Source organism: Delphinus delphis, chromosome 4 (assembly GCF_949987515.2).
Source record: "Delphinus delphis chromosome 4, mDelDel1.2, whole genome shotgun sequence".
Taxonomy (NCBI): Eukaryota; Metazoa; Chordata; class Mammalia; order Artiodactyla; family Delphinidae; genus Delphinus; species Delphinus delphis.
Window position 1 is genome coordinate 93627768 of NC_082686.1, and position 115019 is coordinate 93742786.

At 36.8% G+C, this 115019-nt stretch overlaps 1 protein-coding gene and 1 non-coding gene across 11 annotated transcripts; both read right to left on the reverse strand.

Annotated features, from left to right (window-relative positions):
- Positions 1-17740: 17740 nt before the first annotated feature.
- On the reverse strand, positions 17741-81761 carry ECT2 (epithelial cell transforming 2). Of its 10 annotated transcripts, none has more exons than XM_060011120.1 (26): positions 81669-81761; positions 77935-78086; positions 77470-77549; positions 77265-77357; positions 75565-75747; positions 74003-74092; positions 73043-73150; positions 72010-72083; positions 71165-71295; positions 70909-71024; positions 70746-70808; positions 69219-69441; positions 64929-65065; positions 60049-60168; positions 51947-52015; positions 50690-50800; positions 49942-50038; positions 47793-47874; positions 44756-44834; positions 44253-44372; positions 34448-34586; positions 32777-32931; positions 23182-23289; positions 22039-22185; positions 20310-20577; positions 18961-19067 (listed from the first exon to the last, which is right to left on the reverse strand). In XM_060011120.1, exons 2-25 carry the CDS (start codon positions 78062-78064, stop codon positions 20311-20313), a joined length of 2922 nt encoding a protein of 973 aa, XP_059867103.1. In that variant the 5' UTR covers positions 78065-78086; positions 81669-81761; the 3' UTR covers positions 18961-19067; position 20310. The 10 variants fall into 10 exon arrangements, with proteins under 10 accessions (XP_059867106.1, XP_059867109.1, XP_059867110.1 ...); XM_060011121.1 differs by lacking the exon at positions 81669-81761 and adding an exon at positions 81457-81656 and having other exon boundaries at positions 69306-69441; XM_060011119.1 differs by lacking the exon at positions 81669-81761 and adding an exon at positions 81457-81655 and having other exon boundaries at positions 77470-77546.
- LOC132425176 (U4 spliceosomal RNA) lies at positions 59283-59423 on the reverse strand. Its single transcript, XR_009519373.1, has one exon. It is a non-coding gene; the product is annotated as a U4 spliceosomal RNA (small nuclear RNA).
- Positions 81762-115019: the final 33258 nt, after the last annotated feature.

Below are 115019 nucleotides of genomic sequence, written 5' to 3' on the forward strand. Positions count from 1 at the left end.
TTTATTGGAGTATAATTGCTTTACAGTGTTGTCTTAGTTTCTGCTGTATAACAAAGTGAATCAGCTGTATGCAAACGTATATCCCCAAATCCCATTCCTCTAGCGTTTCTCTCCCACCCTCCTTATCCCATCCCTCTAGATGGTCGCAGAGCACCGAGCTGATCTCGCTGTGCCATGCAGCTGCTTCCCACTAGCTATCTATTTTACATTTGGTAGTGTATATATGTCCATGCCACTCTCTCACTTCGTCCCAGCTTCCCCTTCCCCTTCCCCGTGTCCTCAAGTCCATTCTCTACGTCTGCATCCTTATTCCTGTCCTGCCCCTAGGTTCTTCAGAACCTTTTTTTTTTTTTTAGATTTCATATATATGTGTTAGCACACTGTATTTGTTTTTCTTTCTGACTTACTTCACTCTGTATGACAGTCTCTAGATCCATCCACCTCACTACAAATAACTCAATTTCATTTCATTTTATGGCTGAGCAATATTCCATTGTATACATGTGCCACATATTCTTTATCCATTCATCCGATGATGGACACTTAGGTTGCATCCATGTCCTGGCTATTGTAAATAGAGCTGCAATGAACATTTTGGTACATGACTCTTTTTGAATTATGGTTTTCTCAGCATATATGCCCAGTAGTGGGATTGCTGGATCGTATGGTAGTTCTATTTTTAGTTTTTTAAGGACCTCCATACTGTTCTCCATAGTGGCTGTATCAATTTAAATTCCCACCAACAGTGCAAGAAGGTTCCCTTTTCTCCACACCCTCTCCAGCATTTATTGTTTGTAGATTTTTTGATGATGGCCATTCTGAATGGTGTGAGGTGATACCTCATTGTAGTTTTGATTTGCATTTCTCTAATGATTAGTGAGGTTGAGCATCCTTTCATGTGTTTGTTGGCAGTCTGTATATCTTCTTTGGAGAAATGTCTATTTAGGTCTTCTGCCCATTTTTGGATTGGGTTGTTTGCTTTTTTGATATTGAGCTGCATGAGCTGCTTGTATGTTTTGGAAATTAATCCTTTGTCAGTTGCTTCATTTGCAAATATCTTCTCCCATTCTGAGGGTTGTCCTTTCACCTTGTTTATGGTTTCCATTGCTGTACAAAAGGATTTAAGCTTCATTAGCTCCCATTTGTTTATTTTTGTTTTTATTTCCATTTCTCTAGGAGCTGGGTCAAAAAGGATCTTGCTGTGATTTATGTCATAGAGTGTTCTGCCTATGTTTTCCTCTAATAGTTTTATAGTCTCTGGCCTTACATTTGGTCTTTAATCCATTTTGAGTTTATTTTTCTGTATGGTGTTATGGAGTGTTCTAATTTCATTCTTTTCCATGTAGCTGTACAGTTTTCCCAGCACCATTTATTGAAGAGGCTGTCTTTACTCCATTGTATATTTTTGTTTCCTTTATCAAAGATAAGGTGACCATATATGTTTGGGTTTATCTCTGGGCTTTCTATCCTGTTCCATTCATCCATATTTATGGTTTTGTGCCAGTACCATACTGTCTGGACTACTGTAGCTTTGTAGTATCGTCTGAAGTCAGGAGCCTGATTCCTCCAGCTCCGTTTATCTTTCTCAAGATTGCTTTGGCTATTCGGGGTCTTTTGTGTTTCCATACAAATTGTGAAATTTATTGTTCTAGTTCTGGGAAAAATGCCACTGGTAGTTTGATAGGGATTGCATTGAATCTGTAGATTGCTTTGCATAGTACAGTCATTTTCACAATGTTGATTCTTCCAATCCAAGAACATGGTATATCTCTCCATCTGTTTGTATCATCTTTAATTTCTTTCATCAGTGTCTTGCAGTTTTCTGCATACAGGTCTTTTGTCTCCTTAGGTAGGTTTATTCCTAGGTATTTTATTCTTTTTGTTGCAATGGTAAATGGAGTGTTTCCTTAATTTCTCTTTCAGACATTTCATCATTAGTGTATAGGAATGCAAGAAATTTCTGTGCATTAATTTTGTATCCTGCTACTCTACCAAATTCACTGATTAGCTCTAGTAGTTTTGTGGTAGCATCTTTAGGATTCTCTATGTAGAGTATCATGTCATCTGCAAACAGTGACAATTTTACTTCTTCTTTTCCGATTTGGATTCCTTTTACTTCTTTTTCTTCTCTGATTGCTGTGGCTGAAACTTCCAAAACTATGTTGAATAATAGCAGTGAGAGGGAACAGCCTTGTCTTGTTCCTGGTCTTAGAGGAAAGTGTTTCAGTTTTTCATCATTGAGAATGATGTTGGCTGTGGGTTTGTCATATATGGCCTTTATTATGTTGTGGTAGGTTCCCTCTATGTCTACTTTCTGGAGGGTTTTTATCATAAATGGGTGTTGAATTTTGTCAAAAGCTTTTTCTGGGGGCTTCCCTGGTGGTGCAGTGGTTGAGAGTCCGCCTGCCGATGCAGGGTACACGGGTTCGTGCCCTGGTCCGGGAAGATACCATATGCCGCGGAGCGGCTGGGCCCGTGAGCCATGGCCGCTGAGCCTGCACGTCTGGAGCCTGTGCTCCATGACAGGAGAGGCCACAACAATGAGAGGCCCGCGTACCGCAAAAAAAAAAAAAGCTTTTTCTGCATTTATTATCATATGGTTTTTATCCTTCAATTTGTTAATATGGTGTATCACATTGATTCATTTGCATATATTGAAAGATCCTTGCATTCCTGGGATAAACACCACTTGATCATGGCATATGATCCCTTTAATGTGCTGTTGGATTCTGTTTGCTAGTACTTTGTTGAGGATTTTCGCATCTATATTCATCAGCGATATTGGCCTGTAGTTTGTTTTTGTGACACCCTTGTCTGGTTTTGGTATCAGGGTGACGGTGGCCTCATAGAATGAGTTTGGGAGTGTTCCTCCCTCTGCTATATTTTGGAAGAGTTTGAGAAGGATAGGTGTTAGCTCCTCTCTAAATATTTGATGGAATTTGCCTGTGAAGCCATCTGGTCCTGGGCTTTTGTTTGTTGGAAGATTTTTAATCACAGTTTCAATTTCAGTGCTTGTGATTGGTCTGTTTATATTTTCTATTTCTTCCTGGTTCAGTCTCGGAAGGTTGTACTTTTTAAGAATTTGTCCATTTCTTCCAGGTTGTCCATTTTATTGGCATATAGTTGCTTGTAGTAATCTCTCATGATCCTTTGTATTTCTGCAGTGTCAGTTGTTACTTCTCCTTTTTCATTTCTAATTCTGTTGATTTGAGTCTTCTCCCTTTTTTTCTTGATGAGTCTGGCTAATGGTTTATCAATTTTGTTTACCTCCTCAAAGAACCAGCTTTTAGTTTTATTGATGTTTGCTATTGTTTCCATTTCTTTTTCATTTACTTCTGATTTGATCTTTATGATTTCTTTCCTTCTCACTTTGGGTATTTTTTGTTCTTCTTTCTCTAATTGCTTTAGGTGTAAGTTTAGGTTGCTTATTTGAGATGCTTCTTGTTTCTTGAGGTAGGATTGTATTGCTATAAAGTTCCCTCTTAGAACTGCTTTTGCTGCATCCCATAGGTTTTGGGTCGTCGTGCTTTCATTGTCATTTGTTTCTAGGTATTTTTTTATTTCTTTAGTGATCTCTTGGTTATTTAGTAGCATATTGTTTAGCCTCCATGTGTTTGTATTTTTTACAGTTTTTTTTCCTGTAATTGATATCTAGTCTTAAGGTGTTGTGGTTGGAAAAGATACTTGATATGATTTCAATTTTCTTAAACTTACCAAGGCTTGATTTGTGACCCAAGGTATGATCTATCCGGGAGAATATTCCATGAGCACTTGAGAAGAAAGTATTCTGTTTTTGGATGGAATGTCCTATAAATATCAATTAAGTCCATCTTGTTTAATGTGTCATTTAAAGCTTGTTTTCCGTGCTTCCCCAGTGGTGCAGTGGTTAAGAATCCGCCTGCCAATGCAGGGGACACGTGTTCGAGCCCTGGTCTGGGAAGATCCCACATGCCGTGGAGCAACTAAGCCCGTGCACCACAACTACTGAGCCTGTGCTGTAGAGCCCACGAGCCACAACTACTGAGCCCACGTGCCACAACTACTGAAGCCCACACACCTAGAGCCCATGCTCTGCAACAAGAGAAGCCACTGCTGTGAGAAGCCTGCGCAATGTAACGAAGGGCAGCCGCCACACATTGCAACTAGAGAAAGCCCGTGTGCAGCAACGAAGACCCAATGCAGCCAAAAATAAATAAATTAAAAAAGAAAAAAAATTTAAAAACATAAAGCTTGTGTTTTCTTATTTATTTTCATTTTGGATGATCTGTCCATTGGTGAATGTGGGGTGTTAAAGTCCCCTACTATTATTGTGTTACTGTCAATTTCCCCTTTTATAGCTGTTAGCATTTGCCTTATGTATTGGGGTGCTCCTATGTTGGTGCATATTTACAACTGTTGTATCTTCTTCTTGGACTGATCTCTTGGATCATAATGTAGTGTCCTTCTTTGTCTCTTGTAACAGTCTTTATTTTAAAGTCTATTTTGTCTGCTATGAGAGTTGCTACTCCAGCGTTTTGTTTTGTTTTTTAATAAGTTTATTCATTTTTGGCTGCATTGGGTCTACGTTGCTCTGTGCAGGCTTTCTGTAGCTGTGGTGAGTTGGGGCTAGTCTTTGTTGTGGTGCGCGGGCTTCTCATTGCGGTGGCTTCTCTTGTTGCCGAGCATGGGCTCTAGGCGCATGGGTTTCAGTTGTTGTGGCTCGCAGGCTCTAGAATGCAGGCTCAGTAGTTGTGGCTTAGTTGCTCCGCGCATGTGGGATCTTCCCAGACCAGGGATTGAACCTGTGTCCCCTGCATTGGCAGGCGGATTCTTAACCACTGTGCCACCACGGAAGCCCCTCCAGCTTTCTTTTGATTTCCTTTTGCATGGAATATCTTTTTCCATCCCCTCAGTTTCAGTCTGTATGTGTCCCTAGGTCTGGAGTGCATCTCTTGTAGACAGCATATGTATGGGTCTTGTTTTTGTATCCATTCAGCCAGTCTATGTCTTTTGGTTGGAGCATTTAATCCATTTACATTTAAGGTAATTATTGATATGTATGTTCCTATTACCATTTTCTTAATTATTTTGGGTTTATTTTTGTAGGTCTTTTCCTTCTCTTGTTTTTCCTGCCTAGAGAAGTTCCTTTAGCATTTGTTGTAAAGCTGGTTTGGTGGGGATGAATTCTCAACTTTTGCTTGTCTGTAAAGGTTTTAATTTCTTCATCTAATCTGAATGAGATCCTTGCTGGGTAGAGTAATCTTGGTTGTAGGTTTTTCCCTTTCATCACTTTAAATATGTCCTGCCACTCCCTTCTGGCTTGCAGAGTTTCTGCTGAAAGACCAGCTGTTAACCTTACGGGGATTCCGTTGTATGCTATTTGTTGCTTTTCCCTTGCTGCTTTTAATATTTTTTCTTTGTATTTAATATTTGATAGTTTGATTAATATGTGTCTCAGAGTGCTTCTCTTTGGGTTTATCCTGTATGGGACTCTCTGTGCTTCCTGGACTTGATTGACTATTTCCTTTCCCCTGTTAGGGAAGTTTTTGACTATAATCTCTTATTTTCTCAGACCCTTTCTTTTCCTCTTCTTCTTCTGGGACCCCTACAATTCGACTGTTGGTGCATTTAATGTTGTCCCAGACGTCTCTGAGACTGTCCTCAATTCTTTTCATTGTTTTTCTTTATTCTGCTCCCTGGCAGTTATTTCCACCATTTTATCTTCCAGCTCACTTACCCATTCTTCTGCCTCAGTTGTTCTGTTATTGATTCCTTCTAGAGTATTTTTAACTTCAGTAATTGTGTTGTTCATTACTGTTTGTTTCCTCTTTAGTTCTTCTAGTCCTTGTTAAATGTTTCTTGTATTTTCTCCATTCTGTTTCTGAGATTTTGGATCATCTTTACTATCACTACTCTGGGTTCTTTTTCAGGTAGGTTGCCTATTGTGTCTTCATTTATTTGATCTTGTAGGTTTTTAACTTGCTCCTTTGTCTGTAACATATTTTGTCGTTTCATTTTTTTTGTTTTTTTTTTGATGGGTGGTGCTGTATTCCAGTCTTACTGGTTGTTTGGCCTGAGATGTCCAGCACTGGAGTTTGCAGGCAGTTGGATAGAGCTGGGTCTTGGTGATGAGATGAGGACCTCCAGGAGGGCTCACTCTGACTGATATTCCCTGTGGTCTGAGGTTCTCTGTTGGTCCAGCGGTTTGTATTTGGAGCTCATGCCCGGCCTCCAGCCTGGGAACTGAGATCCCACAAGTTTTGTGGGGCAGTTTAAAAAAAAAAGGAAGAAAGAAAAAAAAAAAGGAGAAGTACAATATCAAAGAATAAAAAACAAAGTAAAATTAGAAAGATAAAAAATATATTAGGAAGGGAAGAGATATGGGGACATATGTATATGTATAACTGATTCACTTTGTTATAAAGCAGAAACTAACACACCATTGTAAAGCAATTATACTCTAATAAAGATGTTAAAAAAAAGAAAAATATATATTAGGAAAAATAAAAGTATAATTGAAACAACTGAAACAAGGCAAATTAAAACCACGACAGAAAAAAGAAAAAGAGAAAAGGGGGGGGGGTGGAACAAGCCAAAAGGAGTGATCAGGAACTAAGTATAAAGAATAAAATTAGAAATATAAAAAATTTATTAGGAAAAATAAAAATGTAAAAGTATCAACAACAATGAATCAACAAGGTAAAACAGAACCCCATCTAAAAGAGGAAAAAAAAAAAAAAAGCCTTGGCTATGGGGGCGGAATTTAGGCGGGGGTGGGGTTTAGGGTGGGGCAGAACCTAGGTTGGGGGGCTGGTGACGCTTGAGTGTGGGGTGGGGCCTCTGCTTAGGACCCGCCCGGAGCGGAGAGGCAGCACGTGGAAGGAGGGCCTCTGGAGTGTGGGGTTCTGGAGTTTGGAGGTAGGGCCCTGAGTGAGGGCGTGTGGGTGGGGTTTAGGCCCAGAGCGTTGGAGGGGGTCTCCAAGGGTAGAGGTGGGTCCCTGGCTGGGGTGTAGGGACGGGGCTTGTGCTCTGCGTGGCAGGAGGGAGGCTCCGAGGGCAGAGGATTAGCCCAACAGCCTCCGGGTGCCTAAGTGGACAGGGAAGGCACTGGCCCTGTTCTCTTCCATTCCCTCGTGCCCCTCCCCATCTCCCCCAGGGTCTCCCCATTGCTGCTGGACCCCTAACCGTGGGTGGGTCCCGCTGGGTGTAGGAACTCCTCCCCTCCCCCAGCCACCCCACAGGGGTGCCGGTCCCCTAGTCCAGCCTTTACTTTTGCTCCCCCTTCCCTCCCTCCCTCTCCCTCAGGACCCGCACAGCTGGAGGGGGCCTAGGTGGGCAGAGGATCAGGCTCAGCATCTCAGCAGGTTCCTGGGGGCCCCAGTGGGCAGGGGGAACCTGGCCATGCTCCCTTTTGATCCTCTGCCCTCCCAGTGGTTCCCCAATTTCCCCCTTTAGGTGTGGGATCCCTTCCCCTTCCCAAGCCACCCCTCAGGGGCACCAGTCCCGTCCCACCTCCAGTTCTCCTCCCCCTTCTCTCCCCTCATGCCCCACGTCCTACCCAGTCGCTGGGGGTTCCTCCTGTCCCCTTAGGTGTCCGTGGTCCTCCACCAGTGCCTGGTAGGTGCCCTAGTTGTGAGGAGACGCGAATTCCACGTCCTCCTAGTACGCCAACTTGACTCCATTTCCCTCATTAGTTTTAATACAGACCTACCTTATTATATTACACTTGGCTTTATTGCGCTTTGCAGACACTGCAGTTTTTACAAATTTAATTGTTGTGACAACCTTGCATCCAGCAAGTCTATTGTCGCCATTTTTCCAACAGCATTTGCTCAGTTTGTGTCTCTGTGTCACATTTTGCTAATTCTTGCAACATTTCAAACATTCTCATTATTATTATTATATTTGTTATGGTGATCTGTGATCAGTGATCTTCGATGTTACTACTGTAATTGTTTTGGGGGCACCACAGTCCATGTTCATAGTGAACTTAGTCTATAAATGTTGTATGAGTTCAGACTGCTGCACTGAACAGCTGTTCCCCCACCTCTCTCCCTCTCCTCAGGCCATTATTCTCTGAAACACAAGAATATTGACATTACGCCAGTTAATAACCCTACAATGGCCTCTAAGTATTCAACAGATTTTCAATGTAGACAAAACAGCCTTATATTGGAAGATGCCATCTAGGACTTTCATAGCTAGAGAGGTCAATGCCTGGCTTCCAAGCATCAAAGGACAGGCTGACTCTCTTGTTAGGGGCTAATACACCTGATGACTTTAAGTTGAAGTTGAATACACCTGATGACTTTAAGTTGAAGTCATCAGGCTAATACACCTGATGACTTTAATGCTCATTTACCATTCCAAGAATCCTAGGGCCCTTAAGAATTATGCTGAATCAACTCTGCCTGTGCTCTATAAATGGAACAACAAAGCCTTGATGACAGCATATCTGTTTACAACACGGTTTACTGAGACCTGCTCCTCAGAAAAAAAAGCTTTCTTTCAAAATATGACTGCTCATTGACAATGCACCTCGTCACCCAAGAGCTCTGATGGAGATGTACAATGAGATGAATGATGTTTTTATGCCTGCTAACACAACATCCATTCTGCAGCCCACGGATCAAGGAGTAATTTTGACTTTCAAGTCTTATTATTTAAGAAATACATTTTTGTAAAGGTTATAGTTGCCATATAGATAGTGATTCCTCTGATGGATCTGGGCAGTCAGTTGAAAAACCTCTGGAAAGGATTCACCATTCTAGATGCCATTAAGAACATTCATGAGTCATGGGAAGAGGACAAAATAGCAACGTTAACAGGAGTTTCGAAAAAGCTGACTCCAACCCTCATGGATGACTTTAAGTTTAAGACTTCAGTGGAGGAAATAACTGCAGATGTAGTAGAAAAAGCAAGAGAAGTAGAATTAGAAGGGGAACCATAAGATGGGACTGAATTGCTGCAATCTCATGATAAAACTTTAACAGATGAAGAGTTGCTTCTCATGGATGAACAAAGAGAAGTGTTTTTTTGTGATGGACTCTACTCCTGGTAAAGATGCTGTGAAGATTGTTGAAATGACAACAGAGGATTTACACTAACTTAGTTGATAAAGCAGCACAGGGTTTGAGAGGACTGACTCCAATTTTGAAACTTCTGAAGTAAAATGCCATCAAACAACATTGCATGCTGCAGAGAAATCGTTCCTTATAGAAAGAGTCGATCAAAGGGGCAAACTTCATTGTTGTCTTATTTTAAGAAACTGCCAGCTACCCCAGCCCTCAGCAAACAACACCCTGGATCAGTCAGCAGCCATCAACTCGAGGCAAGAGTCTCCTCCAGCACAAAGACTCGCTGAAGGCTCAGATGATGGTTAGCATTTTTTTAGCAATAAAGTATTATTTAACTAAGGTATGTACATTGTCTTTTTGTTTTAGACATAATGCTATTGCACACTTAACAGACTACAGTATAGTGTGAACCAACTTTTACATGCACTGGGAAACCAAAAAATTTATGTGACTTGCCTTATTTCAATACTTAGTTTATTGCAGTGGTCTGGAACCAAACTTGCAATATCTCCAAGGTAGACCTGTATATGTAATTTTTCACCATATACAAACAACTTATCTTTATGAAGTAAAACATGTCTATCTTGACGTTTTTGTCTTGTTTCTTTTCCCCACACACAGGTTATGACGATATTTTCCTATATTTTATTGCTTTTATATTTAAAAACGGAACTTATTTTCAAAACGATATAAGCTGTAAATATAACTTTGTTTTCTTCCAAACGGATAGCCCATTATGCCAGTATATTCATAAATAAACCAACCTTTACATCCAAACTGAAATGACACTCTTATCATTTATTAGTTTCTCATATATATTCTGATCTTTTTTTTTCTGGATCTTCTATATTATTTATCTAATCTAGTTGTCTATACCATTCCAGTACTAAGTGGGTTTAATTATAGAAACTTTGGGAGGCAAGTCCTCCCTAACTTGCAAAAGAACTTTGGCTAGTCTCAGACGTCTACTCTCCCCTACAGACATTAGTATTAGAATCATTTTGTACTATTCTAAACCAAACAAACAAACAAAAATAAACAAAAACCTATTTAAAAAAACAAGTGGGACTACATCAAATTTAAAGGCTTCTGCACAGCAGAAGAAACTAACAACAAAATGAAAAGGCAACCTACTGAATGGGAGAAAATATTTGCAATCATATATATGATAAGGGGCTAATATCCAAATATATAAAGAACTCATTCAACTCAAGAGCCAAAAAAAAAAAAATCCAATTTAAAAATGGGCAGAAGATCTGAATAGACATTTTTAGACATACAGATGGCCAACAGGCAACATGAAAAGGTGCTCAACATCACTAATCAAAAGGGAATTGCAAATCTAAACCACAATGAAATACCACCTCATACCTGTTAGTATGGCTATTATCAGAAAGATAAAAGAAGAGCTGGTGAGGTTGTGGAAAAGAGGATGCTTGTACACTGTTGTTGGAAATGTAAATTGGGGCTGGTGTTGTGGAAAACAGCATGAAGGTTCCTCAAAAAATTAAACATATAGAACTACATATGATCCATTCTGGGTATTTACACAAAGACAGAGAAAAAACTAACTTGAAAAGATATATGACCCCCATGTTCATTGCAGCATTATTTACAAAAGCCAAGACATGGAAACAAGTGTCCAGTGATTAGATGGATTAAAAAATGTGACACAAACACACACAAACAAAATGGAATATTATTCAGCCATTTTATTAAAAAAAGGAAATCTTGCCATTCTGACAACATGGAGGGAACTACTTAAGGGCATTATGCTAACTTAAGTAAGTCACACAAAGACAGATACTTTATGATCTCACTTATATGTGGAATCTTAAAAAAAAACACAAAACCCACAACACACAAACACCCCCAAAACACGAGTTCATGGACATAGAGAACAGATTGGTGGTTGCCAGAGGTGGGGAGTGTGGGGTGGAGGGTGGGTGAAATGGGTCAAAAGGTACAAACTTCCAGTATTAAATAAGTCATGGGGATGTAATGTACAGCTTGGTGACTGTAATTAGTAATACTGTATTGTATATTTGAAAGTTGCTAAGAGACTAGATCTTAAAAGTTCTCATCGCAAGAAAACAAATGGGTAACAATGTGTGGTGATGAATGTTAACTAGACATATTGTAGTGATCATCTTGCAGTATATACAAATATTGAATCATATTTATAACTGAAACTAATATAATGTTATATGCCAATCATATCTCAATAAAAAATTTATAAACAAGATTCTAAATGGAAATGCAGTGAATTTAGATATTAATTTAGACCTATTTTAAGTATTAGGTATTCCCATCCAGGAAAAAGAAGTCTCTATGATCATTCAAGATTGCTTTATGCCCTTTATTTAATAAGGGTCTGTATTTACACAGGGTCTGTTCCTTTCTTATTAAATTTATTCCAAGGTATTTTATAAAGTCTGTCACTATTGTAAGGAGAATTTATCTGTTGCTTCAAATGCTAACTGGATATTGCCAACTTGAAGAAAAGCTTTTGATTTCTGTATTACATATCATGTAACCAGCCAAATATTAATTCTAACATTTTTAGGGAAATCTTTGGAGTATACAGCCACATCATTAATAATTTCCCTATTCTTTTTTATGATGTATACCAATCACTTAATTTTTTTGTATTTTGAATTAGCTAAAGCTTTAAAAACCGAATAAACAGTTGTGGGGGAGGGTAAATCTATCTTTTCTAATTTAATGCAATGGTATGTGTATTTCATGTAACATGATATTTGCTGTCGGTTCTTACACAGTATTACATTTAGATGATTTCCCTCTATTGCTATTTTATTTTGAGGATGTTTTTTCCTCTTTAAAAACTTTTATTGTGAAATATATAATACAACTTAAAATTTAAAATGAATATTATGAGAATAACAAAATAAACACCCATGCATACACCATGCCATATTAAGTTACCAGTACCTTAGAGTCTCCCTTTGTGCTCCTCTCTGACCATAATCTCTCTCCCTAAACCCACCCTCCCAAGAGGTAACTGTTATCCAGAATTTTGTGCTATTTATTATGCCCTTGTTTTTCTTTAAAATGTTACCAGCTATCTATCCCTAAATAACTGTCCTTCTTGTTTTTGAAGTTATATTGTTGTTGAACTTTATATAGACAGAATAATGCTGTATCTATTTTTCTGACTTGCTTTTTCACTCAATATGTTCCTGAAATTGTTATTGGATGTAGACAAAATGCATTCATGTCATCACTGTACGTCATTAAATTGTATGACTATCCTATAATTTACATATCCATTCTACTGTTGACATTGGGTTGTTTCCAATTTGGGAATACTATAAGCAATGCTGCTGTAGGCATTCTCACACCTGTACACCAGCAGACACACGTGTGCAACGGCTTCCCTAAGTAAGAATGGATATAGGTTTGGTCATGTACAACTTTACTACCTAATGACAAACTGACTTCTGTACAATAAATCAATTCATCAATACGTCAATTTACCTATCCTTGCACCAAATACCATTTTGTTTTTAAGTCTTGGTATCTTGTAAATCAAATGCTCTCACCTTGTGCCTCCTCACGAATATCTTAACTTTACTGGCTATTTGCTCTACCAAGTCTATTTTAGAATAAGCCAGTTTAATAAATTAAAAATTCTTACTGAGGATGGACAATTTGGGGAATTACTATCTAAGAATATACTCTGTACTGTTAGATTAATGACTTCTAATAAAGTTTTAATTTTCTGCATAAAAATCTTGCAAATTACTTGTTTTTTATCATAGCTTTTGATTTTTGCTGGTACATAGAAATAAAATTGATTTTTACTTGTTTCCAGAACCTTACTAAACTCTTATTAATTCCACCAATTTATCTGCATATTCTTTGTGAAGGTGGGGAGGGAAGATGGGCCTATGCAGACAATAACTCCCCTGTGAATAAGAATATATTTTTTCCTCTTGAATTCTTTTTATTATTATTTTTTAAATATTTATTTATTTGGTTGCACCAGGTCTTAGTTGCCCCATGTGGGCTCCTTTTGTTGCAGCAGACGGGTTCCTTAGTTGCGGCTCCAGGGCTACTTAGTTGTGGCATGCGAACTCTTAGTTGTGGCATGCATGTGGGATCTAGTTCCCTGACGAGGGATTGAACCTGGGCCCCATGCATTGGGAGCGCGGAGTCTTATCCACTGCGCCACCAGAGAAGTCCCTCCTCTTGAATTCTTAGACCTTTCTTTCTTTTTTTTTAAATTGTCAGTGCACTGGCTAGAACCTCCAATATAATGACATCCTTGTATTCTGATCTTGAAGGAAATGCTTTTAAAGTTTCATCATTAAGTAAGATGTGTGCTGTACTCTTTCTTGGTGAAAGTTCTTTACTACCTTAAGGAAGTGCTTTTTTATGCATTAAATTTTTCAGGGTTTCCCTGGTGGTGCAGTGGTTGAGAGTCTGCCTGCCTATGCTGGGGACAAGGGTTTGTGCCCTGGTCTGGGAAGATCCCACATGCCGCGGAGCGGCTGGGCCCGTGAGCCATGGCCGCTGAGCCTGCGCGTGCGGAGGCTGTGCTCCGCAACGGGAGAGGCCACAACAGTGAGAGGCCCGCGTACAGCAAAAAAAAAAAAAAAAAAAGAAATTTCAGATGTTTTTTATTTATTACTGAGATGATCCTATGATTTTCCCCTTTATCTGTTAATGTGGTGAATTACATTTTGTATTTAAAAACTGATATTGCATTGTTAAATCAACCTTGCATTCCAGAGATAAACTCAACTTAGTAATGATGCATAATCTTTTTTATGCAATGCTGAATTCACATTGCTAATAGAGTATTAGCAATTTTAGAATTTTTCCATTGATAGTCTTAAATGAGATTAGACTATAATTTTCCTTTCCTTTTCTCTTTGTTCTGATATCAAGGTTATGTTAAAAACTCATTAGAAAATGGAAAATATTGGGATTTCCCTGGTGGTCCAGGTGGTTAAGAATCCACCTTACAATGCTGGGAACATGGGTTCGATCCCTGGTCAGGGAACTAAGATCCCACATGCCACACGGCAACTAAGCCCGCACTACAACTACTAAGCCCGTGTGCCGCAACTACTGAGCCCGTGCACTCTGGTGCCCACATGCTCATCACAACTAGAGAGAAGCCCGTGTGCTGCAATGAAGAGCCTGTGTGCCAGAATGAAAAATCCTGCGTGCCGCAACTAAGACCTAACGCAGCCAAAAACAAATAGGTAAATAAATATTCAAAAATAAATAAATAAATGGAAAATGTTCTCTCTTCAATCTGTTTCTTGAATTTGGGGTGTACTTACTCTGAAACTATCTAGGCCAAGCATTTTCTCTGTAAGAAAGAATTTTAACTTTGGAATCTATTCTTTAATAATTATAGAACCAACCAGGATTTTTTTTTTCTTACTGAGTCTTTTTTTTTTGTATTTTCTTCAGAATTTATCAATTTCAACTAAGTCTGCAATTTGACTGGCAGAAAGTTATTCATAATATAATATGCACGTGTCAGTGTATTATATCACATCTAACATTTTATATTTGCTCTCTCAACCTTGAAAGATGTTTGTCAACATTATTGGTCTTCTTAAAAAGCTAAATAAAACAATAAATTACTATGAAGTGAACAAGTATATAACATAAAGGTTAAGAAACAGAATGCTGCCAGAGTACCTAAATTCCCATGTGCCCCTTCCTCATTTTCCCCCATGGAGGTTATACTATGTTGGCTTTTAGAGTAACAATTTTCTTGTTTGCCTTTAAACTTTTACCAGATAACTCTACAACCTTACACAATAAAGTATCACTTTGTCGATTTTTAAACTTTATATAAATAGAATTTAAAAAATAGTTATTTTTATATCTGTTTTCTTTCACTCAATACTCTCAAGATTTATCCAGGTCATTGCATGTTCAGGAGTTCATTCAATGCATGACTATAATACAGTATATTCATCCATTATAATGCTGATATAAATTTCTGATTTTTCATTTTCAGGCTATTATGTATAATGTAGCTATGAACATTCTTTTGTACATGGATTCTGGTATTCGTGTGCCTATTTTTCCTGAAATAAATATCTGGGATTACAACTGTTTGGTTTTAAGGTATGCATATCTTAAACCTTACTGCTTAATGCCCAAGCATTTTGTAAAATGATTATACAATTTACACTCCTACAAGCAGTGGAAGAGACTTCTCTGCTTCCCATTTGTGCTAAGCAAATATGGTGCATGTGCAATGGTATCTTACTTGCATTCTCTGCATTATGAATGAGGAACATCTCTTAATAAACTTATTAGCCATTTGGGTTTCTCACTTGTAAAATGCCTTTTTTTCTATAGAGATGTCTGATTTTTCAGATTTTTCAGTTATTTACATATTCTGGATATGAGTCGTTTGTCAACTGCATAAATTGCAAACATCTACTCTGTGACTCTCACTCTCTTAATGATGTCTTTTCATGACTAGAAGTTCTTGATTTTAATGTAGATTTATCAATCTTTCCCACTATAATTAGCTTAAACAAAGTAACAAGTTTAACTAATCTTTTCCAACCCAACAGATTAAACATACTCTCCTATATTACCTAGTAAAATCTTTATAGTTTTACCTTTCATATTTAGGTCTACAATTCCCTTAAAATTCATTTTTGTATATAGCATGTGAAAAAATTAATTTCCTTCCCTTCTTTTTTTAATAGAGATACCCATTTTTCTCTGCACCATTTATTGAACAGACTGTCTTTTCCCCAATGTTTTAAAGTGCTACTTTTGTCTGTTTATGTATTTTCAATTATAATCCATTAATCTATTTGTGTTCAGTACACCAAAACTTCCAACACCTCAACGTCTTGATTGCTACAACTTTATAATAAACCTTGTTTCTAATAAAGCTTCCTCAACTGAGTGGTTATTCATAACTCTTGTATTTCCATATAAATTTTTAAAACAGTTTGTTATTTTACACACACACAAACACACACACTTTGTATTTTGACTGGCTTTGTTTGAATCTATAATTCAATTTGGGGGAAACATTTTTCAAAAGTAAAGTAACCAATCCATGACTATGGTATAATCTCTCTATTAAGGTCTTTAATTAATGTAAATAAAGTCCCATGGTCTTCTCTGTAAGATCTTGTACATCTTTTATTAGATTTATTCTTAAGTACTTCAGTGGTTTTTATGCTATTGTAACAGGTATCTTTTAAGAAAAAGCATTTTCAACCTGTTTGTGGCTGGTGTTAATATAATTCATACTTGTATACTGATTTTGTATCAGAATTTAATTTAGTAACTTATCTGTAGATTCTTTAGGATTTCCTATCTACACAATCATATCATCTGTGAATAACAGCAGTATTGGTTTTTCCTTTCTAATTTTTATACCATTTCTTTTTCTTACAATACTGCACTGGGAGGGACTACATTAAAATGTTGATTAAAGGTGAAGTAGGCACCCCACTCCTTTCTGATCGCAAAGAATATGTTGCCAAGGTTTCATCATTAAGTATGATGTTTGTTATAGTTTTTTTGGTAGATAATCTTTTATAAGTTTAAGGATGTTCCATTCTACTCCTAATCTGCAAAAAGTCTGATCACAAGAGACAAATTTATCGGATGTTTTCCCTGCAACTACAGAGGTAATATAATTTTTCTCCCTTAACCTATTAGGAAAATATACTGATAAATTATCTAAAATTAGAATAACCTTGTGTGCCTGGCATAAACCCAATTTGGTTATGATATACTATTCTTCTTATATATTACAATATTTCATTTGTTAACATTTTGAAATATTGCATGTATTTTCACAAATAGGATTAACATTTCTTAAAATGTCCAAAGTTATCCAGAACTCATAAAATGAGACGGGACGTTTCCTTCCTCTATTCTCTTTAAGTATTTGTGTAAGATTGGTATTAATTCTTCATTAAATATTGAATAGCATTATCCAGTGAAGCCATCTGGGCCTGGTGATTTTTTTCTAGGAATAATTTTAAATGTGGATTCCATTTCTATAGTGTTTATAGGAACATTTATATGTGTTCTATTTCTTCCTGTATCAGTATTAATAAGTTACATTCCTCTAGAAGTATGTCTGTGAGAATTGTGGTATTCTGTTGCAGTAATGAGTTCCAATTTGCTCACATCTTCCTGCATCCACACTCCTGGGTAATAGTACCTTCCCACATTGACTTTAAAGCTCCCTTTAAAGTTAAAATTAACTACCTGCTACACTTTGCCAGTGAACATCCAATACATTTCCAAGTTCATGCCTTTTCTCACATCACTTCCTCTCCCTGGAAAACCCACATCTTTGGAGGCAACCACAGCTCCCTCCATCCCAATACAATGATAAAAGTTGTGTATTTTCTGCCAGAAAAAATGCATACATGCACATAAACACAAACTTTTATATAAACTATCATAGGATTCACTACCTCCATTCTGCAAAGTAGATTCTAGATTAACGACTCCTAACTTACACATTGCCCAGTATACATAATGCTTACAAATACTAATAGCAATAAGTATTAAATAAGCAATAAGCAATAAGCAATAAATATGCAAGCAAATATACAACAGAGCAAAGGCTGATATAAGCATTCATACTGGCTTATGAAAATTTGTCTGAAAGAACTGTTTAAAACATGAAACATAAAATATACTTGAGTTTTAAGTATTTATTTACAAAGTTCTTCCTAATACAACTGCTTTTAAAATATAGCAATAAAGGACCATTTACTATTTAAAAGTGGTACATATGTGGCATAGAAAAAAATCTATATAGTCAGTTAAACTATTATAACTGGTAACTGAAAATTGTTAAGTGACAATTAAACATTTGCAGTACTCCCTCAACAGGTAGGAAATAAAAATGCATTTATTCATAGGAACTTGATTAATTTGTATTACTGACTTAAAAAAAAAGACTACTGTGAAAGATAACATCAGGGTTTGAAAAGTATTTTACAAAAGCAAATAAATGTATTTCAGTTTTACACTTAATTATGAGGCCATGATAAAAATTTGACCATACACATATCTATGTATTTTACAGCAGGTTAGCCAACTTTAGAATTATTTCATAAAGAATATAAACAATCTTTACCACAATTTCCCCATGGTCTTATCCTTCAAAATAAAATTCCACACACTATCAAACTAAATCAAGATTTGCTAGTGGCTAAAATCATCATAAGTATATTGTCCCTTAAACAGCTACAAGTATACACCAGTATCATGTTTGTGCAAAATATACATTATTTTCTAATCTTTCTGCCCTTATCTCAATTTGCAAGCATATTTTGAAACCATCTCCTTTAACTGTTATTCTTGTTAATAGCGGCAAATCTTTTAAAATCCACATGCTGTACCTTTATTTATAAAATAAACTGCAAAAGGAGCAGTTAAATAACTACTTTAAATAGCACATGTGGACCAAGAACCCACTATTCAGAGATCTATGCAGGTTTTTATCTAGTAAGTACTGTGGTATCACTTAATTTCTGAACAAATTGAGATACACAGATATTTATTTCCAAAAATTCATTCATGGACACTATACAAAGAGATTCACAGCAGTATTTGGCGTCAGCCAATAAAATTTATTTACTGCATCACGTGGCAAAGTTACTAATATCATGAATAACTTAAATGATTGGTCTTCAATTGCATTCAACAAAGAAAAATTACATCAAAATCAATATAATTTTTTACATGAATTAACTCAAAAAATGTAAGAGGTTAATCTTACTCTTTCAAGAAGAAAATAAAATGGCATAGTTTAGTGTTACCTTCTTTCCAGCGTTCACCAAGTGCTAACAACAAGTACCATTTAAGTCAGTTTCTTATTTGAATATGAGGTTGTTTAAAAGTTTCTACAAATTAAGATTTTTTTAAGCTTCATATCAAATGAGTTGTAGATCTACTTAAAGTATGACTTCTCCTTTCAAAGAAGGAAGGAAGGCTGACAAGGGAAGGAGATGGGATGCCCTGTGAAGACAAAATATTGTGTATTTAAGATTTTTTCTTTTAAAAATTGTAATATATAGTTTAGTATCATACATGTCATTTTTACATTTTACAAATTATCATAACAAGACATCTGAAAAATCTAAACTCTTTAAATAAAATTAGGGGGAAGGGCGAGGAGAACACATAATTAAAACTATTTTAGCATTCTGAAAACAAGAAACAAATGGATAGACTAGTTTACTACATATGAACTCAGTTGAAACAGATATATGCTTAGTGTTTCAGGTTTTTTTAAAATTATAAATTAGAGTATAAGTTTTGAGCTTAAAAAGACAAACCCTAGTGGTTTCTTCTTAACTTAATCATAAAGCAGAATTAAGAGGAGTAAAATTACTTCGTGGGAAATAATTTTCTAAATTAAAAGTCATAAACTACGAAAGAGTTTTTATATTATGTATGCAACCCATATTTATATGTCTGTGTTTGTGTGTATGTATGATTTTGCTCCATGTAAAAATTGAGCAAAACAGCAGTGCTTCTGATAATAGAGATTATTAATATACTAAGCTGTCTAAACTTATTGTTTCAGAGTGTCAAAGTTAAATATCATCAGATTTTTAATAACAAAGAAACATAGACATGAATACCAAACACTCAAGAGGGAGTGTAAATCAAAACAAATTATAAAGGTACTGTTTCATTTTAGCAGATATTAATGGCTAACTGCAACTAAACTTAGAGCCAGCAAGGTAGCTAGCTATAAGTTCTCATCAACTAGGTAGTAAATAAAATGAAGTGTTTAAAGAGCTAGGTTGGTAAAGTATTACCATTCAAGTGATAGCAAAGAAATGATTTAAGTAGATAGTATAATAGTTTACATTTTCCTCAGGTAAAACCTTTACGATTTGCCATATTAAAAGCATAAATTTTACATAAATGTCATAAATCTAAGATTAAGAATCAGATCTGTAATATAAATCCACTTCACAGGACAATTACTACTATTTTTTAAAATAATCATTTTCATAAATAAGAAAATCTCTAATGGGACTGATTTTTTCTGGACTTATAAGTAAATTACCTTGCAAACATATCTTTATGTGCCAATAAGCAAAGAAACTCTATTAAGCCTATGTTGTGAATTCAAAGCAGTTATAAAGTCGTGAATTCAAAAGTCCCCACCCACCTAATAAGTAATTCAGTGGAGAAAAATACTTTCTTTTTTCACAAATGCAAACTTCAAATAGCTAATAAGCTCACATTAAACTTCACGAGGCTTGTTTCCATTACTGGTTGGCATATCTCCTAATTCTTCACAAATGTCAAAGATGACTTGGATAGAACTTTTTTTGAAATTTGAAAACTCAGTATTTCCTTCTAGCATCTCTGAAAAACTAGCTCGTGAGGCAGAATGACGTATAGATCGAAACCAGGAGTTTTGAGAGCGCCCACCAGTAGAGTTTGAGCGCTGAACATAACCATGCTTAGTAAATCCAATTATAGTGCTTGTGGAAACAGAATGGGTAATCTGTTAGAACAGAAATAGGCAATTGAGAAGAGGACATGAACGTCTTAAAGATATTTTAGGTACTTCTTATTTATGTTGTCTACATAAAATTGACAAAACCATAAATAATATATATTAATTTTCCAAAATTCTTCTATTAAATCCAATTATCTTCATTTGAAAAGCAATGTTTATAATAGTTACTATAAATGCAGGAAATAAACAAGGGATAGTACTTTGGACTTCAGAAAGCTTACAGTCCAATTTTAGTAAATGAATGCTAAATTTTGTCAATTTCAATATATTTTTCATTAATCAAATTTTTTTGCAAAAATTTATATCATCAACTAAGTACAATTTCTCTCTCACTGGAAGGTTAATCTTGATTAAAAGTTCTGTATAAACATACTCATATTAGCTGTAACCTTTGATGTATATTAACTAACGACTTAACTAGCTTTATAAAAAAATAAGTTATTAAGCATTATGTGCCTTTTCTGTGTAAACTTTAACAATTAAAGGTAACCATTTATAAAACACCAAAGCACTCCCTTTGTGTATATTAACTTATTTAATCCTTACAACTACTACTTTAGATTCATTTTACAGACAGTGAAATTGAAACAGGAAGATCTCTAATAAGCTGACAAAAGTCACACAGCTAGCAAATAGCAGAACCGGGATTTGAACATGTGAGTTCCAGAGTTCATGCTCTTAACCATTACTCAAACTGCCTTTGAGTACAAAATCACATTATACGTGAGTGTGTGTGTGTATTTACTCTCTACAATAACACCATAGGTAAGTACGATTAACCTCTTTTCTCTCATCTGCAAAAATGGGGATAAGAGAGAATAGGAAACTTGCTGAAGGACATACAGCTAAGAAGTGACAGTCACTTGCTTTTCTTAACCTTAGTAGGTAAGGTTAATAATTTTTACAAAGGACAGATACATCACTATTTAGTGATAATAATAAATGTTAGAAATGCCCTTAATATTAATTAAATGACTAAAATTCTGACACTGTTGGGAATTTGGATTGCTCAGGAAACATTTAAAAATATATACATGAATTTAGAACCCATATCATCCTTTGATATTCACAGCTTCAGAGATTATATATTCATCACAGAAATAATGAAAGAAATAAAACTCAGTCTCTGCTATATTACTGGAGCCAATCTATAAATAGAACCATAGCTATTTACATCAGTAAAGTGATAGGCCAGATTGAAACATGTTTCTTAGAGACCTACAACTCAATCCCAATAAAATTTCATATCAAACTACACATTAAGTAAGTCTCTAGTTCATTAAGTGAGGTTTTCTCAGTTACCTAACCCAGTAAAGAGGTCAGATGCTTAGATATATCCAAAAAATTGATGGAGATATTAATATTTCCATTTTTAAAAAGTTAACAAATTCCACACCAACTTCATAAATTTGGAGTCATTTAGCCCATTAAATCAAAATCACTTACTGCTAATGAAGATGTGCTAGACAGACGACTCATTACATGCTTATCATTGCTAGAAGGACTTCTTCCCTCCACTGAACTTTGGGATGTCATAAGAGCCCTTCGTAGAGCTCTTTTTGGAGTTTTGGAGAAAGAGAATGCTCTTGTAACCTAGAGTTAAATTACAATTAATTAAAAAACCTAGACAAATCTAACTGATTAGAACAATTATATGTAAACAAAGCCAAATTCACACCAAAAGTTTTTCTATAAAAAGTATATAGCAAAATTAGAATCTCTTTGGACAAAGCAGTGAGAAAATGTAGTACATTGTAGATTACTCCATCTTGGTTTCATAGAGCACCTACACTAGTCCAGCAGGAGAAAGTGGGAGGGAAAATTTGGCATGAGAGAAGAAACCTGGGTGTTATCTGATTCTGCTACAATTTAGTTGTGAGATCTTTGATCCAAAGTCACTTAAACCTCAATTTCTTTAATTGAAAAAGTGTAGGAGTTTACTTGAATCATCGTTAACATGTTTATCTACTATACATCATACATGTTAAATGCAGAGATTCAATGATGATTAAAGTATAAAGCCTCCCCTCAAAGGCAAGGAAAACAACAACCAAGACTTATAAACCTAGCAAGTAGACTACAGTTGCAAAATTTTACCTGTAAAATTAAAAGTCTAGTTCTACTTTTAAAAAGCCCTATTACCAACATTCTTGTGTAGTCCTCAACAACTTCAATACTATAAGGTAAGTAACAAAGCTATCTTCATCATTAGAAGTCTGAAACACACTTATGGTAAGGAATAGATCCCAGGTTTCCTGACTCTACTGTGTGCCCTTTGCTGAAAAATATCTGATTTTTAACATGAACGCAATTCATGTTAAATGCAATTTCTAACATGAATGCACACGTATCTATACCTAAAACACCATCAGAAGTATCATAGTAACTATAATGGGAAGGATAACAATTTGTTATAATTACTGTGCCAAAGAATTCACTGAGCTAAACTATTATCTCTGTAGGCCATTGCCTAGAACCAAAAACAGCTTTATTTTATACACTACCTGATGTCTATGGCAATACTATTTTAATATACTCTGAAAAATACATTTTGGAGATATGCTGAATAATAATTTCACTAAGACTCACCTTTTTTGAAGTCTTTTTTATTGCTCTAGATGCTCTACTCAATGTACTGTCCATATCTTTCGTATTTACTTCAAAGGATTCTGGATCAGCAGTGTAAATAAGATTCTCCTGTTGAAAATTAATATTTTTATTTTAAAATAAACAAAATAAAGATACACAACTGTTCCTAAAATCAAACCTTTAAGAACTTATATGCTCACATAGGGAGCATATATAAATGAAGCTACTCAAGATTTCTGATGGGTTTGATATAAGTTCTACTCTGAAATTTATTTAAGGCCTCAAAAAGTATATATAACAGAAGAACAAAAACTGATTCAAAGAATCAGATTTTTATATTTTTTACAGTGTGTGTGTGTGTGTGTGTGTATGAGTATAGAAATATTTCCTCTTCAACATGGCAAAAGTTCTCAAATGATAAGACACCGACTCAGGGCTTTTAAAAAATTTACTATGCATAATATTTGAAATGTAGGAAAGAGCTCAACTGAAGTTGCCTAATATCTGAATTTACAAACATTTCTTAGTAACAAAATTTCACAACTGGGAAGAATTCTGTGGTTTAACACAGTATAAATCAGGATATAGTTAAATGTTTGCTGCCATCTTGTGGTTAATTTTACTTTATGAAATATCTTCATTAACTGTTTATATTTCAGTTCTAGAATTATCAGCCATCCTGTGGCTAGTAATTCAATAGATTTTATTTTAAGGAAATTTTTCCATTAACCGTTTACATTTCAGAATCATGGTTATACATTTAGAAAGGACTGCATAAGCCATGTAGTCAGGCATTGTGATAAATGCAGGAGTAATCTCTATAATAGGCAATCACTATACTGCAGAAATCCATTTTATATATGGATATCTAGAACTATGAGAAAAAATTCTTCCTTATAATGAGCAGTTTTTTGGCTTTACAAAAAGCTGTCTGCATCTCTTTTCTCATCAGCACTCTGTTGTACACACTAGCACTGTATTTCCTTCTATGAACCTTTTTGTGGAACAATCCTTTATTTATAACAACATATTCTTGGCCCACAGAAATTTTTTTTTTTTTTTTTTGGGCGGTACGCGGGCCTCTCACTGTTGTGGCCTCTCCCATTGTGGAGCACAGGCTCCGGACGCACAGGCTCAACGGCCATGGCTCACGGGCCCAGCCGCTCTGCGGCATGTGGGATCTTCCCGGACCGGGGCACGAACCCGCGTCCCCTGCATCAGCAGGCGGACTCTCAACCACTGCGCCACCAGGGAAGCCCCCCACAGAAATTTTTAAAGAACAAATCAAGGGCCAGAGGAGGTGGTGGAATAGAAGGAAGTGGAACTCACCTCTTCCCACAAATATACCACAAATACATCTACATGTGGAATAATTCTTATAGTATACCTGCTAAATGCCAGCAGAAGATCTCATAAAACCAAAATGCAAGAAAGATGACCACCTAACAGGTAGGGTGAAAGAAAGAAAACGGGAATTGGGATGGGATCTGTGCCCCTGGGAGGGTGCTGTGAAAGAGGAAAGGTTCCCTCACCATGGGAAGCCGCTTTACCAGCAGGGGAGATCAGTGGGGAGAGAAAGGGAGCTTCAGAAGCTTGGAGGAGACTGCTGCAGCCAGTGTGCAACAAGAAGAACATAGACCTGCACAGAAGGCCCTGGCCATCTCACTGCAATCCCCAGCCTAGGACCCACATCTGCTGGTACACACAGGGGCTAGTGCTAAAACTTGGGCTTCAGAGGACAGACCTGAGAAGACTGGCATTGGCTGCATGGAGACAGCCTGAAGGGGCTGGAGTGTGGTCCACAGCTGCAAACAGGGGCATGCACAAGAAGGAGCCCAGATCTGTCACTGATGTCCCATTGTTAACCCGCAAGCTCAAAGGGAGAGGCGGGGCCTGGAACAGCAGCCTCATTCTCGGTGTGCTCAGAGGGTGAGGCTCTGCCTCTGTGATTTGGGAGCGAGCAAGCTTGGGTGAGCTGCCCACACATGGAGGCAGGGCTGAAACCCTAGCCTATGGCCAGCGGCCGCACAACTTCAGAAGCAGGGTTGAAATCTGAGTGTTCCAGCAGCTGTGATATCTGCGGATTTGTGCATCTGAGACAGTTTTGTAAACCCAGTGCCTGCAGGACATCGGAGTAGATTATTGGTGCTCCTGTGGCTGGGGCAGGTCTGGCGATAGCAGGCTCTGCTGGCGCTCACACACAGAGCCGGGGCCGGGGTCTGGGCTGACTCAGTAGCTCCTACGGTGGGTCCAGATGCTTGACCCAGTCCAGGTGCACGACCATGGTATACCAGTGCTTGAACTCAGTGGTTCCATGTCAAAAGATCTATGCTAGTGGCTTTATGAGCACAGCACCTGAGAGATACCCCAGCTTACTGTCTGAATTCCCATGGTTGAGGTGGGACTGAGGGCAGTGCCAAAGACAGTATACATTGGTGAGCCAACACGACAGGTAACGAGCAAAACCACAGAGCGACTTCCCAGTAGACAGCTTCTGCAGAGGAATAATCAGGGGTTCCTCTCCCAGCAGGGGCATTCAAGCCCAACTACCTCACACCAGTCCAGAAACAGAGCTGGTGGCATCTACTCCAACAACTGGGGTGCAGACCCTGCCCCTGACAGAGCTGTGACAACCAAAGAGCAAAGAGGAGGCCACACTCAACATCAGTGCAGGCTCTGGTCATCACGGTAACAATCATACCCCCTATCAAGGGGATAACAGGTAACACACACTAAAGAAAAATGTGGCAGACATCCATAATAAAAACAGCCCTTGAACAAAAATATTACACTCACGAGGGCTACACAGGGAAACACAAAAAACAGCCCTTCAAGACCACAGCAGATAACTATTTCTCCTTAATTCACAGAGTCAGAGAAACAGAAGTAAAATGAAGCAGAGGAAACACTCCCAATTAAAAGACCAAGAGAATTCCCCTGAAAGAACAATGAAACAGACATCTGCAGTCTAGCAGATCCGAGTCCAAAAAGGAGGTAATGAAAATACTGAAGTAATTAAGCAAGTCTATCAATAGAAATGCACATTACTGTAAAAAGGAACTAAAAACTATAAAAAGGAGGCAATTAAATTAGAAAACTCATTTCCCAAAACAAAAGCTGAACTCGAGGCAATCAACAACAAACTGGATAATGCAAAAGAACTTATAAGTGATCTGGAAGATAGAATAATGGAAATCACCCAATCAGAACAGCAGACAGAAACACAAATGAAAAAAAAAAAAGGAAAGCAATAAACGAGACCTATGGGATAATATAAAGTATCCAGATCTATGCATAATAGGGATCCCAGAAGGAGAGAAAAGGGGATCAAAAATTTATTTGGAGCTTCCCTGGTGGCGTAGTGTTTGAGAGTCTGCCTGCCGATGCAGCGGACATGGGTTCGTGCCCCAGTCCAGGAAGATCCCACATGCCACGGAGCGGCTGGGCCCGTGAGCCATGGCCACCGAGCCTGCGCGTCCGGAGCCTGTGCTCCGCAACGGGAGAGGCCACAACAGTGAGAGGCCCGCGTACTGAAAAAAAAAAAAAAAATGTATTTGAAGAAATTATGGCTGATGACTTCCCAAATATAAAGAAGGAAACAGATACCCAGGTACAGGAAGCACAGAGGGCCCCAAACAAGAAGAACCCAAACAGACCTACACCAAGACATATTATAATTAAAATGACAGAAGTTAAAAGATATGAGGATTCTAAAGGCAGCAAGAGAAAAACAGTGTTAATTACAAGGGAAACCACATAAGGCTATCAGCTGATTTCTCTACAGAAACATTGAAGACCAGAAGGGAGTGGCAAGATATATTCAAAGTCTTGAAAGGGAAGAAGCTGCAACCCAGGATACTCTAGCCAGCAAGATTATCACTTAGGATAGAAGGAGAGATAAAGAATTTCTCAGACAAGCAAAAACTAAAAGAATACAGTAATATTAAACCTATCTTAATAGGAGTATTGAAAGGTCTTCTTTAAATAGAAAAGAAGCAAGAATCTAGAGGAAAGAGAAATATCTCAACTGGAAAGTAAATCACTTAAATAAGCCAGTATACAGATTAAAAAAATAAATTTTTGTGAAAGCAATGATAACTACAATGAACACCTAAAGAATAAACATGAAGATGTAAAAGAAGACATCAAAATCATAAAATGTGGGGGAAGTGAGTATGAAAAATATACAACAGATTCACAAAAACCAAAAAGAACAGAACAAAAGCGTAATACAAAAGAAAACCATCAAACTACAAAATGAAAAACAAAAAGAAAGGAACAAAGAAGAAATACAAAATCAACTGGAAAACAAGATTTAAAATGGCAATAAATACATATCTACCAATAATTACCTAAAATGTCAATGGACTAAATTCTCTAATAAAAAGACACAGAGTGGAAGATTGAATAAAAAAACAGAAGCTTACAATATGCTGCCTACAAGGGACCCACTTGAGGGCGAAGGACACACATAGATTGAAAGTGATGAGATGGAAAAAGATATTTCATGCAAACAGAAATGACAAGAAAGTGGGTCTAGCAATACTCCTATCAGACAAAAACAGACTCTAAAACTAATGTAATAAAGATAATAAAGGACACTCTATAATGATAAAAGGGTCAATACAAGAAGAGGCTATTACACTCGTTAACATAACACTTGTTAACATATGCAGTATAGGAGCACCTAAATACAAAAAGCAAATGGTAACAGACATAAAGGGAGAAATTGACAGGAATACAATAGTAAGAGACTTTAACACCTCACTCACACCAATGGACAGATCTTCCAGATATAAAAATCAGTAAGGCAAGAGAGATCCTAAATGATACAATAGAACAGTTAGACTTAATTGCTATTTTCAGGACATTACATCCCAAAAAACCAGAATACACATTCTTTTTAAGTGCACATGGAATAATCTCTAGGACAAACCACATACTAGGACAAAAAACAAGCCTGAACAAATTTAAGAGGATAGAAATTATTTCAAGCATCTTTTCTGACCACAAAGGTGTGAAACTAGAAATCAACCACAAAAAGAGAAATGAGAAAAAAATGATTACATGGAGACTAAAAAACATGCTACAAAAACCAATGGGTTGATGATGCGATCAAAGAGGAAATCAGAAGATACCTTGAAACATATGACATAAAAACACAACCATACAAAATCTATGGCATGCAGCAAAAGAAGTTCTTATAAGGAAGGAAATAATAAAGATCAGAGAGAAAATAAATAAAATATAGATTAAAAAACAAAAGAAAAGAGCTGGTTCTTTGAAATGGTAAACAAAATCAACAAACCTCTCTTCAGGCTCATCAAGAACAGAGGAACCAAATAAAATAAGAAATGAAAGAGGAGAAATAACAACCAGTACAACAGAAATTTAAAAAACCACAAGACAATACTATGAACAATTATATGCCAACAAATTCAACAACCTAGAAAAAATGTACAATTTTCTAGAAACATACAACCCACCAAAACTGAATGAAGAAGAAAGAAAATTTGAACAGACCATTCACTAGAAGTGAAATACAATATGTAATGAAAAAACTCCCTGCAAACCGAAGTCAGGACCACATGGCTTCACTGAGGAATTCTGCCAAGCATACAAAGAAGAACTTATAAAAACCCTCCCCAAGCTCTTCCACCAAAAGATTGAAAAGGGAACACTCCCAAAGGCATTCTAAAAGCCACCATCACCCTGATACCAAAACCAAAAACAATACCAAAAAAGAAAATTAAAGGCCAATATCTTTGATGAATATAAGTGAAAAAATTCTCAACAAAATATTAGCAAACCAAATCCAACAACACATAAAAACAAGATCATATACCACAATCAAGTTGGATTCATCCCAGGGTCACAAAGATGGTTCGACATACAAATATCAGTGTGATAACACCACATCAACAAAAGAAAAGACAAAAAACACATGATCATCTCAATAGATGCAGGAAAAGCATCTGATAAAATTCAATGTCCATTCATGATAAAAACTCTTACCAAAGCGGGTATAGAGGGAACATATTGCAACATAATAAAAGCTGTTTTGACAAACCCCCAGCCAAGATAATACTCAATGGTGAAAAGCTGAAAGCCTCCCCACGAAAATCTGGAACAAGACAAGGGTGCCCACTCTCACCACTTCTATTCAATATAGGATTGGAAGTCTGAGCCACAGCAATGGACAAGAAAAAGGAATAAAAGGTATCAAAATTGGAAAAGAGGTAAAACTGTCATTACATGCAGATGACATGACACTAAATATAGAAAACCCTATAGACTCCACACAAAAACTATTAGAACTGATAAATTCAGCAAGGTAATGATACAAGATTAACATACAGAAATCTGTTGTATTTCTTTACACTAACAATGAAATATCAGAAAGTTAAAAAAAAAAAAAAGAAAAAATCCCTTTTAAAACTACATCATACACACACAAAATATTTAGGAATAAACCTGACCAAGGAGGTCAAAGATTTATATGCTGAGAACACTAGAAAATTGTTAAAGGAAACTGAAGATGATTCAAAGAAATGAAATCATGCTCTTGATTGGAAGAATTAATATTGTTAAAACAGCCATACTACCCAAAGCAATCTACAGATTTAATGCAATCCCTATCAAGTTACTCATGACATTTTTCACAGAACTAAAACAAATAGTTCTCATATTTATATGGAACCATAAAAAAAACAGAATTACCAAAGCAATCCTGAGGAAAAATAACAAGGCAGGAGGCATAACCCTCTCAGACTTCAGAGAATACTACAAAGCTACAGTAATCAAAACAGTGTTGTATTGGCCCCCAAACAGACATATGGATCAATGGAACAGAACAGAGAGACCAGAAATAAACCAACATACCTACAGTCAATTAACCTTTGACAAAGGAGGCAAGAATATACAATGGAGAAAAGACACTCTCTTCAGCAACTGGTGCTGGGAAAGCTGGACAGCTGTATGTAAATCAATGAAGTGAGAAGACACCCTCACGCCATACATAAAAATAAACTCAAAATGGTAAAGAATTAAATATAAGACAAGACACCATAAAACTCCTAGAAGAGAACACAGGCAAAACATTCTGACATAAATTGTACCAACGTTTTCTTAGGTCAGTCTTCCAAGGCAATAGAAATAAAGGCAAAAATAAACAAATTGGACCTAATCAAACTTATAAGCTTTTGCACAGGAAGGAAACCATATAAAGAAAAGACAACCTACAAAAGGGGAGAAAATATTTGCAAACGATTCAATCAACAAGGGATTAACTTCCAAAATATACAAATAGTTCATACAACTCTATAACAAGAAAACAACCCAATCAATAACTGGGCAGAAGACCTAAATAAACATTTCTCCAAAGAAGACATACAGATGGCCAAGAGGCACATGGAAAGATGCTCAACATCACTAATTATTAGAGAAATGAAAATCAAACCTACAATGAGGTACCCCTCACACCAGTCAGAATGGCCATCATTAAAAAGTCTACAAATAACAAATCCCAGAGAGGGTGTGGAGAAAAAGGGAACCCTCCTACACTGTTGGTTGGAATGTAAACTGGTGCAGCCACTATGAAAACAGTATGGAGGTTCCTTAAAAAAACTAAAAATAGAGTTATCGTATGACCTAGGAATCCCACTCCTGGGCATATATCCAGAGAAAACTATAATTCAAAAATACATGCACCCCAATGTCCACAGCAGCACAATTTACAATTGCTGAGACATGGAAGCAACCTAAATGTCCACTGACAGATGAATGGATAAAGAAGATGTGGTATATATACAAAATGGAATAGGGACTTCTCTGGTGGCGAGCTACAACTACTGAAGCCCACGTGCCTAGAGCCCATGCTCTGCAACGAGAAGCCACCACAATGAGAAGCCTGCGCACAGCAACGAAGAATAGCCCCCATTCGCCACAGCTAGGAAAAAAGCCCGTGCGCAGCAGCAAAGACCCAATGCAGCCAAAAATAAATAATTAATTAATTTAAAAAGAAAAAAAGTTTAAAAAAATGGACTGACTACCCCTCAGCCATGAAAAAGAATGAAAGTATGCCATGCAGCAACATGGATGGACCTAGAGATTATCATACTAAATGAAGTAAATCACAAAGAGAAAAGACAAATACCATATGATACCACTTATATGTGGAATCTAAAATAGGACATAAATGAACTTATTTACGAAAAAGAAACAGACTCACAGACATAGAAAATGTAAAAACTTATGGTTACCAAAGGGGAACAGGGGTGGGAGAGGGATAAACTAGGAGTTTGGGATTAGCAGATACAAACTACTATATATAAAATAGATAAACAACAAGGTCCTCCTGTATAGCACAGGGAACTATATTCAGTATCCTATAATAAACCATAATGAAAAAGAATATGTGTGTATATATATATGCATAACTGAATCACTTTGCTGTACACCAGAAACTAACACAATGCTGTAAATCAATTATACTTCAATTAAAAAACATAAAATTTAAAAGTCTGTTAATTTTTCTAAACAGTTAGGTAAATACTTTTAATAAAGTATTTACTTTATAAGCAATAATAATTATACCTCAATGTCTTTAAGATCAGATTTAACTATAATAAACTGTATGTTTTATTCCCACAGGAAATGTCCAAGTACTATACTGAAAAAGGTTATCTGTCTATGCGTTCTCCTACATCTATGTCATTTGTGCAAAGATGAAGGGATCTATATCTATCACATGTCTCTCCCATATATAATGAAGAAATCAAATTATCTTTTTTTTTTTTTTTTTGCGGTATGTGGGCCTCTCACTGTTGTGGCCTCTCCCGTTTGCGGAGCACAGGCTCTGGACGTGCAGGCTCAGCGGCCATGGCTCACGGGCCTAGCCGCTCGGCGGCATGTGGGATCTTCCTGGACAGGGGCACGAACCCATGTCTCCTGCATCGGCAGGCGGACTCTCAACCATTGCGCCACCAGGGAAGCCCCCAAATTATCTTTTAATGGACCTAGATTTCATCCAAGATCTACTACAAGCTACCTGATTTCTGGTGAGTCATTTAACTTCAAGAATTTGATTTTCTCATATATCTTCACTTTAATCTGTACAGGATAAAAATGGTTATATATTCATAATGGCATTTGATTTTAAGAGATTGGACTAAGAAAACTGCATTGGCAACTTGCCTGACAGGAAAAGCAACTTGCTACAATTCACCTATTGCTCTCAATAAGATAAAAGAACAATAGAACAAAATACTCTCTCACAGATAGCCAAGTCAAAGAGCACTAATGAAAATACATTATAAGTCCCAAAAGCTTCACTACAGTAGAGCCAAAGGAGCTGTAAGGCTATGAGGCCTTATATATGAGGCCCTGTCTGTAAGCTAGGGACTCAAAGAAATGTTTCATGTGTCTATATTTTTAAAAATTTCCTCCAAAGCAACTTTTAAATCAGTTTTCCTCAATAAACACAACACAAACTCTCCTTAATCCATAATTAACAAGTCATTAGAAACGTACACGTTTAGTCTGTATATTACCATGGAGTTTAAACTTTCATTATAATAGTGGTTTAAGAACTTACAGCATCTGCTTTACAAATGGTGTTGGCTACATGTCGACACAGCATCTTTAGCCAGTTTTCTTTTGGAGGTTCCTCTGATGTCATCTGGAAACTGAGCAGCACATTTGCCTGCTCTGTAGGTGGCCTCACAAGCAAGGCAAAAGCATTATGGCAATCTAGGGTTCCAGAATAATCACAAACATTAAATGTTACTCCTTGGAAAATGACAGACTTAACACAAGTTCCCTCAGAGCAGTGAAACTCCAAAAAATTATCTCTTCTCTACCTTTTCTGTCCCCTCTGCTTTTTGTTTTTTTTTTTGCGTTACACAGGCCTCTCACTGTTGTGGCCTCTCCCGTTGCGGAGCATAGGCTCTGGACGCACAGGCTCAGTGGCCATAGCTCACGGGCCTAGCCGCTCCGCAGCACGTGGGATCTTCCCGGACCGGGGCACAAACCCGTGTCCCCTGCATCGGCAGGCGGACTCTCAACCACTGTGCCACCAGGGAAGCCCTCCCCTCTGTTTTTAACTGGACAAAGAATATCATCATGTTAAGTTGAAACACTGGAAAGAATTATAATAGTATGTACCATGTGAGGAACCAACAATGATATTGTTAAGTAAGCAGTATTTTCCATGACATTTCATATTTTCTTTGATGGAGTTTTAAAAAATTAGATTATATCATTTCTTAGAATTCTAGAATTTAAGTTTTAAAATAAAGTGACACTGTAAGAATAATTCAATAATTCAACCTATTTAAGTCAAGTTCAAATAAATAAAATACTCAAATACTAAAATTGTTACAAAATGTTTTATGACCAAGATGCTAAAACAGAACCTATTTTAAACAATGAAGTCTTCCATAATTATAATCCAAAAATATAGAGATCATTTAAGTGAATGTTCTATGTAACCTTTAATAAATCCAGAATTTGACAATTGAGTAAAGATAGCAATATAAGTTGCCATTCAAGGGTTTTTTTATTGTTTCTCATAAATTAAAAGCTTTCCATCATTTGAGGATGGGATCAGTAATGGAACCAGTTTACACTGTAAAAATATATGCCTAAACAAGCAAAATATTGCCAGGCATGCACATCACTAGGTACTATTTTAAAAACTGATACTGCGCCAGTAGGTATAAACTTTTCCCAATTTCAGGCCTTCAAAGAATCCTCTCTAATACTCCCAAAGTATAGAGTAAAAGCTTTCCTTAATACACATTTGAGCCCATGTTGAGTCTACCATAGTTACTTTGGGTGTACTTACTCATGCACATCTATTCCTGTCATATCCTAAGTGTATCCCTAACAATACAGCCATTGGCAACAGGGAAGGTTATAAGCTGTGGGGCACAGGTAATAGACTACAATTGTCTTTGGATTCTGAAGGAATAAAAATAAGTTTTGGTATGGGAATGGGCTCTATATTTTGACATGTAACCACTTAAAAGCTCTCTGTCCCTTAAGAGATGAAGATATCCTTCAGACTGAGACAGTATTTTCATTTGAACTAAAAATCTCCCAGTTCCTAGAGATGTAGCTGAAGTATAAGAACAATTACTTTGCCAGAACTAACCAACAATATTTAAAGATAATATACCAGCTTAAAAAATATATATAAGGGAATCAAACTTTCAATGAATATAAACTATTTTTATCTAGCCAATAGTTTATCCAATGACCATACCTTCTGTCTCTCGTATGTCTAGCACCTTCTTAATCTGAGAAAGAGGCATTAGATGAATATGCTTAAGAGAAGCTGGGGGTCGGGTCTGGCCATGAGGACTCCTAAAAGTGCCGATAACCTTGTGTCGTTTTCTTGCTATCTGATTATAGAAAAAAAAAAAAAAGTCACCGTCAGTAACATAAAAACAAACACCAAATGCTTAAAAGTTAAATGGCACTAATCACATAAATCTATATGCAGCTTATTTAACTACTAGTCATTCCAAAATTATTATCTGATAAGAAGCATAGTTACTATGTGACAAATTCATACATGTAACTATGTAGCAGGAATGCTCATGTTTATATGAGAAGAGCTCAAAAGTCAGGAAAACAGGATATATGGAAAAGATCCCAGAGGTGTGAAAGAACCTAGAAACACTGTGAGAAGTAACAGGATCAAAGGATGAAGGAACCTTCAATAAAAGGCCTTGAATTCAGAAAGGGGAATAGTTGCTCTGGGATTGCTGCCTTGGGTTCAAAAGATAATTGATTTCAGTGTAAGAGCAGAATACACAATTATCTCAGATGCTTTGCAAGGCACTGAGGATAAAGGAGTGAATAATACAGAAATGGTTCTGGCTCTCATGATACCTACATACTATTGACAAACAGGAAAATTAAAGTAACTAAATAATACATTAAAAATTGATACAAATTATAAAGTCAAGGTGCTATGTTAAGATATAACTTTACCTAAACTGGGAACTCATGCAAAGGAAGACAGGTAAAGTAATGCTGGAGAAGACAGGAACAAAATCAGAAAGGACCCTGTGACTCATGATGTATTTGAGTTCTGTGAATTTTATAAGGTCTTTAAATTTATTGTTTTCATTTCCATGAAATCCTAGTATATTATTTTGCCTTTTTAAAAGAACATTTCTTTGGGGGTTATAATCATCAACTGAAAGACATTAACACAAAATGATTTAGATTAAGCTACTTAATGAATTGAGATTGACTGGTCATCATCATGAATATGACAAAGTAAGGCTGAAAAATGTACTGTTGATAGCTTGTGTTGGTTAATGAGAAAAGATCAAAAGGCAGTCAGTATCATATTCACATTGATGCAGAAATATGACACAGATCTATGATACATATCAAATATTAAAGGCCCATTTACATTAATATATGAAAAAAGCTGATTCTTTAATTATTTCCACTGTACTATTTGAATATACTTTTAATTTAGCTAAGCAAAATAAATAATTTTAAGTTTCATTTTTAAAAAGGAAAAACGATGACAAGTGCTAATATTGATGATACAAATGCTAGTCCATCGAGGTAAAAACTCAAAATATAGATACATCACCTGTCATGTTTAAGTGAAGTCAGTTTAGATCTTATCTATTTTAAATGCTTCTAACTTTTATCATTCTCTTCATTCCAAATTTGCTCAAAGTTTTGTTTTTTTTTAAACAAACAAGCTAAAGAATAAGAGTTTATAAATCTAAAAGTCCAAATTATAAATTTGGAGTTCAAATTTAATGTTAGAAATAGAAATGTTACAGTTAATGTGATTCTGACATGGAGACTAAGAGAGAGTAGAACAAAAAGTCACTGAATTCAGGAAGTTGAAGGAAGTGAGAAACCAGGGTATCAGATAACAGACTTGGAGGCTACAAGGAATGACCAATGGCAGGAATTAAAATGGAAGGTAAGTCAATGAGCCAGTTGTAGAAGACTTTACAAAAATTGAAGGGGATGTAAAATTTAAAGTAAGTCTCAACTATCTAAGGATTAAGAGGATAAAGACCAGAATGGATTAGCAAAGGAAGTACAGATAACCTAACCTATTAGATGCATGGAGCCAGCTGACCTATGAACGTCAACAGGAAAAACTTACAAAAGCTTTAATGAAAGCAAACAAACAGAACTACTAAGCAGCTACATGGTACTCAGTGAGCATGATACTGCAGATTCAAATAAAATATGATCAAAAATTGACTCTACCTAGTCCCTGTTCTCAAAAGCAGAGCAGGCTAAAGCTCTCATTACAGGGGAGACAAGTAGTTCAGAATTATCTGCCTCATGATTTTTTATAACTTTCTCAGTTCAGGGTAAGGTCAATTGTGTACAGTATTTTCACTGCCTTTACTTTTGTGTTTTGTGACAGTACTGACCAAATGAAAATACCATTTTTCACTAACCTCACAACAACAAAACTCTTTAACACAAGTAAATTTTTGGTGAGATTTTATTGCACCTGTAACTGTACCTGGCTTTTTCTCTAAGATTCCGTTGTATTTATACTTTAAAAACTAATGTGCAGGAGACCTTCAAGATGGTGGAGGAGTAAGACACGGAGATCATCTTCCTCCCCACAAATACATCAGAAATACATCTGCATGTGGAACAACTCCTACAGAACACCTACTGAATGCTGGCAGAAGACCTCAGGCCTCCCAAAAGGCAAGAAACTCCCCCACGTACCTGGGTAGGGCAAAAGAAAAAAGAATAAACAGAGACAAAAGAATAGGGACGGGACCTGCACCAGTGGGAGGGAGCTGTGAAGGAGGAAAGGTTTCCACACATTAGGAAGCCCGTTCACTGGTGGAGACAGGGGGGTGGGCGGGGGGGGAAACTTCAGTGCCATGGAGGAGAGCGCAGCAACAGGGGTGCAGAGGGCAAAGTGGAGAGATTCCCACACAGAGGATCGGTGCCGACAAGCACTCACCAGCCCAAGAGGATTGTCTACTCAACCGCCGGGGCGGGCGGGGGCTGGGAGCTGAGGCTTGGGCTTCGGTCAGATCCCAGGGAGAGGAATGGGGTTGGCAGCGTGAACACACCCTGAAGGGGCTAGTGCACCACAGCTAGTCGGGAGAGAGTCCGGGAAAAAGTATGGAGCTGCCGAAAAGGCAAGAGATCATTGTTTTGGGGTGCACGAGGAGAGGGGATTCAGAGCACCGCCTAAATGAGGTCCAGAGACGGGTCCAAGTCGCGGCTATCAGCGCGGACACGAGAGACGGGCATGAGACACCAAGGCTGCTGCTGCAGCCACCAAGAAGCCTGTGTGCAAGCACAGGTCACTACTCACACCTCCCCTCCTGGGAGCCTGTGCAGCCCGCCACTGCCAGGGTCCTGTGATCCAGGGACAACTTCCCCGGGAGAACACATGGCGCACCTCAGGCTGCTGCAATGTCATGTGGGCCTCTGCCGCCGCAGGCTCGGCCCCGCATTCCGTACCCCTTCCTCCCCCTGGCCTGAGTGAGCCAGAGCCCCCTAATCAGCTGCTCCTTTAACCCCGTCCTGTCTGGGTGGGAACAGATGCGCTCAGGCGACCTACATGCAGAGTTAGGGCCAAATCTAAAGCTGAGTCCCAGGAGCTGTGGGAACAAAGAAGAGAAAGGAAATCTCTCCCTGCAGCTTCAGGAGCAGCGGATGAAATCTCCACAGTCACCCTGATGTACCCTGCATGTGTGGAATACCTGAATAGACAACGAATCATCCCAAATTGAGGAGGTGGACTTTGGGAGCAACTGTAGACTTCGGGTTTGCATTCTGCATCTCATTTGTGTCAGGTCTTATGTTTATCTTAGTTTAGTATTTAGAGTTTATTATCATTGGTAGATTTGTTTATTGCTTTGGTTGCTCTCTTCCTATTTTTTTTTTTTAATACATAGATTTTTCCCCCCCCTTTTCTCTTTTTGTGAATGTGTATGTGTGTGCTTCTTTGTGTGATTCTGTCTGTATAGCGTTGCTTTTACCATTTGTCCTAAGGCTCTGTCTGTCTGCTTTTTTTTTTTTTAGTATAGTTTTTGGCGCTTGTTATCATTGGTGGATCTGTTTTTTGCTTTGGTCATTCTCTTCTTTCTTTTCTTTTTTTAAATTACTTCTTATTTTTTTATTTTTAATAACGTTTTTATTTTTTATTTTAACAACTTCATTTTATTTATTTTTCTTTCTTTCTTTATGTCTTTGTTTCTCCCTTTTCTTCTGAGCCATGTGGCTAACAGGGTCTTGGTACTCCAGCCAGGTGTCAGGCCTGTGCCTCTGACGTGGGAGAGCCAAGTTCAGGATACTGGTCTACCAGAGAACTCCCGACTCCATGTAATATCAAACGGCGAAAGCTCTCCCAGAGATCTGCATCTCAACGCTAAGACCCAGCTCCACTCAACGACCAGCAAGCTACAGTGCTGGATACCTTATCCCAAACAACTAACAAGACAGGAACACAACGCTACCCGTGAGCAGAGAGGCTGCCTAAAATCATAATAAGGTCACAGACACCACAAAACCACAAAACACACCACCAGATGCAGTCATGTCCACCAGAAAGACAAGATCCAGCCTCATCCACCAGAACACAGGCACCAGTCCCCTCCACCAGGAAGCCTACACAACCCACTGAACAAACTTTAGCCACTGGGCCAGACACCAAAATCAATGGGAACTACGAACCTGCAGCCTGCGAAAAGGAAACCCCAAACACGGTAAGTTAAGAACAATGAGAAGACAGAGAAACACACAGCAGATGAAGGAGCAAGGTAAAAACCCACCAGACCTAACAAATGAAGAGGAAATAGGCAGTGTACCTGAAAACAAATTCAGAGTAATGATGGTAAAGATGATCCAAAATCTTGAAATAGAATGGAGGAAATACAACAAGTGTTTAACACGGACCTAGAAGAACTAAAGAGCAAACAAACAATGATGAACAGCACAATAAATGAAATTAAAAATTCTCTAGAAGGAATCAATAGCAGAATAACTGAGAAAGAAGAACAGATAAGTGACCTGGAAGATACCATAGTGGAAATAACTACCGCAGAGCAGAATAAAGAAAAAAAGAATGAAAAGAACTGAGGACCGTCTCAGAGACCTCTGGGACAACATTAAACACACCAACATTCGAATTATAGGGGTCCCAGAAGATGAAGAGAAAAAGAAAGGGACTGAGAAAATATTTGAAGAGATTATACTTGAAAACTTCCCTAATATGGGAAAGGAAATAGTCAATCAAATCCAGGAAGCAAAGAGAGTCCCATACAGGATAAATCCAAGGAGAAACACGCCAAGACAGAAATTAATCAAACTACTAAAAATTAAATACAAAGAAAAAATATTAAAAGCAGCAAGGGAAAAGCAACAAATAACATACAAGGGAATCCCCATAAGGTTAACAGCTGATCCTTCAGCAGAAACTCTGCAAGCCAGAAGGGAGTGGCAGGACATATTTAAAGTGATGAAAGGGAAAAACCTACCACCAAGATTACTCTACCCAGCAAGGATCTCATTCAGATTCGATGGAGAAATTAAAACCTTTACAGACAAGCAAAAGCTAAGAGAATTCGGCACCACCAAACCAGCTTTACAACAAATGCTAAAGGAACTTCTCTAGGCAGGAAAAACAAAAGAGGAAAAGACCTACAATAACAAACCCAAAACAATTAAGAAAATGGTAATAGGAACATACATATCGATAACTACCTTAAATGTAAATGGATTAAGTGTTCCAACCAAAAGACACAGACTGGGTGAATGGATACAAAAACAAGACCCGTACATATGCTGTCTACAAGGGACCCACTCCAGACCTAGGGACACATACAGACTGAAAGTAAAGGGATGGAAAAAGATATTCCAAGCAAAAGGAAATCAAAAGAAAGCTGGAGGGCTTCCCTGGTGGTTGGGAGTCTGCCTGCCAATGCAGGGGATACGGGTTCGTGCCCCAGTCCGGGAGGGTCCCGCGTGCCGCGGAGCGGCTGGGCCCGTGAGCCATGGCCGCTGCACCTGCACATCCGGAGCCTGTGCTCCGTGACGGAAGAGGCTGCAGCAGTGAGAGGCCCACGTACCACAAAAAAAAAAAAAAAGAAAAAGCTGGAGTAGCAATTCTCATATCAGACAAAACAGACTTTAAAACAAAGACTATTACAAGAGACAAATATGGACACTACATAATGATCAAGGGATCAATCTAAGAAGATATAACAATTGTAAATATTTATGCATCCAACATAGGAGCACATAAGGCAAATGCTAACAGCCATAAAAGGAGAAATCGACAGTAACAAATTCATATTAGGGGAATTTAATACCCCACTTTCAACAATGGACAGATCATCCAAAATGAAAATAAATAAGGAAACACAAGCTTTAAATGATACATTAAACAAGATGGACTTAATTGATAGTTATAGGACATTCCAGCCAAAAACAATAGAATACACTTTCTTCTCAAGTGCTTATAGAACATTCCCCAGGAGAGATCATATCTTGGGTCACAAATCAAGCTTTGGTAAATTTAAGAAAACTGAAATTGTATCAAGTATCTTTTTCAACCACAATGCTATCAGACTAGATATCAATTACAGGAAAAAATACAAACACATGGAGGCTAAACAGTACACTAGTTGAGAACCAAGAGATCACTGAAGAAATCAAAGAGGAAATCAAAAAATACCTAGAGAGCTTCCCTGGTGGCGCAGTGGTTGAGAGTCCGCCTGCTGATGCAGGGGATGGGGGTTCGTGCCCTGGTCCAGGAGGATCCCACATGCCGCGGAGCGGCTGGGCCCGTGAACCATGGCTGCTGAGCCTGTGCGTCCGGAGCCTGTGCTCCACAACGGGAGAGGCCACAGCAGTGAGAGGCCCGTGTACCACAAAAAAAAAAAAAAAAAAAACCTAGAAACAAATGACAAGGAAAACACGATGACCCAAAACCCATGGGATGCAGCAGAAGCAGTTTTAAGAGGGAACTTTATAGCAATACAATCCTATCTCAAGAAACAAGAAACATCTCAAATAAACAACCTAACCTTACACCTAAAGCAATTAGAGAAAGAAGAACAAAAAAACCCCAAAGTTAGCAGAAGGAAAGAAGTCATAAAGATCAGATCAGAAATAAATGAAAAAGAAATGAAGAAAACAATAGCAAAGATCAATAAAACTAAAAGCTGGTTCTTTGAGAAAATAAACCATATTGATAAACCATTAGTCAGGCTCATCAAGAAAAAAAGGGAGAAGACTCAAATCAATAGAATTAGAAAAGAAATAGGAAAAGTAACAACTGACAATGCAGAAAATACAAAGGATTATGAGAGACTATTGCAAGCAACTATATGCCAATAAAATGGACAACCTGGAAGAAATGGACAAATTCTTAGAAATGCACAACCTTCCAAGACTGAACCAGGAAGAAATAGAAAATATGAACAGACCAATCAAAAGCACTGCATTTGAAACTATGATTAAAAATATTCCAACAAACAAAAAAATAAATAAAATAAAATAAAATAAAAAATATTCCAACAAACGAAAGCCCAGGATCAGATGGCTTCACAGGTGAATTCTATCAAACATTTAGAGAAGAGCTAACACCTATCCTTCTCAAACTCTTCCAAAATATAGCAGGGGGAGGAACACTCCCAAACTCATTCTACGAGGCCACCATCACCATGATACCAAAACTAGACAAAGATGTCACAAAGAAAGAAACTACAGGCCAATATCACTGATGAACATAGATTCAAAATTCCTCAACAAAATACTAGCAAACAGAATCCAACAGCACATTAAAAGGATCATACACCATGATCAAGTGGGGTTTATCCCAGGAATGCAAGGATTCTTCAATACACACAAATGCCCATTGACAGATGAATGGATGAAGAAGATGTGGTACATATATACAATGGAATGTTACTCAGCCATAAAAAGGAACAAAATTGAGTCATTTGTAGAGATGTGGATGGATCTAGAGACTGTCATACAGAGTGAAGTAAGTCAGAAAGAGAAAAATATTGTATATTAATGCATATATGTGGAGCCTAGAAAATGGTACAGATGAACCAGTTTGCAGGGCAGAAATAGAGACACAAATGTAGAGAAGAAATGTTATGGACACCAAGGGGGAGAGTGGTGGTGTGATGATTTGGGAGATTGGGATTGACATATATACACTAATATGTATAAAATGGATAACTAATAAGAACCTGCTGTATAAAAAAATAAATAAAATAAAATTGAAAAATTAAAAAAAAAAACCCAAAAAACCCAAAAAAACAAAGAGTCATGTGCCACAACGTTCATTCCAGCTCTATTTATAATAGCCAGGACATGGAAGCAACCTAAGTGTCTGTCCATCAACAGATGAATGGATAAAGATGATGTGGCACATATATACAATGGATTACTCAGCCATAAAAAGAACAAAACTGAGTTATTTGTAGTGAGGTGGATGGACCTAGAGTCTGTCATACAGAGTGAAGTTAAGTCAGAAAGAGAAAAACAAACACCATATGGTAACACATATATATGGAATACAAAAAAAAAAAAGGTTCTGAAGAACCTAGGGGCAGGACAGGAATAAAGAGGCAGACGTAGAGAATGGACTTGCGGACATGGGAAGGGGGAAGGGTAAGCTGGGACGAAGTGAGAGACTGGCATGGACATATATACACTACCAAATGTAAAACAGATAGCTAGTGGAAAGAAGCCACATAGCATAGGGAGATCAGCTTGGTGCTTTGTGAACACCTAGTGGGGTGGGATAGGGATGGTGGGAGGGAGATGCAAGCGGGAGGAGATATCGGGATATATGTATAGCTGACTCATTTTGTTATAAAGCAGAAACTAACACACCATTGTAAATCAAATATACTCCAGGGCTTCCCTGGTGGCGCAGTGGTTGAGAGTCCGCCTGCCAATGCAGGGGACACGGGTTCGTGCCCGGGTCCGAAAGGATCCCACATGCCGCGGAGCGGCTTGGCCCGTGAGCCATGGCCACTGGGCCTGTGCGTCTGGAGCCTGTGGTCCGCAACAGGAGAGGCCACAACAGTGAGAGGCCCGCATACCGCAAAAAAAAATTAAGACTCCAATAAAGATGTTAAAAAAAAAATACTAATGTGCATGATACAAGAGGGTAGCACTAGATAAGAAATGAAGTAGAAAGGAATAAAAGGAAGAAGTATAAATTTTAAAGAAAAAGGCAACTCATCAAAATCACTTCAATGAATGCAACAAAAAGTTACCCAATAACACAAATGTCAAATGAGTCTCCTGGTTAATGACTTTATCATTAGAAGATAGAATGTGTTCTATTTTCTGAGATGAAGGAAAATACATTCCTTTATATCCCCCAATTAGACTGTTTAGTTGATTAAAAATACACGAATAAAAGAATGAAAGAAAGGGGTTGAAAAAGCACATAAATATAATTCAATCTGCCTGTAGGACTAATATGGGGAAAAAATTTAACTTGGGTAGATAAGAATTTTAGAATTAGAATCATTGCACCGCATCTGATAAACTGACCATTAACTCACTCTAAAACCTGCAGACTTAAGGAAGAAATCAGGGGATTATAAATTCATTGTATTAAATAATCCACTTATCTCCTTCTTCAACAAAATACTGATTTCTTTGCTGGAAAAATCTACTTAAATTTCAAAAAGAACTCATAATTATTTTGTAAATCTTGAAGAAATATACATAGATATAAGAAGTTCCTAAAATTCTTCACCTAAGCATTTATTTGCATGGAAATAAACTAAATTTTCATTGTGACTTCGATCTGAAGTCATAAAAAATCATCACATTTCTTAATATTAGGCCTTCTCCTAAAAGCATTCAATTAATAGTATTAAGTCAACAACCAGTCTCATCAAAAAAATTCACTTTAAAAAAGTTCACTTTAAGCTATTTACTTTAATCACTTAATTAAATTAATTTAAAGTTATTGTCATTAAATCAAAGTTTGGTTTTAAACATTCAGTGAAGTCACACAAAACAGCAGTGTTATTATACTGTATAAAGGACAACTTTACCTCTAGGCAGTCATTGAAGAGGAAGAGGGTTACTTGTTCTCCTCTGTCACAGGGGTGCTCACCTAGAGAAATTGTTTCAACTCGCTGAACTAAGCTTCGGTGAGAAGATAAAAGATTAGCCTGAATAGATTGAAAATATTAATAAAAAAGATTACTTTATAGCAAATAATTTGTAAAAGTTATAATTTAAAAGAAAGTTGTGTTGAGATTCTGTTTATATTATAACTGCAGAATCTAAATACAGTTGAGCCTTTAACAACACAGGTTTGAACTGTGTTGGTCCACTTATACACAGTGTTTTTTCAATAAATAAGTACTACACGATCCATGATTGGTTGAATCCATGAATACAGAACCACAGAAACAAAGGGCCAACTATAAAGTTACATGCAGATTTTCTACTGCACTGGTGGGGCTGATGCCCTTAACACCCAGTTGTTCAAGGGTCAACCGTTAACAAGAAAAAGAAAATAAGTTGACAATCATCAAAAATGAATACCTACTGGACATCCATCTACTTCATAAACAACATCGAAAATTTGCTTTTGAGCTTCTGTCTTTCTCTTATCCTCATTAATATGGCTGAAAAATTAATAAGGTTACTTTTAGAACAAGACTATAAAAACTGTATATACATACATCTCGTGTCACAAACAAAAATCCTTCCATGTGAGTCTATCTTAATTTTGATACCTGTATCAGTTAAAATATTCCCTAAAAGTATCCCACTACATTAAAAAAAATTTCATACAACCCTTCAGAGAAGTATATTTTGCTTTAGTCCTTACAATATTGTGTCTTTTTTTTAAATTATACTCACTATACTCACTCACTTCCTAAAATACGTTACAATGGTACAAACTTCAGGTTCTCATAATCTAAGTATAAGTTCAGGTAAGGTTTTATGCAAATCATTCCTAAGTCATATGCTAATCATTTCACTGAAATAAAAATTAAGACTAATGGACAAGATGGAATAAGGAGGAAAAAAATATACTCTGCCTGAAACAACTAAAAAAATAAAAACAATCAAAGTATAACGAAACAGGGTTCTCAAGTCACTGGAAGTCAATTCCTGTGAGACAGGAAACAATGCAAGGCCAATTATATCCTGTATACAAAAGATACACTTTACATACAAAGACATAAATAGACTGAAAGTAAAATGATGCAAAAGAGCACAATATATTCTCCTCAAGTGTATATGGAACATTCTCCAGGTTAAGCCATAAAATAGGCCTCAAAAAGTTTGAAAGGACTGAAATAATACAAAGTATATTTTCCATAAACAATGAAGTAAAATCAGAAATTGATAACAAAAGGAAACTTTGAAAATTCACAAATATGTGGAAATTAGCCAAAACACTCCTACACAACCAATGGGTCAAGAAGTAATCACAAGGGAAATTAGAAAATACTTTCAGATAAACAAAAACAAAAACACAAAATTTATGGAATATGACTAAAGCAATGCTTAAAGGGAAATTTATAGCTATAAAAGTGTACAATTAGGGGCTTCCCTGGTGGCGCAGTGGTTGAGAATCTGCCTGCCAATGCAGGTGACATGGGTTTGAGCCCTGGTCCAGGAAGATCCCACATGCCACGGAGCAACTAAGCCTGTGTGCCACAGCTTCTGAGCCTGCGCTCTAGAGCCCACGTGCCACGACTACTGAAGCCTGCACGTCTAGAGCCTGTGCTCCACAACAGGAGAAGCCACCACAATGAGAAGCCCGCACACCGCAATGAAGAGTAGCCCCTGCTCACCGCAACTAGAGAAAGCCCCCGCACAGCAAAGAAGACAACAATGAAGACCCAGTGCAGCCAAAAATAAATAAATAAATAAATTTAAAGAAGTGAAAAAAAAAAGTGTACAATTAAAAAAATGATCTCGGGGCTTCCCTGGTGGCGCAGTGGTTGAGAGTCCGCCTGCCGATGGAGGGGACACAAGTTCGTGCCCCGGTCCGGGAGGATCCCACGTGCCGCGGAGCAGCTGGGCCCATGAGCCATGGCCGCTGAGCCTGAGCGTCCGGAGCCTGTGCTCTGCAACGGCAGAGGCCACAGCAGTGAGAGGCCCGCATACCGCCAAAAAAAAAAAAAAAAAAAAAAATGATCTCGGGCTTCCCTGGTGGCGCAGTGGTTGAGAGTCTGCCTGCCGATGCAGGGGACACGGGTTCGTGCCCCGGTCCGGGAAGATCCCACATGCCGCGGATCGGCTAGGCCTGTGAGCCATGGCCACTGAGCCTGTGCGTCCGGAGCCTGTGCTCCACAACGGGAGAGGCCCGTGTACAGCAAAAAAAAAAAAAAAAAAGAAAAAGAAAAAAAAAAAGATCTCAAATCAGTTTCCTAGCCTTCTACTGTAAGACACGGGAGGAAAAGAGAGCAAGCTAAATCTAAAGCAAGCAGGAAAAAAGAAATCATAAAGATCACAGTGAAAATGAATGAAATAGAGAATAGAAAAAAAACCAACAAACCTAAAAGCTTTTTTCTTTTATGAAAATACGTTAACACTCACTGCTTAATTCGTAGTTTGTAGAAAGGATCAAGTTAAATAACGTGTGAGTACGTTAAACCACAAAGTGTTGAAAAACACTATTATCCTGATCCCAAAATAACAAAGCAAAAGCATGAAGGCTGGCTGATTAACATATAATATACAATCATAAGCAAAAGCCAAAATATGCATAATGCTTTCAGCAGCAACAGAAGCTGGTATTCATTAATTTGAGCATTATGCTACTGCTGGATCCTTTCACTAGAGATAGTAATCTTTCTCTCTAGGCGCTCCTTTGCAAGTATTTTTAAGAAACGCTATTTCACATAGAAGCACCTCATGGAATCTCAGAAATCATTTAAATCTATTGAATATGTTTATTACGTAAAGCTCAAAGAAGTGAAATGCCCTCGCCCTTCATGAAGCAAAACAATTAACAGCAACAGAGTTTTCAATTTTGATCATATTAGTCAGGAAAAAATCATTTCTGATCAATGCTATGTCTTCAAGTTAAACCTACAGTAAACAGCTTAAGTTTAACAATCAAGTTCCCTAGTAAATTTCTTTGAGTTTATACTTTTAATACATCTCCAACAAACTGTATCAATTTAATTCCATAGAATTCAAAGTAAGAAACAAAAAGTCAAAGCTAACGTGAAAAAAGTATTATAAACTTCTTCTTTACATCATGGTCAAATTCCCAATTTCCATTTGGGTAGTTTATAAGAATATGAAGACAAAAACAAGCCAAGACTGGAGGTATATGAAGAAAATGTCTACTTGTGTATTTTTTACAATTTTCAAATTTCTAAACCATTGTTACTCTCTGCATAATAGTTCAATACCTTCAGAAATATGTTTTAAATTAATTATTGTATGCTTAACAATACTTCTAACATTTTAATGTGTGACTACACTGCTATAAAATAATTTAGATACTATTACAGAATTATGCTACTGATATTTTTCTCACCATTTATGATTCTAGTTGTTCTACCAATTCCATTCTAAATCTAAGGAGCAATAAAAAATTGAAATAATGTACGTACGTCATTACTTCCTTTAGTGATCCAATAGCTTTTTCTAGAGTGCTTTTGTCAGGATTTTCTTCAGCTGTATGCTTCTTAAGATCTGTAATGATAAAATGTTTTCTCTATGATTAAAAAAAATTCATTGGTTCTCCAACTATGACTTAAAAATGCTGTCCACTTTGATAGATACAGGTTGATTAATTTTTTAAAAATAATATCTAACTTTTACTTGTTTTATGCAGGCTTCCCTGGTGGTGCAGTGGTTGAGAGTCCGCCTGCCGATGCAGGGGACACGGGTTCGTGCCCCGGTCCAGGAAGATACCACATGCTGCGGAGCGGCTGAGCCCTGTGAGCCATGGCCACTGAGCCTGCACGTCCGGAGCCTGTGCTCCGCAATGGGAGAGGCCACAACAGTGAGAGGCCCGCGTATCGCAAAAAAAAAAAAAAAAAAAAAAATGTTTTATGCAATGTTCCCTTTTAAGAGCTCTCTTCTTAAATGTATTAAAGTTGCCATGTTTTTTCATTGACTAAATTTCCAGAATATGTAACAGATTTTCTTACACTATTTCAATTCCCTTCTAGTAAAGCTTGAGGACTCCTAGATTCTTCAAACTCTCTCCATAGTGCTGAAGGAAAACACATGATTCTCAATTAGCTAAGAAATCATTATATATGCCATATTTCATAGCGGGGTCCATGGCTCCATCACAGAAAGCAGTTGGTGTCCTCAAGAGATGGTTTTGTTTAGTTTGTAGGTTCATGAGATGCTTACACTTTGACTCTTCTTACCCAAGTTGCTTATAATGTTCCATCTAACTGTTTGTTCCCCAATACCAGGCCCACCTAATCTTTTAAGTGGAATGATAGAAGAAAGGCTTAGAAATCAAGTTCATTTTAGTCATGACAACATTTGATGGAATTCCTATAAGTACTTAAGGAAACAATAATGAAGATAAATTTAAAAAATACCCTGCTTTGTAAAGTTAAAAGTTCATGTGTTCATATATTCTTCCTATAATCTGTAAAACAGGATAGCTTTTAAAGACTGGGGAAATCATCTTATATTAGTAATTCTAAACTACATTAGATAACCTCAAAGAGAATAAATATGATCAATTTTTGTAGTTACAACCATAACTCATAGTTTAACCAATATACTTTAAAGACAATAGATTACACAGTCACAAACTTAGCCTCCTTATCTGCTACACACACTACTGTAGTTAAGGTTTGGGGACCAAAATGCTTTATTATACTTATTCCTATTTGTAATTTAATTTTCATACTTAAATTTAAAAAATATAAAAATTGGGCTTCCCTGGTGGCGCAGTGGTTGAGAGTCCACCTGCCAATGCAGGGGACATGGGTTCGTGCCCCGGTCCGGGAGGATCCCACATGCCGCGGAGCAGCTGGGCCCGTGAGCCATGGCCGCTGAGCCTGTGCGTCTGGAGCCTGTGCTCCGCAACTGGAGAGGCCACAACAGTGAGAGGCCCGCGTACCGCAAAAAAAAAAAAAATAATTAAAAATAATAAAAAAAAATTGACTGTCCTAAAACTATTCACTACTTTAGTCAGGTAATATAAAAGCATATAAATATGCCTTTCTTTTCATGCAGGCATAATTTATTCATATTTATTCATAAAAATTAACTCTGCTATAAAAATCCCTTTCATTTATATCTGTAGTTTAAGTTTTAGAATAAACGGATGTTATGTTTCAAGAGTGTTCTGCACAATGTAAGAAAAAAAAGCATAAAATGAAGCAGAAAGAACTTTTACTAAGATTCAGAAAAAGACTAAATCACTTGAGACATATTAATCATCTCTGATCTTGTAATTTTGTGGGTGAATTTCGTGTGGATGTAAACTGATCGTGAAATTAGTGATGCACCATGAAATATAAGACGACTTTTAGTAGACAGACAAAAAGTACAATACTAGTCAATATAATTGATATCACAACAAATAAAGCATTTTAGGCCAGAGTGAATTTTTGTAGCACCAGTGATTATTCAGATTATCCATAAAGATATTTCCTATGTAAAAGATATAAGCTTTAAAGTTGAAACCTAAGAGAATTTTGAAAATGAGAAATTTTTCAAATTTTTTAGAACAAAACAATTGCATAGAAACATCCAAAATTGTCTGGAAACAGATCAGACAAGTACCATTTAAAAGTAATGCAACACTGGGTAACCTCTGTACTGGTCGGATGAGAAGTTCAACAAGGCTTTGCCGCCCACATTCTGGTTTAGCTTGGTTTATCTGAAAGGAATTAATTTATTCAATAATTATTTAAAAGGTTTTCTGCAAAGATTAGACATTACATTTACTAGATTACACTTTTATCATTTGTGCCCTGATAAGAACTAACACAAGTAGGGTGGCAGTTGTTCGTTCTCTGGCAGATTACTGTGGCTAAATAATCCCCCAAGGCCTGAAATGGCCTCCTGGCAAGCCAAGGATTAACACCTTTAACAGAGAGTGAGTTCTCTAAGCAGTCTTATACATTTCATTTGAGTTTCTCTTACATCTACACCATTCAAAAGAAAAAAAACAAATTTAAAATATTAATTATGCTGATACCATTTGGATAAACAAAGTAAGGCACTGGTAAGAAAAAAAAATCACTAAAAGCAAAACAAAACTCATTGGAAAATTTTTAGAGGTGTTTGAGAACTAAAACATGAATAAATTAAAAAAAAAAAAACCACAGACAACATTCATATTCATTCAGCTGCCTCTTGGATCCTGCTTGTAGCATGTCAAAACTTGTGAAGCCAAACATCACTGCCACTCTCAGGTAAAGCTAAAGTTAACAGATAACATTAAGGTGTTCTTACATGGATACATTTTTACTAAAGGTATAATTTTAATGAACTCATTAGATTTTTATTTGAAAGAAATGCACATTACCTTCAGAAAAGCATGAAATCTTGGTTTCTGTTTTTCACATTTAATAATTGTTTCCTTGCTCATTTCAAAGAAGTTCACAAATGGAGGGTACGTTTTTACCAAATCTTTTGACTAGCAACAATTAAAAAAAACAACACATTAATTGGTAATGGATGTTACCCTTAGTCAATGAAACTTAAAGTTGAATAATCAATAGTCAAAATCTGACACACTGGACCCAAAATAAAAGTTTAAAGTAAGTTTCTTCTCAAGTTAAATACAGGAATTTATTTTATAAACTTTTCACTAACTACTGTGTTAACTGCTAAACAAAATGCATCAATTGGTACCCAGAGCCTAAAGCCTAAAAAGCAAATAAAGACTCAAAAAGAAAAAGAAGTATATTAAAGCTTATAGTATTGATATAAACATGACAAAGTTTTAAAACTTCTATAAGTTCAGAATATAGTAATTATAGTTGATCTACACAGAATCCAAGAACATGCTATTATCTACTGAAGGATCCAAACCACCATTAAAAGACCAACTGTACTGGGTAATTTTTAGGTAAAATGAAAACAAAAAAAAGGAAAATGTCTTGACTAATTGAGACTAACAGGTATCAAAAAGATATGGGACAATAATTTGCATATTTGGAATTCTCAACCAACCAGAAAAAAAACATCTAAGGGATATAGGGTAAAGATCAAAGTTAGGAGACCTCGGAAAACAAAAGTAAATGGGCAAGAATCCAAGGCAGTGAAACTTACAAATCATATCCAAAGAGACTGAAAGAAATTTATAAATCCTATTCACAGCATCTCATCCAAAATTAATATACTTTATTTGATAAACTATGTTGTTCTTATCTTAGAGAAGAAACAGTTCATTAGAAACTTTTATGCAGACACAAAGACAGTAAAAACTGCTATCAACTAAGGAAAGAAATGACTAAAACTCGATTACTGAAAATTCCAAAAAAATCATTAATCTGTGGCTATTTATAAGAGGCAAATAACATATATATAGTAAAATGTTTGTAGCACAATACAACAATTAGTGTTCCTAATGATGACCTTGAGCTATCAAGAAAGTGTTAGACTGTATAGAGAAGGCATGTTTCAGAAGAGAAGAACACTTGCAATATATTTTACAAACACAACTATGTCAAAGTGTTTAAAAAGCTCTCACATTTAAACAGGTAACTTTCATTCCCTGTCAGTCCTTGTTGAGATGATACTTTAATCTGAAAACTTAAAAAGGAAATAAAATACTTACATATTTAAGAAAGATATCACCAATACTTTTGCTCTCATCCCAATTAACAATAAGGTCTTCAAGATCATCCTGAAAAAACACAAAATGGGACAAGGAGATTGATTTTGACAATCTCTTTAACATCTTTTTATATTTAAGATATTCGTTTGAAAGATGCACTTTACAATGTATCTTAATTTGATGTGTATAACAATTAATAACATTCTTTCTCCTCAACAAGAAATTAACTTTTTGACTATGAGGAAAATATCCTTTGAAAAATAACTAAGAAAATATAAAGAATGTCAAGTCAATAAGATTTAAGTCTAGGGACTTCCCTGGGTGGCGCAGTGGTTAAAAATCCACCTGCCAATGCAGGGGACAAGGGTTCGAGCCCTGGTCCGGTAAGATCCCGCATGCTGTGGAGCAACTAAGCCCGTGAGCCGCAACTACTGAGCCCATGCACCACAATTACTGAAGCCCACGCACCTAGGGCCCATGCTCCGCAATAAGAGAAGCCACTGCAATGAGAAGTCCGCGCACCGCAACGAAGAGTAGCCCCCACTTGCCGCAACTAGGAAAAAGCCCGTGCACGGCAGCAAAGACCCAATGCAGGCAAAAACAAATAAATAAATTTATTTAAAAAAAAAAAAGAAGACTAAGTCTAACTTCCCAGTATGATGTGGTAGTTCAGTATCTTTTCTAATTATTAACTATAAAGCTGATGGTGTGATTAATTATAGAATTAATTAATTATAGAAAACTACTTTCGATCTTGCTGCTGAAACATCAGCCATTAGAAACTGTAATCTATAAAGGGGTCAGCAAACTTTACTTAAAGGGCCAGAAGGTAAGTATTTTAAGGCTTGCAGGCCACATGGTTTCTGTCACACGTCCTCAACTCTGTCCTTGTAGAGTGGAAGGAGCCATAGATAATACATAAATGATTGTGTGTGGCTGTGTATCAATAAAACTTCCCTTACCAAAACAAGCAAAACTTTACCAAAATCCTAAATTGGCTGGATTTGGTCCACTGACTACAGTTTGCTAATCCCTGGCCTATAAAATTTCTCAATCATCATCCTAAAATACTATATATTTTCAAAAATTTAGAAGACACCCTAAAAGCTTTCTAGGATAATAAAACAAAACACAAATCAGATGATAAAATGAGATACCAAGAAATGACATGCCCTAATTGAAATCCTAAAAGTGACTTTAAAGTAGAAATTAATCAATAAACTTATACAAGAGCTTTTCAAAGTGTTATATGCAGACCCCCCCAAAACACACTTTTTTAGTGGGATCCACGAGATTAAACTATTTTTACTACACTACTAAGGCATTATTTGACTTTTTTATTCTAATTCTCTCATAAGAGTTTTCTAGAGGCTATATATATGATGTGTGATACTGCAACAGAATGAATTAAGAAGTAGGCAGGAGAAATAGTATTCTATTAAGCCAGACAGAAAAAAAAACATAAATCAACATCGCTCCTCACTATTTGTTTTGGAAATTAGTTATTTTTAAAAAGAACACGTTATTTATCTATCATATAATGAGTCATTATTACTTTAAATTTATTAATGTATGTTTTAAAAATTGGATATCCACACAAAAAAAGATGAACTTAAACCCTCACCTCAGCCAAAAATGAACTCAAGATAGGTTCTAGACCTAATTGTAAGAGCTAAAACAATACAACCTCTAGAAGAAAATATAGGAGAAAATCTTCAAAACCTTAGGTTAGGAAAAAATTTCTTAGATATGACACCAAAAGCACATTACATTTTCAAAAATGGATAAATAGGACTTCATCAAAATTAAAAATTTTGGTACTTCAAAAGACACCACTAAATAAATGAAATGACAAGCAGTGACAGGGTGGGAGGAAATTTCTGCAAAACACATAGCTGATAAAGGACTTGTATCTATAGTTTACAGAGAACTCTTACAACTCAGTAAGACAACAAACAACCCAACCAAAAAATGGGCACCAGATCTAAGCACACATTTCACAAAGGTAATATATGAATGGTTAACAAGCACATGAAAAGATGCTCAACATCATTAATCATTAGGGAAATGTAAATCAAAATAACTTCACATCCCAGAATGGCTATAAAAGAAAAAGGGTAAGTATTGGCAAGAATGTGTAGAAATTTGAACTCTTATAGATTACTGGTGAGAATATAAAATGATGTAAAAACCTGGCAGTTTCTCAAAAATTTTAAATATAAGTCTACCAATATGACCTAACAATTCTACTACTCCTAAGTATCTACAGAAGAGAATGAAAGCATGCCCAAACGAAGATTTGCACATAATGTTCGTATCAGCATTATTCATAACAGCCAAAAACTGAAAACAAGCTAAATTTCCATCAGTTGGTGAATGGATAAAGAAATGTAGGTTAGCCGTATAATAGACTATTATCTGGCCACACAAAGGAACAAACTACTAACGTACTAAATCATAGATGAAATTCAAAAATATGCTAAGTGAAAGAAGCCAGACATAAGACACCACATATTATATATTCACATTTATATGAAGTTTCTAGAAAAGGCAAATTCAAAAGAAAGTAGATTAGTGGTTGCCTGGACCAGGGCCTAGGAATGGGGTTTACTACAAATGGGTAAGAAGGATCTTAATGGGGAAGGTGAAATGCTCTAAAATGGATTTATGGTGGTGGTTGCATGACGTGGTAAAGTTATTAAAATCATTGAATCATATATTTTAAAAAGGTTGAATTTAAAGATGTAAAATGTACCTCAATAAAGCTGTTAAAAAAACTGATGCATCTTTAAAAATACTATTAGATTTTTGTTTTAATTTCAAAAACAGTTAATACCAAGAGATAAAACCCATATAGGGCTTCCCTGGTGGCGCAGTGGATGAGAGTCCGCCTGCTGATGCAGAGGACACGGGTTCGTGCCCCGGTCCGGGAAGATCCCACATGCTGCGGAGCGGCTGGGCCCGTAAGCCATGGCCGCTGAGACTGTGCGTCCAGAGCCTATGCTCCGCAACGGGAGAGGCCACAACAGTGAGAGGCCCGTGTACCGCCAAAAAAACCCCAAAATAACAAAACCATATAAACATAAGTTCCTCAGTCATTTTTAAGAATGAAAAGGGACCCTGAGACCAAATAATTTAAGAACCACTACCCTATATTCTGCAGATTCAGAAAAGCCAAAAGGGAAAAAATTTACTTCCAATAGCAAAAAGGTGAACTCAAGCAAGAATAATTTAACAGCTCACAGTGTCAAGAACAAAGATTTAACTGTTTAAAACTGCACTTGAAAGAAACAAAAGAAAAAGATTATAAATAAGACTAATCTTGGAACAATATAATGTAGTGAATTCTGGCACTGATTAGTTAGTTTTAAATACTGGTTCTAGAGCCTGTTAGTTTTGTGCTGTTAGGCAAGTTACTTAACCTTAAAGTGCCTCAATTTTCTATTATGAAAAATGAGGATAGTAATGACTCCTATCTCATAAAGGATTAAATTAGTTAATACTTGATTAGCACTTAGAAGAAACCCTAACCCTAACCCTATAGTAGTGCTCAATAAGCTATTATTAACTATATTTTCCTATGTATTTAATATAAGTAAGGGAGATATCTGGAAAACGGTGATGCAAAAAAAAAAAAAAAAACCACCTTATAGCACTGCCAATATAATCTAGTGGTACATTTTTAAAGTGTAAAAAATTACAGGATGGCTGCATATACTTATATAAGAATATTGTTACCAAAGAGCAAAATAATCTCTAGGGGATCCGAAAAATAGTCTACTGTTTCTGGTTAACCTTTAAATCCTCATGCTTGTTGATTAAATAAAGATCTCTGCCCTAATCAACTGTTAGCTCAGGGACTAAGTAAAGAAACTAAGGCTTAGAGACATTAATTTGTCCCAAATCACACAGTTGTGAACGAGTATTCATACTCAGGCTTGTCTGACTCCTGATTCTATGTCATTCTACTTGATCTATACCACAGTTCTCCCCATCAGAAACGGGGAGCCAGGTGGGCAGGCGAGCCCCAAACATCATTATTCATAGTGCCACCATTTCTTACAATGTTTCTGTAGGAATATGCTTGACTCAGTTTCGGACAGACCCTGGGACATGTCTCCTCCTTGTCCATTACACAATTCTCCATCGGATGCTCCCAAAGTTACCTCCTGGCCATAAGAAAGGAGAATTCTATAGTTCTAAGACATAGAGCATAGCTCCCAAAGTGTATTGCAAAAGTAGAGGAAGTTGTAAGCAGATGGGATTAAGAAAGCTAAGCTCCTTCCTTCTCTTCTTCCTCGCTAAGATTTCTTCTGTCCTGTTACCATCTATTTTTATACAAGATAGGTTTCTCTTTTGCTTAGCTCACAATACTCCAAATTAGCAGATTTCCCAGTATACACCTGTTCCTGAAACAAGTACAAGGTACCTTAGGACTTACACTAAATTAACAAATAACAAAGCACAAACACAGAAAGAAAACATTCTCCCTCCAACCCTTTCCTTTCTCTTTTGTTTCATCATAGTTCCATACAAAAGCAGGCATTTGCAGAAGGACCAATGGTGATTAGCCCTGAAAAGGAAAAATTCACACACAGGAAAAGAGGTGTTCATAACAATCTCAAAAATTCTCAACTTAATCTAAATATCAGCATGCTAAAAGTTGGAGGCAAATTAAGAATAAGGCTAAAGGTATCCACATGATATCTAGGATGACAAAATACACTAAGTTCCAGTCCTAATTTGGACATTTAAAAGTAGCATGACCAATGTTCAGCAAATATTTACTGACAGAAATCTAAGTGCCAGACAGTGGTTGTAAACACAGTGGGTAAAAAATGATTTTAGTCCTTCACAAAACATCTAAACATTAGTTTACTTGCCTTCTGAATTTAGTTTATTGGTAATATGAATTGCTATTGTTATTTATTGAATGCTCAGTGTTAGGCACTATGCTTAGTGACATAAAAATGTAAAAACTGAGAATAAAAATTTCACAACCACCCATGATTCAGATACTACTATCCCCATTTTACAGATAAGAAAACTGAAGCAATTAAAGTTACCTTACTTCAAACCCAAATCTACTTTATTCCACAGTCCATATCTGAAACCACTATGCAATGCTATAAAATAGATACCAGTGCTTCTCAGGAATAGCATACCAATAAGATGATATGAAAAACTGTACAAACTTAAGCCACATTTGCACGGTTTATTCATTTACATATTAAAAGAATAAATCTACAGCATGATAATCAAGAAGCAATACAGCATTAGTAATAGTCAGGACATGGAAAGAAACTTAGTGTCCATAAATGAATTAATGGATAAAGAAAATGTGGTATATACAATGAAATATTATTCAGCCATGAAAAGAAGGTTATCCTGCAATCTGTGACAACATGGATGGACCTTGAGGGCATTACGCTACGTGAGATAAATCAGAGAAAACAAATACTATATGATCTCACGTACATGTGGAATATTTAAAAAAAAAAACCTCATAGATACAGAGAACAGATTGGTAGTTGCCAGAGGCAGGGGGAGGAGTGGGTGAAATGCGTAAAGGTGGTCAAAAGGTGCAAACTTCCAGTTATAAGAAAAATAAGTCCTTAGGCTGTAATGTAGAGCATGGTGACTATAGTTAACAATACTGTTTTGTATATCTGAAAGTTGCTAAGGGAGTAGATCTTAAAAGTTCTCATCACAAAGGAAAAAAAAACAACTATGTGTGGTGGCAGATGTTAACTAAACTTATTGTGCTGACCATTTTGCAATACATATATCAATCCATTATGTTGTACACCAAAAACTAATACAATGCTATATGTCAATTCTATCTCATTAGAAGTGGGGGCAAGACAACATTAGGGTCTAGGAGAACAGACTGAGACAAAAAAGGGTTCAAATTCAGTGTCCAGCATTTATTATATGACTGACTTTAGAAAAATTATTTAATCTCTGTATGCAGCAGTTTCACATCTGTAAAAGTGGACAATTGTAATATCAACTTCTTGGTAATGTTCAATAGATGTGACAATACTTGATAAATGGTGGGCTACATTCAAAAGAAGAAAAAAATGTTATGCGTAAAAAAAAACAGAAAGAAAATACAACAAAATTTTAGGAGTATTTGGGTTATGGGATTATAGGTTTTTTATACTCCTTTTTCCTTTTCTCCTTTATTTTACAAATAAATGTTTGACAGCACACATTGCCGTCACTGTAGAAAAAAACATAGGCTTTAAAATTTTAAACGTATGACAAACCTGAAATCAGCTAAAAAACAACTACTAGTTGAAATACTGGTAATCCAAGTTTATAAAAGCTTTAAAAATTATGTTACACATTAGAAAACTAAAGGGTGACCATTGTTTTCAAAGCTCCAGTGACTCACTAGTGAATGAAACAAAAAAGCAGACTCACAGATATAGAGAACTAGTGGTTACTGGTGGGAAGATGGAAGCGAGGAGGGCAATTTAAGGGTAGTGTGGGAAAAGAGGGTTATTATGAGATTAGATGAAATTATGTATATGAAACTTTTGAAAACTGTAAAGCACTATAGAATTTAAAGACTCTTTCATCTAGTAAAAAAGAAATTTTTTTTTTAAAAAGATCCAGTCAATCAGAGAACATGATTTTCTGAATTGAGATTATGATCCTATATACACATAAAAGTATGTAACATTTTATATTGGATGGGAACTTGCACACCCAGACTGGCTAAATGACTAACACAAAGTGATCCACAAATTAGTAGTAAAACACCAAGATGAAAATCTGCTTGCCTTTCCACTCTACCTTTATGCCTCTCAGTGTTTCTTATGGAAAAAAAAAAAAAAAAACCATTCCAAGAAAATTTTACTCTTCAAATATTCAGAATCCTAACTGGAAATAAGGAGAAACTAGCCTGAGATTCTATAGTTTTTTTTTTTTTTTTTGCGGTACGCGGGCCTCTCACTGCTGTGGCCTCTCCCGTTGCGGAGCACAGGCTCCGGACGTGCAGGCTCAGTGGCCATGGCTCACGGCTCACGGGCCCAGCTGCTCCGCGGCATGCGGGATCCTCCCGGACCAGGGCACAAACCCGTGTACCCTGCATCGGCAGGCGGACTCTCAACCACTGCGCCACCAGGGAAGCCCGATTCTATAGCTTTTTAAGAAAAGACAGACTCTCCTTCAAAATTACTTGTAAATCTAGAAATAAGTGAAATATGGTCAAGAATATTGATAAAATATACAATACAAGCATTTGATAAATTGCATTTTTATTAACTTATAAGTCTTTTATATTTTTGTCCACAACGTGCAGTAAAATCAAAAGTAAGTTAATGTATTTGTTTGAAAACATTCTGTAATTCAGATTGATCTTTTTATTGTAATATAGAATAAACATTTAGGGAAAAGTTTTCAATGAGCAATAATAGCACGCCTCAGATAAACCTCATTGGGTATGATACTGCCACTGCACAAAGCTGGAAGAGACATTAATATGGGTTGTTTTGAGAGGAAAACTGATAAATTTTGCTCAGGCATCACATAGGTAAACTAAGAGGAAATAATGCTAAACTACTTTTAAGGGTTCAGCTAAACCTGCCCCAAAATTACTTTACTATGAGAGATTGATACCTGGAATTCATGGACACTTTATCAAGGGAAAATCATTGAAAAGAGGATAGCATTGTCTTACACAGTTTTGGCATTTATCTGACCATAAAGATAGAGAGAAATGAAAGAAATGATCTCGAGTCCCTTCCAACTTCACAGTTTTTCAAATAAACCGAAGCAAACCAAAAACATACAACTTAGGATGAACAACAGCAGGAAAATAAGAAAAATAGTACTAGCAAACATGTCTCTATAGAAAAGACTTCATAAGATCTAAATTCCTTATTTTCAAATTAATCAAAATCAAAACACAGGCAAACAGCAAATATTAATAAGGCACTGGAGCAAAGGGACAAATGATTCAAAGGAATAAATGAGGGATTAAGCAATTTTAAATACAAAACTTATTTAGCTAGTCAGAAGAACCTGAAAAATCGTACTAAATATACACAGTGAAAAAAGAATTACTACTACACTAACACATACAAATTTACCTTTATCTTAGTGTGCACATCAAAGATATCTGGAATACTACCAAAAATAGTCTTAATCTCTTCTGGTGCAAGGATAGGCCCACCTCGTTGTCCTTCCTCTTCCAAAGGCACTTGAAATAGCTAAAAGGTAAAAAAGATTAGTTTAGGTCGACTGTGGAAAAAGAAAAAAAAATTAAAAATCTAACATACAGACAGTGATAAAGGAGAGCTATGATGTTAATGGAAAAGAAAAAAAAGTTGAAAAAAAAAATACTTCTCCCTAAATTTGAGACCTTTTCTCATAACATTTTCTAGTCTGTTTTATCCTATTTATTTATTCATCTCTGTATGCATATACAATCTTGTAATAAAATGTTACATTAGGGCTTCCCTGGTGGCGCAGTGGTTGAGAATCTGCCTGCCAATGCAGGGGACATGGGTTCGAGCCCTGCTCTGGGAAGATCTCACATACCACGGAGCAACTAGGCCAGTGAGCCACAACTACTGAGCCTCTGAGTGTCTGGGGCCTGTGCTCTGCAACAAGAGAGGCTGCGATAGTGAGAGGCCCGCGCACCACCATGAAGAGTGGCCCCTGCTTGCCGCAACTAGAGAAAGCCCTTGCACAGAAACGAAGACCCAACACAGCCAAAAATAAATAAATAAATAAATTAAAAAAAATAAAATAAAATGTTACATTAGAATCTAATAAAAGTTTATCACAGTTCTATAAATCATTAAAATTGTTAGTAGGATTCACAGTAATTTCTACGTTTTTTATTCAAGTAAGTAAGGAACAAAGCAATAAGCAGTCATACACTTAATGTTAGTACTAAATGTTTTTAAATGATAGCAAAAAAACTTGATTTAGGGGGAAAAGACTGGATGTGAAGCTAGAAGACCTGTTTATAACCATGTTGATCTAAGGTGGAGCTGAGGCAGTGATGCTAGCACAGGGCAGCGGCTGCAAATATAGATCATCATTAGCAGAGAGGTGTGACTGCACAGAGACCATAATAAATCAATTGCTTGCAGACTCATATCAAAACCCTGTCAGAAGTGGCAAGTGAAAACAAGCTCAGGAAAAAAAAAAACAACAAGCTCAGGGCTCCCACTAATTCTGCATTATGGTGAGTTGTATAATTTTTTCATTATATATTACAATGTAATAATAATAGATATAAAGTGCACATAATGTAATGCCCTTGAATCATCCCGAAACCATCCCCCGCACCCCCACCATATGTGGAATAACTGTCTTCCAGAAAACCGGCCCCTGGTGCCAAAAAGGTTGGGGACTACTGTATTATATGATTCCATTTTATGACATTTTCAAAAACCACAGAATTATAAAAATGGAGAATAGATCAGTGGTTACCAGGAGGTGGAAGGAGAAAAGGGTGTGACATAAAGGAACAGTACCAGGAGTTTTTTGGGGGATGGAAATATTCTGTATCCTCATTGTAGTGGTGGTTAAACAAATTTTCACATGTGTTAAAATTCATGGAAATGTACATCAAAGAAAGAGTCAATTTTACTATATAATTAATAAAATTTGACTTAAATTTTAAAATGTTCATTGACTATTCAAAGTAAAAATAATAATGTATTATTGTGTTCTTAACATATGTGGAAGTAAAATGAATGACAACAGCACAAAGGGCAGGAGGGGATTGAAGGAAGGGGGGGAAGAAAGTACATTCTAAATAGTAAGAAACTTCATTAAGATTATGAATTGTTCCTATTTTTAAGAACTACAATTCTACAACAGTTTATCCCCCCTTAAAAAAAATATGTGTGTATATATATATATATTTTTTCAGGCTTTCCATTTCTGTAAGTATGGTGAAAGCTACCTGCTGAAAACAAAATACTGAAGAAAAACCTCTTTCTAAATACAGCAATAAGCTGACAAGAAAGTGAGATACCTTCGGAGGCCAAAATCTAAGTGAAAGTAGAAAGTTGAGTACTAAATCACCTTTTGCCCCAAAGACATTTGCCTAAACTGATGAAAGTTAAGCTTCACCTATAAAAGCCTCAGTGGGAACAGGAGACCAACACAAAACCTAGTTTCCAACATACTAACAACTTCCAGTAAAATTAAGTGTGTTTAACCAATGATCCAGAAATTCCAGGTTTTTGCCCGGAATATGTTCTCAAGGAGCCATGAATAAGAATATTCACAGCAGCACTACTAGTAATAGTAAAAACAAACAGCAACGAAACACTAAAACAAATCTCAATGTCTATTAAAAATAAAAGTTAAAGTTGAAATATTCATACAGGAAAATGAATTACTACTACATGCAGTGACACAGATGTGTTTCAAGAACATTTCTATCAAGTGAAAAAAGCAATTCACTAGAAAATATATACTGTTACATTTGATGTTCTACACATATGTGATAGATCTATAAGGAAAATGATAAGCACAAAATTCCAGATTACAGTTATTGCTGAGAGAGGGGAAAGAAATGGAATTGGGAAAAAACACAATAGAGGATGCAAAGATATCTGTAACCATTTATAAGCATTCCTTTATCTAGTCAACATTTAATTAAAATTCCTAAACAAAAATATTCAGACACCAAAATACATCAAGATTCATTAAAACTTCTCAGTATTCTTAAGACACAATACCTTAAAACAGTTCTACTATTTGTTTTAATCACTCATATAAAATTAGTTAGCCAAAATACTATTGATTCTACCTTTCCAATATTTCTCAAATCTATCCTCTTTTCATTCTCACTGATACTATCTTAAGAAGTTCAGGTTCTCAAAATCTCTAACCAAGACTGCCAAAATAACCTCCAAGTAGATTTCCTTGCCTCCACAATTTCCCCTTCTTCAATACCTCCTTCAAAGTGAACCAAGTTCCCTTCTAAAATACAAGTCAAGTGATATCATCCCTCCTCCCATCAAAAATTCTTCTATAATTACACGTGACACACTGTACAAAGGCCGTCTCCAGTCTGGCATAAGCAGTCTTAACTCTCACTGTATCCATACTCCAACCCCTATCCCAGTCCACTTAACCCACCCTCAACTCTAATCCCCCTAGACTACTCTGTAATACCTTGAATGATACATATCTTCAGTTTGTACTGTTGGAATAATCTCAAATACACTTCCTTTCATACTCTTTGCATGCACCAATCATAATTATGCTTTAACACTCACTTCAATTTGTATCTTCTTTATGATACTTCTCCCAATGTTCAACCACTGAAAATTCCAGACCAAACCTTCCCTAAGCTGGAAGAGGAGCAAAATTCTCACCATACAAATCTCCAAATACCTTAACTAAACCTCCCTCATGAAGTTCATAACCTTCCACTTGGTATTATAATAGGTGTGTATGTTTTAACTCCTCTTCCAGTCTAAGTTCCTTTAAAACAGGAACCCTCTTTAACACTTGTCACAAAACTTTATATTAATAGGTACCTAAGTATTATTTGGAATACATCAAGCTGCTGGATAGTCACTTAATTTGGGAGCTAAGTTAAAATTAAGCTATTCCAAATCCAAACTAAAAAAAAAAAAAAAAAAAAAAAGACACATTAGTCCTAAAAAAAAGAGCTTAAAAAGAACACTATCATGAATTTAGACCACAATCTTTTAAATAAACTTAGGTGAGTTTATACTAAGCACAGTGGTGTGAAAGTCTGTCTACAGTGTAATAATTACAAGTGCTTTTGAAAAAGAAGTTTTAGTGAATTTAATTGATATGCAAATTAAAATTCTGTAACTCCAGTGCCTTTACCACAGCCTGAAAGGATTTACATTTCTAGGTAATAAATGCTACCAAAGTACATGAACAGTATATGCCAAAGGGATTTTCTACTACTCAACCACATTTTGGCTGACTATAAAAACTTCAACAAGAAACTCATCTAGGATGATTTCCCTTGAGGAAGAAGAGCAGAGCTGACTTAAAACAAGTGAAGTTTAATATAGCAGAGGGCCTCATAAAACCCTGACTACTGCTAAACAAATTAACTGTGAAGAATAATCTCTCTGTGAATACCAAGAAAGAAGTCTTTTCATTTCTTATTCATGCATTTTATCAATGGTACAAGCAACTAAAGGCCATTATATTGGACCTTAATGAGATATATTAAGATTTCAAATAGAGATCAGTTAAAAATTAAACCCAAATCAGAAACTCCCTATATTTTTCTATTCAAAGTCAAGCTTGGTGGTATCAACCTTATTTTCCTGACAAACTATTTCCTTCATTACCACAAGGTTATTCCTTCTTTCTACAGATTCCAAAATAATGTCCTATTATTGTGTCTTTCGGAACCTTGAATTTTGATTTATTCCTTAATATCTTCTTCAATTTCAACCTACAAGGATTCATTAGAATTGTTTTTCTTCAGAAATAACTTCATAGTACGTTTTAATATTAGTAAGCAATGAATCAACCTTTGACTACTGCGTAATTTAAGAAGACTCGACACAGTAAAGGATTACTAAAAAAAATGACAACCATATTGTTATGCTTCATTGCTAATTGCTTTTCCATATATATACAGTACTAAATAAAGCAGTGACTCTAGAATACACATTATCAGAAAAAGCTACCACTTCCAAATATAAATGCAGTATCTTGACATGGAAGCTGCTAAATTCTGAATTAAACTCAGTCCCCTCTAAGATTGTCTATTGAGGATCCTTCTCTCTTTAAAGTCACTATTAAAAAAAGATGCTATTTCTGCATGAATAAAACGCTACTCTTACAGTTATGTCATTTCCCTAAGAGCAGTTTTTGTCATACATTTTCATTTTTAATATCTGTTCAAATTCTATGCTTATATAATTTTCTTATAAAAAATAATACCACTTAGATTTTTTTACTTATAAACACTGGAACAGAGAACATTTTTCCCAACTCTTACCTGAATAATTGTGGCCAATATATTTACGTAATTACTTTCAGTCTGATAGAGCTCTCTTGCAACTTGCCACCTGGCTGACTGCTTTGAAGGAACTGGAGTAGAATTTTTAGATGACTTAGTACAAGACTTTGGTGTTTCTAAAAGGTATAAAGGAGGAAAGATTTAAAATGGAAGTCAGATGTAAGTACCAAACACTGTACAAATTTAATAGGAAAAAAGGGAAAGATATCTACTCCTATAAATATACCACCATACACATTTTCATTAAAGTAGAATTTCCTCCTAGAATAAGGCCAGAAAAAAATAATGGTCATGTACTCTTCAAAATTATCGAGGTCATTAAAAACAAAGATTGATTGAAAAAAAGAACTGTTCCAGATAAGAAGAAACTAGAGAAAGATAACACAACAACCTGTGATCATGGATTGGATCCTAAGCCAGAAAAAACTTTTTTCTTTTGCTTAAAAGCACATTAGGACATTAGTGGAATAACTGGTAAAATTTGAAGGTCTATAGAGTAGATCATAGTATTAAATGTTAATTTCCTAATTATAATACTTATACTGTACTTATGTAAGAAATGTTCCTGTATTTTGGGAAATACACAATTAAGTATTTAGAGGTAGAGGCACATCATATCTCCAACTTTCTCTCAAAACAGCACAGATATAAAAAATACACGTGTATGTAAAAAAAGAGAGAGAGAGAATGAATGAATGAATACTAAAGCAAATATGGCAGAATATTTCCATTTAGGAAATCTGAATCTTTACAGCAATATATAAAGATATTTAAGTTAAAAAAGAAGGAAAAGGTTGTTACGATTACACAGTCAAAATAATGGAAAACTTTTCATATATATATGGAGAAAGACTCCCTTAAAAAAAAAAACAAAAAACCCAACATTAACTAAATTCTCTGTTAAAGTATCTTAACATAAGATATTCAGTCTAACCCAAATTGGAGGGAGGATGCATTAGTATATTTTATATGTATCTCAAGAAAAAATTTTTAATGAAATTTCATGAAAGCTTAAAATACATTTTCTTACTATCAATATGGTTAGAATACTTAAACATTATATACAGAATCTCCTAATAGCAAGTTCTCAATAGGAAAAGGAATGTATAACACATAATAGAATGACATGAAAGAAGACAATATATAGTCCCAGCATATCAAATTTACTCAATGATAAATCTTAAGCATTAATTTAAACAATCATGCATACTGTGGAGTTCTGAATGTTTAAAAAAAAACAAAAAAACAGACTTCAAAGAATTTCCCACTTGCCATATATTATTTTGGGCTACACTCACCAGACCCAGGAGTCTCTGCCATTACGGTATACTTTAGGGGGAAAAAAACTGACATACACTGATCTAATTTAATTATTGTGTCTAAGCAGTGATCTACAAACTGGGTATTCTATTATTCAGAATACCTAATACATAACAGTTGTCATGTCTGTTTTCTTTAGTGGTTCATTTTCTTCTGTCCCCTCAACTTCATATTCAAGCTTCAGTCCTTTATGTTCATCTCTTACCATCTCATGCCCATTAGGTCCACCATGATCACAGAACCAGTAAATTCTTAGATCTACATATCTAATCATAATCCCCCACCCAAGCACCTGGTTCAGCTTTTCCAAATGCCTACTGGACATTTCTACCTCAATTTAACCTGGATTTTCTCTCAAACTACACTCTTTCCTCCAAAATATAAACTTTCTATTTTTGCTAAGGAAGAATTTCTTCCATTTAATACTTTGCCATCTTCTCCTCTTCCTCCCCATCACTCCATTCTATCAATATTTCCCCAGTGCTTCTTACTTTTCTTTCCAAACATCATCAATCCTGGTTTAGGGCCTTATTACCTTGTGGCCCAAGTCTCTAGAGATTACTTCATGGTCAGGCTATCTCTAAACTGCCTTACTTCTAATCATGCTTCAGAATAATCCACTACAAATTACTTACTCAATGAATCACTCTGCTGCTCAAGTTTCTAAAGTTCCTTGCTGATGACAATATACAGATCAGACATGCCAGTCTGATCTCAAAGTTCTCTAATATTAGGCCCCAATTAACCTTTTTCTAATGTGACTCTTACTCCTCCATCCTCCAATCAAACTGACCTATTCACGTTTCCCTAAAAACTCATTTTGTACGCTGTTACCTGTATTCTTGCTCCTCTTATAATCTCAAATCCACCTCAGTTTTCTGGGCCTACCTTAAATTGACTTTCAATTCCTTCCATGAATATTTAGTGAGTACCTACTCTATCCTAGGCACTGGGAATAAAGCAGAGAAGCTAGACAAGGTTCTTGTTCTCTTCCAGCTTACATTCTGGTGAAGCAAGTAAAATAAAGCAGTAAACAAACAATTTCTAACAGTGATAACTACTACTGAAGGCAACAACCAGGTAACGGGTTGGTAGGAAGGAGTAGTGGGACAGAGACTTAACTTTAAAGAGAACCCCGATAAGATTTAAGACAGGGAGAGCAAATATAAAGTTCCTGAGGTATGGTTGTAGTAGAAAAATCTGAAGAATAATAAAGATATTATGACTGACACCCAGAGAGGATTAGTGGAGGACAAAAGCACATGAGGTTAGAAGTAGGTGAAGAAAGATTACATAGGAACCTGAAAGCTACGGTAATACAAAGCCATTGAATGACTTCATGCAGAGGAGCGGCATGAACTAATTTATACGTTTTTAGAGACTGGTTAGTCTGCATGTAGAAAGGCAAAAATGAGTACAGGGAGACCACTTGGGGACCACTGCAATTGTCTAAGAGAGACCATTTTTACAGAAAAGGTTGATAAAGGAAGTGTAACAAAGGAACAGAGTTGGAGTGGCAGAGAGAATCAAGAGTTCTAATTTGATTATGTTAAGTTTAGGATGTGTATTAGACATGAACAAGGAGGTGTCAAGTATATTGTTGGACAGGGAAAACCTCAAATTTGGGAGTCAACAGCATATAGAAAAGCCATGGAATTAAATGAGAAAATTTAGGAAGAATTCAATGGAGAAGAAACGACTCAGGAATAATATTCCACATTTAGAGTTAGAGAGAGAAGTTAGGTCAAGGAGAATGTGAAACGAATGATATGCAAAAGCCAAAATTAAAAAATGTGTCCAGGAAGGAGTAGCTGCTAATGTGTTGAATGCTGCTGATTACACAAAAACTGTCAGCACCCCCAGCAAGAGCAACTGGAATGAATGAAATTCAATTGGAATGAATTGAAAGGAAAATAAAAAGCAAGGAAATGAGACAATGGATCAAGGTGATTCCTTCAAGAGTACCTATATGAAAGGGAAGAGGGAAATGGGACAGTAAGTGGAAAGTATTACAGAGTCCAGGGAAGGTTTTGATTGTTTCATAAATTAGAAAACACAACAAATTTGTGTGCAGACTAAAAAAAACAGAGGGGAAAAACTGAAGATCAAGAGAGAAGAGCTAATTATAGGTGGCTTCCTGTATCAGCTGAGAACAAAGTAAATTCACCTTCCTCTGACTTCACTGTACCTATTTTCTCTATAATCTATGTGACATCTTCTATGATTCCTGTGTGTTAAGAACCTGCTCTTTGAACAGTTCTATCAATTTCTAGCTGTGTGACCCCAGACAAGTTTTCCTTCTCTAACCTCAATCTAGTCATCTGTAAAACAGGGACAATAAAACCTATCTTATAAATATACGAAACACATAAACAGTTAGTATATAGCAAGCAACTATTAAATGTAAGCATTTTCGTGTGCCTTTTCTCCTCAGACAGAACAAAGGTCATTAAAAACAGAGCCTTTCTGGGACTTCCCTGGTGGCTCAGTGGTTAAGAATCCGCCTGCCAATGCAGGGGAGACAGGTTCGAGCCCTGGTCCAGGAAGATCCCACATGCCGCGGAGCAACTAAGCCTGTGTGCCACAACTACTGACCCTGCGCTCTACAGCCCGAGAGCGACAACTACTGAACCCGCGTGCCACAAGTACTGAAGTCCGCGTGCCTAGAGCCTGTGCTCCGCAACAAGAGAAGCCACCGCAAGGAGAAGCCCGCACACCGAAATGAAGAGTAGCCCCCGCACACCGAAACGAAGAGTAGCCCCCGCTCGCCACAACTAAAGAAAGCCCGCGTGCAGCAACGAAGACCCAACGCAGCCCAACTTAAATTAATTAATTAATGTAAAACAAAGAGCCTTTCATATTCACTGTAGTAGGAATTTATCTATCTATATTCTAATAATTATTCTATTCCACTAAATTTAAACATCAATTTTTTAAAATGTGAATTACCTCCGTAGTTAATGCTAGATTCTGGTGTGTTGGAGATATCTAGGAGTGACCCTATAGAAAGGGAATGTTCAGCTGACGGGCGCTTACGGGGAGGGAAAGGTGACATGTCTGTCTCTCTTGAAAGCTGAGCAAGTGTCTCCTTTAAACGACGTCTTTTGCGATTGCTGTTTGGGGTATTTAGAGAAAGCAGTGATACTGATTTCTTGAGCTCAGGTGTATTAGCCTGCAATCAAAAGCACAAAAGCTCAATTTTACTTCAGTGGTTCTTTACTGAGACAGGAACAAAAGAAAAATATATTTACGAGTCTGACAAAATCGGGGTTTTGCACAAGAACTGTACATCTATATACTCTTCCATGTAATTCAGAAGCTTCATGAAACATAATAATCAAAGGAGCATTGTAATTATCTAACCCTTAACACCTAATGCTTTTTCTCCATAGCACTATTACTATTACATATTCATCTGTAAGCATCTTTATTGTCTACTCCCCATTAGGCCATAAACTCCAGGAAGACAGAGACCATTCATATTTCATTCACCGTATCTCTGGCATTTAGCACAATGCTTGGACATAGTGCTCGCCAATATTTGTCGAATACCACTTGATTTTAGGAGTTCTCTTCTGAAATCTAAGGCATATTTTTTAAACTTTATGTCAGGAACCTTACATTGAGAATAAAAGAGTCCAAAGAGAACACAACAGAGTACATATTTAGATTTTATAGAAACACAATAAATCCACACCTTCACTTTCAAATATTCCATTCAAAATTATTAAATCTCGAACTGAAGTAAATTTTCCTTAAAGCCTGCTTCTATACCTTTATGTCACATTTTGGTGAATGATACTACTTTTCACCAAGATCCAGCATCCAGGCTGGATTTTTCCTTGCCTATATTCCTTCTACTACAGTCATTTTTAAAATGCCATCTCTCCCCTTAATATTCTTCAGTGGTTCCAATATGTACAGGACAAATCCAAACCCTTTAACATATTAAAAACTTGATTCTGCCTATCTAGTCAGCTTTATCTGTTGGCCGCCTTTCCCACACTCTTTTCCAAAGCCATACTAAACTACTTGCTATTTTAATGTACTTTCAAGTTTTCATTCCCTCTCCCACCTGCTATCTAACATGAATGTCCTTACCAGGTTAGCCTAGGAAGCTGGCTCATATTTATTTGCTCTTTCAATTGCGCCTGAGTCTCTCAGAGTGAAGCTAGTTAGAATACATACATTACTCAATTAGAGCACATTTCTGCACGTCTCTCTTTCCTTTAAGGTTCTAAGTTTTTGAAGATAGGGATGTTACTGTTCATGATGGTATTACCAAGAATTTGCACAGAATGAAAATCTACATAGACTATTACTCAATATCCAACTGTTTAATTATTCTGAAACCCCTAAATATGACAAAAAAGATGACCTGTGTGCTAATTATACTATGCTCTTTTGGGATAAAAAAGTGTCATCTTTATACAATCAAATTCACAGAATAAATGACAAAAGGGACAAAAAGCATACCTTTTCATATAAATACATAGTTTCTCCAGCTCGGGCATCCATCTGAATGCTTCCCCAGAACCACTAGGGGAAAGAACATTTTAATTAAGAATTTATCTCATCAGATAAGCTATCAATATTACCAATGTTTTTTAAAAACCAATCTCATTCTAGAATTACTTGCCTCTTGCTTGACAACATAAAGTTTCTTTGAAGGTTCAAATGGAAGTTCTTTTACTATATTTTCTTCAACTATAAGGTGAGTGCATCTTTCATCTCCAACAGGTAAATAGTTTCCTCCTAAAGAGGAAAGCATACAAGCATACATAAGCCCAACTATTTAGCCCCAGGCCCAAATTTTTAAAGAGGCATATTCACCTCCTGATCAGCAGGAGTAAGCAATAAAATACATATAACTTCTAAATTATGCTAAATTCTACCTTGCATTTCAGTCATTTCTTCCATATTGGTTTTCTCTTCATCTGAAAATCCCAGGAAACTTAAAATGCAATCTTGAAATGGAGGAACTTTAAATTCATTTCTAAATTCATCAAATGATGCACAGAAATCCCTAAAAACAAAACACACTCTTCTAAAAACAGCTCAACTGAAATTCAATAAGTTAGGCAGATTAATTTATAAATCTACGGTAATTCTCAAGGTTTTAGCATAACCTATTTACTGAAAATATTTTACATTTGGTCCTGAAATGTTCATAAAAACCTCAGTTAAAAAAAAAATTGACGTGTCCTCAGTCATCCCAGAAGTAACAACATCTCACAAAGTTTAATCACGGGTAATCTTTACAAGATGCAAATCTCTGCTCTGTACATGAAATTTTATATGCATTCCAGGAGTTCTATAGTTTCATAAAATCTTAAGTAATAATGAAGTACAATAGCAAGGAATTATGAGATTGTAAAGCTTAACAAGGTTACGAAATGCAATCACCACTTAAAATGTAACCAGACAAACAGAAAATAAGAAAAAATATGGCACATCCCAAACATCCAGATGCATTAAGCTATTACCTGATAATTTTAGAATGTTCTTAATGGTTATTAAATTATTTCACAAAGTGATGTTCAAAGATATCATAGATGTCTTGCCATTTTCAATTTTTTATAAACAAAACTTTGCTCCTCCTAGACTTTATTCCCTAAGCTTCACAAAGACTGACTTAATTTTTTATATACTAATCTATGAATTTTGGGCATGTGGGTTTATCTTCATGACACAACGTGACCGATTCACATAATTAACCACTGAATTTCTAAACACTTACTGTTCATTCCGCCTTTCCCAAGCTTTATATATCCATTCTGGTTTCATAATTGGAGTACCCAGGCTCACAGCTATCTAAAAACATAAACATGTTTATCATTAATTATATGGTGAATTTTTACCTTAAATAACTGCATTCATGCAAGTTATAAGCAATTATATACATACATTTTGCACAGTCTTAGATCATTGTTCATCTGCTTTGTAACAAAATATAAAGAAAAATTAACAGAAAAAACTATCTTTCCATCATACAATTTAGGTTAAAATAACTTTGAAACAAGTTCCATGATGTCCAAACTGTTTCACTGTATTTTAAATAAATACATCTGTGAAGTTAATTAAGTTCATCTTTATTACATTTCTATTTCTCTTTGTGTTTACCTCCTTGGAAGTACTAACCCCCAAGACAGCAGTAAGAGTAAGAGAAAATTTCCGATTAAGTCATTAAAACCTTAGATATGAATTGTAAGTATACCTCCCAGGAATTCAACAATACCCTAAAATTACCATTTGCTACATAAATACACTGATGGAGGGTGGGAACAAAGTGATAAACTCTTCCTAACATATTCAAGTGCAATCTTAAACTAAGACTTTAATCCCAATGAAAGTATTTTCTCCCATTCTTTTATAATTTTCACAAGTTAAATCTTGGAACCATTTTATAAGAACAAAGTTCTGCTTTAGATAAGAGAGAAATATCTGCCCTCATGACCTTCTGACTTCCTTATTCACCACTGCTCATAGTAATCTTTGCTAATATTATTCATCTGCCTAAACTGTTATCCACCTACCAACCTCCACAATCCCCATCATCTTTTAAGACCTAACTCAAGTTCCACTGCCTCCTTCAAACCTCAGGGGCCACACTCCTATGATTTAAAATTTTTACTAAATGTTCCTAGAGCAAAAATTGAATTTCTGATCCTCAATAAATTATGGGGGAAATAGACAGGATAAGAGCACTACTGTTAAATCCATCCTCAAACAGTGCTATATTGAAATATACAAAAATACCGAAGTCTACATACCCTGAATTTTTCTCCTTGTGTACAATTTGCCACCAAATGTGTAACTTTTGAATTAAAGTCTTTTCGAATAACTCCACCCATGTGATGAACCAATGTCACCAATCTGACCTCAAAAGAAAATGTAAACATTGACTTTATCATTAATTTGAACAAAATTTTAAACTATGTTTATAATTCATTTAGCATTTACTGAATACTTTCTATTTATAAGGTACATATGTGAATTTTTATAAAGATAAATTTTATGTCAAAAAAATTAAAGGTTCATTTGCCTTACTGGCACAGGCAAAATTATACAGAGATAAGCTAGTAAAGATGATCACACAAAACTAAGTTAATTAACAACTGGCTTTTACACAAGTAAGAAAGTAAATATATTACTTTTTGGAGGGGGGTGAAGTAGAAAAGAATAGCATTATTGCTTTGCCAAGCAAAGGGGGATATATCGGGCTCATGCCTGGAAAAACTGTGTGTCCCAGTACATTATTTTTTTAAAACCAGGTTGCCATCACACCAAGATTCTTCCCACAAAATTAGAGTAATACCCCATTAGCTCCAACATAAAAAATTTTATGGGTCAAAGAAAGAAGTTTCTATGAATTCTCTAGAGCAATGAGAATGCTTTAAGGCTGGACCTGCATAACAAAAAATCACAATGCGTAAACAAAAACTTCAAATAATGTGGCTGATGTGATACTTAACAAAAAGACAGTTTAAACAGATTAGACAGTCATGAAATTTTTCTAATTCACATACCAGCTATCCTAGATGAAATATCTGTTTCTTTACAAGGCTCTTCAGAGTATTTCTTCACAAAGTTTAAGACCTAGTATATTCATAGTAATTTCTCCTTCAATGTTTTAAAAATAAAACCATGATATAACTACCAAAAAAAAAGCTAATTTAAATTTATTTTGCTAGAAAAAATATTCTTTGAATAGAATGTTTTAAAATACTTACTAGTTCTTCTTTCTTCCTGAATCCAGTAAAACATAGTACTAGATTCATCATGCTTGTACAATAGAGTGGGCGACATGAAAATGGCAAAGGCTGAAGGATACAACAATTTTAAATCTGTGAGCTTCTTTACAGTAAAAATAGAACACATCTTTCTCAAGCTAAACGTATTTCCCTCTCTTGCCAATTAACTTTCCCAATCCAAAGATATACTTCCATCTTTCAATATGCAACAAATAGCAAAAACCCAGTTTCACAATAAAAATTTCCCATGATTCCCATATCGTATTTGATACATATCATCTAGACACACTTTACTACTGGCAAATAAAACATAAATATTCATACCCAAACCTTTATTTCCAAAATGTACTTTGACACAGATGAAGTATTATATGGAAAGATTTCCATACGTTACTGTAAATGCTTCAAATTAAAGTTAAAAGAAGTCAAAAATAGTTTCTAATAAATACTAATAATACATACACTTGAACCAAATATGATTCCAATTTTTGAGCTAAAAAATGGAGATAATAAACAATTTAACAAATGGTTTTATCTATCTATACATGAAAGAAAATGGTTAAAAATATATATTTAATTTCCACTATTATACAGGAATGTTCTTTTCCATAATTGTGGCCTTTAAAAAGTTTATGTGGTTTCTGAAAGCAACACTTCTGAATCAAAACAGAGAATTAAAGATTATCATGTGCTCATTACTAGTATCTATAACAAAAGAAGCACAAAGACCCAAGCAATTTAAAGTTAAGGCAAGCTTAAGAATGCCAAAACAGAGCAATAAAAACCAAAGAATAGGTATTTACTACAACTCTTACATTGAAATGCTATTTAAAAACAAAAAGCTAAAGTAGGACTTCCCTGGTGGTGCAGTGGTTAAGAATCTGCCTGCCAATGCAGGGGACATGGGTTCAAGCCCTGGTCTGGGAAGAGCCCACATGCCGCAGAGCAACTAAGCCCGTGCGCCACAACTACTAAGCCTGCGCTCTAGAGCCAGCAAGCCACAATTACTGAGCCCACGTGCCACAACTACTGAAGCCCGCGTGCCTAGAGCCTGTGCTCCGCAACAAGAGGAGCCACCACAATGAGAAGCCCACGCGCCGCAACGAAGAGTAGCCCCCCTCGCCGCAAATAGAGAAAGCCTGCACGCAGCAATGAAGACCCAACACAGGCATAAATGAATGAATGAATAAATAAATAAATAAATAGCTAAAGTAATTTCCCTAATTTTAAATCATGCAGAAACTGATAAAAATGGAATTGTGGTACCAGTTCTGTGTGAAGGAAAATTAAAGTTTATGTATATGTACACATCTTTAGAACTCAAGTTTAAGCAAACTACTACTTCCCAAGATACTGCAGGTATTGAGACTAAATATATGTAAATAATATTGTTTAGAATTAAAGGACTATATTAGAGTAGCCACTACTATTCCTATCCTAAATATTCACATTCTCAACAATTAATGAAATTTTTCTGCATAAAAATTCTTTAATAAAAATGTAACCTTGAGAAGTTATAATAAGCGTATATTCTTTCTTACCTCTCCTTTTTGTGCATAGTTTAATACAACTGGTGGTCCAATAACTCTACAGTCAGTCTTGTATAACTCATTAAAGACAGAATCCTGGAAGTCCATGACTATGAATACATTTTCAAATTCTGGAGAATCCAAACTTTTAAATTCTTCAACTGATTCCATCTTCACAAATGGCACTTTAATTTCCTTGATTTTTTTCACGGAGTTATTAGAAATAAAATATTATAAAATTAATTCACGTGTCTCTCTAAATAAGACCTAAAAATCAATTCAATATCAACATTTTTATATTTGTAGAAGTTTAAAATCATACAATAAGCATTATACTTAATAGTGAACAGTCATATTTCTTTACTTATGTTTTTATATAAACGTATCTCCATCCATATTAAGATCTTAAATTTTGAAGATTATTATAAAGGTAGTCATTATAAAGCATCTAGTATGCATACAAAATAAAGATGATGAATTTTTAAGTACACGTATTTATAGTAAGATGCATTAGAAAGATATCCACTACTGCTCTTTATTCTGATCAAGAAAATGATGCCACGCATATAGTTCTTCCTGCACAAACTGTTTTCAGAAAAATAGAAAAAATACTATGACATGCAACATCTACAAAAAGGATGGAGTTAATGATTTCAGTATATACAAGGGAAGTAAGAGAAATATATGAAATATGTAGGCAGTTGCAGCATGGCAAACACAGGATATAAAAAGGCAAGTTAGTGTTTAACACTTTATACTGTAGATCTATGAAAAAGAATGAAGATATTTCGGTATCTATATGCCTCCCGTTTTTAAAGAACAGAACCATTTAAAAGAAAATTCAAATGGGTCAGTAAATTATTTGGGATTTATTTGCTAGGCTGACGTGTAGGGCTGAATTGTGTATATCCAAAACTCATGCTGAGGTCCTATAGGGATACCTTAGAATGTGACTATCTGGAAATATGGCCTTTCAACATGTAATTAAGGTTAAATGAAGTCACAAGGGTGGATCCTAGTCAGATTGGATTAGTGGTGGATTGGTGTCATTATAAGAGGAGGAAATTTGGACACACGAAAGAGCAGAGATGTGCATGCACAGAAGGCTGTGTGAAGATATATGAAGAAGGTGGCAGCCATCTACAAACCAAGGAGAGAGGCCTCAAGAGAAATCAAACCTGCTGACACCTTGATCTTGGACTTTTAGTCTCCAGGAAAGTGAGAAAATACATTTCTGTTGTTTAAGTTGCCCAGTCTGTGGTATTTTGACATGGAGGCCCTCACAATCTAGTATAACTGGTATAGAGAGTTAGATATATTTCACATGCTGAGGTAAATTCCCTGATGACTGTCAATTATTGTGATTTGTAATTCTGGAAATAAAGCAAGAATTTAGAATAAATATAAAATTATTGAGAAAAAAGAAGCTAAAGAGTTTAAAGTGTCATCTTCATAAATACATAAATGGAATGTCATTTAAATCTAACAATGCCAAATTACTTTATAAGGATTTCATTATTTATGAAACATTATATTTTTGGGTTTCAGAAACACCCAAATTTTAAAATAAATGTAATAGTTTCTATTAATCTAGCTTCAGAGTGCTCAGAGTATAACTTGTGCCTAATTTAGGTCCAATCACCATGAGTGGACTCTACAAATACAATCAAAGGAAGTGCAGCATGCCACATGCAATGAAATGCTTGACCTACCATATTAACAATACTTTTTATAAATTTTTCATCCGATTTTCCAGGACAACTTTCTTTTATCTTTATAACAGGGACTTCCATTATTTTAATAGTCTGTGGAAAAGAGACTTAAGTATGAGGTTAAGAAAACTATAAATTTATTTATACACAGATGGAAGAAAAATATTTAAAAAAACCCAAAAATCTAAAAACTAAATTCCCATACCTTTAAGGCTTTTATAAGTTCTTCTTGTTTTCCAGCTTCTTGAACTAATATTATTCTTGTTTCAATCTGAGGCATTTCTTCTATTAAAATTAAAAATGTTTAAGTAAAACATTTTTATTCACTAACATCAAAATCAACAGCACATGCAACTTTAGGAAAGATCCATTTATACAGTGAAAAAGGAAGAACTGGCTCTTCTCCTGACCAGGAGAACAATGTTGCAGCTAGACTGCCCTCACATACGGAAAAAGCAATATCCAACAAGATGCTTTCACCTTCAAATTTGGGAAGCATTTATCCAAACAATAATAAAAATCTAGTGTAAAGAGTTTCTGTTAACAAATTTTTACTGAATACCTGTAGCCTAGCTTAACAGTTTTACAGTTAAATCATAAGAAAGTTACTAGTCAGTAAGTTTAGGATTAAAATAGTGATTTGATATTTTAAAGCAGATAACATGTTTACCTTCAACATATGAAGTAGATCCAATAAATAAGTTTTCCTTAGAAGTTTCAGTAACTTTAGAATCAAAAATGGAAGAGTCTGCCAAGCTTGTACTCCCAGTAGTGGATGTTAATGCACTATTTTCAGCCATTATTTGTACTCTTCTGCAATGGCTGAAAAAAACAAAATTTGAATAAAATTACATGAAACAAACAATTACTGGGCAAAAACAAGCATTATACCTAGAACTTATAAAAAGTATCACTACCCTTTTTTTTTTTAATACTGAACCAAACAAAGTCACTCAACTTCTCTGAGCCTCAGTTTGCTCTTCTGTAAAATAAAGATACTAATAACTGACTCACAGGGACACAGTAAAAATAACAATGTACCGAAAGTACTCAGATATTACCTGACAGTCAAAAAGTACTCACAAAGGTACTCATAAATACTATGCTACCTCTCCACTCCATACCTTTGCCCTCAACCACACTATTTCTCTTCCTGTGTTCATTTATAATACCATCATCCCCCAAATAATCCCAGTCAAAAACACGATCCAGCCATACTCTTTCATCTGCCTCATTCGCCCTGCCCCAAAGCATCTCTGTATCTCTGGGACCCAGCCCCCCTTTCTGTGGCCAATGTCACAGTGGCCACTTGGTCAAATACAACAGTTCCAAACAACTTTATCACCAGTTTCTTCAGCGGTCACTTTCCACATGGTTTTCAGGGTATGCTCCTAAAAACAAATGTGACCGTATTATTTCGCTACTTAGAACTTCCATGAGCACCGCTCCCTATCAGATCAAGTTCAAATTCACCATCCACTTTACACTTTAGTCCTAGCCTACCTATTTAGCCTCATCTCCTGTATTTCCCCCAGTCCACATCGACTGTATGCTCCAGCCACAAAGCATTTCCCAGCATTTTTCAAATACAGATCATAATTTACTCCACACCTACTTGTATTTAATAGTGCTCAATTCTCCACCTATCATGTCTTTCAACCCCTGACCCACCACTCTTGACTTATCCTCTGTAGATTCCTCCAAACCTCTCATGTATAACTGGACTGCTCCCTTACTTGTATTTTTATATTACTTTACAAATGTCTAAAAGATTTCACGAGACAATTAACACATGTCAATAAGACTCTGGATTATTAAAGAAAATCTTTGTTTTTAAATTTCCAGGACTTAAAGAGTTGAAAAGTTAAGCAAGCAGGGAACAAAGAAAAAGTTGAATAGATCTTCATCAATTTAAATTGGGGTTTTTACATAAGTTTATTATCTTGAAGTAAATTTCCAGAATATTGGGCAAATATAAAGAGAAAGCCCAATCTTATCTGGAGGTCTATGCCTGATCTCTTTCCTACTTTTTCAGAATAATAAAATATACAAATAACTTCCACCAGATTTTTAGCAAAGTAATAGTTTCAGGTATCATTAGCAGCATTTCGGCATGGTGATGTCAAATAGTGTAAATATGTACATACTAATAACAACAGACCTAAGCGCAATTATTAGGTGCACACTTCAAAGACAAGCAACTCAGCTTCCTGTCTCAGCTCTGCACTTAGTAGGTTAAGCCTCAGCTTCCACATCAGGAAAAGAAATAATAGCACAACTCAAATCCAATTGTGATAAAAACTGAATAGATGATGTCTCTAAATGAGTGACGATTATTCATTCTCATATATACTCACAATGTGGACATTTCTCATTCTCTTACCAAACATCCACGGCAATCATTATTCTAAGGCTCTCCAAAGGAGTGCTCCAATAGTTGTTAATAAGAGCCTTTACCTAGAATCAATGATAAATTCTATCCAGCCCTTATTTTTTTTGTTAAGTCTCACACTTAAATGTTTCCAGTGAAAAAGAAAGGCTCTATCTAAACAGGCTTTCATTTAAAGTCCCCTTAAAAGAATGTTAAAAAGAAAAACCGGGGCTTCCCTGGTGGTGCAGTGGTTGAGAGTCTGCCTGCAGGGGACACGGGTTCAGGCCCTGGTCTGGGAGGATCCCGCGTGCCGCGGAGCGACTGGGCCCATGAGCCACAACTACTGAGCCTGTGCATCTGGAGCCTGTGCTCCGCAAGGGGAGAGACCACGATAGTGAGAGGCCCGCGCACCGCGATGAAGAGTGGCCCCCGCTTGCCACAACTAGAGAAAGCCCTCACACAGAAACGAAGACCCAACACAGCAAAAATAAATTAATTAATATCCTTAAAAAAAAAAAAGAAAAACCAAGAGATGAATTAACCTGCCTTAAGGAATGTAGGAGGAGGGAGACTTTAATAAATCAAAAACACCATGAGTTTACATTTTTCACCTATGCCTCTCTGTTTAAAGACCATCAAAACAGGTAGGTGATTGGGACTTCCCTGGTGGTCCAGGGGCTAAGACTGCGCTCCCAATGCAGGGGGCCCAGGTTCGATCCCTGGTCAGGGAACTAGATCCCATATGTTGCAGCTAAGAGTTCGCATGCTGCAACTAAAGATCCCATGTGACCCCAACGAAGATCCTGCACAACGAAGATCCTGGGGCAATGAATATCCTGCATGCCACAACTAAGATCCCACGCAGCCAAAAAAAAAAAGGTAGGTGATTAAAAATTAAAATTGACTGATGACACTGTATGTGATCAATTTACTGCCAAAACAGTTTTAAAATTTAGAAAAAAGCTGCATGCTAAACTCATCACATATCAACAGTCTGATTACAAACTGAAATACACTAATCACTTTTTCACATTTATGTATTCTGTAAGTTTTTATAACAAACACAAAAGGATCAGTGTTCATAAACCCATACAGATTACTTCTCATCTGAGAACATACTCAAGGAGCTTCTAACTAAATATAACTCATGCCTTTTTTCATCACAAAGATAAAATTTGTCATTTAAACAAGTTTTCTTTTACTTATTTTTTTAGGCAATCATCTTTCAGGGTGGAGGAGCTAAACGCCTTCCTGGGTATGTTGGTGGTGTTACAATAACACTGCTAACATTACATAACACTGTGACTAACAATATTTATTTAACGCTTAATATGCGGCATTATTCTAAACTTTTAGACATTGTTCTAAACCTTTTACTTGTATTCATTTAATCTTTGCAACAATCCTAAGAGGCAGGTACTATTATCATATTCCTCTTACAGGTAAAGAAACCTAGAGCGGAGAGATTAATTCCCCCCCAGGTCAGAGTGTTGTTAGTGGCAAAACAAGGGTTCAAATCCGGTCTGATTCCAGAGGCTGCGCTTTTAACCATTAAGCCATACCCGTCTGTACGCGGGGTGGGGCGCTGGAATGAGCGGGCGTTTTATCTTAAATACTAAAAACTAAAGAGAAGACGCCAAGAAGAATCCAAGGGTGAAACCACTAAGTAATCTGAGATAAGCCCCCAAAGGGCGCAGCTGCCGGCCCCCAGAGCCGCAGAGCCCACTGCGGTTTGCCAAGACCCCTTTCCCGACAACTCCCCACTTTGCCCAGAAACTCTTTCGGAAGAAATATTCAACCAGGTGAGCGGTGACGACGCACAGCAGCCAGGCGGACCTCGGGCTCCCACTCCGCATCCCGGCCCCGATGTTGGGAACGCGGCGGTGTGGTTCCCAGAGCCGGGAAGCCAAGGCTGGGAGCTCCGGAATTCGCGGTCACCGGGGCGGGGCCGTGGGACACAAGCAGAGCGGCCCACTGCTCCAGGGACGCCGGCCCTCTCCCACCTCCGCCACCCGCACCCACAGAGCCCTCACCACTCTCAAAAGACGCCCTGGAAGTTCCACCTTTTCAAGAACCGACCCTTCTCACTTTTACCGCCATTCCTCGCCTCCGGCGGCCGCAGCCAATTCAAAAAGTGACCCGCAGAGGGGCGGTGATTGGCCGCCGCTCTCCGCCCACCTCCCCGCAGGTGCCAACCGATTGGTTGTGCGTGTGTTTCAAATAAACCCAACGGCTCCGACGTCAGAACGTCCCGAATTTGTAGAGAAGTGCCCGGATGTTACCAGGAGGTGGTAGTAATGGCTCCTGGGGTTCTGTGGGAGTAGCAGGTGTGTCTGTGACTACCGCTTGTTTACTCAGTAAACATCCCGTTTCCTAAGGAAAGTTTGAGTGGATTCTTCGTCCCCTCGGCTTTTTTTTTTTCCCCGCCACCAAATCCTTTAAACGTAATCAGTGCCTTGACAGATGAATTTTTCTCCAGTGATTCCTGTGAGCTGTAAGATTTTTCTGCCTGAGCTTTAGGAATTTAAAGTTGGGTTAAGGGGTTTGGGGTTTGGTGGTTTTGTTGGCGCAGCGGGGCCCAGGACACGGGAACTCGGAGTCTCTCCAGATGGACTTCAAATCAGCAGCCTCTTATTTAAATCCTGACGTATGTAAAGCACTGTGCTCTGGTCTAGGGAATTTCACGGATGATTAGAATAAATTCTTAGTGTTTCTAAGCCTTTTTAAAAACATATATAAGCTTGCATTTGAACAAATGTAAAAATATGTCACGAGATTCTAGACTCTTCTGGAGCCAAAGTAAATTGTTAGCTGCTGCACCCGCCCCTCCCCCCCTTCCCCGAGGTCTTTTGCTGCTTTCCTCTGAAGTCTAGCCAAGAATTTATCGGTTTTCCTATAATTACGATTGTTATGAAAATCTTTTATTTTCTTCGTTTTCTAAATATAATATCCTGTCACACAACCTCTTAAAAAGACACCTTCCGAAGGTGAGTTTTGCATAGTTCCCACCTGATCGCTGGTTTAAATAAAGGAAGAAAGGAGAATCCGCTGCTGAAACCTTAAATTTCAACAAGAGGAGGAGAACTTGTACTTTGGAATGGAACACTTCTGAACGTCTCAAACAGGTCGTCAGGATTTGGAATTTTTCCTAACTTTGTCAGGCTACCTTAGAATGCCTGAAAAGTTTGTAATGCATTCCACAAAATGAGTGAACCAGTCTGGTAATTATTGGTTTCCCTGTTAATAATTGAAGAATATTTACAGTCTGCCCTTCATTTAATGCTATGATAACCGTTAGGGAGAAAGCAAAGAAAAACAGTAATTGAAATTTCACTTTGGAATGTGCTTGCATACTTAAACTAGGGTGTGCCCAGCATTCCAAAAGGTCTCCTCACTGAAAATACATTAAGCTAGTGAAGAAAGCAACCTGTTTCCTCTGTGCATTGCTCCCTGTTAGGCTTTGCACCCAAATCTATTGATTGCCTACACAGTATGACTACACAAATTGTATGCTAGCCTAACGAAAGCTATACTTGATTCCTTTTAAGGGTTATATGGCAGTCTGACTAGCAAATAAACGGGCAATACAGTCTTCTAACATTTCCTAACCATGTGACATCCTTTTCCATTTCCTAGGCAAGTAACCTCAAGCAAATAATTTAACCTCTCTATGCCTCAGTTTGAGTCTTTATAAAAGGGCATGATAATACTTACCTCAGAGTATTGTTGTGAGGATTAAAAGTTAATATATGTAATTAAAACATATTCTAGCATATAATAAACATTCAGTAGATGTTAGCTGTTAATATTACTACTACTTTGCTGCTGTGGCTGCTGCTACTATTACCACTACTGTTACCTCAGCTGAGACCCTGTACTTGCCTGATGGGACTGATGGTCCTCTACACCGCCTTCTCACCCCTGACCACAGGAGCAATGGCAGCAGTGTTTCTGTTCCCTTTGCCCCACCCATCCCCAGCCACAAATCCCGCCACCCACCAGACAAAGCTTGGTGCAGTGAAGACCTCCATTGCATTCTTTTCCTACCAGAGAGAGGACAGTCCTTCTACACCAAACTTAATCTCTCTTCTCTTTTAAGGGAAAGCCTGCAATGCTCAAGATGTCTCCTCTTGTCTGAAGATACGGCGTTCTTGCTGCTGCCCTTGGCCAGGCTTCTGTCCCCTTCCAAGGCAAGTCCAGCCAAGATTCTTTATGCTAAATGCAAGCCTCTTCCTTCAGGTGCCTTCACTGGAAATGTAGTTATTGAATTCATATGTCAAGGGGACAAAACTGTTTACAGTACAGGATAAATAGATAGATAGATAGATAAATCAATATGAGAAGTTCCTTGAAAGAATAAACCATTTAAAAAATTCTTACATGTCATTCACAGCTCCTAAGATGCTGAATGAACAGTTTTCAACAAAAAATACTAAAGGAATTGAACTAAAGTACTTAGTATATTAAAGTACGTGACATATTTTCATCAAACAATATGATAATTTCTGAGGTGGGGAAATGAAATGTGGAAGATAGAACTACTGAGATTCTTCCTTTGGAGGATCAACTTCCCCACCTCCATCTCTGAATTGAGTGACACGCTGGACCATCTTTCCTGACTCTCATCTTAACACTTGTTCCTCTTCCTGTTTATTCCCTCCTCTTTATTTATAGTTCCTTTCTTTCCTTACACCCTCCCCTTTCCATCTCCATCTTTGTTTTCCATATGTACTCCTTCAGGGCAGCAGAGAATGGGGAGTTAGGAAAGTTAGTTTGGGGTTATGGAATATCTTTTTCCACCCTATATCCACCCGCATTCACAAGTATGCACACTGCCCACGCCATCACTCTTCAAATCAGAATGAAGAAGATTTCTCACACTTTTGTAGTTTGTTCTAATCTGCTAATAAGAATTAGTATATCTGAAAAGACTATTAAATTTTTGCAATAAATGGGCAATATTTGTTGTGGTGGATTTTGTTTTTATTACCTAAAGTTGTGATGAAATATAATTTCTAGGTTTTACTTTTTATTTTTTAAAGGAACATTTCTTTCTCTTTTTTTTAATAAATTTATTTACTTATTTTTGTCTGCATTGGGTCTTCATTGCTGCACACAGGTTTCCTCTGGTTGCGGCGAGTGAAGGCTACTTTTCTTTGCGGTGCATGGGCTTCTCATTGTGGTGGCTTCTCTTGTTGCAGAGCACAGGCTCTATGTGCATGGGCTTCAGTATTTGTGGCACATGGGCTCAGTAGTTGTGGCTCGCTGGCTCTAGAGCAGAGGCTCAGTAGTTGTGGTGCACAGTCTTAGTTGCTTCGTGGCATGTGGGACCCTCCTGGACCGGGGCTTGAACCCATGTCCCCTGCATTGGCAGGTGGATTCTTAACCACTGCACCACCAGGGGGGGAAGTTCTAGGTTTTATTTTTAAGTATGAAATGTCATCGACCAATAATACCATCTACTTTATAGTAAATTTAACTATTTCATCATAGAATTAAATGTTTTACTGTAACTAAATATTAACATTGTAATGGCACATAGAACTCATATAATTGTTTTTCTCCTCTGTCACCATCCTTACCACCTCAAAGCATTTGTGAAATACATAGCTATGTATAAAGCCACACTAGGTACAGTTACAAAGATTCAGTCCCTCTGAGAATTTATCACTTAAGATTTTTGTTTCAGAATCTTTAATGAGTAGCCATGGAATTCTGTACTTTCTTGGAATTATTAACATTTTCCAATTAAAATGTTGTATTTCCAAGTCGGTTATAATATAGCATCTTCTAACCTGTCATCTCTGCCTGTGAAACAAGCTTTAGAAATTATAATCACTGTGAGCCAGAAGAAGCTATTTTACATACCTCAATAGTCAGTAATTAGGATATGACATTGGCAGTTTTATTCATATGAATCATTAGGCTGTAAATCACTTGACATAGATTTGCAATACTATACAAATTTACCACTTGAAGTTTCACTTGGACAAATAGAATTACCATTCCTTGATGGAGCAAGAGGTTTCCAAATATGGTGAGGCCATTTTTCAAATTATGTAATTTGATTAGCAAAATTTTAGATGTAGAAAAAAAAATCTCAGTTCACTAGTGTCATTCTTTATTTTACAAATGAATTTTACTGAGGCCCGCAACATAGAGCTTATATTCCTTTACCAAGGTCAGGTAACTGGTTAATGGAAAAACCAAGATCAAAAATTTTATTTCTATTAAATCTATTTTGTCTTTATTAAATTAAAGATACTAATATTTATATTTTACATTAAACTTATAAAAGTACCAGTATCTTTATTCATACTACTTGTATATTTTACTTTTGAGGACATTAAGATGCTTTCAGGGACTTCCCTGGCAGTCCACGCAGGGTGCGTGGGTTCCATCCCTGGTTGGGGAACTAAGATCCTGCATGCCACCCGGCATGGCCAAAAATAAAAAAAATTTTTTAATTAAAAAGAAAAAGATGCTTTCAGTCCCATAAGAGCCTTGTTGGTCTTGTTCACCAATGTATCTATCTCCAGCACCTAGCAACAGTTCCTGGCATATAAGATGTTCTCAAAAGTTGTTGCATGAATAACATTGTAATTGATCTTCAGAATCCATATTGCCTTCTTCTAATTAATTCTCAAGTTTGCATTTAGAGTGACATTATGCAAATCCAAACTCATCATATCACTACCTCCTTAAAACCCTTCAATACTACTAGGCCTCCATGGCCTGACCTCTACTCATTTCCAGCTTCATCTTACACCATGTTCACTTTCTTTCTCTTGAGTTCTATACCTGCCTTCCTTCTCAAGGATTTTTGCATCTGCTCTTCTCTCTACCAATTCCTTTGATCCCCATCCTTTTAACCTAAGAGACAACTTCTAATCCTTTTAGCATTTGCTCACTTACTACTCCTCAGAAGATGTTTGCTAACTACCCATATCATCAGAATCCCCATTATATAGCCCCCAGCACCATGAGTATCTCTTTTGTGGTACTTATCAAAGATGTGATTATTGGATTACTGTCTCTCTCCTCCACTATCTAAGCTACTTGAAAGGGAAAATGTTTTTTTGTTTACCATTTTGTCCACAGTGAAGGCACTCAATGAAATATTTGTTGAAATAACAAGTAAATGAATTAATGATTAAATGAACTTATTTTTATTATAATATCAGTGATGTCCTTTCTAAAGTTATTTTAAAAGTTTTCTTTTTTTTTTTTCTGATTTTGTTTTTCTTTGGCTGTTCTGTGCAGCTTGTGGGATCTCAGCTCCCCAACCAGGGATTGAATCCAGGCCACAGCAGTGAAAGTCCAGAGTCCTAACCACTAGGCCACCAGGGAACTCCCCTAAAAAAGGTTTCTATTATTTTTACTTTTATCTAACCCACTATTTATGACAATTTTTCAGGAAAGATTAAGTGGCATATTTCCAAAATTAATAAATTTACAAAAGGATAAAATAATTTACATCTTTTATTGACAGTTGAGTAAATTACCCAAGGATTGAATGCTTTTTATACCACGCCTATTCCAGCTATGAGTGGAAGAGAGTTAATGCTAATAGTACTAAACTGATTGGATAAAACTTGCCAGTGTTTATGAACATAGGCAATTATCCATATCAAAAATTCAGTTTTTATACAACCTACACTTTCATACATTATAAACTGATACTTATAAATTGCCTTTTCCACACTGTCAACTGACTTGTAGACATCAAAGTTTTCCCAAAGTGATTTTGTCTTCAGTTTAGTTTTGACAGTAACTCCGTCTTTGTAGAGTAGTACTAATATTTACTATGACAACAATTTGAATACTTTGATTGTACTTAGCAATATTTTGCTGCTGCTATTCAAATGAATGGAAAAATGGAATTGCTAATGCAATTGAAATAAAAATGGAACCCAGGTCCTCAAAAAATGGTGGATATTTGACCTCAGTTGGCATGAGGATTTAGCATAAGCAGATTAACTGTGGGTTTAATAATGAAGGAAAAATTACATGTAAATAGAAATGCATTGGGGAAGGTATTTTAAAGGTGAGATATACTGTTGTAAGTGATATTCAAGTGTATAGTGCAACTATATATAAATCCTATGCCTAGAAAAAAATTAACATTAATGAAATACACAAAATGTTCTTAGTGTCTCTATCTTGGCCATTGCATTTACATTATTTCCCCTTCTTTCCTTTTTTTTTTTGGTACTTTTCAAATTTTCTATCATGAGCATTTTAGTGGACAGTTGTTGCTTTCCTGGCTGTTGAACATTTAACCATTCCTTCCTAATAATAGTCTGATTTCCCTTTTGAGAAATCCCTCATTGAATATGGTTTTAGTGCAAGGTCATGTTCATCCGTTACCATAGATCTGAGTGGAGCCACATTCTCTTCCCATGCTTAAAGCTCAGTCATCATCTGCTCTTTCAAAGGATTTTGAATTTTTAGCATGTGCTAAAGATATGGGAAGGGTTAAGGATCATATATTGATACATTCTAATAGCATCAACAGTGTGCAGACCAGCTTCTTTGAGTCCAGTAATCTTTGATGGTATTTCCACTGACTACACCTCTGGAGCTCTCTAGCTCCTCCCAATTCCCAAGGCTGACCCTCATACTGATTCTGTGAATTTGCAGAATAAATTAAATCCTTTTTTCCTTCAAGATAGTTAGAATTGGTTTCTATTGCTTGTGACCAAGAATGCCCAGATGTGTTGCTTTTACAAATCCAAATCTTGTTGGCTCTACCTTCAAAATATGTCCATAATTAAACTAGTTCTTATCCCTCCATTACCCTTTTCTACACTACCGTCATCTCTCACCTGAATTATTGCAATAGCCTCCTAACTCATGCCCCCAATTTTACCCATAAATCTTCACCATCTATCCTCAAAGAAGCAACTGGAATATTCCTGTTAAAATATAAGGCAGATCATGTCACTCTGCTCAAAACCTTTATTGGCTTCCAATTTCTTTCATACTAAAGCCAAAGTTCCCACAATAGTCTTCATGGCCCTACATAATCCTCATTGACATCCTCACCCTCTCCCTTTCACACCTTTACTTACCTCTAGCCACACTGGCTTCTTTGCTTCTCCTCAAAGACACGAGGCACACTCCTAACTCAGGCTGATTCCTCTGCTTTTATGTTCTTCCTTCATATGTGCCTGACTTACCCCCTCTTCTCCGTCAATTCTTGCTCAAATTCACCATATCAGCTAGGTGGCTACCCCTCCAAAAATTGCAGCTCCTCCTCAAGCTCTCCTGGTCCCCTTTGCCTTGCCCTTTTAATTTTATAGCCATTATCAACTACAAGTATATATTTATTTGTTATGTTATTATTTATTGTCTGTCTCTCCATACTAGAATGTGAGTTCCATGAAGGCAGCAGGGGGGTTTTGTCTGTTTTTTCCCTAGTATATTTCCAGTGACTAAGTCAGTACCTGCCACATGATAGGTACTCAGAAATTTTTTGAAGAAAAGAATAAATGAAAGAAGAAAGGAAGGAATGAAAATAAGGAAGAAAGGAAATAAATATTTCTAAATATTACTTACATAATATAATGAAAATTTAGTTAATAGTTTATCCACTGTTTTCAAGCTTTTTGCATATTTCTTCAAATGAAATGTCACAGTGAACTCCAATACATAAAACAGATAAATGCCAAGCTGAATTGACATAGAAGAAGAGAGGTCATGATTTATCTTCGTAGAGACTGCAGGAATTTTAATTCTTCTAGAACATAGAATTTGAAAACCACTGACTACTGACAGAATTTGAAAATGATTGACCACGGTATCTGAAGGGCCAAAGCCTTTATTTACAAAACAAGAAGATGAGATTTACTCCTAATAGATATTCACACCCATCTATGAAGTTATCTAGAAAAAAAAAAATTCTTTTTGAATTTGAATCTAGTTAATCTCTAGATCTGATTTTTTAGGAAATACAGAGAACAGAGAAACGTGAAAAATTATAGCACAGGGATACAGTCAGTAAGATCTAGCCTTGTAGAAACTCTACAAGAAACCCTGATTTCTTCAACAAATAATTGAAATGGGAAAATGATTAGTAAAGGGATAATCAATAGATGAGACTTAAAAGACATAAAACCAAATACAACATGTAGATTTTATTTGGATCATGATTCAAACTTTTTTAAAAATTATGACACCAGGATTTCTGCTTCTCCTATAGCTGAGTAAACTGCTAAACAACCAACTCTTTCACAAGTAACTATAGATATAGGGGAAAAGTACAAAAAACAATTATCCAAAAGATTTGAACAGTGAACAAAAGCAGGTAGACTCTGCAGAGGAGTAAAAACTTGGATTGACATGGGGTGTTTAAAAATGTTATGACTTTTAGAATAAGAAAACTCTGCAGTTATTGTTATGCAGAGGCCAAAACTAAGAGAAAAGTCAGTCTTTCTGTCATAAGGAGCAGAGGACAGAATTTGGGGCAACCACAGCTGCTGGAAAGTAAGGGGGTACAGAGGGTCCTCTAGAGAGCCTAAGAGAAGCATGCTAAATTCTGCATATAAACTGAAACGATCTCTAGCTGAACCCTTAACCATGCAAATACAAGGAGGACTGCAAGTAATCCTGTCAAGGAAAAAAGAACAGAACTGAGATTTGAGCTGCTGCTCAAAAGACAGAGTTTTCAGTTTCAGTTCAAACAAGTAATTGCCTGACAATACAAAAATATCAGCATTTTTTTGAAGAATAAAACAGAATTCAGAATCTCCAAGATATAACCATCATGTCTATGTTCTGTGCCATATCAAAAAAAAAAAAAAAAAAAAACAGGCATGACACATTCTAAGAAAAATAAACCAGTAGAGGCTAATTCTGAGGTAGCCCAGATTTGAAGATTAAGATACAAGGATTTTAAAGCAGTTATTATAACTATGCTGAACGAGATAAAGGAAAGTATTCTTGTAATTAGTGAAAACACAGAGAAATCTCAGCAGAGAAATAGTATTAAAAAGAATCAAATGGAGCACAAAAAGCAAGAATCATCATATAAATTAAGAAAAATTTTATAAATTATATTTCATAAAATTAAAACTTCTACCCTCCAAAAGTCACTGTTAAGAAATGTCAACAGTTAAGAAAGTGAAAAGACAAGCCACGGACTGGAAAAAAATTACTTTCAAAATACCTATATGACTAAACATTGATATTCAGAATATTTAAAGAACTCTCATGACTTAATAAAACAAGCAACACAATTTTTTCAAATGGGCAAAGAAAGATTTGACAGATACCCCACCAAAGAAGAGATACTAATGGCAAATATGCACATTATAAGATGCTTAGCATCACTATTCATCAGGGAAATACAGGTTAAAACCACATTCAGGTACTACTACACATCTATTAGAGTGGCTAGAATTTAAAATAAAAATGGTCAGTACCAAGTTCTAGTGAGGATGTGGAGCAACATGACCTCTCATACATTGCTGGTGTGGATGTCTCTTACAAAGTTAAACATAATTGCCAAATGACCCAATAATCCCATTCCTATGTATGAGAATCATTGAGGAAATTTTATTCATAATTGCTAAAAACTGGAAAGAACCCAACTGTATATCATTAGTGAATGCATAAACAAGTACATCCAAAACATGGGAAACTACGCAGCAGTTTACATGCAACAAAATGGATGACTCTCATAAGCATCATGTTAAGTGAAAGAAAACAGAAACAAAATACATGTTGTATGATTCCACTGATGTGGTATTCTGAAAAAGACAATGATAAAGGGACAAAATACAGATAATGGTTGACAGAGGCTAAAGGGTAGGAGTGGAGGCTTACTGCAAAATGGCACAAGAGAACTTTGGGGGATGATGGAAGTATGCATGTCTTGATTGTGGTAGTGGTTACACAAATGTATATCTCTGCCAAAAGTCATGAAGTTACTGTATTGAATAATGTCTTAATAAGCATAACTTAAAAAAAAGAACAAAATGGGAATTCTAGGATGGAAAATAAAATAGCTAAAACAAAAAATTAACTGGATGAACTTAATAGTAGATTATGAGCCTGGCACACTGCCTACTGTGCTAAGGAGACAGATGGATGGACCTAACAGAAGAATGAAGAGTCAGTCAGCTGGAACATAGACCAATAAAAATTATCCAATCATAAGGACAGAGAGAAAACTTTTGGATAAAAAATGAGAGCTTTAGGAACCTGTGGGAAAACATCACATATAATTGGAATCCCAGGAGGAGAGAGAGAAAGAGGAAAAAATAATTTTAAGAAATAATGGCCGAAATTTTCTCAAATATGGGAAAAGACATAGCATTTGCCAGAAGAAAAGGTTTCTATTTCCAGAAGCTCAGAAACCCAAATTAGGATAAATACAAAGAATGTCTTTCATATCATAGTCAAATTGCTGAAATCCAAAGATAAAGGCAAAATCTTAAAAGTGGCCATGGGGAAAAAAAAAAAAGACACATTACAAATAGGAGAACAAGAGTTTGCAAATATACTAACTTCTTATTAGAAACTATGGAGACCAGGAGACAGTGGTACAACATCAAACAAATACTGAAAGAAAAAACTATTAACCCCAAATTCTATATCTAGTGAAAATATCCTTCCAGAATGAAGGCAAAATAAAGACATTTTCAAATAAAAGAAAACTAAGAATTAACTGCTAGCACACTAGTATTACAAGAAATGCTAAAGAAAGTTTTTCAGGCTGATGTGAGATGATTCCAGCTAGAAACTTTAATACTCATGAAGAAATGAAGAACTTTAAGAAATGGTAAATAACTGAGTAAATATGAAAGACTATTTTTCTATTGGTTTCTTTAAAACACATGTAACTGCTTAAAACAAAAATTATAGGCTTTTTTATGGGGTTTATAATGTAAGTAGATGTAATACATATGACAACTACTGCATAAAGAAAGGCAGGAGCTCTAAACGAACCCACATGGTTGCAGAGTTTGCACATGTTGTCTTAATCTGTTTAGGCTGCTTTAACGAAAACAACATAGACTGGTTGGTTTATAAACAGCAGTAATTTATTTATTTTATTTTTATTTTTTGATTTTTTGACTGTATTGGGTCTTCATTGCTGCATGCGGGCTTTAGTTGCGGCGAGCAGGGGCTACTCTTCATTGCGGTGCGCAGGCTTCTCGTTGCGTTGGCTTCTCTTGTTGTGGAGCATGGGCTCTAGGTGTGCAGGCTTCAGTAGTTGCAGCACGTGGGCTCAGTAGTTGTGGCTTGCAGGCTGTAGAGTGCAGGCTAGAGCTAGAGCAGGCTAGCTAGCGCAGGCTCAGTAGTTGTGCCGCACAGGCTTAGTTGCTCTGTGGCATGTGGGATCTTCCTGGACCAGGGCTCGAACCTGTGTCCCCTGCATTGGCAGGCGGTTTCTTAATCACTGCACCACCAGAGAAGCCCCAATGGCAGTAATTTATTGCTCACAGTTCTATAGGCTGAAAATCCAAAATCAGGGTAACAGGTGGTAAGGTTCTGGTGAAGACCTTCTTCCAGGTTGCAGACTTCTGACTTCTCACTGTGTCCGCACATGGTGGAAGGGGTGAGGGATCTCTGTGCAGTCTCTTTTAAAACAACAGTAATCCCATTCATGAGGGCTTCAGCCTCATGACATAAGCACCTCCTAGAGGCCCCACCTCCTAATATTATCACATTGGGCATTGAGATTTCACCATATGAATTTTGGGGGAATGCAAATATTGAGACCACAGCACATATTATACGAGGTAGAATATGAAAAGTTGACTGTATACTGTAATCCCTAGAGAAAACACTAAATTAATAATTCAAAGAGACATAAATAAAAATGCAAAGAGGCAGAGAAAAAAATTAAGTAAAATTCTAAAAACATTTAAATAAACCAGAAGAAGGCAGAAAAAGGGAAAGGAGAGAATAAAAAACTGAGAATCCAAAAAACAAATAATAAATGATAGATCTAAATCCAGAAGGTTTAAACAGACACTTTACAAAAGAATACAAACTAATGGTAATGACCAAGAAGCACATAAAAAGGTGCTCAATGTCATTAGTCATCAGAGATAAGCAAATTAACAGCAAAATGAGATAGCACTATACACTCATTAGAATGTAAAAAGACTGATAATTAAAAATACTGATAATACCAAATGTTGGCGAGGATGTGAAAAAATCAGAACCTTCATTGTTGATCCGTGTAAAAAGCTACAACCTCTTTGAAAAAAGATCGGAACCATTTCCTGTAAAATAAGTATGCACCTATCCTATGACATTAATGCTTACTCAAGAAAAATCAATACATCTGACCACAAAAAGACTTGTATAAGAACTTTCATAGCAACTTTACTCATAATACCCCAAAACTGGAAACAGCTCAGATATCCATCAGAGACTATATAAACAAACTGTGGTATATTCATACAAGGGAATATTATTCAGCAGGAAAAAAGGAATGAATCACTGATTTCCACAACAATGTGGATGACTGACTCTCAAAAACATTATGCTGAGTGGAAAAAAGCCTCACACAAAAGAGTAAGGCTATTTATATAAGGTTCAAGAACAGTAAAATCTAATCTATTATGGAAAATAATCAGAACAGTGGTTTTCTCTTAGGTAATGGAGTTAGGGAGTAAATGGGGAGGGTCATGATGGCAATGGCAATATTCTGTATTTTGACAGCAGTTTGAGTTACAGATATATGCATTTGTCAAAACTCAATATATACTTAAGATTTGTGCATTTTATTGTTTGGAAATTTTATGACAAAAGAAAAAGTAAACAAATATTTTACTGTAGTTAATGATGTGCATATTGAAGTAAATATTTAAGGGAAATTGTACTGATATCTGTAATTTACTTTGAAATGTGTAAAAAAAAATAGATGAACTAATGGATACACAGAGGGATAGATATATGATAAAACCAGAAATAGAAAAACATTAATGGTATCATCTAGGTGGTCTGAAAATAGGTGTTCACTGTAAAATTATTTCGACTTTGCTGTATGAAAATTTCACAATAAAATGTTGGGGGAAAGATTCAGTAAAAATTTATTTAAAATAAGAGGATATCAAAGAAATGTGAATGCAGACTGGATATTTGATGGTATTAAGGAATTATGTTTATTTTTGTGTGTGTGATAATGGTATTGTGGTTATAGTCTTTAAAGGTATCTTTTAGAGATGCATTACAAAAAAAAATCACATTTTTGAGATCCTTGCATGTTTTTCTTTGTTTGTTCCCCAAATTTATACTTTTTTATTCATGTAAATTGACCTTATGGGCTTCCCAGTTCTCTGTTTTCCTATGATTGTGATATATTGACCCTGAATATGATACCTTTACTAAATTCTGGAGCAGAAATAGAACAAAAGAGTGACTGTTAGCAGGATTCACAACTTATGGGATATGAGTTCAAAGGCACTGGGACTCGAGAAGTTTTAGACCCATGATGACTGAGCTACTAAAATTCTAGCAAGCGTTAGGGATCAAATAGTATGTAAGATGCTATAGACCAGAGCCACACACAGGAAAAGAAATTCCATACTTTGGACAACAAATGTGAATCAGAGGAAACCTAAAATTCAGGCAATTGTGTGATTCCAGAAGTTCTTAACCTTTGCCCTATAGCAAATAAGCTAATGGGTACCCCATGAAGTGGTCTGTGAGTTTTTGTGCGAGTTGTATAAAATGATGTTAGTGCTTAGAATAATGACACATAGAAAGCACTCAATCAATGCTAGATATTATTATTATTATGTATTTGACAAATATTTTTAGGTACTTATTATACATCAGGCACTGTGCTAGGCACTGGGGATAAAATTATGAAACAAATTCGTGCAGCCTTTGCCACCATAGAGCTCAGAGTTTAGTGAGCTCTATGTAGAAAATCCTCATTCCATCATAGTGCTTTCCTTTTTTTACAACTGGAGTTCACAAGGCCATATAGCATGCTAACCATCCATAACAGGTAATTTTATGTTAATATGTATAAAATAGAAAAATGTTTCCCTAATGCCTACTAACATGAAAGTTGTGATGCTTGGTAGAATCGCAGATGTGAAAAAAAAACACAACTAATGCTTTACGTCTCATTATTTTTACCTTCTCTTTCACACACAGTTGAACTTATAGAGGCTATTAAAATATTAGGCTATTTTCTCCTTCATTAAGCATAATTTCCTTTAATTTTTAATTAACATTTTGCATGCTTCTCTTTTTGAAGATTAAATGGAGCTATTATGTATAGTATCATAGAGTTGAGATGTTTATCAATATTTTCAAATTATATTGTTTCATTTTCCTAATTAAAATCCTTTCTTTGTTCTCTTTTTTGCATGAATGTGACTGACCAAGGAATTGGTATATATTAAATCACTGCTCTTGAGAACACCAATGTGAAATTAAAAGCCAATATCTTATCATATAGTAGATACCTTTAGACAGCACTTGTATGTTGATTTTTTTTAAATTGTAAACATGGATTACTTTTATAATTTAAAACTTGGGAAAACGAAGCAGTCCTAATTATGCCATTTTCTTTATCAAACCTTTGACTTCCTGTTACCAGTAGCATATGTCCAAGCACTTTCCCATGAACATCCAAGGCCTTTTACCAACTCTCTCCCAAGCAGAAAGTACAAATATGTTTCCATGCTTTGAAATTAAGGAACATAAGTTAAAAGACCCATTTCCTGGAAACTCTTGGAATACTTTAAGGTAGAAACCACAATTCATATATTTATCTGAAGTTTTAATAATGTCTAATTAGATATTAAATCATCTACCCATAAACTTTACAAGTATAGTGTAAATCTCAAAACAAAACAAAGCTTGAGTTTCTAGTCTATTCATCTATTACATTATCTTGTTAAAATTGTAATGAATATATTTAGTATTTTACTATCTTAGGTTCCTAAAGAAAAACCAAATATGTGTTTGATTATCACAAGATTATCATAGGGAAAAGAAGTTTTAGTAAAACAGACTTTGTACTGTCTTAAGCAAGGTCTGGCTTGATTTCTTGAGCGTATTTTAGAATTCCTCAAGACAGAAAAAAGTTTATTATTGTGGCACAATTACTTTTCTTGAACCAGGAGAAGGGGGTTTAAGTATAGGCTTTGTTTCCTAGGCCACAGAAATGAAGGACTGGGTTCTAGTTCACCATCTTTGGCTTATACCACATTACTGGGCTTTACCTCCACCTGCTTCACTTGGTGGTCCTTTTTTATATCTCCTCTCAAATGTGGACACATTCACCAGGAACCAGGGATCCCACAGTGGTCTCCCTTTTCTATGGGTCCTAAATAGCTTAGGCTGGGTCAGAGTACACTGGGCTCCACTATATTTGTAAAGGATGTGAATCTGCTCCACAATCATGGATCCAAAAAAACATCATTTTCTTTATTGTTCTAAATTAGATATGCATGCCTAAGCTTTCTACTCAACAGGATTTGTGGGATATTTAATCCATCTTGTTTAGCTGATTACACAGGAGAATGCATATAAGGCAGACGGGCTGCACCCCTCTCTAGTATCATAAACAATCTGGGTCATTGTATACAATCCAGAAAATTTGGGGGAAAGGATTCTGGTCTTCAGTCCATTTTGATCAGTGCTGAGATGTTAATTATTGCTGCCTGCATAAATTATTTACAGGCAGCCACCTCTACTCTTGTCATACCATGCTTGAAGAAGAGTACCATCTGTTCCCCAAATGATGACACTTCGCTTCAGTCCCCAGGCATCCCCAAGCTGCCCCTACTCAGCAGCTGCCCCGTTTCTTACTTTTCCTGGGGAGCCGCGTGGGAGTGGGTCTGAGATCTTCATCACTCTCAGGACTGCCTCCACCATGTTTCAGGAAAAATGCCCCAAAAGTCAGACCAGAATCCATCTTCACCTCAGGGAACTGGTCTCCATCTTCTCCCTCTCCTTCTTTCCAATCTTCTGAAACACAAAATGGCCTTCTTCCTTGAGGGCAGCGGTGGGAGTGCAGATGGGATCTTCAGTGTTATGGAGCTTTTCACAGAAAGGAATGCTCACTCCTATATGTACTTTGTTTAATGCTAACTTACTGCACTAACTAAACATGAGTTATTATGAGACACTAAATCAAAACAAATTTAAACAGTGATTATTTATTTAATGAAACAAGTGTATAATAAAATTTCATATTTATTAATTAAAAATCATGTCTGATATATCAGGTCTTCTTAAATAATATATACACATTTATCAAACTAAAAAACACAGATTATATTGATTAAAAAACTTATTACTACTTTTATACTTCAAGCAATTAAAAAGTATTAATACTATGGATTTAAATTTATTTTTCATTATTTCTATACTATTCTCATTCTTATTTCTCATTACTGTTAGTGGTTACGTTCCTAGGGTTACAGAAATATTAATTACCTGGAGGGGTATAGTGCCAAATTAAAAAGCAGAAAGCATCAGTGCAGGGTAGCCAAGGTTACAGTTTCTGGATTGTTGGTATGTTAGGTCTGGCTGTGTCTTTCAAATCTCAGCTGCTGATCTCCAGGCTGTACTTCCTTTTCATAATTATTTTTGTAGCAAAGACTCTAATGTGAAATTTATGATAAGGTATTGTGGGCAAAGCAGAGCCAGAGTCAATAAGAACAGCAGGGGATAAACCATGGAATATTAAAGCTAGAGAACACCTTAAAGTCAGTCTCTGCTCATTCCATTTTTCAAATGAGGAAAAAGAAAAGATGCTGGTGGTAAGGAGACAATTAAGATGGCCTTTTTTTCCCCCCAGAAAACTGTTTATGTGATACTCTTCTTTTTTTTAAATAAATTTATTTATTTGTTTGTTTTTGGCTGCGTTGGGTCTTCGTTGCTGCGCGTTGGGTCTTCGTTGCTGCACGCAGGCTTTCTCTAGCTGCGGTGAGAGGGGGCTACTCTTCGTTGCAGTGTATGGCCTTCTCATCACGGTGGCTTCTCTTATTGTGGAGCATGGGCTAGGCATGCGGGCTTCAGTAGTTGTGGCATGGGGGCTCAGTAGTTGTGGCTCGCAGGCTCAGTTGCTCCATGGCATGTGAGATCTTCCCAGACCAGGGTGCAAACCCATGTCCCATGCATTGGCAGGAGGATTCCTAAGCACCGCGCCACCAGGGAAGTCCAAGATGACCTTTTTAATAGCCCAGGAATTGTGACTCTATGGTCTTGAACAAGGATGGCAGCAGTAAAAAAGAAGGCAGATGTCAGAGACAGGGTAAACAAAACTGAAGACTTGCTGCTGACTAAGTTGAAATGCAAGTTTCTGTAATTGGTAACATGCTATCGGGAGTTGATTTGATAACAAAAGTGTAGTATATTTACAGCAGAGCTTGCCTTGTTTCTCAAAGCAGTAAAATTAGTAGAGCCAGCCAGTGAATGAGTGATTGCCACGGAACAGTGTTATATCCCCAAAAGGATTGGTTATCAAATTGGTTTTTCTTCATACTATGCAGTAATTTTAGGTGTTCTAAAACAATGTTACCTAAAGTATGATCTGTAGATCAGAACCAGTCTATAAACAGTTATCAATTCACAGTGAGATAAATACAGAAATTGTGAGTAAGCATTTAGAAACTTTAATACCAATTTAACATTGCTGTGACATTCAACTGCATGATCAGAGTAACTTAACAAAATATTGATCTGAAAGGATTGGAAAAATCCCTGGTCCTTCACAGTTTGAGAAACTCTGTTTTCAAAGACAAGGGAAGACTGGTGGCTCAGTGGTTAAGAATCCGCCTGCCAATGCAGGGGACACGGGTTCGATCTCTGGTCCAGGAAGATCCCACATGCCACAGAGCAACTAAACCCGTGCGCCACAACTACTGAGCCTGCACTCTGGAGCCCGCGAGCCACAACTACTGAGCCTGCGTGCCACAACTACTGAAGCCTGCATGCCTAGAGCCCGTGCTCTGCAACAAGAGAAGCCACCGCAATGAGAAGCCCGCGCACCTCAACAATGAGTAGCCCCTGCTCGCCGCAACTAGAGAAAGCCCGCGCGCAGCAACGAAGACCCAACCCAGCCAAAAATAAATAAATAAATAATAATAATTTTTTTAAAAGACAAGGGAAGATACTCACAATATATGAAATTACAAAAGCAGGTGACAAAAAACTTAATATTGTATGAAACTATTTTTATAAATATATACACTTATCTATAGTAAAAATAGAAATATATTAGCCAAAAGAGATTAAATAAAATAATGTATATAAAATACTTAGAACACTGCCTGGTACAGAGAAAGAAATACTCCATAGGTGTTCCTCATGATGATGATGACAATGCTGGGACCGATCTGCAGTTGCCAGTCCTATTCTGGCTGTTCTATTACCATCAAGGATTTTAATTCTATTCCATAGCTGCTGCTACTGCCACCATTGTGCTTGCTGGTCCCTCACTATTGGTACAGACCCCACCCCAGGGTCTCTGCCTTATCACTGTGCCATTCCAAACATAAATTCATCATTAATCATGGATTGTTCCCTCGGCAGCCAAGTCTCATGGCTCTTTCTCTTTCTGAGTCAGTTTCAACAGGAGTTAACAGGATGTTAAGCCTACCAAGAAACGTAACAATACTTTAGGCTGCTTAAAAATCAAAATGCTTAGAGTTGCTTGTGAAAGTCAGCTTACATCTTCCTTGTGGTTCTTATCTAGACTTACAAAAGAATACATTTATTTAGAGGGGTACAGCTGAAAGAAACACAAGAGATCACCTAATGAAGGTTAAAGAGTAAAGCTTTGGTAACAATGTGTCAAAGTCCATAGTCCAGCTCTGCCATTGCCTAACTTTGTGACTTTGGGCAAGTTACTTAACCTCGCATAGCTCCTCTCTTAGCCTGACAGAGTAATATTACTTATCACTCCTTCAGCAGTGACTAGCAAAGTATGTGCTCAATAAATAATAGCTGTTGTTATTAACACAACCCTACCATTTACAGAGGAGGAAACTAGGTCAAAGAGGCCCAAGATCACATGATTGGTGCATTATTGAACTAGGACTAGATGCCAATACTCTTTCTCATACCCCTTGCTGCCTTTCACAACTCTGTTCTGAAATTCTATAAATTCTCAGAGATGCCTCAGCACTGTGTTTATTTGTGTCTTGGAAAACATGGGCAAAAATATAGATATCAGGTTCAGCATATGTTTTTATTTTGTGCATTCATTAATTCTGGAAATGCAGTGGTATAGACCTATAGATGGATGTATACAGAGGAGGAGAGGAGAGGAGAAAGAACAAATGCAACTAAGTTGTAATTTCTCTGTATCCTATGGATGTGCCACCACTGGCTAGCCTCTACATTCAGGAATTCTCATATATTATTGATCTGGGTTTATAAAATATTAAAAACCATCATAATTGTGAATTTATTCTGTAAACGATTGTATCTGGGCTTTCTGTTATAAACAACAGAACCAACTCAGTCTAGCTAGTTTTAACAGAAAAGGACCAATCATTCTCAGAGGCTAAAGCTTCTTGGAGCAGTACCCAAAGCCATGAGACTGTCCACTGTGCCTCTGGGAACAATGAGGACAGACAGTATCACCAACCTTCACCTCTGACACCGCTGAGAGCTCTGTGCCTCTCAGCCAGACTCTGCATGATGCTCTTTTGAGTCAAAGGCATTCCATGAGTGCTGCTAATGGCAGAACCTAGGGCACATACTGGGTGTCTGAGATGTGAAAGAGACTGGAGCGTGACATTTATAGCTTCTAGCTTGCAGACCTGGGACTTACAATGTGGGAAATTACCAACATTTAGAGTGTTCAAAAGATTCTGAGAGGCCACAGATTTTCAAAATGCCCACTATGATCCTCATGCAAGTTTTTTTGGAATAGTGTCCCATTCACATGCCCCCAAACATATTTACTGTAAGATGTATGAAGAGTCAGATGATTCACCTTTTAACATGGAATAAACTGAATATTTCTGAGGAGTTAAATAGTTAAAAAATGTTTTCTTTTTGTTCTCTTTCCCTCCAACACTCCCTCTTTATCCCCTACTTTCCTTCCTATTCTCCCTCCTTTTTCTCTTGTCTTTTTTCTGTATCTGTGATTTCTCTAAATACTTACCAATAAGCTGTATAAGTGACAATTGTCATTAAATTTTAAGAAAATATTGAGTGAATTTACCAAGTTTTTTCATACTGTTAATGTTTTAAGTATTCAAATCTACATTTCACTAAGATCTCTCTCCTGAGATCCACACCTATACATTGAACTGCCTCCCAGAATCTCCCTTTGGAAGTCTCACAATTACTCAATCTTCAGTTAAACCCCAAACTGAACTCAATATTATCTTACACAGACCTTCTTCTGCTGTATTTTCTAAGTGAATGGTGCCACCTACCCAACTGTCCATGACTTTAGAAACTTTGGAAGCATCTTCCACTCCTCCCTTTTTCCAAGCTGTAATAGCCCAGCATTCCTGTGTACTATGCTCCTCTAAAATCCATGCAGTTATTTCCACCCCTTCTGCTGCTATCTTATTCAGGGTCTCAGCTCTTTTCACACAGACCTTGAAGTGATGCTTCCAGGCTAACATCCTGACTTTCATCTTGCCCTACCCACTACAGCAAGCATATGTTATCAGAATTATCTTTTTAAAAATGTTGATCTGATTATGTTATTTACCTTCCATTAGACTATCTCAAACAACTTCCTTAGCCTTCAGGTCAGTACAAAGCTTAAGCTACACCTTGACAATCGAAGTCCTTCATGATGTATTTACTGTCCCCTTCTCCTGCCAAGGGGTAGGGCTTAACCTGAGTTGTATATTGGAGTCCAAGGGTCCAACTGGGGCAGGGCACTCTACCTACCTAAGGATGGCATATATGCACACTTTGGACCAAGGACAGCTTTGCAGCATTCCAGGTTACCTTCCTCAAGTTTTTGAAGGGTTGCATTTAGCAAGTGAGTGATATATATTTGTTTAGTATCTGAGACCATACAAGATTGAACATTTGTACTTACGAGATTAAGCTTAATAAGCAGGGATTTTGGTTAGTCTTAAGAGAGATAAGTGTTTTCCTGTTAGTTTGATTAATCCTGAAAGCAAGTTGTCAAATCTCTAGAAGTGTTCAAAAACGTAATCTTTTTTTGTTTTCGTGGTTCCCGGGCCTCTCACTGTTGTGGCCTCTCCCGTTGCGGAGCACAGGCTCTAGACGCGCAGGCTCAGCGGCCATGGCTCACGGGCCCAGCCGCTCCAGGGCATGCGAGATCCTCCCGGACCAGGGCACGAACCCGTGTCCCCTGCATCGGCATCGGCAGGCGGACTCTCAACCACTGCGCCACCAGGGAAGCCCCCCCAAAACATAATCTTATTTTAAGTAATTAGACATTAATCTAATACCAGGAGACATGCAGTTGTAGGAAAGAATTTTTTTTAAAACAAAACATTTTATTGACAAAGTAATGGATTTAATATACACAAAAATATTATATCTTATCACAAGATACCATGGTCCACTCTACATACTAAGGGGATAAGGCACAAGCTTAAAGTTTTATGGGGAACGTCATCCCCCCAGTCCTGCTGGAGTAGCTCTGTATTCATCCATTTGACCTCATTTGGAAATAATTCAAGGTTCATCTTTGAGGTTGTTTGTTCGTGTGAGTTCAGGGCCAAATGGCCCTCTGCAACAACCCCTCCCTCCAGTTTCTGGTTATGACTTTTATTTTAAAAGAATACTCTTTGTTCAAATAATCAGTACAAATTAACAATGCTAAAATAAATAGCTACACAGTTTCAGGCAATGCTTGCCAGAAGGGTCTCTAAATGTTCACTGATTCATCAAGGGTAGGTTCCCACATCCTCTTTTGAGGGGCTTTAACTTGCTGCAGAAGACCTTGGCAAAGTGATATGTGATGGTTCCCTGCTCTGCCCCTGAGTGTTGGGCTGCAAAAAAGAGCCAGGATCAGGCAAGAGAAACACGGATTTTAGAGCTGAGCACCAGCAGAACCTTATTTAGAGTTTGTGTCAGTACTCCATATGGGTGTCTACAGGGCATTCACTGTTCCCTAGGGAAGGGTTATATCACCTCAGCACTGAGACATGAATGGGGTTTCAGTCAGGCCAGTGGTCACTGTCACAAAACAGCTTCGCCCACTGTGCCAATCATACTGTCATTCTTGTTGACCTAAAACAAATAGACTGCCAGTTATTTCACCAGCAGAAAAGAAGTGAGTTTATTCAGGATCAGCAGAGAATTGCAGTTTGGGTTCTACAACCTTGATGAGCCACGGGCAAGTCCTTGCATGGCAAGGGAAGGAGAACGCTTTGACAAAGGGGTAAAGAAAGTTGGGAGGCTATAGTAAACAAAGAGTCCATGGCTTTTCATTGGTTGAGTCCTTCCAGGAAACCAGTCTTTTTTCTTCCTGTTGGGCTCTGCTATCATTCAGGGTGTGAGAGCTCCCCCTTCTGGCTTCCCAACTCAATTTTTTTGAGGTTTCTGTTCATTAATATTTTAGTTGTAATAATTGTTATCATTGGATCAATACCTTCTAATGTATATCACTCTTTACAATTTACAGCATACTCTCACTTGCATACTCTCAGATTGTTCTCCCAACCATCCTATGATGTGGGTGTTATTATACTCCCATGTGTCAAATGAGGAGACTGAGGTTTAGAGAGATTATCTCACAGCTAAGTCATTGGCATAGCTGGGATTTGAATTGAGAGTCCACGTTCTTTTTTTTTTTTTTTTTTTGGCCGTGTCACACAGCTTGTGGGATCTTAGTTCCCTGACCAGGGATTGAACCCGCGCCTTCGGCAGTGAAAGCAGAAAGTCCTAACAACGTGCGAGAGTTCATGTTCTTAACTGCTCCACTGCAACCATCTCAGCCAGAGCCTCTCCATCCCCAAAGCTGGTGCCAACCAGACTCTATTTGTTGAAATAGTCTGCTTTAGTGACTCAGCAGTCAGTGCAGTGGAGTGAAACGAGAATGGCTGTGCAGTCAGACCCAGGTTCAAATCCCAGCCATCTATCTGAGTAACCTTGGGCAAATGACCATGTCATTCTCAGCCCCAGCTTCCCGTGGCGAAATGAGGCTATTGAAAGTATGCCTCAGGGAATTGTCATGGGTGATGGATGAGGGTGGGCAGGGCAGGAAGGGCAGAATTTGCTACTTCTTTTACCTTTATTGTATCTGTGGCTATGTTGTATGTTGAATGTCACACATATGATCTGGTCCCTAACTTCAAAGAGGGGAGGGCCTTATGTAAAGTGGGAAACGAGTTAGAAAATTCAGAATAGGAATTAATTCTGCCAAAGGAGGCTTCACCCAGAAGAGAGTATGCAAATAAGGCTTTGAGAGAGATGAGGCCACTGGCCGGCTACACTCACATCTGCACGGGATATGTGGTTGACAAGGAATCTCATACCTGTTATCCAGTTGATCTCCACAGTAATGCTGGGCTGAGAAGGGTCTTTAGCAGATTACACCTTTGCAACTGGGGAAACTGAAGCAGACTATATTCAGTCAAGGTCACAAGTCAGCAGGGAGCTTCCTGCCTGTCTTCTGACTCTAGACCAGTGCCCAATGCCTCTGTTCCTCTCATAATAAAGTGACCCCAGGGTACCCGACTATCCCTGAACGGCTTGACAGAGCTTGTGTGCCTTTCTTTGGTCTCTGGCTGTAGAGACCAGGGTTATTCACATCTCCCTGGATTCCCACAGGGGACAGGCCCCACTTACTTCAGAAGGGGAAGGTGCCCAATTTGTGCAGATTCTCCTTCAGCTTTCCGTAGTCCACTTCTGCAGTGTCAGTGGAGGGGGTGGTCATGGAAGTAGATGTTTGTGATGCCCACCTTCCTCCCCTCCCTGAGGCCCAGCCGCCCAGGTTCCTAGACAAGTTCAGGGGCCCAGCATCTCTGTAGGAAGGAGAGGCCCATTTGGTCTCTGCCCCAAGGGAGGCTAAGTTTGGGCTCCTTCCTACCCCTATTAATGATAAATGTGTCTAATTAAAAATTTGCTACCCCCTGACTTGTCAGCCCTGGGGCAGGCCTGGGCTGGGTGGACTTAGAAAGTCCACATGGACTTAGAAAGAAGAGTGGAAAGGATAACATTTTAAAACAACAAAGAAAATCGACATGGACTTAGAAAGAGTGGAAAGGATAACATTTTAAAACAACAAAATAAAAGAGTTAGCATAAAAGATAACTTTTAAAAACTAGGGAGATGCAGTTATTAAGTAGATGATCAAAGAATTTATAAAATTAATGAGACCTTCATTTAATAGAAATAGACCATTATATACAATAAAAAACTCATTATATGTATGTTTTTCAGGCTAGCCTGGGAAGTAAGTTTCTTCTTACTTCCTTACTAGGACTAGAAAGAACACAACTTCCTTTGTTGGATGCTGAGATCTCTACCACTGATTATAGAATTGATCTTGTAATTCAATTCATTAAAGCTCTATTTATAAAGTAATTAGTAATGAGTTAGTCATAAGTATTGCAAAAGCTGAATGATTCATTTTACCTAAGGAAAGGAAAAATAACTTTAGGCCAGTGAGTCTAGAAGAGCTTAATTATGCTCCATGTTTTTTCCCAATGATAGAATTTCTTGCAAATATACATTTCTGTGGATTATGATCACCTATTGAACTAATACTGTATTTTAATGATTCCTTATTTTTTCCCACATAAATTACTTTTTTGTGTGATAGATTTTGTATTTTTCTTATAAAAGTACATTTTTAGAGCCTTAAAGTGCCTTTTGGAATATGATTAGCCTGTATTTGCATTCTCATATGACTGGTAGCTCTTGGAGCTAGAAGAAATCTTAGAGATACTAGGTCCAAACTATTATTTTACAGATGAAGAAACTAAGAGTCAAGAATGATGAGTAATTTTCCCTAGGTCATATAGGTAGCCTGTGATAGAGCCAAGTCAATAACTCCCAGCCAGCTTCCTTTCTATTAGGATAGGCTGTTTGAGGCACATAAATTATAAAGAATTGTTTTATAAATAGAATTTTAAAACTGGATAAACAGATGTAAATAATGTAACTTTCAATGAAAGTCCAGGTTTATCTGGTATAAGATGGTTCCAGTACCAGTTTTCTTTGGCATCTTTGTGACTTTTTGTTTCTAAGTTATTTTAAAAACATTATAGAGTAATGAATGAAGAAAATAGAAAATTTCAAAGTAACAAAAAGAAAATAAACGTATTCAAAGTTCTGTTATACAAACACAAATGCATTTGAGGTTTGGGTGTATTTCCCTCCATTTGTTGTATTTGTGGTGGTTTTTTTTTTTTTTTTTTTTTTGCGGTACACGGGCCTCTCACTGTTGTGGCCTCTCCCGTTGCGGAGCACAGGCTCCGGATGCGCAGGCTCAGCAGCCATGGCTCACGGGCCCAGCCGCTCCGCGGCATGTGGGATCTTTCCAGACTGGGGCACAAACCCGTGTCCCCTGCATCGGCAGGTGGACTCTCAACCACTGCGCCACCAGGGAAGCCCTGTGTTGTTTTAAACATAATTGTTGCCATAATATATATTCATTCACTTATAACTAAGCAGTTGTTTGTGGTGGTGGTATCCTGTTTTTTAAATTATTTTAGGGAGGTGTTCTATTTACATTTAGATATTTATTTTACCATGTAGAAGAAACATTTTAATATGTAGAAGAAACTTATATGTATTTATTTTAAAATAAATATTTTTCTACAAGAAAACACTTACATAGTTTCCAAGGTGTTTTTTAAGAAAACGTAGATAACTAATCTGTACTAAAGAATGTTTTCTACATAAAGATTCATAGCATCATTTATAAAAGGAAACTGGATACTGTCTATTTACCTACCTTCCCCAACATCTGTGTAATCTATTCTAACTTTATAATTTTTTGGAGGAAAAACAGGACCCTGGAAATTATTTTACATTCCTTGACTCTTGGAAGGTTAAACATTCTCCTATGTGTCTCTTTACTACCTGTGTTTTCTGCTACATGAATATAAACATTGTTAAAATGTACTTATTTTATCAATGGAGTTTTATGCTGATAAAAATTTTTAAATAACAGAAATTTTTAATGTTTAAACAAATGCCTCAAAAGTCTACCATATTTTTTACTATGTGTAGCAAATTATCATACCTGAGTTATAAACTTGAGGGAAAAAAAATCCTAAAACAGCGTTGACATGATACAATGCTGCAATAGTTGAATCACTTTTCAGGAGTCTTGAAATTACAACTTGCTGAATTAATTGTAAAACTCCCCCTTTAATGACACACATGCACAAGCAAAAAATAAAATCCTGCACATTTTAACAATTTTTTCCCTTACCTTTTAATTCTTTGTTTCAAGAGTTTGTTTGTTTGTTTGTAAGGGTGGGGGCACTGATATTAATATGATGGTTCCATAGATATCCCTCATTTCTGTCTTCCCTCCCACCCCAGCAACAAAAAAGTCAGCATCCATCCACGGGCACAAGTGCCTTTGAGGGGGCTGTGGGTCCCCACATCATATGTCAAGGGACCCAGGAGTAGTCTTGCCTACCCCTGTGTCAGGTAATAGGCAGATAAACCTTGACTCCAACTGTGAACCTTGCAGTGACCCATAAACCATTTCCAGCTTTTCTCGGTCAAGATCTGGGAGTCCCTGGAGAACACTGACTTGGACAATCACTCACAAACCAAAGAGCCTTTGTGGAAGTCCATGTTTGCAGAGAAGTTCCCACACTCCACTGGAGAAAAAAAAAGTTGAGACACATTGAACTGAGCATTTAGTAAAGACTAGAGGAAATGAGAAGACAGCAACACAAAAACTCCAAGGAACATGAAAAATCAAGGACACATGATACCACCAAAAAAAATCACAATAATCTTCTGGTGACTGAACAGAAAGACATGGAGGTCTCTGACTTACTGAACAAAGACTGCAAAATAACTATTTTAAGGAAACTCAGTGAGCTACAAGAAAACACAGAAAGACAATTCAGCAAAATCAGGAAAACGATACATGAACAAAATGAATTTAACAAAAAGATAGAAATCATCAGAAAGAACCAAACAAATTCTGGAGCTGAAGAATACAATGAATGAAATTAAAAATGCAATAGAAAACATAAGAGCAGACTTGATCAAACAGAAGAAAGAATCAGTGATTTTGAAGACAGGAGCTTTGAAATTTTCCAGTCAGAAGAGAACAGATAAAAAAGAATGGAAAAGAGGAAAGAAAGCCTATGCGAGTTATGGGATACCATCAAAAGGATCAGTTTGTGATCATTGCTGTTACAGAAGGAGAAGAGAGGGAGAAGGGGGTAGAAAACTTAATTAGAGAAATAATGCTGAGAAGTTCCCAAATTTGGGGAGAGATTTGGATATCCAAGTTCATGAAGCTCATAGGTGACTAAACAAAATCAAAGAAACCCTTCCAAGACACATTAGAATAAAATGTCAAAAATCAAAGACAAAAAAAATCTTAAAAGCAGAGAGGAAAAAGGGAAACCCTCAAAAGGCTATTAGTAGACTTTTCAGCAGGAGCCTTACCAGCCAGAAGAGAGTAAAATGATATATTAAAAATGCAGAAAGGGCTTCCTTGGTGGCGCAGTGGTTGAGAGTCCGCCTGCCAATGAGGGGGACACGGGTTCGTGCCCCGGTCCGGGAGGATCCCGCATGCCGCGGAGAGGCTGGGCCCGTGAACCATGGCTGCTGAGCCTGCGCGTCCGGAGCCTGTGCTCCGCAACGGGAGAGGCCACAACAGTGAGAGGCCCGCGTACAGCAAAAAAAAAAAAAAAAAAAAAAAAAACCAAACATCAGAGGGGAGGAGTAAAGGGTAGAGTTTTTGTATGCAATCAAAGTTAAGTTGTTACCTGCATAAAATAGACTGTTATGTTTATACTTTATGTAAGCCTAATGGTAACCATGCAGCAAAAACCTAAAGTGGATTCACAAAAGATAAGGAGAAGAGAATAAAAGCATACTAATACAGAAAATCATTAATTCACAAAGGAAGGCAGCAAGAGCGGAAGAAAGGAACAAGGCAACTGCAAAACATCCAGGAAACAATTGATAAGATGGCATATGTAAGTTCTTACCTATTAATGATCTCTTTTTCACAGTCAGGCTTTCAGATCTAAATATTAGACTTTACCAGCTATAACATTTATTGAACTTCAACTATGTGCCTAGAACTGAGAAGAGACCTGGATATAGGGCTCAGAGCAGGCACCGGAGTAGATAATAACTTTAATTTTGCATTCAAAGTTTTAAAAAGAATAACTTTCTGGGAATATGCTACAGAACTAACAAAAGTAAATGCCCAAAAGATCTAACCAATAGTTTATTTTTCCAAGATGAGTATTTAAAAACCATGAGGCAGTAGAGAAACCTAACTGTATACATAACTCACTTGATTTACTTTTAACATATCTAGTTGCTAAAATTAAAATGTCATTTTGACTACTTCACCAGACATTTTTAATAGCTAGTTATTACAAAGCATATTTTTATCAATATAAATCATTTATTCCTGAGAAGTATACACTGATTATGCTATCATTGATTTACATAAATGCAATTAAATCACTGAAATGAATTATGATTGTAAATCACTAACTCGGGTCCCACCAGTAGTTCAGTTAAAAACAGACTTGTTTATATGATTCATAAAATCAACAGAAGTTGCTCCTTGAAAGTGTCATGCTCTTGCACCCAAACCTTTGATTACACAATATGCTTGCATATGCCTTTCTGCCCTTGTCTGTGTACTTCTACTCCGATATTCTTTCTATACCTCTCCTATAGCACTTAGCAAGTTTTCTTCTGTTTATTTATTTTCTTTCCTACTGGACTGAGAACTCCTTCCCTACATGGATATTATCCCATTCCCAAGAATGAAACAGTGTTCAATACTTAGTAGGTCACCGGTAAATGTCTACAGATTTTGAAAATAAATGACATCTATGTCCAAAGATAATAAGGGAATTGTAACATATTGTGATATTATATAAGTTTAAATATTATCAATTCCTTTCTACATAGTTTCATGCATAGACCATGAAAAGATGTCTGGTTCTTGAATGCACACATAAAATGCAAGGAGCTACTTTATATCAAGAACTATGAAATCATTTTCTCAGGGTTTAAAGGAATATAAGCCTTAAATGTGTTGTGCACAGTCGTTTGCGTCAATCTGAAAATCTGAAAAAAAAATGGAAAATGGAGAAAAGATACTTAACCAGAACCCTACTAAAAGGCTAGCTTTTAAGCAGGCAAATATTCAATAATCTTTCCGAAACAGGATTCTGAAATAAGAAAATCATGTTAGTATTTCAGAAATATTGAAAATTACTTTAAAATAGGTTTCTTCAGGATACATATATCCAATAACATAACTTTCTGTCTAACTCATCCCCTTTACCCAGAGGCAGGTCCTTTAAGTTGGCTTTGTGAGAAAGGTAAGAGTCTTAACTGCTGACTGATCAGGTAGCAGTTATAGAAGGTGCTTCTATGACAAGCTTCAAGGTCCAAATGTATTACATGCTTAACATTGTAAGATATTGTCACTCCGAGGAAGTGACATTTAAACAGATACCTAAATAATAAGAATGGGCCAACTAGGATGAAAAGTAGAGGGCAGAGAGTGCCAGGTAGAGGAAATGGCACAGAATGACACAAATAAAGACCCAGAGGCAGAAGAGCCTTCATAGAAGTGACTTACTGAAAAGAAGCCAGTGTGGCTGCAGCATAGAGGACAGGTGAGGAGGGCACTAGGTGAGTTACAGAGTAGGCAGAAGTGGACCAGCCAAGGTTGGTAGGCTTGGGAAGAACTTTGGAATTTATTTGAAGATTATATTCAAATTCACAGGTGACTGACTGGAACCCTGATTTCCAACTCATCACTTTCCATCAGATGCACCCCAGGACCAACAACCATGCCCAGTCATCTACCTGGGTCACACCTTTTCTGGTGGATAGATCCACCAAGGACACCTTAATAACAATCAGTTCCTTGGAGAGCACAGAAGATTTTAGGTAATGGAATGTGCCTGACTTTAAATGAGAAATACCTTTGGTCAAAGATCCCACCTTGTATCTCCAGATGCTGGTTTAAAAGAATGGTGTCATGTTTTCTACTGACCTTACTTACCTTCTGATTTTTAAATTTCTATCTTATTTTATTTAATTTTTTTTTAATTTAAAAAAAAATTTTTTTTTTTTTTTTTGCCGTACGCGGCCTCTCACTGTTGTGGCCTCTCACGTTGCGGAGCACAGGCTCCGGACGCGCAGGCTCAGTGGCCATGGCTCACGGGCCCAGCCGTTCCGCGGCATGCAGGATCCTCCTGGACTGGGGCACGAACCCGCATCCCCTGCATCGGCAGGCGGACTCTCAACCACTGCACCACCAGGGAAGCCCTCTATCTTATTTTAGAAGATGTGTGTGTGTGTGTGTGTGTGTGTGTGTGTGTGTGTGTGAAGTCATAGATCTTTGGATGATACCATAATAGGATGGTTGCAAGAAAAAAGAAAAACATCCTTTTGTTCTTTGAACACAAGCCAAGGTTTTCTGTCTTAAGAGAGTATAATGTCACAATTGGCAAGATCAAGGATGAGCTTCAAACCATAATCAGTAGAGGGATTATGAAAATTAGGCACATACATTATAAATGTAGTAATTCACAAACTAATTTTCTTCAGCATAGCATGTAGTGGCTTTGACCTTAATCAAATATTTAACACTGAATTTAGATCATATTGATAAGGATGTTGCTGAAAATAATTCTTAGTACATCACAGCACTGAACTCATCATCTTACCCTCAAACCTGCTTTGCATTCAATATTTCTTATGTCAGTTGATGACATTACTCAAACCAGAAACTTTGAAGTCATTATTAACTCCATCCTCTCTCTCCCCTTTCAAGAATCCAGTTAGGAAACTCCATAAATTTAACTTCTGAATGAGTTTCTCTCACTTTCACTATCCATCATTACTCAGTTGTCTAGATCAGACAGTCCCCTTTCTGACCACTTCTTCTTGGCCTCTGTTGTCAACTTGTCCTCTTCCTTCTCCTAATCAGTAAATGTCAAGGCCCTCAGGCCTGGCTTTCTTCCTTGCACTTCCCAAGCTCTTAGCTTCTCTCTCTTCCACTGTCAGGGCTTCAGTTATAGGATGAAGGCTCCCACACTTACATCTCTAGCTTGGACCTCTCCCATGAGCTCCTGACTTGTTTGTCTAGGAGTCTACTCAATATCTCTTCTTGGATGTTCCATAGAAACCTTAAACCCAAATACTCCCCAGTGAATTTGTCATTTTCCCTCAAATCTTTTACTCTTCCACCATTCTTTATGCAGTTGCTTCAACAAGAAATCTGGGAAATCACCTTTTCCCTCCCTCTCCAAGTCCTTCTGATTCTACCTCTTAGATCTCTTCGGACTCTTCAACCCCATTACCAACACTTCATACAAGTCTGAACTACAATAGCATCATCTTTCTCGGACACCTTGGAAGCAACACACTGCCAGCAGCTTCCCCTGCTCTCCTCCAGACCGCATACCCTCTCCATTGTCACTAGATCTAACATAAATCATCCAGTGCCTTCCCACTGCCTAGGGGATAATGTTCAGACTCCTTGGCACAACCCACCAGGCCCTGCATCTCATGACCTCTGCCTAACTCTTCAGGTTAATCTCTCCACCTTCCTGCATTTGATGCCCGAGAAGTATCTGAACTGCTTGCAGCTCATACCACATTTCAGGACTTTTGTGTGTGCTCTCCTCTCTGCTTGGGATGATCTTACCTAATATCCACCTGCACACTCCTGTCCAACCTGCCCAATCGCTCAGTCATCACCTTTCTTGTAGGTCTTCTTACTCCTCACTCTTCTAGAACAGATCTACTCATGATTTCCTCTTCTCTGTAGCTCTGGAATTTGTATATTTCAGATAATAAAAAGTTTATCTGACTTTCTCTCTGACTAGAGTGGACATTGTTTTGTGGGAAAGGGACCATTTTTATCACGACAGCACCTACCACAGTGCTTTGTAGACAGCAGAACTCAGTAAGTGTTTGCTGAACTAAAGTTCTGCTTGTCCTTAGATGAAGAAGCCCACTTCACATGGCGTAGTATATGGCATTTTGGGTAAATTACTTCAAGTAATAAAAGTAAAGATTCTGTTAAGCAATGATATTACTATGTCATATAATTAGGAGATCTTAATAAAAACTAATTTAAGATATTCTATATAAATAGAAACATCAATTGCCTAAACATCAAATCACACATTATTTCCTTAGAAGCAGAGTATTTTATTGACTCTTCTCCTTTTATCACCCTTCACAATCTGTGAGTATGTCCTGTCTCCCCTATCTCTAAAATGTATTCTAAATCTGCCCCTTCTCTCTGTCCCACTGTTAGCTCTGCCCATCCAGGCCACCATCATCTCTGATCTGGATGACTGAAAAAGCCTCCTGTTCTCTACACTGCAGCTGGAGTGCTTCTTTTCAAATACAGATCAAATTCTCTTGCTCCCCTGCTGCAAGGTCTTCAATGGCTTCCCATGCCACCTCCTTATCATGACCCACACAGTTCTAGACGATCCACCCTTCTGCATCCGTGCTACCTCTCTGTCTGTGCCTGCTCTACCGCCCCTTGCACATGACCCCTACCTCTCCAGCACTCTCTCTGTTCCCTGACCTCGTAACACCTCAGGGCCTCTGCACTTGTTCCCCACCCTCTAGATTTCTGCATGGCCGTCTCCTTAGTCATTCAGCTGTCAGCTCAAATGGCATCTCCTTAAAGAAGTCCCCTTCATCACCCAGTTTAAAGCAGCAACCAGCCACAAGGTATCACACTACCCTGTTCTATTTTCTTCCCAATCCTAACCACTCGGCAGCAGAGTTGAGCAGTAAAGCACATGAGCACAAGGGCCAGACTCCATGGGCTCAAATCCCAGCTATACTTCCCACTACCTAGGTGACTTGGGGCAAGCACTTCATCTTTCAGTGCCTCTGTTTTCAGAATAAGAAGAGCACATACTTCATAGGAATTGTTGTGAAGACTAAATGAGTTAATGCATTCAAAGTGTTAACCACAGAACCTGGCTTGTGGTTAGCATTCCATGCCTGTTAATTGTTATCATTTATCTATTGTTTGGCTCTCCTTTCTCTACTTTCCTTACTCTCACCCCACAACTATCATCACTACCAAGCACGCAAAATCAAAAAGAGCAGAGACCTTACTGCCTTGCCCCCACTCCTTTATTTCCTAGTGTGGACCAGGTATATTTGTGGAATGAATGAAGTATTAGAAACAAGTGATGAAGCTGTTTAAATTTATCTCAGATTGGTTTCATTTTATAAAGACTCTCAGATCTACAGAAGAAGCACTGAGAATCATA

What these genes read in the sequence shown, in the direction of transcription:
- ECT2 (XM_060011118.1), bottom strand. Translation starts at nt 81,491, where the DNA reads ATGCGGAGTGGGAGCCCGAGGTCCGCCTGGCTGCT. An exon ending in ATCTACTTCATATGTTGAAG is followed by an intron (nt 77,550 to 77,934) that starts GTAAACATGTTA and finishes TAATTTTAATAG; the next exon opens with AAGAAATGCCTCAGATTGAA. An exon ending in TGTTGCATTACTTTTAAATG is followed by an intron (nt 47,875 to 49,941) that starts GTACTTGTCTGA and finishes TTATCATTACAG; the next exon opens with ATCTTAAGAAGCATACAGCT.